The sequence below is a fragment of the Emys orbicularis genome, chromosome 9, assembly GCF_028017835.1.
Source record: "Emys orbicularis isolate rEmyOrb1 chromosome 9, rEmyOrb1.hap1, whole genome shotgun sequence".
In the NCBI taxonomy this organism is placed as follows: Eukaryota; Metazoa; Chordata; order Testudines; family Emydidae; genus Emys; species Emys orbicularis.
This window is the reverse complement of record NC_088691.1, coordinates 91,025,166-91,169,344: the sequence shown is the minus strand read 5'-3', so window position 1 is coordinate 91,169,344 and position 144,179 is coordinate 91,025,166. Positions and strand designations below refer to the sequence as shown.

Here is a 144,179-nt window from a genome sequence, read left to right as displayed (position 1 = left end):
ATGGTAACTCTGGAGGATCAGTGCATTGTATTTAAAAAATCAAAACACAAAATCCATCCAGCCAAGTGCCAGCATTAGGAAAATTGGACTCGGTCAAATGTTACATTCATGATAAATTAAGGGTAATTTAGTTTAATTTTAGGAACTGCAAATTATCTGTTTTCTGTTCTACAATAACTGGTAGGTCAAATCCTGCTCTGATTTATGCCATTCAACCCAATGGGGTAGCTTGATAAACAGGGAAGAATTTGGCACAGTAGCCCGAAGCTAGAAGTCATGGACGGTGCGTGAACCGCCCACTGGGGGAGGCTAGCCCCAGCCCCGCCCCTTCCACCTGAGGCCCTGCCCCTTTACCCCCTGCCAGAGCCCAAAGCGCCCCCCCCCACCACAGCCACCAGCCCCTGCCCCAGGCTAGCCTTTCCCAGCCCCCCGGAGCACCGGGAGGGCAGGCAGCGCAGCCCAGCCCCCAGAGCGCCGGGAGAGTGGGCTGCGTGGCCCCAACCTCCCCAGCTCTGGAGCACCAGGAGGGTGGCCCACGTGGCCTCAGCCCCAGCTGGGGCCACCACAAAGGGGGAACTTCAGAGGGGAACCTGGGGGCAGAGCATGGGAAGGGCCACGCCTCGCTGTTTGGGGAGGCACAGCCTCCCCCTGCCTATGATATCCGCCACCCATGCTACAAGTCCTCACTCAGGCTAACCTCACATATCAACCATTAGTTGCTTTGCTTGGATAAATGCTTTGAAATTGGTCCCTATGTCAGTTATTACAATGAAAGCACTTTACAAGAGCTGAATCCTCCTTGTTTTCACACTTTGGAAGTCAGCATATGCCAGTGAATAGGGCACTGAGCTGGGGGCCAGGGGACCAGGTTTCTACTCCTAACTTTCCCAATAACGCTGGGTAGGTCTTTTCACCTCACTGTTTCCTTACCTATAAAATAATGATAATGATACTTACCTTCCTTTATAACGTGTTCTGAGCTCTATGGCAGAAATACTCTCTATGAAAGCTAAGTATTCAATGCATGCTCTGAAATGGACAGACTTTTTCCATTACGAATATCTATAGCTTTGTAAGTGGCCAAATCACGATTCCCTCCCCCACCACCCCCAGTCTTAGGACCCAATCCTGCAGCCCTTGTCATGTAGCATTATTAAAGTCAAGTCAGAAAGGGCTGCAGGATTGGGCTCTTTATTTTATGTAGGGCTTAAAACCAATTAACAAGACATACATTGATGAGTAGAGAAACTATCTTCCCTACACTGCCTCGCCAACATGCCTTGAAGGATGAGAGGTTAGTCCAGTCCCCAGCCCAGCTCAATCTTAGGACTCAACCTTGTTGGCAACCCAGGAGTAAACTATTCGGATGGTATTTCTTGTGCACTTGAATCAAGAATGAAAGAATCTAATAAACGTCTCACTTTGAACTCCGATTATATATATAACCCCAGGGGAGATTTGAATGAATGAGTTTATGCAGGACCAGGCACACAGCATATGGTATTGACAGACTCAGGTACAACTCTAATGGTACAATGAACACCACAGCATACCAATAAAAATAATAATCCAATAACATGTTAGTAGAGGATAGTGTCCTGTGCCAAGGGCACATGGCATTTCTGCTCGCTTAATGAAGGTTCGAATAGAGTTACTTTCCAGAGTTACTTTCTTACTGTAGCAAACCCTGGAAATGGATCCTGTTTAGTTTTGTGGCTGTCAACAATATAATCCTGAGACTGGAAGGATTTCAGTCCACCTACACATAGTGTGTGAAGAAAACGATCAGCAAATAACCTCAAGCTAGGAAAGACTCATACATGAAAAGAACAGGGTCAATTTCACTGCTTCGAAGACCTAAGAGAATTTTTTCAACTGTATGAAATATCAAAACTAAATCAAATCCATCTTCTGAGCAGATAGCAGCTTGCACCCAACTAGAAAAAGGGAGATTACTCCATGTGTTACTGTTACATACAAACAATGATGTTAACCTTATGTCTGTGAGACAGTGTAAACCATCTTCCCCATCAAAACTCCCATCAACCTGGACTCTGACCTCCATGTTATGGCTCTAAAAGCTTAAGCTTTGTAGACAGCCGTGGGGTTTAATTCATCTTCAAGATAATAAAATTCTGTCCTTAGATATATGCACATGGAACCTATTTAATTCAACAGGAGGTGCTGTAATGGCATGTTTACTTGCATTATGTTATTCAGCCATTACATGTTCCTGTGTGTTGCATAGAGTTTCAGGCAGAATGTAATCCCTGGTAAACAAGACCGAGAAAGCTGGAACTCAAGATGAGTAGAAGCCTACTTGTTTGTGTCTATATTTTTAGTTGTTTTCTTTAATAAATGCCACCTGTTAAGAAGGACTGTAGTGCTATAAGTCAGTGTTTCCCAAACTTGGGACGCCGATTGTGTAGGGAAAGCCCCTGGTGGGCCGGGCCGGTTTGTTTACCTGCTGCATCCGCAGGTCCGGCCGATCACGGCTCCCACTGGCCGCGGTTTGCTGCTCCAGGCCAATAGGAGCTGCTGGAAGCGGCACGGGCCGAGGGACGTACTGGCCGCCGCTTCCAGTTTGGGAAACACTGCTATAAGTCATAACATGGTACACATACAATGGCAAATTTTTGGCAAATTGTTACTACTGCTTGTGTAATAAAACATTCAAGGAAATGAAATGCACAAAAAACTAAATGAACTGACAGATCGGCGTTCAGTTTGTTAACTATAATCTATGATCTGGCAACATAAAGAGATGATCATAGGAAACTAATGTGATTTTTTCAGTGTGCCCTTGAAGCACAGTTCTACTGTGAAAAGTGGCTTTGTAAAAATGACAGTGGCATCGCAGAGATCCATATTTATTGTCTCAAAAGATTCCAAATCAAGTATACTCAGTTTATAAGTGAACAGATCTTGTTTGTCACTGCCGGCTCTACAAACTCGACCTGGGATCTCTGAGTGAAGCTGGGTTCTTTCCGTTCCACACATTACCACTAGTAATAAAGGTTGTACAGAGTAAATTATGCCCCCACTGTGACTTGTGCCATTGTCTTCAGAGGATTTACACAGGGGTAACCAATTGAAGCTTATTGAACAATTCTCTTGCTGATACAAAAATAGGAATGGAATCCAGCTCACTCTCCCTTTGCTGTGTTTGTTCTCCAAGGCTAGCAGGAGTAAAAAGTAGTAGGATTCTGAATACTCAAGAGGTCTAATCCCTTATGTATAAGTAGATGCCATTTTTGCATAGTCACTTTTCAGAGGAGAACCATACTTTAAAACGACAGTCATTAAATTACAATAATGCTTTGCCCTTATATAGCACCTTCCATCTAAGGATCTCCAAAATGCCTTACAAATATTAGTGAATTTACTCTCACAAGACCCCTGTGTTTCGCTACAGGTATTATTAACCCTATTTTGAAGATGAGGAAACTAAGAGACAGGCACTCACTCTTCAGCATAACTGTCCATTCGTACAAGTGAAGGCACACATTTTTCAGGTGCAGGCTAAGCACCAATGTTTGAAAACATGACCATAACACTTTCATAACAGGACTGTCAAATACAGGGGATGTTACTTCGAACCAGGCAAGAGCAGAGATGTCTGAGTGACAATTCACAAAAAAGAAATGTCACTTTTGAATGGTGCAGTTATAAAGAGGTCAGTGGCGACCCCCTATATTCTTTGGCACTTGATAGGTGCCATTTCCAAATGGTACCATGCACGTTTTCCCCCCTCTGACCTTAATACGCACGGCACATCTCTGGCAGGTCTGTTGCACATGAATCTTTCAAATATTAGCTAGAGTGCCGTCCCCTAGCACAATACAAGCACACTGATTTCAGATTTATATGTTGTAATCTCCAGTGCTTGCTGTGAAATTTTTATTGTGCGTTGCAGTGAAATACCTTTAATTGGCAGGGATGCAAATAGGGGCCAACACTATACACACTGGCTGAACATCTAGTTTTCACCTATCACAAAGAAGATAGGAACAAATTAGGTAAAAAAAATTGGGTAAAAAATTAGGAATATTTATAAGAATCTATGATAATAACAGAGCATTACCATATGTTAATTGCTTGTGACAATGTGTGTGTAAGAGATAATGATGAACATTACAAATTAGAGGTTCCACCCATAACTTTGTGGTACATTATGCACCTCCTCCGCTGATTAGAGTGTTTTGCTTTTTCTTTACTGCTCCTGTATTTTAAACTCCCTGCGCTGGGTTTCTGCACACTGTTCCCACCCCTCAGCACACTGCCATTGATCTCAAGGGGATTCCACATGCTCAGAGAGTTCTCAGACCTCAGATGGCTGACCGGCAGGTCTACTTTTGATGTTGCAAAGGAAGAGCTCAAAGCCATTCAACTGTGCCTACATTTCCTTTACTCTTCTAGCAGGTACATAACGGGGATCTGCTCACTGCACAGCCAGCAGCCACGGAGCTGCTTAGAGAAGAAATGAAGCTTATGTAAATGAACATCATCTTTCTCTCTTCCTCCCACTCCTTGCTGGGTCCTGGAGATTACTGTAGACCTAGAGAGAGAGAGGGATGGAAATGGGGTTCCATTCACCTCTGAGCTGGAGCAGCGACAATTTTATGACAAGCAGTTAGTTATACAGACTAAGATAAGGGTAATTGAATCTCATGCTTCATGGTGTAAGCCGATCTCTGATCTCTTAAGTCACGGAGGTAAACATAGATCTCCTGTTGTTTAGGTTTTCGTTCATGTGTTTTTAAATGGAAGCAGCACAGTGTATGTTTTCTATAGACAGTCAGAATGCACCAAGGATTAATCTGGCTTGTCTAATTTATGTTTTCATTTCTCATTTATAGACTGAATGCATTAAGAAATTACTCACTCATTCCTCATGGTTTTTAATTGAAACCCATTTTCACTGTACTAAAAAAATGCCTTTCACTTTTTTACATGCTCCTTATGGAGAAGGCTGTAGTGGCTGCTTGTTTAGCCATGTTTCCAGCTCAATTTGTCACTAGTTTTGTGATTCGGAAAAAAGAAGAAAAGGCACCATGAGTTTGTATTACTTTAAGCTATTAAAAGAAATACACAGCAACCTAAGATGTCATTTTTATAGATAAAACATCTGGCTCATTTAGTTATTTATTCTGAATTATTTTTAAAGCCCCTCCACTGTTTTGGGTACTCTCCGATTATTTAAACACACACACACAACTTCACACGGTCTGTTTGCCTTTGCCTAGCATCATGGAAATGATCAGTATGTCCCAACACAGCCCAATAACTTTTGATCCACCCTCTCCCCCAAATACCAGTATAAAGATACCAACTTTACAGGAGAAGGGTAGTCTAGTGATTAAAGCACTAGCTTGGGACTTGGGAGATCTGGCTTCAGTCCCGTTGTCTGGTTTCAGTCCCCTGTTGTGTCACAGCCTTCCTTGTGTGACTTTCTGCTCTGAGTTTCCCTGAGTATAAAGCCAGAGCACATTTCTACGGGGAGCAATTTAATACCCTCCATACCCTTTCGGAACCCCGATGTGGCTCTCAGGCCAAAAGTTTGCCCATCCCTGTTCTAAGTGCTAGCTTGTAAGTTGGATACACACTCGTGCAGGGGAGTAAGAACTCACTTATAGTCTTAGATTTACTACGTAGACCTTGTGTCTGGCTATGCAGGAGTATGGTGAGATATACACCACTTATTCTGGCCCCAGAGCAGCTAAGCAAGCTGTGGGCGGGAATGGGTGGATAATGGATAGACTCCACCCCCAACACTCATTGGCCTATACCGATGAACCAATGTGAGGTGAAGGAGGGTAGTAATTTACTGGTAATATAGGCTAGCAGTAAGTTACTACTGCCAGAAGCAAGGGGGAAGCAGGGGAGAATTGTAACTCGCTGAACTACAATTTCCTCTTTGGGAGGCTCCTGGAGTGTGACAGCTATATGCTGCCACTTACTATGGGATGAGTCCTTGTGTCAAAATTGAGCCCTAAAGCATTACCACCTTTTTAAACTAAAGGATTTACAGTAGCTGCATTAATATCAGGGGGGAAAGATTTTCACTGAAGTCATTGCTGACATCTGACAAGCTTCTGCTTAAATATCAATTCAAATGGTTCCCTCTAGAATTACACGTTTCCATAAGACATGAAACAATTACTGACTGCAGCAGAGCCATGAGTGGCTTTCACATCACATGCGTGCTAAAAAAGGAAATAGACTAATTTCCCATGCATACTGCAAAGTGGAAATTTGAAGCCAAATTCTCCGCCCAGCTTTACTGAATATACAGATAACACTAAAAAGATACGCAAAACAATCTTCTTTGGATGGAAAAATCATCAAACCTGCAGTGTACACAAGTACTTGCAGATGGACACATCGCCTCACTGGATTAGGATAAACACTCAGTCGCCAGAATCCAGTGCTGCCATTAAACAATTACAGAATGTGTTTTACATCAATTCAAATTGGATGTGAACCTCAGATTTTAGAATATTTTAAGTAACACACTGATTTGATATTATGATTAAATTCCTCCAGGCTGTGACTCCAGAGAACTCAATGGCATTACACCCGGGATGAATTTAGAACCAAAAACATATCCCATGCATCCTCCACTAAACAAATCCTGAAAACCTCTAAGTGACAGATCAATGCAAAGCCATTTAAATAAATACTGCCTGGCAGATTTGATACAACATTTGAAATGTGTTCATTAAAATAGAACGAATAAATAGAACCTTTAAAAATCAGGGTTGTTCTTTTTTTAATTTAAGTGAAAAAAAAATTTTACGTTATTAATGTGTATTGCAGTAGTAACTAGGAGTCCCAGTCATGGACCAGGACCCCATTATGCTAGGTGCTAAACAAACACCTCCCTGTGTGATGTGCAACCCCAATTTTGCAACCCATCATGTTGCGGGGAGGGGGGAGGGAGGTGAAACTGATTAATCTCTTTTAATTGTGCAAAATGTCAAACCAAAAGCAAGAAAATTAGATTTGTAATGTTTTCACTTTAATTTATCTAAGATTATTGGTAAGAAAATGTTTGTTTCTTTTTAATGTGTCCCTTTAAGAAGATTGTATGGTCCATGAAATCCAAAGCGGATTGCTGTAAAATCATTGGGAGTAGACTTGCATTACTAATTCCTTTAAAGGCATGATCCATAGCTACACAATTAGACAGAAGTGAGATAGTTTCTATAAGCTGCAAAAGCTGTAATGTTTATAGAAATCCTTCTTGTGGTCTGATACCTAAACTGTTAATTCTCAAATCAAATAAACAGAAATAAACAAATTCTGCCCTCAGTTGCACACTTGCAGTTCTAACTGATGTCAGTGGGAACTGAATACATATATCCAATGGTAGGATTTGGTCCACGTTTCACTTGATTAAAAAGTCTTCATTTGAAGAAGACAATTTGTCAAGTATATATGTGGCTGTTTTGACAAGTCATATTTTTCTGCTACCATGAACAGAAACAATGGACCAATAAATTAATACCAAACCATTTACTGAAGAAAACTGATATGCAACAAATAGACTGCATTTTTAAAGCAGTTTTTGTGATTAAGGGGGGAAAAAAGGGTATCTGATCCTTTAAATTACACTCTGCAGCGTCATAACATTGAATCATTTAATCCCCCTTAGTTCTCGCTCTCTCTAAGCAGGCACTATATCCTCAAAACATTTATCTGCATCCCTGCTGCACTCTGAGTCTGAATACATGAGGGAGAGTCAAGCTGGGAAATATGCTGCTTTTTTATAACCACCAGGTTGCACCAACACCTTTCCTCAACTGCCCGGCCCTAGAGATTCTGGTGATAAGTGAGATCACATGTCCCCCCTCACATCCACCTCACATGACGCAGACATTCAGGTTCATATTGCACTGGCCATTATCTGAACTTGCCCTTGGGTTAACTCATCTGTTTATATGCTGAAGGACGAGGAGTACTGAAGGTGATGGCTACGTTACTCCATGGCCACCACTCATTTAAACACACATCACCGGCTCCCCTCCAGATACTAGAGTGGCCAAAATAAATACTATAGATGGACCTGAGCTGTACATTTGGATCTGAATCTGAAGTTCAGGCTTGTTTCGATGAAGAATCCCTTCTCTGACTAATGTGATATGGTGGCTACAGCACAGGAGTGGAGTCAGGGGATCTGGGGTAAAATCCTGGCCCCAATGAAATCAATGGTAAAATTCCCATTGAAATCAATGGGGCCAGGAATTCACCCAGTTTCTATTAATAGCTCTGTCACTTAGCCTCTCTTTCCCTGTCAGTAAAATGGGGGTGACAATGCTGACCCACATTTGTAAGGCACTTTGAGATCTACAGATGGATAGCGCTGTATAACAGCTAAGTATTATTAACATAGGGAAAGCCATTTAATAGACACTTAACACAGTGCTAACCAACTGTAGCCTCTGATGATAAGAGCATAAACCAGCTCATTTTAAACTACCCTGCACTCAGCCTACAAATCTACAGAGGAGCCCAGCCGCTGTAACACTGACTGTAGCATTCTCTCTTTCCTCTTACAGAATACAGTACATCTCTTCATCCGGGTGTGGCAGGCAGGTTTTGTCGCCACCCGTCTCCTCAGTCTCCGTGGTCTTATCAATACTGGTGTCTGTCATACAAACAGCATCTGGTAGTGATTTCTGAGTCCTCATCATTTAAGACCGAGTTGATCCTAACCTTTTCTCTGCACAGGTCTGATCTCCATTTCCTCTATGCAGCTGAGCCTCTTGCTATTGCAGGTTTATAATGCACATTAAAAAAAAGTAATCTGTCAAAGATTCTGCTCACCGGGGATGGATCAACCCTTTCCATTGCCTTGAGTCAAACATGTTGCCCTGCATCCACCCCAGCTAGGGGCAAGTAGTTAAAAAACAAACAACAAATAAAACCACAAGTCTGTAGCTAAGTAGTTTTTTGCTGCCAAATATAGCAGCATAATATCCCTGTGCATCGCATAAAGCCACAGAACACAGCATCCAAGTGACCACAGAGTCATAACAAAATTAATGGCAGAGTCAAAAGGAAGCAAAAACCATCTGTGTATCATGTGTTTTCTACATCACTCTCTCTCTGATTGCCCCTCCTTCCATTGTTGGCCTTGACCCTGCCCCTCCCCCCCCCCCCCCCAAATGGGCCTTCGAGCCACACTCCCCCAGACATGCCCATAACTAGGCTTGGAAGAATTTGATTCTTCTTGGTAAATGTGGGTGAACGTCGATTTCACTGCACACACACACACACACACACACACACACACACACACACACACACACTCGAAAATATTTTGATACTAATCAAAATGTACATACACACAAAGAAAAATATTGCTTGAGAACGTATTAGAGTTTGCTTTAAGGATGTTTACCTTGTATATTTTGACATGTGATGTTGACAGTTTATGTTTTAATGTTTATAAAGCTTTAACTTTTTGAATCTCAACATCTGCAGTCATTCAATAATTATTGTCTGACCCCCTGATAATTTCCAAAACCCGTGAACATTCAAAATAGATAAAAATAGGAAAAATGCTTATAATGAATGTCAATATTATTCATCAAAATTATATTTTTAAAAATCAAATTCTGCCAAGCCTACCTGTAACACAGCTACATACGGCATACAGCTAGATATTCATTAGTGACCAAAGACTATAATAGAATGAACTTATTTAGATTTCTTAAAATCTCACTCCCTCAATGGCCCCAAGCCCTGTAACAAATATTTAAATGGACAGAATTCAAGATAAAAATCCAGAAGATATATAAAAAGAACAGGAGTACTTGTGGCACCTTAGAGACTAACAAATTTATTTGAGCATAAGCTTTCGTGGGCTACAGCCCACGTCATCAACACACCTTCAATCATTCTGCACGAGATATTAACCTTTCCTTTTTAGATTGGGGCAAAAACTGCAAAGTGTATTCTCAGATATTCATTTCAATGGTATTCATAATCCCTTTTATTTGCTTTCTATGCACACTTATGTGGCGCAAATGACTCACACACCTGAGTGTGTTTACTCTTGATAAATGAAGACTTTAAGGGTATCCACTGTGAACTATCCAAATCCTGGTCTTTCCCTAACACCAGAATTATAGGAAGGTCAATGCTGGATGAGGATTATTGATATTAAAATAGCACACAGAGGCCCCAATGGAGATCAGGACCCCATGGTGCTAGGCACTGTACAGACACGCAGTAGGAGCCAGTCCCTGCCCTGCAAAACTTACAGTCTAAACAGACAAGGTAAACTAAGTGTGGCAAAAACGAAAGACTATCCCCATTTTACAGATGGGGAATATAGGCAGCGAAGTCTGTGGAAGAACCAGGAACTGGACTCAGATCTCTCAAGTCCCAGTCCAGGGGTTTCACCACAAGACCATCATTCTGCTGCTCTGGTATCCATCATATCCCTGGTCAATATAAGAAGATGAGATAGAAAGATTTAATTCCTCTCCTTATTGCTACATTATCATTCCCACTACTACGACCTGGTCCTTCAACAGCACTCCAGGTGCAATCACTCAAGTGGGAGCGATCAGGAGCACTCCAAAGGGGACAGAGTCTCAGCCCTCCAACCAAGTCCCTAGGGATGCTCACCCCTTTCCGGATCACAGGGAACAAACAAACAGTTTAGAAGCAGCAAAAGAAATGAAGGAAAAAGAAATATACAGTTAATCTCAGCCAGGTCATGGGTCGCTCTGCTTTTAGAGGGGCCTTGGGCTGGCTGAAGCCTGCTGTTTCAGCAGCAGAGGAATAGGATATAGCCCCCTTTGCCTCAGGGGACTTGGCCTTCTTTCAGGCAAAGGACCAGACTCTGCCCTCCACAAGGCCTCTCCCTGGGAACTGGGAAGCTCAGCATTCTGCTCTCCTCCCACATCTGCCCACTGCTGACCTGAGTTTCCCCCCTCTTGAACTCCTCCTCCATTCTTGAGATGACTTGCAGGTGCACCAAGGCAGGGCCACTCCAGTCCATAGCAACACTTTAACCCCTTCCTGCCTGGCCCAGCGTTTCTACATCCAATTACGCTCCTCCGAGGGGAGTCAGGAGTATCTAGTTTTTAACTGAAGCATTTTTTAAAATCTGACACAAAACCAGTGGACAAGCATTCTGGCCATGTTTCTAAAAATAACTGTTACTATGAAGGCATCCATCTGGTCTCTGTTCAAAGGCATAGCTATCTGGACTTTGCAACAGATGTCCAGAAGCTACTGCTATTCATTGAATTATCCTGCTGAGTAAGTTTTGGGCCAAATTAGCGTAAGAACATTTGTCAAACTAGTGACCTGACTCATCAAACATAAAGAATCAGTCACTGGCGTTCTAATTGCTTCTGATCATTTCTTCACAGCGATTGCATAATAAATGATTTCTACATAAACAGATTGGTGCTCATGAAGTGAATGCACTGCACTAAAAGATAGCGCGCTCTAAAAATGTCAATCTTTCCTCAGAGCAAATCAACACTAGCCAAGCAATAGGGGGCGGGTCCTGTATGTTTTAAATGAAATGCAAATTAAGAATGTGACTGAGTTTGTACCTTCAAGCCTGCTTTTTCTAGTGGTAATTACTTGCCGGACAGCAAACAGTGGATACTTGCAACGAGGTAGCATGATAGATAGCAATTATAAATAATAAGGCATTAGCATCATTATTAACAAAAAGTCCATGGCTTTCTCATGTTTGTGGCCAGCGGAGCGCAGAGGTGAAATCCTGACCCCACTGAAGCCAATGGCAAAACTCCCACTGACTTCAAAGAGGGCAGGATTTCACCCCAGATGACTGGAGACTATGTATTATGACAACATATATGCTATCTTGGGGTATGTCTATACTTACCCGCTGGTTCGGCGGCAAGCAATCGAACTTCTGGGTTCGATTTATCGCATCTTGTCTGGACGCGATAAATCGAACCCAGAAGTGCTCGCCGTCGACTGCGGTACTCCTGCCCGGCAAGAGGAGTACGCGGAGTCGACGGGGGAGCCTGCCTGCCGCGTCTGGACCGCGGTAAGTTCGAACTAAGGTACGTCGACTTCAGCTACGTTATTCACGTAGCTGAAGTTGCGTATCTTAGTTCAAATTGGGGGGTTAGTGTAGACCAGCCCTTGGGCTGCTGAAGTTGCTCCCTTAGCTCAATAAGATCAGACCCAATAACATCATAAGAGAGCTGGTAATCTGGTAGTCAGTCTCACTAATAACTCTTCCCATAGTATTATTATTAGGTTTTATATTCAGTTTAACTGTAGACCCTTTCAAAGCACCTGAATAGATGAAAAAACATTTAAGATGCCTCTTCCACTCTTCAGATAAATATCAACTGGCTTATTAAGGCAGGCAATAAAAAAGAAAATACCAGACCTATACTATTCACCCATTCAGACAATAAAATGCCCAGAGCAATCTTCCCTCAGATGCTGTTGATTTGCATATTAATACTACTTAGCATTTATCCATTCATAGCTTGAAACAGTCACTCTCTAACTAATCCTCACAACAGCCCTGCTAACTAATCCTCACAAGGTAATAAAGGAAGTATTGTTATTATTCCCATTTTACAGATGAGGAAATGAGGCGGAGAACATAATGGCTTGTCTACATGGGGACATCCAGGAAAATTAGTCTGAATTAACTAAAAGTTTGAATTTCAGAATTAAAGTGGCCTTAATTTGTTTTAGTTTAATTTACCCCATGACCACCAATCCACTTACATAGAAGGCCACTTTAATTCTGGATAAATGTGCTAACACTGGGTTTTAATACATTTTAACTAATCCACTTCAAATTCACACCTTTAGTTAATTTGGATTAATTTTCCTGGATGTCTCCATGTAAACAAGCCCTAAGTGACTTGCCCAAGGTCATACAGAGATTCAGTGGCAGAGTCAGGACTTGCTAACTCCCAACCCTCTGTTCAGTCCTTTCAACCATGCTCCCTGAATCGCATCCCAACACACACACACACACACACCCCTGTAATGATCTGTTTAGATTTCTGCCTGTTGTTTTGTCATCTTGCCTTCCTCTGTGCTGGAGTCCTGATCCCAAATCGCCCTTTCCCTCACTATTTCTGTCTTGTCCTCTGCTGTATATTTGCACAGACGCTATTACACAGCATGAATGATTCCTTGTGGCTAAGTGTGCAGGCTTCATTCAAACAGAGTGGATAAATATTTGCTATGGCAGCCCTGATATCGTTTATATTGAGGACAAAAAGGTTGCAATCGAGCATGGAATAAGCGGCAACCTCTGCAGTGATGTATACACTGCACCACCCTATCAAAATCAGTGGGCTTAGATGGGGTGTAAACTGTCACAAGGCCTGGCCCCATGGTTGAACTATTTCTCTATGTTCATTTAAAATGGCTCATGAGAATATGTTCAAGTGGTGAAAATGTATCTGTGCTGAAACAGATATTATGGGGGCGGGTGGCAGTATAAAAACCAACAGACAGAGAGGGTTCTTCATGGAGCACCTTTCCCCAACCTACTGTCAAAGCACACGGGGTGATTGCAATTCTGTGGGAGCAGGGCACTTAACTCATTTAGGCTTCTTTGAAACTCCCAGCCAAAAAAATGCTTTGAGATCTGTGAATGTAAAGAAATCTACATGTGCTGAATATTGGTACACCTCTACCCCGATATAACGCGACCCAATATAACACAAATTCAGATATAACGCAGTAAAGCAGTGCTCCGAGGGGCAGAGCTGCGCACTCCGGCGGATCAAAGCAAGTTCGATATAACGCGGTTTCACCTATAACGCGGTAAGATTTTTTAGCTCCCGAGGACAGCGTTATATCGGGGTAGAGGTGTATTTTAGAAGACAATGGCACCATGAGTGGGCACCCACAGGAGTAGGTCTCAAATCCCAATGCAAAACTCCCCCAACCTCCAGTTTATTTATAATAAGGTGTAAGAGCATTTCATTCAACCTGGAACTGGGAGTAGAACAGAGTTTATGTTATCCCTCCATCCTAGCATCAGGCTTCTCCAGTAAGAAGCGGGAGGTGAGGCAGGCCAGAACAGTAGCAAAAGGATTATCAAGGCACCGAGTTCTGAGACAGGTCTGGATTATGAATGGTTGCAAGAAAACAACTCTAAGGCACATGGAGGAGAGAGGAGCTGTCACCAAAAGAGGAAAAATATCAGTGGAGTTTAACAGAGAGAGCTCAATGAACAGTGAGGTGAGCCAATATGGAGCAGCCGGTCAGCTTTGATGATGAGTAACTCAAAGCAACCACTCCAAGGTAGAAAGAGCAGGATGAAGTAATCAGGGCTAGCCTTGGATTGAGGAATTGCCTTCAGGGAAAGAAGATCTGGGAAGAGAGGATATTGAAAGGCCTTGAGGAGCTAAAAGGTAAACATGCTAAGATTATTTGTGCGGCCCTAAATTAATAAAACAAGTAAATAATCCAGAGAGTTGATGGTACTGAGAGATGTAAAAGATTAGGATTATTCAGTTACGGAGCAGATAAAAAGGGACATGATAGAGGTAAACAAAATAATGAATGAAGGACAGAACATTAACTGGATGTTTGGGTTTATCCTTATTCAGTGTCACAATATAAGAACAAGGAGACCCCCTTCCCCATGAAATTAAAAAGGCAATATGTTTAAACCTGATAAACAAAATGACAAAATGTTTGGTTAGCCTTTGGAACTCACTGCCACAAGGTGTTATTGAGGCCAACAGCTTAGTAGAATTCAAAACAAGGATTAGATGTTTTCAGTGAATGGGAAAAATATTATCCACTGTTACAATAGATATGATAAAAATGTATAAGAGAAATCATGCTTCAGGACATAAACTGCTAACTACCTGGGGTTAAGAGTAAACTTCTGCCATAGGCATATTAGTGCATAATTGGCCATTATGGGAATTCTTGTACCTTCCACTGACCACTCTCTGAGCCAGGAAGCTGGACTAGAGGAACCATTGGTTTGAACTAGCATGGACATTCTTATCTGCCTGACAGAGCCAAATGTAGTTTACAGACCACGGCAGCCAGAGAAATTCTAGCTTCCAATGAAATTTGAAGTTAAGAAACTAGAGGAATTAAAAGTTTTAATCAGGAAGATCTTAACTGGGCCTCAGAGCTCAGACAAAGCCCTCACCCCTTCAACAGCTTACGGTGGTGGTCTGGATAGCTAGTCATAGCTAGTGTGGGATGAAACACTGGCAAAGGTACAGGAAACAGACAAGGAACTGAGTTGCAATAGAGAGACTGGAGAACTGCTGTGCAACAGAGTGAAAGCAATGGGAGAGAGCAGGCACAGAAGGGCTAGGATTAAAAATGATCAGCTATTGGACAATGATCCATAACTCACATGTTATATGGATTTGGCCCTAAAATGTATAGAATGGTCTCTCTTTTTAGACTTCAACCAAACTAACATACCAAGCTGAAACGTACCAAGGGTGCAAAAAATATACTGTTGCCAAGGGGCCTTCTGAGGCCATAATTCTGCTCTCTGTTACATCAGCCTAAATCTAGAAAAATTTAGTTAAACTCAGTGGAATTACTCTGGCTTTAGTCTCAGGGAAACTCAGAGCAGAATGTGGCCTGAATTGGTGACAATAACTTAATCTTTGAAGAAATACATATCCTAGTAGCACTTAGTCACACATTGAGCAGCCACAAAGGAATCTGACATGAGCATAAAAGGCACACTGTGAGCTATAATCCACAACACTGTTAGAAGAGCTGCATATTGACACAGAGTACCAAGAGGAGGAGTAAATTTCATTCACTTGGATTTGTTCCTCTCCTGTTTTACACTAGTCTGAGTAGAAGCAGGAAAGTGTAACTGACAAGATCAGGGACCAGCAATTGTATAAAGTACATTTTCACTTTCTTGTCCATACACTGAGCAAAACAGCTGGGGCGGGAGGGGTGCATTAGAAGGAGGTATATATATAAACAATAAACAAACAGGAAGGGACAGCAACATAGAATGGGAGAGCAAGGGAAACAATAGAGACGCAGAAAGAGTGGCAACTCCAGCTCTGAAGTTTGCTCTAGTGCAACCAAAGAATAAAGGAGATAACAAAATCCACCAGTGTTTGCAAAACTGCCAGTTGCGAGTGGGCTAATGAGTGTTCCAAACTTCTATGCATCTTGATCTCACAGGTTTTGGTAGTGCTGCAGGAAAGAAATGTTTTGCGTCACTCAGTGATGACGTCTCCGGCTGACCAAGTGGCCTGAAAGGGAATCCTGTCTAGTGTTCCTTAGTTGGGAGGATGATGGCTGCAATATGAAGCTTTGAGGGTTTGGGGAATGGGAGATAAAGCCAGGAAGAAGAGGGGGAATTTCAGGACTGATGAAGGGAGACACGAGCTCTGGGATTGGTGGGGGGTTGTGAAAAATGGCCTTCACTTGAACAGCCACAGGGAATACTGCTTAGTTTATGGTGTTACAACCTCTAGAACCACTGGAAAGCTATATCTATAGCCAGTGGATCACTTAGGGTAATTGCGGAGAGCCACTGGTACTAAGACAGCCTCCAGCAGGTCTTATTCAGCGAGGGAAGTGCCTGGCTTCTCAAAGGGAGGTGAGGCAGAAAGGCCACATTCTTGGGTTTACTGATGAATTATTTTTCTTTCAGAGTTTGGAGGGAAAAGAGCAACTCCTCTTCACTTCCTTACCTCTGGCACCAATCCAACATATGTGGCTGGGAATGGACGACATTCGAATTCAGAGCATTTTGATGAAAACTGACATTTGTAAACATTCCCAAAGTACAAAGCGGATTGAACAGAACGTGAAATCTATAAAATCATGAATGATGTGGGGAAAGTGAATAAGGAATTATTTACCCCTTCACATAACACAAGAACCAGGGGTCACCCAATTAATAGGCAGCAGGTTTAAAGCAAACATAAGGAAGTGCTTCTTCTCACTATGCACAATCAACCTGTGGAACTCATTGCCGGGGATGTTGTGAAGGCCAACATGGGTTCAAAAAAGAATTAGATAAGTTCATGGAGGATAGGGTCCATCAGTGGCTCTTAGCCAAGATGGTCAGAGATGCAACCCCATGCTCTCGGTGTCCCTAAGCCTCTGACTGCCCGATGCTGGGACCGGACAACAGGGGATGGATCACTTGATAATTGACCTGTTCTGTTCATTCCCTTTGAAGTCTCTGGCATTGTCCACTATTGGAAGACAGGATACTGGGCTAGATGGACCATTGAGCTGACTCAGTATGGCTGTTCTTATGTTCCGCTCCTCTTCCTAGCATCAGCGCTGATCCTCATCTTAGATTTTAGGTCAAAATGGCAAGGCTATGAATAATGGAAAGTAGAAGTCTATGGAGAGACCCAAGGAGAGTGGAGACAACTCAGTACAGAAATTAGATCAAGAAAAGTGCAAAAGGAAATATTAGAGATAAGCTTGAGCCATAACCCCAAACACCCCTCAAGTGTTCAAAATATAATTTTGCAGATGGCCCCTATCTTTAAAATAGGCTTAACTAGACCGAAAAGTAACACACTGGCCTAGTGTGTCTTAATCCCCCTCTAGTGCCTAGACCATTTGAAGAGATTTGACTCTGATAGGATTCTGAGGGGTAGAGTGGCTATGAGTGTGGAATACCTTTAGCTCAAGCAGCAGCAGACTGCTAAACCTCTTCATGTACTGCAGGCACCAGAGGGGACAAAGACACATTTGGCAAGTTGTTACACAAATACCAAAAGCAGGGGATGAATCACTTGATGATCATCTGTTCTTTTCAGTCCCTCAGAAGCACCCGGCATTGGCCACTGTCGGAAGACAGGATACTGGGCTAGATGGTCCTTTGGTCTGACCCAGTTTGGTCATTCTTATGTTCACCAAACACTTCCCCATGTTTGAGGTGTTCAAAATCTTGATCTGAATTGTCTACTTTTAGCCAATCTCTGGGAAGTACGTTTTATAGCCCTGACCATTTTTCAATTGCAAGTTAATTTGGAAAAGGCTCTTTCTGCAGCAGGCTATGGGATTTCCTCTACCGTAGTTGTCATGCCAGACCCATCACACCTTGGCAGCTATAGAAAACTGCAGTCCTTACTCAGGAAATTCTCCATTGCTTTCAGTGGTCGTTTACACTACATACCTGCAGGATTTAGCCCTAAATATCTATGTATGTGGGGAAATGTATCAGACATTAGTTCTCATTGGCATTTTCAACGGGATCGGATGATGCCCAGAAACCTGTGATTGGTGGGGAAAATGATGAATGGCCATTTTCGTGAGAAGAGATTATACAGGGCGTAGAGGCAGTGTACAGCACTGAGCTTCATAGCGTATCACAGCATGAGTGATGACATGCTTCACTCCTGAGGTAGGAGGTTGGCTCACAGAGGGGGTTAGGGGAGAAATCTGAGGTCGGAGCGTGATATAGGGACAAGTAAAACTCCTGGACCTGTTCCCTTCTGCTCTCCTCCCAGCCCTAGCACCAGGCTTCCCCCAGGCTGATGGGGTGGGGACAGAGGCAGGAGTACGCCCCCTTTCAGACTCCCTCCCATTAGATGGGAATCCACTGGGATTCCCCCCACCATCCCAGCCCCCCCTGCATGGGCGGCTCAGGCAGGGACCCCACCCCCACGCCCCTGTAGATGGGGGGCTCAGCAGGGGACCCCATGGGAGTCTAAGGGGTGCAGGGCCGCCAATGGGGGCAGCAGCTGGTCCCCCACCCCGCCCAGAGCCCCCGGGAACCCGTCACCCAGTGCTGCTGCTGCTGCTCCGCGGGGGCGCCCGGCTGCATCACGCCTGTGGCGGCAGCTCTGCCACCGCTGCGCGGATCACGTGGCGGCGGCGGGGCGGGGATGGGGCGCGCTGAATAATTGAGGAGCTGCGGCGCCTGGCCTCCCCCTCCCTGCCGGCCGGCGAGAGGCAGACGGGCGCTGCCGGTGCGGTACGCGGACCCCCCCAGCCCGCGGGAGTCAGGAGCGGCTAACGCCCCTCTCTAGCCACCAGCAGCTGCTGCAGCCTCCTCCACCCCGGGCGGCGCTTTGCAAGCCCGGCCCCCTCCCCCGCCGGTTGCGAGGGCAGCAGGACCTCGGAGCTGCCACCCGCCCCATCTCCAGCCGAGCTCATCCTCTCCATCCTCGGGATCCTTGGGCTGCAGGTGCTGCAACCCCCACCCCAGCCGGGCTCAGCTCCTGCATCCTCCTCCGGAGACAGCCCGGAGCTGCCAACCCTCCCCGCACCAGCTGGGCTGAGTCGAGCTCCCGTGGGTGAGTGCTGCTGAGCCCCCGTGCACTGGCCAGCTCCTTGCCGGCTCTCCTCGGGGTCCCACCTCTCCTCCCTCCCCGCCGGCTGCCCGCCAGCACTGCCTGGGATTAGGATTATACTGGGGGGGGGGGGAACAGGGGGTGGAAGGAGCCGGACTGACATGCCTGTTCTCCTGGGTGGAAGGGGCAGTACTGGGGGTGAGGCATCACTTCTCAGGCTTTGGTAGTTAGGAGTTGCCCCTTTCACCCTCCATAAGAGGCTCAGAGGCTGCCCATGTCCCTGGAGGGGGTGGCGTGCCCATTGGTGCTGTGGTGTTTGGGGGTCCCCTCTCTTTATGCTGTTTCTTCCCTGCCCCGGGACGTTGAGGGACAGTCTAATCCCTGGAGGAGGAGCCATTCACAAATGGATTTTTTTGGTGTCTAGGTGTTAATGGGGGGTGGGGGTGATGAGGAAAATGTCTGGGCTCTTTTCCCTCCTCTTCTGACCCCGCCTGGGCGCTCATTGGCCTGGGAGGGAAACAGGGTCAGTGTGTTTGGAAGTGAGGGTACCCCCCCTCATCTCTCACACCCCCAGTAAGAGCTGCCCTAGATACTGCCATGTACTAAAGGGATGCCGAGGCCTTGCACTCCTAGAGCAGAGCAGCATCAGCGTTGGATAAGAAGCAGACAGCCAGGGCTTTGGATATGAACTTCCCTACTGCTGGGAAATGAGAATCCAGCACAAGCTGAGAAGTAATTCACCTGGGATATTGTTTTCCTTGCCTCCCATTCACCTGCATAGCTTTTCCTAGCCTTGGTCAGAACACTACAGCAGGGGAGGTGGTGCCTTGGTAGCTTCTCCTGTTACAAGCTAGAGGACACAAAAATGAGGAAAACCAAACTGACTTCTTAATGACCTAGCCAGACTGATTCTAGAGGAGAAATTTGTATTTTTAAAAGTGCTAGTAGCCTGTACTGTAATGATGAGCAGAGGACATGATGGGTTTAAGTCAGATGAGCTCAGGATTAATAGGAGACAGAGAGTGAGAGAGAGCAAAGTGAAAGGATAAACACAGACTGATCTGAATTAAATAATATGTATCCAGGAAAAGCTTTCTTCTTACAGGTTCTGAGAGAGAGCATGCTCACAGGGGACTAGTGGGACCGAAGGGAGTGGGGGGATATAAAAGATGCAAATCAGGTGAGGGAAAGAAAATGTAAGGAAGGAAATTAAGTGAGTGAGTAGCTGGTTGCAGATATCTGGCAGGATCAATGTGATCTCCTTTGCCATCAGACAGGTCTCTACTGTAGAAAGGAACTAGACGTCATCATCACATTAGGTGTTGTTGACGAAACACAGAACCTTAGCCAAAAGGGCTAATTTTGCTTGTTGTGAAAGTGATTCATCCATTTCTCTAAGAGCCGGTTTTTAGTGATGGATTTAACTCTATGCACGTCATAGCTGTGAATTCTCTGTCTCGGTTTACGGGTGTGTAAAATGGGAATATAATAATTACTTACCTACATTGGAGCAGTGTTATGAGGATTAGTTGATGTTTGCACAGCACTTTGAAGGGGGAAAAGAGCTATCTAAGGGCTAAGTATTATTAATAAACCCCAATGACTGAAAAAAACCAGGAGTTCTATACAGTAGTACAGGAAGAAGCATGGGTGCTGTTCGAGGTGCTGAAATCTCCATTCTTGGATCAGCAAAAGGATCAACTAGATAGTGACAATGCAGGTATTAAAAAACAAACAAACCAACAAAAAACCTTGCATTAAACATTATGACTGAAGCTGGAAAAAGTCAAGGCATCAAAATTATGACTGTCACATACTATCCCTGATCTATGGTTGCAAAACCCATTGACATCACTAAGAGAAGGATATGTCCCCAAATTTAGGGCTTGACCCTCCCATCAATTTTCATAACTCCCATTGACTTTAAGAGCTATAGTGGGTCACATTCAAGCCTGGAGTAATTCCATGATTCCATATTATTTAGTACTTATTACCACTTTTCAGGTGGAATTTTCAAACGCACTTAAGCCACTGCTCATAAGTCACTTAGGGCTTGTCTATATGGTGGAGTAATAGGCACTATGGGGGTGTGATTTCTAAAGCACACTAACATGTTGCACATTAATGGGTTTATTAAGACCCTTGATGCACTTTTAACATAGTGCGGTTTCAAGCAGTACTACTTTAAAGTGCACTAGAGAACCTTTAGTGCACACTAGCAGGGTCTACATGGACCAATTAATGTGCAACACATTAGTGCCCTTTAGAAATCACACCCCTGCAGACCACATTAAATCACTGTGTAGACAAGTCCTTAGGCACTTTTGAATATCCAACCATCTTTAAGCCACTTTACAAGCAGTGGACCACATTCCCCTGCGGTTTTCATTGCCTGTTAAATGTCAGTTTACATACCATGACTTAGTGCATCCCCATTGAGGTAGTGTCAGCAGGGCTCCTGCAGAACCCACAGTAGGAATTAAAGTTGCTTCCCAAACCCTGCAGAAACTCTAAGAAGGGCAAATGGCAATAGTCCCAGCTATCTTCCCTCCCTCTGACACAAATTAACTGCATTAATCTGGCCCATTAATGAATTAATCCTCTCAATATCCCTCAACAGTACACAAGTACGTTAACGTGGCAGGATATTTGTTCAATGGGCCAAAATTTGTCATTTGACACTACAAGTTGGGTTGATAAAGATAACTACACCTGGATGTGATATACTTAGACTTTTGTAAGGCATTTGAATTAGTACTGCAGGACTGTCTGATTAAAAAATTAGCATTATCAATATCAACAAAGCAAACCTTAAATGGATTAAGACCTGGCGGACAGGTTTCAAAAAATAGATGTAAATTTGGAATCACTGAGTGAGGGTGTTTCTAGTGGGTTTCCACAGGGATCAGTACTAGACCCAACATTTCAGCAATAATGTGGAAAACAATATAAAAATCACTGCTTATAGAGTTTGTGGGTGACAAAGATTGGCAGAGCAGTAAATAATAATGAGACTGATGCACTATTCCAGTATCCACTTCTGGTGTCCACATTTTCAAAAGGATGTTGAAAAATTGGAGAGGGTGGAGAAAAGAATGAAAAAAAAATGATTCCTGGGCTGGAGAAAATGCTTTACAGTGAAAGACTTAAAGAGCTCAATCTGTTTAGTTTATCAAAAAGAAGATGGAGAGGAGACTTGGTTACAGTTTATAAATATCTTCACTGAGAGAAAATACTGTGTACTAAAGTGCTCTTTAATCTAGCAGAGAATGGCAGAACAAGAACCAATGGCTGGATGCTGCAGCCAGACAAAGTCAAATTAGAAATAAGGCATAAATTTTTATCAGTGAGGGTGATTAACCAGTGGAACAAACTACAAAGAAAAGAGATAGATTATCCATCTTTGATGTCTTCATATCATGACTAGATGTCTTTCTGGGAGTTATGCTTTAGTCAAACACAAGTTATTGGGGTCAATACAGAAGTAAGTGGGAATGTAAAGGCCTATGATATACAGGAGGCCAGATGACCTAATGGTCCTTTCTGGTCTTAAACTTTATGAATCGATGAATCAGGCCCCAGGGTAAAAAATCCCCGCTGCGCACACACACACTCAGTTCCTTGTAGGAACTTCAGCACATACTCTGAGAAGAGAATGAATGAGAAGCCACCTCAACTTTGAATGCCTTACTTTTTCCTTCATACTGCCTCAAAACTTTAACTTTGCCTAAAAGGAACTTTTCTTTGTATGCATCAAAGACAAACAAATCTTACATGCCTCTTGGGCGAACACACATTTTAAAGTGATCTAAATAACTTCTTAGGCTCATCTGACCAATGTGCAAATTCATCCCTAGTCCAGCTTCATTGACTTCGGTGCACCAGGGAAGAATTTGTTTTAAAGGTGTATACACAAGCTTATGTTCCTTTTTTTAAAAGCAAAGTTTATTTTGGACACCGTAGATCATAGTGGCCCATAGTCTATTGTGCAAATCCTGCTCACATTTCAGACTACTGACCCAAGAAACTTCTTCCCTCTTTGGATAAAAAACTGTTTTCTTAACCAGAGGTTACATGTGCCCAATAAGGGCATGATCCTGCTCCCATTGAGGACAATGGGAGTTTGGTAGTGATTTCAGTGCAAGCAGGGCCAAGCTTGAATAGCCAAATTCTTTGCTCCCTGTAAACTGGTGCAGCTCTTCTGAAGTTAGTGGGTTAGCAAGGGTCACAGAGTTGAATATAGCCATAGGGCTCCAGGCTAAAAATCCTTATGACATTTTAATTGAAAAGACTGCAGAAAATAGTTGATAAATAAAGTAACTTAGACCCTCCCAGCCCCAACCTTGAAATACCCAAACACATCAGTCCATTGTAAAACTAAAATTATCTTGAAATTTTCTGTTTAAATTATTAAATATTTTCTTTAGTAATAAGAATGCAAACAAGAATCAAGCATTTCTCATTTGGGTGAGGTGGTGGAATTCCTCAAGCTAAAGAGTAATTTTTGTGTCTTTCAAACTTGTTAAAGAAATTAACTCCCATACTGGATCCATCACTGTAAAGTTTAAGGCTATATGTAGGCCTGAACCTACAATCCTTTTGTGAGTAAAGCTCTCTTTGTGGGAGCCAAGGACATGCAAAGGTGCAAAATCAAGAATTATGGCAATTTTGGGGCTAATTTCTGAAAATAAGATTTATAATCGAAAGCCTAACAAAATCCTAATGGTAGTAGACCAGATACTCATCTTAGTTACCACAATGTAAACTCAGAGCAACTCCCATGAAATAATTGGAGCTACTCCTGGTATAAATGAGAGCAGATTCTGACCTAGTGTCACAAAAAGCAGAGATTCATAAAATATTATTCACTCAAGCAGTGAGATACAGCTGAGTTATGAATGTTAATTGAGAACAATGTTGCTAGTATTCAGCAAATATTTTCATGACATGTGTGGTTCCCGCATCTCACTATTAACCTCAACTCTGGGCAATATGGTTATTGAGCGAGATCTCAACACAGGCTGTGGGCCCTGCTAATGCTGACACTTCTTCTCTATTCTATATTGGCTCGACTGGAATGTTGTTACTAGATCATTGTTTTTCCCTGCAATAAAACCATCAAAGTGAAGCCCAGGCATTTATAGAAAATAAAAACAGTGAGATGGAGCCATGCAGGGGACCTACATTCAGCCACGTGATTCTATTGTTTTATTGTCATTCTGCATTACTTTTATATCAATAATTTACTGAAAGACATAATACCATAAATTAACTCTACCTGGCAGGTGAACAAAAGAACAGCTTTTACGGCACTATTTTTCAAACACTGGGTTCTAATTCATGAGCCTTTCTAAAATTACAGGGCCAAGTAGTTTGTTCTTAGCAGGGAAGTAGCTTATTGCTGAATAAAATAGTTATTGCTATTATGTTACAGGCATGTAGGGGGGATTTAGTTGCTGAATCTTTTATGCAAGTGTTTTTCAAAATGAGTAACTGACCCATAAATAAGCTCAGTAGAGCAGAGCAGGTATATGGAGCGCCAAGACTGACTCTTTAAGGGAACATCACTGATATTAAAATGCAAAGATAACTCTGTGGCATTCTGAATTTGAATAAAATATTAAATTGAAAGCAAGGCTAAATCCTGCGGTCTTTAATGGAGTCAAAACTTCCACTAGATTCAAAAGGATTATTGCCAGAGTAAAGACTGCAAAATGATCCCTATGTGTATTAAATTTGCTCAGGAAGTGAGTAATAGGGTATATAAAGCCTCTTATTTCTAGGTTACCAGTTTGAATACAGCCTGTTCTGGCAGTGACTGCAATGTGTTGCCATGTTTAGTGGCCAATATGAAGTAAATTGACGGTCTCAGTCCTGTTCCCAGTACCATATCACCACCCCTTAGGCACTAATCAGCAATCTTGCTGGCCAGGGTTTGGATCATGGTTCAGAACAGCTCTTTAGACTATTATGGAATCATAGAACTGGGAGGGACCTCGAGAGGTTATCTAGTCCAGTCCCCTGCACTCAAGGCAGGACTACGTATTATCTAGATCTAGACCATCCCTGACAGGTGTTTGTCCAACCTGCTCTTAAAAATCCCCAATGATGGAGATTCCGTAGGCAATTTATTCCAGTGCTTAACCACCCTGACAGTTAGGAACTTTTTCCTAATGTCCAACCTAAACCGCCCTTGCTGCAATTTAAGCCCATTGCTTCTATTCAGTAATGACCGCGATAGCTATTATGGGCAACTTCCCCATGTGCACAAGCCCTTATATTTGACTCTCTGCCTCAGTTCCAGAATCAGCTCAGTACTGTATGATGGGATTGAGATAATTCAGCTGTCATACGATACTATGGACTTTGTGCACTGAAGTCCTGTTTGTTAAAGAGCCTGCTAAGTACTAGTTCTTACATCAGTCAAAGAAATCTCTCATACAATATTGCCAATGGGTAATTCAGATGATGTCTTCCTTGTTCATTAATCAGTTCAGCTGCTGAATTTCCTGCTGTTGTAAATGAGTGCAGCTCCTTTGACTTCAGTAGAGTTTTCCCTATTTGCATCAGCAATGAATTTAGCCCTAAAACTTTAGAAGTAGTTGCTGTACAGACAGAGAGACAGACAACTGGTTACTACTGAATAAGGTATTTACAGTACCTGGGCCATTCTTCTGCTCCCATTAAAGTCAGTGCATGTTTTGTCATTGATTGACACACAATGATTAATAATTGTACCTGTAACTGCTGAATCCCATAAGAGCATAATAGATGGCTGGTGCAAAAAGTGGTCAAGCAAACATTTATTCAACACTTTGTGTATCACTGGACATTCGTTTCAAAACTCCATATAGAATTTCAGTGAAGATTTTGTATGTCTTAAAGAAACAATTTGGGGTTGAGTTTAGCCCATTTTTTAAGCTATGTAAAAATAAACTTTAGACCAATGAAAATGCTTCCATGATTTTTTAAAAATGCAAATAGAAACACACACATACCCCTCAACTCCCAGCAGTGTTTGCAAACATCTCAGTGCATGAAAGTGAAATTAATTAGAAACAAAAGTGAAACTGGGTCATCTAATTGAGTTGTCAGAGTCTAATGAAATGCAAAAAGGAAACAAAGTCTGAATGAAAAGTAGCATAGCTGTCTGAAGCTCTTACCGTTAGAAATTTTTTCCTAAAATTTATTCTAAATCTGCTATGCTGTAGTTTGAACCCATTGCCTCTTATCCTGCCCTCTGTGGCAAGATTCTTTCAGCTTTAATAGAACAAGGAGGGGGGTTTGGTAATACAAGCCAGGAAGTGCAATATGGAGAGCAGTGCGGGCCATGAGATCTTCAGTTTTGAACAACCAATTACATAATCATATATGTAACAACATATAACAGGGGACCATAAGATAACAAAACATAACATAACAGCGGGATTTTGTAAGTTCATTTGGCTGAAAGTTCCACCAGAAGCAAGAACCTTTGTAAGTCATATTTCAGCAGCAATATTCTTTATCATACTTAGAGCTATAGATGGTCCTCTTTCCACACCTAGAACTCTCCCTGGGGGTTGCTTGCATGGTTTCAAGAAAATAATATTGCTCCTACTTTTTGTGGTATTGTCTTTTGACCAACAATGCTATTGTAGAAACATCCTAGTCTTAGATATGCATTCATAATTCATTTACTGGGAGATGTCACAACACACTCATGCTACTGCCTGGGTGTTACTCATGCTACATACTATGTAGGTATCCATCCCTTAACTTATGAAGACACACAGATAATGTACTATCAGTCATCATCTTTGGCCAACTCCCGTTCACAGTATTCATGTGAATAGTTACATTGAAACCACTGAGACTAGGTGAGTGGGCAAGGAGGATTTGGCTAAGCCTGCAGACATATAATACAAGCTCTTGGACCCAATCCTTCTCCCATTCTCCCAGTGGGAGGTTTGCTATTCAGAGTATGTCTACACTGCAATCTGGAGGTGTGCCTGCAGCACTCTCGACGCAATATTGAAGGGTCACTCAGCCAAGACACGAGTGCTCAGGCCACTTAATGAAAATCTGCACTGACATAGACTCACTTAATGAAAATGACCTAAGACAGCAGCCACAACCTTCCATCTGAACAATCACCTGGCCAATTAACCCCTTACAGTCTGTGTTGAGGATCCTCCAGTTCTTTTCCAGCCAGCTGTCACTTATTTAGGAGTCAAACTGTATTGCAGTCTAACATACCGGTCCCATCTAGAACACTTAAAGAAAACGATCACCTCTCGGATTGCCTTCGTCCAGAAGCAAGCGGGAACCTCCTGGGGAACAGAGGCGAATGTTTTGCAAACCTCAGTCCTAGGGCAGGTATTCACTCCAGAAGAATGTTGTGCTGAACTTTGGGAAGAAGTCAGCATATGCATCTCATTGACTCAGAGCTAAACACTACCACCTGTATCATTAGTGGTTGCCTTATCCACACACTAATGTCTAATTGATACGTGTTGGCTCATATAGCTCCCTCAAAACTTCACTGAGATACCATTACCCTTAAAACTGCATAGAGAGCTATGACGGATGAAAACTACCTGCTGCACAGAAGGCTGACAATGGTTCCAATAGGCGCAAATAAGCAATGTACACGTCCTGTAAGAAGATCTGCCTGCCTCCAGGAGAAAACACTTACACCTACAGTTCCTGCTGACTTGCCATGACTAGTGTTGTGACATCCTTTTGCGGTGGCCGTTCATATACTCATGTCCAGTGCTGCCGGCCCAGTGTCAATCTCAGATGAAAAATGGCATATCATGGCCAACAGCCATGTCCTTGCAGAATGGCAGAATAGAAATAGAGACAGGGATAGAGACAGGCTTGCTCTTTCTTGTATGAAATGCATAACCATCAGCAATATAGCATGTATTATATGGCTGCTTTGGAGAAATTAATAGGCTATACATGGAAAAAGTGCATTTTCCTATTATGTTTTCAGTAATTTCCTTTCTTCAGCCATCTCTTGCATTAATTAGTTGATTAGCAAAAGCATGGAAATAGGGCAGCAAGGCATAATCAATTACAGTTGTATAACTGATGATAGAACATGATAACCAATTAATCAAGCCCCACAAGTGCACAAAAAAGACTAATGCATTTGAAAACTGAAAGAACAGAACCACTTTTGAAAGGCTAATGTGTTCACAGTTTGAGAAGATTCAGAAGATCATTTACTGAGCAGGGGGGACTTAACAGAGATGGTGAAAAGCTACTGGAACATGGGAGCCTTTGTCAAGCAAGGAAGAAAACAAAATACTTAACCTCAAGAAAAGAGAGTCACAGTTTTTTTAAACAAAAATTTTCAGAGTATAGCATGGGGCTTAGACAGGAGATGGTGAGTTTTCAAAATAACTGGTTTCTTTCAATTTTTAGACTATTGAATCTTTCTGTTGAATAGTCATATTTCAACAGCCTGCCAACACTACTATAATGTCTTCAACTCTTGAAGCACAAATTGCTTTCTCCAGAGATCACATGTACTGTAAGCCATAATCTCACGATAATGAATTTCGGGTAATACAGGCCAGTACGGGTTTTGAACTGGTGATTTAGAGATGAAAGGTCTACAATCTGAAGCAGTTCCACTCCTTTCCCCTCCCAATACTTCTGTTAGTCTTAAAGGTGCCACAGGACCCTCTGTTGCTTTTAACAATTTCTTAGTGTGTTCTGAAACTGACATGACTATCTTTGTTAAACAGCAACAACTTCAGCTGTTCTAGCATCTTCAGCCTTATCCCACAAACTTTTACTCCTGCCTGAGGTCCGTACTCTCACAAGAAGTCCCATTGAAGCTAATTAAACTACATATGGGAGTAAGGACTATTTGCAGAAGTTATGGTTTGCACACCAATGATAAAGAGTCAGGGGGAAGCAAAAGGCCCACTCAGGACACTGACAGTTTGAGTGGGGCAGACAGGCCCTCTCAAGCACAAAAGCTGCCAGAGGTAAACACCACTAAGGTAAAGAAGAATGGCATTTTTCCCTTTCACTAATTGCAGATAACTCCTGAATGCAAGGAGCAGGTTTGCATGTGCTTTTTCCACGTATCACCATTGTGGGGTTAATCAGGATGGAATAATCCACAACAGGTCAACCTTTCCCTTGAACAATTCTCCCTGTCTCCAGCATTCTTGGTCTTCTAGAGCTTGTATTGCCCAGAAGGCCATAGATACACAGTATTGCCAACCCCAGTTGTTCAAAAAATCATGAGTCAGGCGCCCCAAATCATGAGATTGGCTTAAAATAAAGGAGCTTTTTAAAGATAATACATTTGGGGTTCTTTTTATTTGCCTTCTGGGTTGAGGCTTTTGGATGCAGGTGAGTCACGTTTTCAAGCTTCTCCTCACAAACTCACTTTTTAAAAAACAGAAAGCTGAGATTTTTCACATAATGACATGATTCCAGGAGCTGGGGCTTTAAGAAATAGACCAAATATTTCAAGGCTCATGAAAAATCACTCATAAATCACAAGAGTTGACAAAACTGGGTATTTTGTATTATATCAGGCCATAACTGTGGGCTATTAATTTCAATAAAGCTACTCAAAGAGTGAGGTCAGCATAAGACGGGGGAAAGGAGGGGGGGGGAAAAGACTGGTCCTATAGACCAGATTCTAAGAGGTGCTGTGCACTTGCAAATCACATTCATTTCAATGGGAATTGTAGGTATTTGGTCCCTCTTGATATCAGACCTGTGTTTTAAATGCTGATCATTACTTTTCTTGTTTGGAAGGTGTAATGTCAAAGTGTCATCCCAGTTCTTTCCTGAACAAGATAAACTCTGTTGTTGCCACTGAAATTCGCTATATCCAGGAAAGAAATAAGCTGTCATTATGATGTATCAGCCAGCACTGCCAATACAGGCTTTGTAAAAGTAGAAATCCACCCCATGTAATTAGAATGCTTCACACATTAATAAATAAACTTTTGTGAATTATGTCAAATGAAACAGCTCTCATGATTAGCCTCAAGTAAACTGTAATGGTTTTCATTTGAAGATGAGGAGATTAAAAAAAAAAGGATCTGCAAAGAAAAGAGCAGCAAAGTAATTATAAAGCCTTCATGCTGCATATTATTAAAGGAAATACACTTATTTAAAAAAAATGAACACTTATGTCTTAGTAATTATTTCTTACTATTAAAATGATTGGATCAGTGCTACCAAATGGCAGCCTGACCACTGTGGCATAGTGAGATGTGTTATATAAAATTAGCTCTCACCAAGACAATAATTTCTAAAAGTATAACCTGACAAATAGCAAAGGGCCCACAGTTCCAAACACACAAAGCTCTAGCTATTCATCCCTAATTAACACTAATGGGAATTGTGCCACTAAAATCATACACACATTTAATTGAAAACAGACCGCTTACTATGAAGATACTTCATATGAGAAAATATTACACATTGATTTTTTTCAGATGTCTCTGCATTACAGGGTACAGAATCTCTAATGCCCCAAGTAGAGCTGGCGGGTTCAAAGTGTAAATCTATCGTTTGAGTCTAGTGCCTCAGAATTTGGGTGACCCACATGTGATAACTTTAACTCTGAAAATCCCATCTCTTTAGCACTTAGAGCCAGATTTTTAAAGGAAATCAATGGGAGATAGGTGTCTAAATACCTTTAAAAATCTTGCCATTAACACTTTCTGGAAATCAGGCCCCTTTAAGGTATCTCACATTGGGCACCAAACTTGAGGTACTCAAAATCACTAGTTCTTTTGAAAATCTTGACCAGTTTGTTTAAATGTTATTCTTTTTATAACCCCTAACCACAGAGAAGTATAGGGCTGCAGTATTTGACAGTTGTCAATTATAGTAGTGTTTACATATGGAATACAAATTCACTCAACTGCGGCAAATGAAAATTGGAAAGTATAAAAAATTGTTATAATTATTTCCTAAATAGAATGTAGTATAAAGTGGTAAAGCCTTACAGTCTTTGATAGGGTATTGAGATGCTTTAACCTCCTCTGCAAACACTAGCTAATTAATCCTAACAGCACCCCTGCAAGATAAAAATTGTCTCCATTGTACAGATGGCAAAACTGAGGCTGAAAGGTTAAGTGACTTGCCTATGATCAAAGAGGGACTCTGTATCAGAGGTAGCACTGAGAAGTTCCTGGTTCCCAATTCTAAACTCCAACCACTATTCTAGTGCTATTTTATGTATGTTCATTAGCAGGACTATTATTCTTTTAAGGCTTTTATTTTGCAATCTCAGACACCCATGACATATTAGACCTTTTTAACAAATGTGTAAATTGACTATCACTGTATCTGCCATTCTGATTCCTTTTTTGTCACTAAATATTCTGTTGCAAATTCAAATGGACTGTTTTAAGCATACTGCATTTCTTAGAACATATTCAGTCTTCAGACAATCTTTTAAGTCTATCTTAAGTACACTATGCACGGTTCTGCACCGCTCTACACTTTGTGTAGTCATTTATACCTGTGCAAAGGGGGTGTGAACCCCGGTGTAAAATGCAATCAAATCAGAATTTTAAACAAGCTTTCCACAAGTGTAAATGACTATACAATGCGCAGGATAATAGAGAATCTGGTGCTTAGAGTTATATGGGATGTGTTTTACTGGGAGGTAAAGATACTATTTGAATGAGCATCACAGAAATGCTTCTAATAAAATGTCAATTTATATTATTGGGCAGATGTAGTAAGAGCTATTAGTTACTGATACCTCAGAATACATCAAGCAAATTGTCTGTCAACCCAATTCTGTGAGCTGCTTTTTCTTAAGTGTCAGCGGTGGTTAATATATATGAGCTGGAGAATGTGCCATTGGCTCTTTGACAGAGTTTTCTGTGCAGATACCACCTTATACCAATATTCATGCCTATGATGTTCTACTCAGGACACCAGAACTGAGAGCCACTGAGAGCTACTCCTTTGCCTCAATAGGAGAGTTTGGCTGGAGATTAGACTGTCAGCTCCCTGCCACCCCACCTCACCCGCAAACTCCTTGAGATTCTGCCAGTCATACCTTGCCTTCAAGGCAACAGTCAGTGAACCCCAGTTCCCCAGAGACATCTCTCTGTAGTGTCCAGACCCTCTCACTGGACCCTCACAAAAATTGTTAAGTTTGCTGCCTCCAAAGATACAATGTGCATATACCAGCCCGTTAGGTTAGCTGCAGCCTCACACGTCACTTCAACAAAGCAGCACTGACACCGTTTATAATAAAACTAAGAATAAGTTTATTAATTAAGAACAGAGATTTAAGTGATACTAAGCAAGAGGGGGGAAAAGACAGGTATGGTTACAAATAAAAAATAAAACATACTTTCTGGTGTCTAAAGCTTAACAGATTACAATCCTGGCCTCAAGCAATTTCTAACCTATAATCAGTTCCCAGAGACTTCAGCCCACATGGTTGAAGGATCCAACTTTCACTGCTTCCAAGAGCTCTGGCCTCTTCCATCAGAATGTCACAATGCCTACACTCTTTCTGACATGGTCTTTTTATTATAGCAATAATGCAGACTATTGTAAAGGACCAACGTAGGCTGGACAAATTGTGACTTGGGCAGCGTCTAATTGCATGAAAGCTTAAACCAGCAATCGATGTAGGTACTTAATGGCCTTCACCACCAAGCACCTTACAGAGAACGCCAGTTTTAATCTCTGACGTAATTAGTTGCCCAAATTCCCCATCCTAGTGCTCATTTTAGTATTGAGGTGTCTGAAACTGCTTTTTTTTTTAAATCTGCCTTAATTAGTTAACCCAGCTTCCTTCAAACAGAATAATGATTCATCCAGGCAACCCACTGGTGGGGTGTGGAGGGAAAAGTAAGCGACAGAGAGAGAGGGAAAAGAATCTGCTACAGTTAACAATTCATGCGTGTTATTTTGACCACTAATGGAATACAGTACAGGTTTTGAGGACTCCTGGGTTCTATTTCTGGTTCTGCTGCTGACTTGCCTTGTGACTCTGGTCATGTCACTGAAGCCCTCGGTGCCTCAGTTTCAACATCTGTAAATGGGGATAATACTCATCCACCTTACAGCAGCATTAACACTGGTAAAACACAAAGGTACTGAAATGAAAGGTGCTATAGAAGCACAAAGTGCTGTTAAATCCCCCAATATTTCATTTTACTATTAACAAAAAAAAAAGTTTTAGTTGCGGGAGAACAAAACTTGACTAAGGTTAAAATAAATCACTAGCTTGATTTCAACTAAAATTTGTATTTTAAAAACAAACAACTCCACTCAGGCTGAGAATTTATATGTCAAAATTCAGCCCCACATCAATGTTAAGCACTCAGGGCCAGATCCTGAAACTGGAACTGTATGGGTGGAGCCCCGTACTTGCCTGGAGCCCCATTGATTTCAAGGATGTGTCCTTGGGTGATAAATCCCTTAATTCAGTGGTTTTCAACCTTTTTTCCATTTGTGGACCCCTAAAATATTTCAAATAGAGGTGTGGGCCCCTTTGGAAATCTTAGACATAGTCTGCAGACCCACAGGGGTCCGTGGACCACAGGTTGAAAACCACTGCCTTAATTTAACAGAAAGATATATAATGGAAACAATGACACTACTTTTATTGTTGTATCACAGCGAGGCACTGACATAGTAAAAAACAAACATATTAAACCCCAAATCAGATTACATTTAAAAGGTACGTAAGAAGGGAAAATACTAACTTGATGAGCATCTTCACCGGAAGCATTCCACCTAATCTACAGTGGCTCATAACTGCTGTCAGACTCACTTAATTCTATTGTAGGCAAACTGAATTGCATTACTGACGTCATTACTTTCCCTGCTTTAGGAGATGTATTAAAATCAATAGCTTCTATTCATTCAAACCAGCCTGCATCACAATCACCAGGCTAATAATTAATAAAGAGGAGAGAAGCCTAGCTGGTGCATTTCTTCCTCTCTGTTTCTCTTGTCTTTCATCTCAGGTCCTAGCTGTGCTAATTCAGCAAGCAGTCCGTAGTCCATTCTAGTCTGGTTTAACATTTCAAGCTCGCATTTTAAAGACATGGTACTTCATTCCTTGTGCAGTCAATGGTCCAAAAAACACCAGATAACGCTGTAAGGGACATCCATGAGAGCAAATCATTCTTCAAGGGAAAAATAAAGCCCTTATTAATATTTATATTATAGTACCACCCAAAATGTGCTAGGCACCTAGACAAGCTGACAGGCACTACAATGCTAAAGGAAAGGTCTTGTCCCAAAGAGCTTACAATCTAAAGAGACAAAGGGTGGTGTAGTGTTGCAACATACAAGCAAAGTGATCAGGGTAATAATACCTCTCAGCAGTTCCATTTTTGCAATCCTGCCAGGTGCTAAGGGGCTGTCCATAAATTACATAATGTATTAGGGGTGGGTGGGTCCTCCATTACTTAAATTTGACAAGGGGTTGGTCTTGAAAAATCACAAAAAAATGTGTTATGTAATTTATGGACAGTCCCTAGCCAGTGTCAACTCCCAGCTAAGCCCAGGGAGAAGGTTTGAGGTGAACTTTGTTATTTTAGTGTTAATCTCTGTTAATAAAACTAGGGTCCAGGAAAAGGGCAAGGTTGAATTCAACAGACTGTGTAGGCTGTGTCTGAGAGCAGGTTGGGAAAAGCATCTGCCTTGCTCCTATAGTCCTAAAGCAGGCAAAACGTCCATTGATCAGGAGGGAGCGTTTTCCCCATGTCAGGATGTTAGGGGCACGCCCAGAGTCTATGATTATCGACTCCAGCTAATTCCATTTGCTGTGTTCTGATGCGCCTCATTTCAGGACTAGTGCTTTCATAGCAACTGGGGTCCATTGTGTCTTAATGCTGCACCATCTGCTTCATCCAAATGCGGTCAGCTGCTGCTAGCACCAGAGATCAAAATAGCCCTCAGATACTGACATGGTGTTTTGTGCAAATTCTTCAGAGCTGCCTTTCTGAATTTTTTAGATTAGTTTTGCAAACCCCCACACATGACAAAATGGCATTTGTTTAAAACATGCCGTGGCGCAGAGTACATCTCTCTCTGATGCTAGATAGTCTGAAGACTACAGGTAATATTTGTGGCATAGCTGTCTCTTTAAAAAAAAAAACACTCAGTGTGTGTGGTGATTATCATGCTACAGTGTAGTGTAATTGGGATTTTTATAATTACTTTGGTAATAACACGATTGATTGTGCAAAACCAGGGGAAATCCAACCCATTTTAGCTTAAGGAGAGCCCCTGGTTGGCTCCCTGCTAGGATTAGTGGGGAAATCGCAGTGGGAGTTGTCAGTTGTAGTTTATCATCAGTGGGTTTCTTTTTGGTGCTTTGTTTTTGCATCCCTGATACTTTTCACTTAAAAAACAACAAAAAATGTCCTCTTAAAGCCCCTTTACTTCAGCACCTGTTGTGACTGGAACTAATGGGAATCATTAACCAGACAAACTTTGTCTGCACTATTCTTTTTCCCCCTTAAAATCTCCCCTTGTTGCAGCTCCATTGATGTTAATAACAAAGGAAGCACTAGTGTGGATGGGCTGTGGCGTTTAAACCTGCTGAGGGGAGGCTTAGATGACCTGGTGCTAAAAATGCCAGGGCCTGATCTATACTAGTGCTCCCACCAATGCTACCACTGGTGGTGCTGCACCAATAGTAGTGCAACAGTGGGAGAGTTTAAGTAAAATACCAGCAGAGACCCAGCCTTAAAGAGCTCTCATCAGTCTCCTGCTATTAACCAGCAGTGAGGCACTGAAGACTTTCTCAAGTGCCTCATATTTAGATGTCGTCTTGAGGCTCAAGGTCACACAAGAACTTCCTTTTTGGCACTTCCACCTGAGAAGCCACTGTTCGAGCCACTACTATAATGGCAGCAGATGTGGCAGGGCTAATAGGGCCAGAGAGAGGCTAGCAGGTAGTTTTGAAAAACCAGAACCAGACAGTTTGGATCCACGTTCTACTTTCCTTGAATCACCAGCATGAAGGGAGAGGCAGGGAATTTAGATTTGAAAAAAATCAGTATAAGTACAGCCTGCCTCTTGTCTTAGTAATTTAAAGGCCCTGGTCCTGCAATGGGTTCCATGAGTAGGGTCCCTGCCCCATATGGAAACAATGGCAGTCTGTCCATCTGGAGCCCATTGTAGGATTGGGGCCTGAATAGTGATCCAACCCCCGCCCCAGCCACGCTGTGAGAACACATTTATTGCCCTGCTATGGTCTAAGTCCCTACGGTGCTGTTTCCCCTCCTCTGGAATCACAAACAAGTGGAGGATACGAATAATCAAGCTGAGCACTTACAATATATTGAGCTGTATATCAGCAGACATTCCCCCGGCAAGGGAAGCAAGTTGGTTTTATTGTGACTATTCACAGACGGAGTAGCTGACGTAAAGCATGGCAGAAAGCAATGGCTTTTCCTGGTTGAGCGGCTTGGCCTGCTCTTGTGCAGGGAAGTGGACATGTTTTTTCCTGGAACAGTGTCGGTCTGCACCAAGCAGCTCATGGCTGGAAGCCCAAGCCTCCTTCAGTGCCTGAGACACAACCGTTTCCTAATTATCTCCACAGTCCACAGGCCAGCGCTCAGCACTGTGTGGGGCTATGGAAGCTAGCTCTCACAAGTGCTGAGTATGCCCCAGTCATTCCCAACTGAGAGCAGGAGACAGAGAATCAAGGGTAAAAAGAGCTAGAATTTAATAGAGATGAAATCATTAGTGAATGATATCCTTTCTATTCAACTATTGAACCATCCTAAAGAATTCTATAGCAGGGATAAAAAAAAAAAAAAAACCTTTATTAAATGCAGTAGGCGATTCAAAAAATTCTACAGGACGGTTACCATTTTCTACCACATTCTATAGGACTCCGCCAGAAGAGTTATTTGAGGGTCCATTTGAACTCGCTGGGGACTTTAACACTCAGCATTCTCCCAGAATCTGTGGGATGCCAGGGCTGACATAGCACTTGACCTCATATATTCGCACTGGCTCTAGCCCCTTGTGGTTCCCCTCTGCCCCCCACAATGGGATTCAAATGGAGCCAGGCTACCATGTGCTCTTCCTTGGCCACTACTGTCTACAAGGCCACTCGAGCCTTGTCTTCACTAGGAAGAAAGCTGGATTTTTACCACATGGTAAAATCCTCGTGTGGACAAGGCAGTTGTAGTTTTCACATGCATTAGCTGGTTGAGGCAAACCCCAGGCTCACCTTGTCCTGCCCCAGTCTTTACATCAACCTATTAACACATGTTAATACCTTTACCTCGTGAGAGTTATCAGGGTGGTGAAAAAAACCACCCTTTCCCCTAGTGTGGACATACCCTGGGAAGAAGCCCAGAACAAAAGAAATAGAGCTCCAGGTTTCGTTATCTTTCCTGGGAATCTCCAAAGGGCCATATGGAGAATATGCATCCCTGCCCCCCAACCCCTTCATCTCTGCCCCCAACTCATCTCCACCTCATCCCACAGGACAGATCCCAGAGCACCCTCCATGGGATTTGCAGGGGAAGAGAGGGGTAGAGGGGAAGGTGCCTTGGAGGTAACTGAGCCCCACTTCTGCACAGGACGGGGAGGAGAGATGTGCAGAGGATCCCTTCCATTCATGGAAGCGACAGGGAGGAAAATAAACCCACCTTCTAACATTACTCAGGCAAACTCAAAATTGGCTTCAGTGTAAAACACTTGAGTAAGGCCCCTATGATTTGGCCTTTCAACGTTTTTATTGCTGTTGAGTTTCTCCTTTTTAGACTCATTCTGTACCAGTTCCTTTGAAACTGTTCGCTACACAGGATCAGACTGATTCCCCTCCCACAAGCAAAATGCATGGGGACAGGGCCATGGAAAAAGGAAGACTCCAAGTTTCAGCTCCTGGCATTGTCCTTAAAGCATCCTCTCTGGTGGGAGAGGTTTGAGGCTGCAGGTTTTGGTGGCTTCTCCACATCCCAACCCTGTGAATGTAGGGGATCTATGAGGAAGGAAAACCCCTTCCATGCTGTAACAAGAGGCCCCCCGCAAGCATGGCTGCTGCTGCCTCCTCTGCTCATTGGCACTAGAGTCCCTTTCAGCAGACTGCTACCATTGGATGGGTCACCTTGATCCTGGGCAATACCAGCTCCAGAAGGGACCTAGTGGGAGATTCTACAGCTATCACCTGATTTTCATGCACAAATACAGGGGGCCTTCAAAAAGAGCAGCCTCCCCTGAAACACCCCATACTCCTTCACCCCATCCTCAGAACTGTCAGGAACTCTGTCTGCACAGAGCTCCAATGGAGGGGTGTTGGCATGGGGCAGACCTATATGTAAAGGGGGCCCACCGGGGCACAATCCACCCCATTGGTAAGCTCAAAATGGTTTAAAATTACAGACAAGACAGTGAATGAGGGTATCAATGAATGAGGTATGCATTATGAATAATTCAGCAAATGTATCCATGAGGTAAAGAAGATTTGTGCCTGTAAATTCCTAGACCGATAGCGCTGATTTGATTGCTGTTTTAGTCAATTTACCCTAATGAAGAAGAGTGTTGCAATACAAACACCACTTGCTAATAAGCGTGTGGTTGCAGCAGTAAATGTTAGCTCATAAGAATGCAGGCTGGAAGAATTGACTCAGACTGGTTGGCAATGCAGACATTCTGCTTAATGGCGTATGGCTTGGCAATCCAGTTAGAACTCACCGAATGAGAGTTTGCTTTCTGCTGCAAGTTATTGGTGTTGACACTGAAAGAGACTCTCCTGAGCTTTCAGGTTTTATAATTAAAAGAGAGGATGATAGCCAGGAGTAAAATCCTGGCATCTGAGCATCTCTCTTATTGGCTCTGGTTGAAGAGAAGTCTCTTAAGGCCTACAGCTTTATATACCCAAGATATACAGTATGCTGATCTGCCTTATTTGGAGGTAGGAGATTCTGCCAGTCAGAAATGATCAAAGCACAACACAGAGCAAAACAAACCTTCCCAGACTATCTGTTATTTTAACTGTGTATAGCAGGCTATAAGAAATTAGTGGAGCAGAGCAGAAATGAGCTATTTGTCACTGCTTCATATAGTGTTTTATGTCCATGATATTTTTTTCTAGGCTTTCAAGTGGGACAAAGGGAAGCTTTTAAGTCTGCAAAGAAACAATGTACTGATATAGTTTAATTAAAGTGCTTATCTGAAATGCTTCCAGATGTTTCAATATCATAACTGCAGTTATCAAAAGTTAGTGCATTTCAGTACTTTGAGACTTTCTTCCTTAATGATTCTTAAAAGGATTACAAAAAATCTGATGTTGCGTAGAACTTCATGGCTGACACTTAGTAATAGCAATGATAGAATTTAGGAGAATCTCTATTAGCTGAAATCACTATGGGGCCTATGAAACACGGTGGAGAAGTTCTGATTCCACCCAGGAAAAGCCAGGGGGTAGACATACAAACACAACATAGATACACTAGAGAGTTAATTACAGTGTCTGTATATTATATCACTTGAATATAATTTTATCAGGACTTTCATTATAGTAACATAAAACACTTACTGGACAAAGCCACTGTCTCCACCTAGGAGATCATTGCAACATTACTATGTAACAAATTTCTTTGTAATTCTCTTTGACATACCTTGAGTATGAAAGGGACTACCTACAGCCTTATTCAATCACAGCCCTCTTAAAATTCTCAGCCACGGAAGGACCTGCTCCTAACATTAGGAGCATGCTCACTATGTCCCCATGGACATTCCCAAGAACCCATTTGCAATATACGGTGTCTGGGATGGGGTCTGTGATTCTGTCCCAGCCAAACAAGGAGGTAGATTCAGGCAGCCAGGAGATACCAAAACTGGCATTTTGTGTCGGTTAGAAAGGGGGTACTTGCACCTTGGAATGAAGAGCAGCCTATGCAGCTTAGGGGCTTTGGGTGCCCAAACAGATACACTCTAACATTCAGAAATGTTAAGGCCAGAAGGGAACATTAGATCATCTGACCTCCTGTACAAGACAGGCCACACAACTTCACCCAGTTATCTCTGTATTGAGCCCTATAACTTGTGTTTGACTAAAGTATTTCTTCCAGAAAGGCCTCCAGTCTTGATCTGAAAACATCAAGGGATGAAGAAACCACCACTTCGCTTGGTACTTCATTCCAATGGTTAATCACCCTCACTGTTAAAAATGTGCACCTTGTTTCCCGTTTGAATTTGTCTGGCTTTAACTTCCAGTTACTAGTTCTTGTTTATGCCTTTCTCTGCTGATATCTTCTCCCGGTGAAGGTACTTTATACTGTGGTCAAGTCACACCTCCATCCTCTTTTTGATTACCTCCCCAGACTGAACCCACAGTGCGGCATTTTTTCTATCCCTCAGATTTTTTTTTTGTGGTTCTCCTCTTCACCCTCTCCAATTTTTGTCCAAGTCATTGTGCAATCCTTTCTCATAGTGTATCCCAGTAAGTTCTGTGACCTTGAATCAGTCTCGCCTGTATTTTACCTTCAGGTAATGACTGGCCTGTCTGCAAGTTGGGATCAAGATCCAAACATTCCTACAAATTGAAGATATTGTCTCAGGGGTTTCATTCAGCCCAAGAGAGAAAGAGAAGGTCAGCCACTAAGGGCAAGATTCTGCCATCCTTACTCATGCTGGATAGCACCTTCTTCTGAAGTCAATGGGACTCCTCATGGAGCAAGGTGCCACTCAACATGAATAAGAGCTACACCGTCTGACTCTCAGGTTGGATCCAAACTTCCTCAGAGTTTTACAGGGTGGGGCTCAGATCCAAAACTTTAGTTCAGGCCCAACTGTACTTTCCCAGTCTATAATTGAATATCCCTATAGTCTCTTTGGCTTCAACATAGGCTATAGCATGAAAGCAGCAAGGCATTAGGGAAAGAGAAAACTAAATTTAACTAGAGCTGGAGGCAGTGCTTGTTGACTTTACAAATTCATGAGCTAATTATTCCTCTTTTTTCCCCTCTAGAAGGCTGCCAAAGCATATGGATTTGAAATCCAAACTGTGCATTAAGGGGGAAAAAAATATTTATCCAGCAGAAAATTAACTAATCAGGGCACAGAAACAGTTGCTCCTTCATGGAGAACCAAATTTGTGTCCTGTAAAGGAACTAATCTCTCGTGGGCAAAAGGAAGTCAAAATTAAAGTCTACGTGAAGATTTATAAACCATCGAGAAGGAAGACTTTTGCAGAAATATTTAAAAAAGCCACTTTGGCAACTAAACCCAATTATATTGTTATAAAAAGGAAACAAATCAATTACTATTGATTCTCCTTTTCACTGATTTTCTTACTAAACCTTTGTGTTTCCAAAAAAACCCGAAAAACAACCCAACCCTTTGAAAGATATTCTTCAAACAATTCACATGCAGAATCTATGTATTTTGAGCAATTAATTGTTTTTCTACTGTTAGCCGTGCTTTTTATTATTAAGGCGGGGGAAATAGAAGCCTACCTCCTGGGTTCTACTCCCTCCTCTGCCACTGATTTGAAGTACAACCTTGAGCCAAATCACTGGCCAAGCAGTTCAAAAGTGGCCTTTGATTTTAAATGGCTTCATTTCTGAGTACCCAACTTGGGAAACTTCTAGTTTGATGCCCAAAACAGAGTGACACAGAATGAGTGGTCACTTTTGAAAATATAACCATTCTGTGTTTCATTCTGCTTCTCTGTAAAATGGGCACAGCAGTATTTACTTACCCAGAGGGGATTTTTTGAGGCTGAGGGCTTGTCTACCTGAGAAAATTGCATCAACCTAAAGGACAGATTTAAACCAATCTAAAACCCTGTGTGAACACCCTTATTTCAGTTTAAGAGTGGCTTTTTTAGTATAGCTTAAGCTAACCAAAATAAGCCACTCTTAAGCTAAAATACAGTTGTCCACAGGAGGGTTTGCACCAGTTTGAAAACCGATTCAGTTAAAACTATTTCAATTTGAATAAAAGGCTTGGAGAGCAGTGGACTGAATGAGCTGTACAAAAACCACCAGAAGATTCATTTGAAGAGAGACAAATACCCAGTTCAGATTTTAAAAGCTACCTGAAGACTAGGAGCTCACTTTAGCACTCACAGCAGTGCAAATAAACAAAGAGACATAGAATATTAGGGTTGGAAGAGACCTCAGGAGGTCATCTTGTCCAATCCCCTGCTCAAAGCAGGACCAACACAAACTAAACCATCCCAGCCAGGGCTTTGTCAAGACGGGCCTTAAAAACCTCTAAGGATGGAGATTCCACCACCTCCCTAGGTAACCCATTCCAGTGCTTCACCACCCTCCTAGTGAAATAGTGTTTCTTAATATCCAACCTAGACCTCCCCCACTGCAACTTGAGACCACTGCTTCTTGTTCTGTCATCTGCCACCACTGAGAACAGCCGAGCTCCATCCTCTTTGGAACTCCCCTTCAGGTAGTTGAAGGCTGCTTTCAAATCCCCCCTCACTCTTCTCTTCTGCAGACTAAACAAGCCCAGTTCCCTCAGCCTCTCCTCATAAGTCATGTGCCCCAGCCCCCTAGTCATTTTCATTGCCCTCCGCTGGACTCTCTCCAATTTGTCCACATCCCTTCTGTAGTGGGGGAATCAAAACTAGACGTAATACTCCAGGTGTGGCCTCACCAGTGCCAAATAGAGGGGAATAATCACTTCCCTCGATCTGCTGGCAATGCTTCTACTAATACAGCCCAATATGCCGTTGGCCTTCTTGGCAACAAGGGCACACTACTGACTCATATCCAACTTCTTGTCCACTGTAATCCCCAAGTCCTTTTCTGCAGAACTGCTGCTTAGCCAGTCGGTCCCCAGCCTGTAGCGGTGCATGGGATTCTTCCTTCCTAAGTGCAAGACACTGCACTTGTCCTTGTTGAACCTCATCAGATTTCTTTTGGCCCAATCCTCCAATTTATCTAGGTCACTCTGGACCCTATCCCTACCCTCCAGTGTATCTATCTCTCCCTGCAGCTTAGTGTCATTTGCGAACTTGCTGAGGGTGCAATCCATCCCATCATCCAGATCATTAATGAAGATGTTGAACAAAACCAGTCCCAGGACCAACCCCTGGGGCACTCCCCTTGATACCGGCTGCCAACTAGACATCGAGCCATTGATCACTACCCGTTGAGCTCGACAATCTAGCCAGCTTTCTAGCCACCTTATAGTCCATTCATCCAATCCATACTTTTTTCACTTGCTGGCAAGGATACTGTGGGAGACCGTATCAAAAGCTTTGCTAAAGTCAAGATATCTCACATCCAGCGCTTTCACCATATCCACAGAGCCAGTTATCTCATCATAGAAGGCAATCAGGTTGGTCAGGCATGACTTACCCTTGGTAAATCCATGTTGACTCTACCTGATCACCTTCCTCTCCTCCAAGTGCATCAAAATAGATTCTTTGAGGACCTGCTCCATGATTTTGCTGGGGACTGAAGTGAGGCTGACCAGTCTGTAGTTCCCCAGGTTCTCTTTCTTCCCTTTTTTAAATATGGTTATGCTTCATAGTGCAGAGGACACGGATTCTCCCAACTGCAACCCTGGCATCGCGGATTACAAAATGGGGCCTCATCCAGTGGAGTGATGAGCTCCTGTGAGGTGCTGAGTGACCTCAACCCCTCTTGCTTCAATAGATACCAAGAGTGCTCAGCACTCTGCATGGCTGGGCCTCAAGTCAGGCAGGAGGTGGCAGCGGCTGGGTATATAAAACAAAGCCTCTATTTATACAAAAATAGCTTGATAAACAGCGACAATGGGGGAAGAGAAGTGCAGAAAAAAATACCTGATGGTATAACTGGATTTAAGATCCATCTGTGTATACATTTATAATAGCAGCACTTATCCACCATGGGGATCCCAAAGCACTTCACCAACTAGATGTCACTTCCCCCACACCATACAAGTGCAGCAATTTCTGGGGTGGCACATGGCATTTATTCTGAGCCAAGAACAGCGTTCAAATGTCTGTGGCCAGGAAAAATTACATAAACATCATAACTTAGATGTACGCAGTGTTCTTACACAAGTTACTGGGCTCAGTACAGGGGTAACTGGGTGAAATTGTATGGCCTGCATTATACAGGAAGTCAGACTAAATCAGGGTCCTCAAACTCAAATGACCACGAGGGCCACAGGAGGACTAGTACATTGGCCCGAGGGCCGCATTTACTGACACCTCCCCCCCCTGCCGCCCTCGGCCCCGCCCCCACTCCACCCCTTCCATGAGGCCCCGCCCCTGCCCCACCTCTTCCCACCCCTTCCCTGCCCCAATTCCAACCCCTTCCCCGAAATCCCCACCCCAACTCCACCCCCTCTCTGCCCCCAGGGGGAGCAGGAGGGGTGTGGTGGGGGCTCAGGGCAGGGAGTTGGGGTGTGGGGTGCAGGGTGCAGCGGGGGACTCTGGGCAGGGGGGTCGGGGTGCAGGAGGGGTGCAGGGTGCAGCAGGGGTTTCAGGGTAGGGGGTCAGGGTCCGGCAGGGGGCTCAGGGCAGGGGGTTCGGCTGCAGGAGGCGTTCAGGGGGCGGGCTCCGGCCCAACCCACACCGGGGGCAGGGCAGGCTCCCTACCTGCCTGCCCTGCCCCTGTGCCGCGCCGGGAAGCAGCCGAAACCTGGGAGGAGGGGCAGAGGAGTGTGTGTGGCTGTTTCTTCAGGAACCGCCCCCAGCAACTCCCATTGGCTGGGAGTGGGAAGGGCGGGGGGCCATGAGAAGCTCACGGGCTGCAGAAAATAACCCCGCGGGCCATGTGTTTGAGACCCCTGAACTAAATGATCTAATGGTCTCTTCTGGCCTTAAAACCAATGAGTCTATAAGCCCAAAAGAGCCCAGATGGCTCTAAAGACAGGGCTAACAGGGTGGGACATTACAGGACATTGTTCCTGAGCCTGATGGGAAAACTTGGAGGCAAAGGCCTCTATAGTGGGTCTGAGTTGCAGCATGCCTGGGCTGTGTTTGCCTATGTGCAGAAGCAACAATCACTGTGTACCAGCTTCAGCAGCAGGTCCAGCTAGCATCTCAGAGTGAAACTAGTGAGTGGAAGTGCTACGTAAGGCAGTGCAAGGACCCCTGAGCAGCCTCCATGCTCCTGAGAAACAATGACATGGTAAGGGGGCAGAGTGGAGAAGAAAGCAGAATATGGGACAAAGTGAACGGAGGGCAGCAAAAAATGGTGGGTCCATTGTTGTCTAACAAAAATGGGAAGGAGCCAGCAAAATCAGGGCATAGGGAGGCAGTGAGAGACAAAGAACCATGGGAAGAAGGAGCATGAGAAAAATTGGCTCTGGGTGGAGACGGCAGGGCTACAGGACTTGCTTCTGCAGCTTGTGCCAGGCAGACATGGTAAATCCTGGGAGAAGCACTGTACAAGCTACAGACTGTAGTTGTAATTAACAAGTCAGTGTGTTTCCTACCATGCCAGTATCCAAGATGGTGCTATATATTGCTGTACTTATAGGCTATTACTGCTGTGTCTCTGAGAAAGCTGAGTGGTGATTTTTGATAAATGATTTTTTTTACAGCAATTACTGTATTAACAGGAATAATTTCACCCATCACTGAAATGCAGGCCTGGTGAAACACAGCAACTGTTCCATGGCACACAGCAACATTTTAGTTCAAGAGCCCATTCCTGAGAGAAGACCTGAAGGTTCTCAGCAGTTTCAGGATCAAACCATGGGACAACAAGGAAAGAAGAAAACTATGCCTGAGCCTCAGCTGGTGGAATCCATCTAGCTTCAGTGAAGTCAATGGAGCTATGCTGACTTACACCAGCTGAGGATCTGTCCCGTCATTTCCAACTGAAACTGAAGGGGGAATTCAGATAGAATGTAATTACACACAGAGTAGCGGCCAACTTCTTTAATGACCAGGGCCAGAACCTCAATTTTAACTCCCATCCTAAAGACAAATTTCCTCAAGTGGGGAAGGGGTGCTTTTTAAAATATTTAGATTGTGCAGAGTTCTTTTCAGGTGTTTGCTTGGAGGGAAAATTTGAGGAAATTCTGAATTTAGATAAACCAAAAACTAAAATGAATGCTGGGTTAAGTTTATTAAATAAGCCATGTGGTGTTATTAAGTAGGCTGTCTAAAGAAAAAGTTTATTTTGGATATGTAGATGAAAACACAATTGCTTTGTCTGCCAAGCACATTTAAGGACACTATCAAATTAAAATTCATATTTATAAAAAGATTTCCTACCACACCTTAGATTACTAAACCTAGTTGCCAACACTCACAAGTTTATCATGAGCCTCAATACTTGTGTTTTTCTGAAAGTCCAAGCTTTTAGAATTAAGAGATTGCATGCGAATCTCAGCTTTCAAAAAAAATTTATACACACACACACACACACAGTCTCTCTCTCTCGCTCTCTCTTGTGGAAAAGAGCTTTAAAGTGCAACCCGAGGCTCAGAAACTAGAAGCCTGACTCATGAGTTTTGAGCACCTGGGGTTGGCAACACTGTAATTAGCTATCATTCATCATTGGTGCTCTTTGCTTACTCTCAGACTGGCCATCAGAACTAGTCTAGTTAATTTCACTTTTGTTTATACTCCATTTCATTTTCAGATTCTCATTGGCAGGATGCTACAATCTTTGTGTTGGCAAGGGAACGCTATCCCTTTTTAAAAATAAACTGTTTCTAGTAAGAGGTTTTTAAAAGACATGGAAACGAGTGACAGATTTTGTAAAAACTTGTTTTACAAAACCTAAATTTTGGGCCCAAACTGATCCAGCAGTGTCCACTTAAAATATTTTCTTCTTAGGCTCAGTAAGGATGCTGCAGCAGGCAAATCTGAGTGAAGCTGACCATACAAGCATTCTCATGCCTGGGTAGAGGTCCGACCTCTAGGAGCAGTTCCTTATTTTAAGGGAAACAAAATCATGTTCTGTCCATTTAAGGCTCAGACACATATTACTAAGCTTCAGCCAGTCTCATATCAGTATAAAATATGGCATACGTGGAGCAAAGATACCTCCTGCCCATCTCCAGTCTTACAGGGTCATGAGCACATGATATTGAATCACACCCCATGAGATGGCCAAAGACAACAGCATAATGTTCAGATTCAGCATTTATTAATCCTCTTCACCACCTGGTGAATGGTGTACCAAATCCATGGCCAGCTACACAGTCTCGGTTATCACTTTGCTCCATTCTGTGGCTGCTGGGAATTTCCACAGTGACTACACGGATGAAAACACCTGCTGCAAAAGCACAGGCCTCTACCTCGTAGCTAAAAGAGACTCTCCATTAGCTGTTAGCAGAACTGGATCTAGGAAACACAGCTGAGCCGTTCTTTTTACATCCACTGGAAGGCAGCCGTACACAAATATATTCTCAGGCACTGACTAGTGTGTATTACAGTTGCAGGTCCCAAATGAGATCATTGCCCCATTGCACTAGGTGCTTTGCAAACACACAGAAAGAGCGTACCATCTAAATAGACAGGGCAGATAAAGGGGGTAGCATTTACAATTAGGGAAACCAAGACAAAGGCATTAAGGGTGGGATTTGTAGAAATGCTCAGTGTCAGTTTAACACTGCTCCCATGAAAGTCAATTGTAAAACTCCCATTGAGTTCCATGGGGAGCACAGTTAGGCTAACACTGAGCACATCTGAAATCCCCATCTAAATGACTTTCCCCAGGTCACAGAGGAAATCTATAGCACAGCTTCCAGTTGAACCATGACTTTGAGTCCCAATCTGACTCAGAGAAGGCTGATCCTATTTTTCCTATAAGCGCCCCTAAACTTTTGTGTGAGTACATGTTTCTTCTCTTTTACAGACCCAAAAAGCGAACTAAAAGCTTTGTATGCAAGAATGTGGCTTCAAGTTGTGCTACACCTTCTCTGAAAAGGGCTGTTATTAGCCGAAGTTGATGCTGTTGAAGTTTGTTGTTAAACTCTGCTGAAGTCTCCTGTCTTGTCTCAATACCCCACCATTACAATGAGCTTCTTCTCCTATTTGGACCCCAGGAGGATCCAGTGGGGTGCCACATGGTACGCCATGCACTCCAGGATCCTACGCACCAAACCTGTGGAGTCAATGCTGGAGGGGACGGGCACCACCACCTCTCATGGGACCAAGCTAGCCCAAGTGCTCACTACGATGGACCTGGTTTCCCTTGGAGTTGGAAGCTGTGTTGGCACTGGAATGTATGTAGTGTCTGGGCTGGTTGCTAAGGAGATGGCTGGGCCTGGGGTCATTGTTTCCTTCATCATTGCAGCAGTTGCCTCCATTTTGTCAGGTGAGTCATTCAGATCAGTTGTAAGAGATAAAAATAAATGGTGGCTTCTACTTAGGACTTTATCCTGCAGCCCTTACTCTTGTGTATAGCCCCATTGAAGTCAGTCAAGGAGAGCTGAGCCCCTAATTTAATGGTGCATGTTTTGCCTTCTGCATTAAGGATGCAATTATTTTTAATAACCGAGGGTCTAAGCTTGCAAGGTGCTGAGCATAGGCAACTCTCACTGAAGCCACTGGCAAATGAGGGCATCCATCTCACCTTGTAGGATCAGGTGATCAAGAGACAAAGACCCAGATTGTCAGAATTCATACCGGGGGGGAGGGGAGACCGTTTCCATGCATTTGTCTGTGCAGTTGCTATGAGTGGGGGCCCATCTTGGCAACTGCACAAACCTATGGGTTGTTTGGGGGTGTATCTGCATGCCCATTTACCTCAGGTGTGCACGCAAATTAGGCATGCAGCTGTGAAAAATCTGACCCAAAACGTCCATTGTCTCACCATGTGTGTGACAAGAACCACATGAAAACAACAAATACTAGCCATTGTGTTTAGACTTTTTCTGTAATAAACAGACTTTTGAGCTGAAAGTATTTTAGAGTGGCAGAAGAGCTAGGGGAATTGCAAGGAGGAGATAAAGCCTCTCATCTAATCTCTAGGTTGCTGGGGTGTATCCTGAATAAGATGGTAGTGACCAAACTTAGTTTCCTTTTGATACGTGGCTGGTGGCCTGTATACGGTAGACTTGAAGTCCTCAGCCATTATATTTAAAAGACCAGCTGGAATTTTACATGTCATAATTCATAAACCAGGCACAGACTAATAACAAAGCAGCACCATAAACCTGTCACACGTCATTTAAACACTTCTAAAGAAGGCTGGATACTTTCAAGGAGGAAGAGAGATGAATTAATCCAGCCAAGTATATGGATTGATCTGTGCTTTCCACATGATCTCATTATTTTTGGCATTTGTCCTTGTCTGTTCACTACCACTGAACTGTAAAGATGTTCTAACACTAGCTGTTAAGAGAAGTCTCTGCATTATATAGCAGATTCAGATATTGATGGGTTTGTTTTTTATGGGTATTGGGTAAAAAATGGCGAGAAGTGGCAAAGGCTTATTGTATTTACAGTTACTGTCATATTAAAGTGATCTCACTCAGCTTCTAAAACTAAAGTCTTAGAAAATATAATAGTAGCTTTATTCTCTTCCATTGCAACCACACATTGAGCTAAATTTTCCTCTTCCTTATAAGACTGCAGCTCCCACTGAAGGCCACAGTTTTACACCAGTGGTGGAGAGAGAACATCACCCTATATTGTCAGGCATTCCTGGAACCATTAGAGGAATAGCCGATTTGAGTTCTGGCTTCTTAACATTATAGCCAAGTTCTGCTCTCCGTCACCCTGGTTAAAATCCACAGTAACAGAGACACTGGTGTAAATCAGCAGGATATACCTCCATGTCTATCTCTAGAAGAGAACTCACAGCTGTGAACCCTGACTAGAGATAGTCACCTCTATCGGGCCCAAATTTAGATGCTAAGTCCTTCTCAGGAGTGGGGCTTTGGCTGCAGGTCTCTCTTCAGTATTTCTTTGGGGAGCTGCCTAAGCTAACCATACTCAGCACGCTGGCTTCTGAGAGTCTCTTTGTTAGGCATACACAGCATGTGGAGAGCCTGGGTGCCTAACTTGGGGTTATGAATGCCAACAAGTGTTGGGAGCCTAAAAAGCTCGGCATTGCAACACCCAAGTCCCCTTGTAAATCTAACCCAAGCAGGCAACAATCAGGCACACTTAGCAGATGCAATTCCATCTTGCAGGGGGGAGTGGTGTGGATGCGCGTGTACACACACACACACACACCCCTAAAATAAGAACCATAAAATTGAACTCTTACCAGTCATGGAAATGTAAATGTTTTTCAGCATTAAATTGTGTGTGTGGATTTAGTGCTCGTGAAGAGTGTTGGCTTGGCAGTCCTGAACTGAAGGACAGCCACATGGGTACTTCCTGCACTATCTCCCCCATCCGTCCTAATCAGCACTACCACTGTAAGTGCCCCCTTTCTTCAGTTTTCATACTTCATCCATTTCTTGGCCTCAATACAGAGATGCTAACAAGCAGGCCCTGTAGGGAACCGATTTTCAAATGCCTTATAGCCATAGCTGAAGCTAGATTTTCAAGAGCTCAGTACCACCAAGCTGAGCTCTTTTGAAAGTCTAGCCTTAAGGCCATTTGCAGTGGAGATATTTAATGTGGGAGACTGTCGCACTAGGAACCGCACTGAAGTCAGCCATCTCATTTCACCTATAGCATCAATGCCGATTTTGTTTCTGTTGACAGACAAGGAGATGATAGAAAGTTACAAGATACTAAACGTGAATAAAAGAACTTTCCATTCAAGTGCAGTATTTTCTGGAAGTTACCATTTCCCCTTCCCTTAAAAACAGAAAGCTGGGACCAAAAAAAGAGTGGGATCCTAGAACAAATAAACTAGACATGATTAAATGCAGGCTTTTTGCTTGGAAGATCTGAATGTTTATCTGAGACCAAAAAAAGACTCAGATTCCCCCCCACCACAATGAAACAACAAGTTTAACTGCCTATTTTTCTTAGAGATAGCAGCTAGCATTTGGTATTTTTATTATTTCCTGATGTCCATATTTTCTTCTTCAGACTTTTTCAATCATGCGGCCTCAGCCACAGTAAACTTAAAAGCCTGGAGAGCTTGAAATAAGTCTGTTTGGAGAGTGAAAGCATGCTTGCTTCAAAGTGGGTTTTCTCCCCTAGGTAGAAGAGTGCTGTGTCTTGCAACTTTCTGTGGAATTATGTCTTAACCTTAATATTATTTACATGTAGTCTGACACATTTACTGTTCTTCTTGCTTTTGTAGCCCTAGGAAAACATTTTCCTAAGAATATGAATATATTTTGATAGACTCTTTAGCCATTTCCTTGTTTGATTGTTGACAGTTCTGTTATTTATAACAGCAACACAATCTTGGAAAGTCAAACTGCATCAGGGCGAAGGAGCCAGAAAGGGCTGTACATGTAGCTGGTTATCTTGGTTGAGTTTTCACTTAACATTTAGCAGTGCTCTAAACATATACGGTACTGCACTCTGACATTTGTGTTTAGTTTTCAGTTAACTATTTATATTCCTATCCTTTAATTCTTTATTAACAGAATCCCATATCAGTTTTTCCTTTATTTTATCCAGAATTGATGTCAGGTTAAATGGGCTATAGTTACCTGGGTGATCTTGCTTGCCCTTTTTGAATATTACCACTCCTCCAGTCTTCTGGAACTTTCCCAATATTCCAAGATTTATTCAAAATTATGAGTAGGTCAGAGAACTCTCTCAGCTAACTCTTTTAGGACTCTTTGGCACAAGTTATCTGGACATGTTGATTTTAAAAGGTTTAATGTAGATCCGCCTCAGTTACCAGTTGACTGGCATGCACTTCATCATAGACTATTAGGGTTGGAAGAGACCTCAGGAGGTCATCTAGTCCAATCCCCTGCTGAAAGCAGGACCAACACCAACTAAATCATCACAGCCAAGGCGGTGTCAAGCCGGGCCTTAAAAGCCTCTAAGGATGGAGATCCCACCACCTCCCTAGGTAACGCAGTCCAGTGCTTCACCACCCTCCTAGTGAAATAGCGTTTCCTCATATGATACAAATACATCCTTCCTGCTTCTTTCCAAATGCAGAACAGAAACATTAAACACTGTCTTTTCTGCATCATTAACAATTTTGTCATTTCAATCTAATAAGGCCTATACCATTGCTAGGATTTCTTTTGTTCCTAATATACTTAAGCTTTCTTCTTGTCCTTAGCCATGCTAACCATAGATTTTTTCCCCCTGATGTCTTTAGCTTCCCTTATAAGTTTCAAGTTAAGCACAGAAAGTTATCAACTGCTATCTATTTCCCCCTTTGTTATATATTATTTTTTTCTAATGCTGCCTTCACTTCTCTACTGAATCAAGATGGGCTTTAAGCCAAAGTTGTCCTTTGTGATTTTGGAATTGTGGCTTTTTGACTATCTACAACTCTTTTTAAAGAGCTGCCAATTTTTGTTCATGTTTTCAGTTGAAATTTTTCCTCTGCTTGGAGAAGTTAGCCCTTTTTGATGCACCGAATATATTACTGTTGGAACTGACCTCTTTGCCCTTATTGAATGTCAGGAGGTCATGATCACTGGTCCCTAAGCAGCCACCAACTTCCAGTCCAGTGATTAATTCATCTTTATCCATCATAAGCTCTAAAATAGCTACCTCATGTTGGATGTACAACCTTTTGTGCTAGAAAATTATCTATACTTTTTAGAAACTCGGATATTTTACTATGGGCTGCATGCGGCCTCCAGCAGAGGTCTCCTAAACAGAAGCCCCCCATAACAGTTTCTTTCCACACCTTACGGACACGTGTCTAAGTAACAATTCATCCTTGATTAGGTGATCTGTAGCAGAATGCCATCGGTACTCCTCCTGGGCTTTGTTAGTCAGTACATTGATCCATATGCATTCAAGATCCTGCACTTTTGCATTATCAGAAACACTAGAAGAGGTACTCTAATGCAGTGTCCACCCACCCACCACCCACACCCCCCCCCCCCCTCTGTATGCACTCTATCCTTCCTGGACTGGTTATAACCAGAGCTGGCTCCAGGCACCAGCGCAGGAAGCAGGTGCTTGGGGCAGCCAATACAAACCTCAGTCCCTTTCGGACCCTGCTGCTGAAGTGCTGCCAATCACGGCTTTATTTATTTTTTTCCCGCTGCTTGGGGTGGCAAAAAAGCTGGAGCCCGGCCCTGGTTATAACCAATGATTTTAACATTTCAATCATGCAAATTGTCCTACCAGGTTTCAGTAATGCCAGTCATCTCAGATTTCTTCTCATCAATGAGACCGTCCACTCTTCTTGTCTCCTAGTAGTGGTAAATAAGCAACTGAAACTTCTTTTCACACTCCGTCACATTGATTCAATTTGCCTGTAACACGCTGAGTTTGAACTGCATGCGTCTTCTTAGCACCCTCCCCTTGTATTGTTAGTTTAATACCCTTCTGTCTGACCTCTGCTATTCTCCATCTGAGAAGATTACCCAACGTCTACCTGCGAGGTGCAGGTTAAAATAAAATAAAAAGCCTTCTCTCCCATTGGAAAGGAGCCTAATGCTCCACAAAACCAAAACCTTCAGCTTTACACCAGTCATACAGCCAATGGTTCATCTCCAGTGTTTTCTGCTTTCCTCTCTCTTGCTCATGGGACTGGAAGGATCTCTGAAAATCTCTCATGGGCTCTCTTCTTCTTAAGCTCCCTTCTAAAGTCCCTGAAGTCTTCCATAATCAGTGTAGTTCCACTTGTTACAAAATCATTGGTTCAGCTTCAGAATGGGCAAATAGTACAATCTGAACTTTTCCAGAGGCTGAGGCTGGTCACCTCAGATACAAGGGATTTGGTTGAGGTCTCTCTAGATAAAGAGGGCTGATTTGGTTTTGAACCCAGTCCCATCTAGCAGAACTCCTAAAGTTCATGGGTGACAGAGAAATTACAGTAGTATTTTGCCCTTATGTAGCAGTATTATCCAGGTACCTTAAGGCACTTCACAAACATGGTGTGTGCTAGTGAAGTGGATCAGCTGGCTCAGCAAGGAACAGTACTTCATCCTCTAGTCAGCAGGCTGCTCCCTGCTGGGTTTTGAGTGTATTTGTTTCCAAGAGATGCTAAATGGCTTCCTATAACCAACAGGAACCCAAGTTATAACCCAGTCCTGTGACAACAGGTGCAGGTTCTCCCTTACTAAAATAAGTCACACCCATGCAAGGCCTATTTTTCACCAATGCAGTGCACCTACACTAGGCATCTTTATTAGTGCGGCTGCACTTGTGCAACAATCTCTAGTTTAGACTAGCCCTTAGTTTGCAAAGCCTGCTATGGCAATTGGTTCAGCCTTTTGCTTATACAAAAGAAGACCACCCCCCCCCCCCCCCCGCCACTGACTGGTAAGTACATTAGAAGTAAATGTATCAACATCACCTGTGTTACTGTGGATTTAAACCAGGGGAACAGAGCAGAATTTGGTTCTAATGATGCTAAGAAGCCAGAACCCAAGTCTGCTATTCCTCTCTGGTGGTTCTAGGAACACCTTACTATATAGGGTGAAACTTCTCTGTTCACAGGAGTTACCCCAGTGTGACTTGAGTCAAGAATATAAGGGAGAGTTGAATTTAGCTCAAAGTTCAATTGCACTTAAAAAAAAATAGCATCAATTATTCTCTTCAAGGCCTTAGTTTTTAAAAAGCTGAGTGAGATTATTTTATTGCATCTGCAGTCACTGTGTCATATTAAAGTCCTCCCCCACTATGCAGGTTCCTACCCTGTACCCCCATAAAAGCAAACCCATCATAAAGCTGCATAATGCAAAGACTTCTAACAGCCAGTGTTGCTTCAACACACAGCTGGGTACTCTGCTGTGTTCAGAAGTAAGGAAGAGTTCCATACTTCCCGAGTGCCACTTTACCTGCAGGTAAAGCATGATACAGCCTGTTAGAGCCAGTTATCCGACTGACCTGCATTGGTGTTAATATGCCTAGCAACACTTGTCCTGTCTTTGCAGGACAGAGATCTCTCTTTTCCAGGCTTGGTCCACACTAACCCCCCACTTCGGACTAAGGTACGCAAATTCAGCTACGTTAATAACGTAGCTGAATTCGAAGTACCTTAGTCCGAACTTACCGCGGGTCCAGACGCGGCAGGCAGGCTCCCCCGTCGATGCCGCGTACTCCTCTCGCCAAGCTGGAGTACCGGCGTCGACGGCGAGCACTTCCGGGATCGATCCGGGATCGATTTATCGCGTCTAGACAAGACACGATAAATCGATGCCAGAAGATCGATTGCCTGCCGCCGAACCAGGAAGTAAGTGTAGACGTACCCTTATTTATAGAGTTCCCTCTTGGGAATCCGAGTGCAGTGACCATTTGGATAGGAATAAGCTAGGAATCACTCGAGTGGATCCTTACGGCAGGAATTAAGTGTCTAGCCACCCATATGCACCAGGATTGCACTCACTTGATGAAAAGACATACCAATTACACCACAAATATTGTAGCATAAATGATTTAGTGCTTCCTCCATCACTGCTGGTAAGAAATTCATACTGAACCATGAGTGTCTGTGGCTGGTATTCCCATTTGTCAAGGTGAGTAAGGGTCAGGTGAGCAAAAGCAGAAGTTCTAAAAGCGTTCACATGCCCAACACTGTCCAAAACATTGCTTTCTTCATATCAAAGTAGTCAGCGCCCTGCCTCCGAGCTCATGCATTTGTTTGTCTTAGGTTTTCTGTACACTAGAAAAAATAGTACTCGCATCACAGCCACCATCAGCAATGGTGCAGTTACACTGACGGTAGCAACCAGATAAGTACTGGTATATACAGAGCTTAGATATTTTTGCCACGGTCTCATGGAAGCCAGGAGCCTCTTCTACTCCTAGGGCTCCCACCAATGTTAACATGGGATCAGCTGAAGCAGTAATAGCTTCCATGGGATTTGTGTGTAAATAAAATCCCCTAGTATGGACATCACCTAGAAAGTGTGTATATACATACATACACACACACACCCCTTAACTAGCACCAACAGAGGCCACCACCTGCTAATAAGCAAGCTAAAAAACCTCAAAAGGAATTAGGTTTCTAACTTTAAATAGAAATTAGGAGCCTAATTCCTTTTGAGCATTCAGCCCTCAGCATCCATACCAGTTAAAATCAGGTTAGTCTCAGTTACGATGCATCTTTTGTCATGCAGAGAGGTGGGATAGCTGATGAGTGGCTCATCCCTATGTCCTCACTTATATCTTGTAAACAATATATCCCAACCACCCAGGAAGCTGTACAATAAATCCCCTGACATTCTCCAGGTTGAGGATGCTAGGCTCTATTTCAAACAAAGCTATTTGGTGACTTCTTCAGCGTGCTTAGATCTGAATGAATGTTTAACTCGAATTGTCTCAGGCCATCCCCCATATGAAAGCAAGGAAGGAGGACAACATATTCCAAAGGCAGCAGGATCCATGGGCATCATCTGCTTGTCTAGCCCACAAGCCAGCTAAACACCTGTTTCCAGCAGTCACATGGAATAGCTAGCAACAGAAGCTGTGTGTCAAACTGCTCTAAATCAGAGAAGCAGGAAAGCACCTTAGCAGAGTGCTGAGACAACCCATCCTGAGCCATTCTGTGCTGCAAAGCGGGAAGTCACCTGTGCCAGATGCACCCTGCCCCAACATCTCAAAGCAGGATGCCACCTGTTACTCAAGACGCTCAGATCCACCCTAAGCCACTGTTTACTGCAAGGCAGGATACTTCTGATGCTCGATGTGAAGCTGCTGGCTGCCTCATGTAAGGTTTAACCCAAACAAGAAGTCAAAGAATGGAGATTTAAAATAAAGCTATAAAATAGTTCCCAACTATTTAAACAGCCTGTCTGCTGAAAACACAGCTGAGTGGTTTGGGTTTTTTGCTCCTGAATAATATCAGTAACAATATAATTATACCAGTGTAATGATAGTTATACTAATTACAAGCTGCAGCTGAGATTCAAGGGGGGGGGAATAATGGATGGAAGAAAAATGGTCTGTGAAAAAGATTGTTCTCCCAACCAGCTGTTTTGTGGGTATGTTTTCTGTAGAAAGCCAGCAATCACCTCCCATTGGAAAAAAATCTAATTCAGAATTCAAAGGAACATTGCAGGGAGATGTACCGTGTCTTCTGTTTGCAAACACTCCATTTACAGACTTGGAGCACGACTTTGTCTGCATGTTTCCTACATCACTAAATGAAGAACTGTATTCCTGCCATGTACACAGAATGGCGTGGGGCAAAATAATTGGATTCTGTAGAAAGTCTATAATCCACAAGTACTGGGAACTCCTCAGAAACTTAGACTCAGACTCATAGACTTTAAGGTCAGAAGGGACCATTATGATCATCTAGTCTGACCCCCCGCATGATGCAGGCCACAAAATCTGACCCACCCACTCCTGGAATAATTCTCTCCCTTAACTCAGCTGTTGAAGTCCCCAAATCATGATTTAAAGACTTGAAGTCGCAGAGAATCCTCCAGCAAGCGACCCCTGCCCCATGCTGCGGAGGAAGGCGAATAACCTCCAGGGCCTCTGCCAATCTACCCTGGAGGAAAATTCCTTCCCGACCCCAAATATGGCGATCAGCAGAACCCCGAGCATGCGGGTAAGATTCTCCAGCCAGACCCACATTGACCATTGATACTAATTACCAGCGATGGCAGTTACTGACTTATTGACTAAAATCACGTTATCCCATCAAACCATCCCCTCCATAAACTTATCAAGCTTAATCTTAAAGCCAGAGAGGTCTTTCGCCCCCACCGTTTCCCTCGGAAGGCTGTTCCAGAACTTCACCCCTCTGACGGTTAGAAACCGTCGTCTAATTTCAAGCCTAAACTTCCCGACGGCCAGTTTATATCCTTTTGTTCTCGTGTCCACATTAGTACTAAGCTGAAATAATTCCTCTCCCTCCCTTGTATTTATCCCTCTGATATATTTAAAGAGAGCAATCATATCCCCCCTCAGCCTCCTTTTGGTTAGGGTAAACAAACCGAGCTCCTCGAGTCTCCTTTCATACGACAGGTTTTCCATTCCTCTGATCATCCTAGTGGCCCTTCTCTGTACCCGTTCCAGTTTGAGTTCATCCTTTTTAAACATGGGAGACCAGAACTGCACACAGTACTCCAAAGGAGGTCTCACCAGCGCCTTGTATAACGGAAACAGCACCTCCTTATCCCTACTAGAAATACCTCGCCTAATGCATCCCAAGACCGCATTAGCTTTTTTCACGGCCACGTCACATTGCCGACTCATAGTCATCCTGTGATCAACCAGGACTCCAAGGTCCTTCTCCTCTTCCGTCACTTCCAACCGATGCGTCCCCAGCTTATAACTAAAATTCTTGTTAGTCATCCCTAAATGCATCACCTTACACTTCTCACTATTAAATTTCATCCTATTACTATTACTCCAGTTTACCAGGTCATCCAAGTCTCCCTGCAGGATATCCCGATCCTTCTCCGAATTGGCAATACCTCCCAACTTTGTGTCATCCGCAAACTTTATCAGCCCACTTCTACATTCGGTTCCGAGGTCAATAATAAATAGATTAAATAAAATTGGACCCAAAACCGAACCTTGAGGAACTCCACTGGTAACCTCCCTCCAACCTGACAGTTCACCTTTCAGTACGACCCGCTGCAGTCTCCCCTTTAACCAGTTCTTTATCCACCTCTGGATTTTCATATCGATCCCCATCTTTTCCAATTTAACCAATAATTCCTCATGCGGTACCGTATCAAACGCTTTACTGAAATCGAGGTATATTAGATCCACCGCATTTCCTTTATCTAAAAAATCTGTTACTTTCTCAAAGAAGGAGATCAGGTTGGTTTGGCACGATCTGCTTTTCGTAAAACCATGTTATAATTTGTCCCAATTGCCATTGACCTCAAGGTCCTTAACCACTTTCTCCTTCAAAATTTTTTCCAAGACCTTGCATATTACAGATGTTAAACTAACAGGCCTCTAGTTACCCGGGTCACTTTTTTTTCCCCTTCTTGAAAATAGGAACCACATTAGCTATTCTCCAGTCCAACGGTACCGCCCCCGAGTTTACAGATTCATTAAAAATTATTGCTAACGGGCTTGCAATTTCTCGCGCCAGTTCCTTTAATATTCTCGGATGAAGATCATCCGGTCCGCCCGATTTAGTCCCATTAAGCTGTTCGAGTTTGGCTTCTACCTCGGGTACTGTAATGTCAACCCCCCCTCCTTTATTCCCCTCCGTTACGCTGCCTCTATTCCTAAACCCTTCATTAGCCTCATTAAAGACCGATGCAAAATATTCGTTTAGACATTGTGCCATGCCTAGATTATCCTTAATCTCCACTCCATCTACAGTCTTCAGCGGTCCCACTTCTTCTTTCTTTGTTTTCTTCCTATTTATATGGCTATAAAACCTCTTACTATTGGTTTTAATTCCCCTCGCAAGGTCCAACTCTACACGGCTTTTGGCCTTTCTCACTCCATCTCTACATGCTCGACCTCAATAAGGTAGGTTTCTTTGCCGATCCCTCCCCTCTTCCACTCTTTGTACGCTTTCTGTTTTTTCTTAATCACCCCTCTGAGACGCTCGTTCATCCAGCTCGGTCTAAATCTCCTGCCTACGATCCGTTTTCCCTTTCTCGGGATACAGGCCTCCGACAGCTCCTGTAACTTCAACTTGAAATAATCCCAGGCGCCTTCCGCCTTTAGATCCATAAATATGTTAGTCCAATCCACTTCCCTAATTAGTTGTCTTAATTTATTAAAGTTAGCCCTTTTGAAATCGTAAACCCTAGTCTCCGATTTAATTCTGTTAATCCTTCCATTTAGTTTAAACTGAATTAGCTCATGATCACTCGAGCCAAGGTTGTCTCCTACAACCATTTCCTCAACGAGGTCCTCACTACTCACCAAAACCAAATCTAAAATGGCATCCCCCCTCGTCGGTTCAGTAACTACTTGATGAAGGAATTCATCAGCTATCACGTCTAGGAAAATCTGAGCCCTATTATTGTTACTAGCATTTGTTCCCCAATCTATATCCGGGAAGTTAAAGTCTCCCATGATTACACAGTTCCTATTAGTATTTACTTCCCTAAAAACATTAAAGAGTTCTCTGTCCATATCCAGGGTAGATCCCGGCGGTCTATAGCACATCCCAAGCACTATCCCAGGGGAGGCTCTAGTAGTTTTTTTACCCAATGTGAGTATTGCCCAGACAGACTCCGTCTTATCCATTCCATCACTTATTATTTCTTTACAGTTTATCTTATTGTTGACATACAATGCTACTCCCCCACCTTTACCTTTGTTCCGGTCGTTCCTAAACAGCACATACCCTTCCATACCTGTACTCCAGTCATGACTACCGTTCTACCACGTTTCGGTTATTCCTACGATATCCGGTCTCATTTCTCGGACCAGGAGCGCCAATTCCTTCATTTTGTTACCTAGGCTTCTCACATTGGTGTATAAACATCTTAATTTGTGCCGTTTAGCCTCCCTCCCATTAGTTATCCGATTTGGTACGGACACCGTACTGCCAGTATGACCTATTAGTCTAGTATCCATCCCCCCCATCTTCCTTATGTCCAATCTCTTCCCCCCGGCTGTATCAGTTCTTATCTCGTCACCCTCCTTCTCAATGTTGTAATTTGGCGTGGAGATTAACTGGACATCTCCCAACTGTCTCCCCCAACTTCCTAGTTTAAAGCTCTTTTGATGAGATGAGCCAGCCTCCCTCCCAGAAGTCTATTTCCTTCCCTACTTAGGTGAAGTCCATCCCGTGAGAACAGTTGTCTGTCCCCGAAAGCCTCCCAGTGGCCATACATCCCAAAGCCCTCCTTATAGCACCACTCCCTTAGCCAACTATTTATCATCACAATCCTGTCAGCCCTTTGCTGCCCTTCTCTAGGAACAGGCAGAATCCCACTGAAAATGATCTGAGCCTTGATTTCCTTAAGCGTCTTCCCCAGCCTGGCATAATCTCCCTTGATTCTCTCTCTAGCGAGAACCTAGCCGTGTCATTCGTTCCTACGTGAAGGATGATCAAGGGGTTCTTACCTGCTCCTTTTAGGATCCTTTTCAACCGCAAGTCCACATCCCGTATCTTAGCACCCGGCAGACAGCACACCCTTCTGTTCTCTGGGTCCGCCCTGGTCACAGGCCTGTCTAGCCTCCTCAGTAAGGAGTCCCCAATCACATAAACCTGCCTTTGCCTGGTGACAGTGTGATCTACTAATCTATCCCCTGTTCCCTCTAGTCGCAACCCCTGTCTGTTCCTATTTTCCCTTATAGTCCCTCTTATGCCACCCTGTACCATCCCGGGGCCCAGATTTGGTGCTGTCTCCATCAACTCCTCCCCTCTTTCTATGGGACTAGCCGCTCTTCTCTTCTTCCTCACCCTCCCACCTTCAGTGACCACCTGCTGCACCCCTTCCTCGTTATCCAAACACCCAAACCTGTTCCTGAGCTCTATTTCTCCTTCACTGGCCCTCCTTTTCCTTGGCCTGCTTCTCACGGCCACATGCTTCCACTGCCCTTGTTCTCCCCCTGACATTCCCCCCTCACAGACCTTAGCCCCTGGTTCCACCTGTACCCCTGAGCATTCCCCTTCAGCCACTCCCTGCCTTTGCTCCATTAGCTGCTCAAACCCCCTTCTAAACTGTACCAGGGTATCTACCTGCATCTCCAAACCTCGGATCTTTTCTTCCAGCAGCTCTATTAGGCGGCATTTCATGCAGACATACCTCTGGTCAGGCACCCCCGCTAGGACCATGTACATACCGCAGCTGCCACATGCAATCATCTGCATTGTGTCCCACGCTGCTTGGCTCATGGCTGCTGTGGTCTCTGCCCACTGCACCCGGGGGAACAGAGCACACGGGGCACCGCGCCCTCCTGCCTCCCCTTCCAACTCCCACTCAAACTCCCCTGTTAGCAGCCCTGTTTGCCGGCTCCTGTGCCGCTGCTCGCAGCTGTGCCACTGCCTGGCTGGGCGGCCGCTTTTATAGGCCCCCTAATCAACTTGTTTAGCAATGAGAAGGTAAACAGCATTTAATGGAGATAGTAGGTTGCTTTCAGGGAGGTGTTTTGCAAAGGGCAGTTTTTTTATTTTAGTAACTGAGTAATTTTTGTAAATCAAAACAAAAGCCAAACAACAAGGTCCCAATCCTGCAAACAAACACTTACACTTGGGAATCAGTTTTAAGAGTCCTATTGAATTCAATGGGGCTATTCACGCAAGTAAAGTTAACCATATGCCAACTGTCTGGAGGACTGGGGCATAAGTGATCCTCTCTTTTTGACTATATTTATGGAAAACACGATCTAAAAGGATTTTTGTTTCTAGTTAGTTGCACTTTCTGGGTCTCCTGCATTAGAAAGATGTTGCAATGTCTAGGTTAAGTACAATAAAAAAAACACCCAACCTAATTTCTACAAATACTTTAATGATTACAAGACCCTGATTTTACAAAACTGAAGTGTTAGGCTTAAGTTGTCCTGATCGAATGCTTCTAACACAACATTCATGACCTCACGCAAAATGAGAGAACACTAGGGGAAGTTGAGGAACCAATCTCCTCATACACCATTTTTGCACCAGTGTAATTCAACTAGCTTCAGAAGTGTTACTCTTGATTTACACTGGGGGAAGAACACCACTGCACGGTGTTTAACTGGCAGACACAGCTATGTAAAACACTTCTGCTTGCATAGATTTTGCAAAGCTGAAGTAGCATGTTTGGGTCACTTAACTTCTCAGCTCTTTACAGTCACTGGGAGATTTAGAGGGGAGGAAGATTTAGAGGGATGAGAACCCCAATAATTCCTAACAAACCTGGTGACATTCCCTGATTTGGCTTCCTCGTCCTTTTCTTCCCCTCACCTCCTGATCTTCTTGTCAAGCCTCAGAGCCTTTCACTTACCTGTTGCTGTCTTTTGGGTTGCCTATGGCTTGAATCCTTTCCTGCCAAGATCTTCTGGAGGTGGCCAACCGACCCACTCCATCTGCTGAGGGAGCCAGCAGGGAAGCCTACTGTGACCCCATCTCCCCTGGGCATCATTGGAAGGGGGCAGGAGAATCTGTAGAGGAGCATGGTTTTCACAGTTGCTCTTTCCTAATGGAAACTAAACTGATGTGGGTGTTAAGGACTTTTGCACAGCACTTCTCTTGAGAAGCTTATTAGAAACCATTTTATTAGCTGGTCCCCAGTCAGGCCACTCCTTAAACAGTCATTGCAGCCAGCCTCTTCTAGAGCACAGCAACTTTCATGGGGTCCCCTCACTCCAGCCACCACTACAAAGGTTCCCCTGTGCACTAGTTCCACTTCCTCTGGAGCAGCCAGTGCTCACACCCTACATTCTAGTGGCAAGAACAGTGTGTTTGGAGTCATTTACATATTGTGTTCCCCATCATTTTTCATATATTTCAGATATGGTCAAACATATTAGCCACTTTGCTGCTGACACCTATCTGTGCATCAGGTGACACACAGTATTGCCAACTGTTGTGATGTTTTCCATGAGTAACGGAGTTTCAGAGGGTGCTGGAGCTCATCTGGCGATGACGCGAGATGCTCCATGCCCATCGCAAAGTTGAGCCCTGCTGGAAGCCAGCACTCATCTCCCCTTCAGTCACCATTCTCACAGGGGGAGGAAGCAAAGAGCCCAGCGCAGCTCTGCTCCCTCCTTCCCCTCCCGTGAGCAACAGCGACAGGGCAGCTCTGCTGCTCCTCCCCCCTCCCACATCTGCCTTGGATGAGGGCAGAGGGGGATGAAGTGCCCCTGGAACTGCCACCCCCAGCCTACAAAGGGAGAGGGGACCATGCTGCAACCCCTCCCCCAGCCTCAGAGAGGGTATGAAGAAGCCCAGGAAGAGCAGAGGTGGGGGCTGAACTGGTGAGGGTTGCGGGGGACAGGATTAATTCCTGGGCAGGTGGATGGACAGATGTGAAGATGAGAGCTTCTGCATCAGGGGCCAAAGGCACCTTACCCCATAGATTTGGGAGAGTGGGTAATACTAATTGTCACACAGATGCTGGGGATGGCGGGGCCGGGGAGGAGGTTTCCAAAAAAACACCCCACCAAAAGAAAAGTATGATCTTGTAGTGAAGCGGCCTGGCTCCCGAAGGCCCCTGAGAGGGAGGAGCCAGAACAGCCACCCAGGTGGGCGGAGCCAACCCCAGAGGGGGAAGAGCCAGAACCGCCACTCAAGTGGGCGGAGCTACCACCACCTGTTCCCGCCCCCCGGAAGTCAAGGGGCGGGACAGGAAGTATAAAAGCCCAGCCCCAACACTCAGTTGGAGCCGAGCGGCCGGCGAGGACAGACGTTCCGGCCCGGGCTCCTGCGAGACGGAGCCTACCCCGAGCCCGGTACCTGGACGCAGACGGGCCAAGCCTCCCCAGACCCAGGCACTCTAACACCCAGCGCTGCTCAAACCTCCCGCTTGGCAGGTACCCCGAGGTGGACTGGCCCAGCCGGCCCCGAGCGCGGTACCCTGAGGTGGACCGGCCGAGAGTGCCCCAAGGAAGGTACCCCGAGGGGGACTGGCCCAGCCTGCCCCGAGCGCGGTACCCCGAGGCGGACCGACCGAGACTGCCCCAAGGAAGGTACCCCGAGGTGGACTGGCCGAGCCTGCCCCGAGTACGGTACCCCGAGGAGCCACCCGGACCTGAGCCGGACCCGAGACCGGAGGAGCGGCCCGACCTAGACAACCTCCAGCAACCCGAGGAGCCCATGGTGTGGGACCCCGGTGCCGAGCCCAGCGAGGAGCAGGTACCCATGGAGGAGGAGATGGGAAGTAGCCCGGGGATAGCAGACCCCGAGCCTATGTCAGTGTGTTGCGGGCAGGATCCCCACTGACCCCGCGGCAGACGGACTGCTGCGGATAGGGCCCCGGGCTGGAACACAGTGGAGTGGGTGGGCCTGTGTTCCCCCCTGCCACCCCCACGCCGGGTGGCAGTCTCTCCTCCTCCCTGCCTGAGGGCCTGAGCCCTGAACTGCGTGTGTGTTTGCTCAGCCCCTACCTGAGGGCCTGAGCCTAGAACTGCTGTTGTGCTGCCCCGCCCTGACTGAGGGCCTGGGCTTAAACTACTGACTTTGTTGCTCAGCCCTACCTGAGGGCCTGAGTTTAGACTGATTGTTGCTGCCCCGCCCTGATTGGGGGCCCGGGCTTAGACTACTGACCTTGCTACTGTGTGCTTGCTCAGCCCCCACCTGAGGGCCTGAGCCTAGAACTACTGTGTGCTGCCCCGCCCTGATTGAGGGCCTGGGCTGAATTACTGACTCTGTTGCTCAGCCCTGACTGTGGGCCTGGGCTGATTGTTTGCTGCCCCGCCCTGACCTAGGGCCTGGGTTGCCCTTACCTGCCTGCTCACTCCCTGACTGAGGGACTGGACTTACTAAGTTTGTGGTGCTCAGCTCCTCCTGCAAGGACCTGAGCCCCCCCTGAACTATTGGTTAGTGCTCAGCTCCTCCCGCAAGGACCTGAGCCCCTTTTCGAACCCTGGGGTATCACCCCGCTCTGAGCTAGCCTTCGGGCTTATTGAACTGTGTAAGTCCCCAGCTCCGGTTGAAGGAACCGGAGCTTAGGACTGGTCCACTGTCCCGCCCTGCCTGAGGGCTGGAACTCCTTGCAGCGGCAGGGAGCCTTTTGTTTAGCCCCTGCCTAAGGGGCGGAACCCTTAGACCTCCCGGATACGAGGTCTGACGTGGCCGTGCAGTGAAGCGGCCTGGCGCCCGACGGCCCCTAAGAGGGTGCAACCCCCGCACCGGACTATTAGACGTGGCGCCCAACGTGGGGCCAGTTGCCTAGCATGTGGGCACGAGCCCTAGACGCCGGTGAGAAGGGGGCGATGGGAGAGAGGCCTCCCGCCAGAGAGGGAGACCTATCCCAGCTCCTGACCCGCATGACCGAGAGTCAGGAGCAACAACAGGCGGCCCTGGTGCAGTACCAACAAGAGCACCAGGCCGCCCAGAAGCAGCAGCAGCAGCAGCTCGTAGAGCAGCTGGGGGTCCAACAACGGCAACTGATCGTCGACCTGGTCGCCCAACAGCAGGACTTCCAGCAGAAATGCCTCCAGCAGCTTGCCGCGGCCCTAGCCCGACCGGGGGAACCCCTACCTGGGGTCGTCCCGGGGACCCCGCGGCCCAGCCCCCCAATTTGGTTGACGAAGATGGGACCCGAGGATGATCCCGAGGCTTTCCTCGTCACTTTTGAGAGGGTGGCTGTTGTCGCCGGCTGGGTCCCGGAACAGTGGGCCACCATCCTGGCCCCATACTTAACGGGGACTGCCCACACGGTCTACCGGGGCCTGTCGGCGGAAGCAGCCCAGGACTACAATTTAGTGAAGGCCGCTATTCTGGACGCACTGGATGTGAGTCCAGAGACCTTCCGCCAACGCTTCAGGGACTTGGTCTATCCCCCAGGGGCCCGACCGCGGATGGTGGCGCAGGAACTACGGGAGACTTGCAGAAGGTGGCTGCAACCCGAACGCCGGACAGCAGAAGAGGTAGTGGAAAAAGTGATCTTGGAACAATTTACCCAGGTCCTCCCGACGAGGGGAAGATCCTGGGTCCTCCGCCACCGGCCAACGACGGTGTCAGCCGCCGTCACCTTAATGGAAGACTTTCTCGCGGCTGAGGTCCCGTCGGGGTCCGCTGGCCGGGCGGTCCCAGCCCGGACGGAGCACCCCAACCCTGAAAAGAGGGGGCCGCCCTCCCGGACAGCCACGAGTGTTCCCTTCCGCAGCATGGAAGGCCGGGCCCGGGTGACCGTGCCCTCCGGAAGGCTCCCACGGAACCCGGTAGCCACCGCCGGGGGATATAGCCGGGCCTCCCCCGGGGGTGACCCAGGGGCACGGCCACGGCCGGAGCAAGCCACCCTGGGACCCTGCTACTCCTGCGGCAAGTATGGCCATTTGCGGCGGGATTGCCCTGAACAGGGGTGTGCATTTGGCCAAGTATATTCCGGGGAAGGCCGTGCTCGACGTTCACAAGGGGCCAAGATCACCGTGCCCGTGGCCATTGAGGGACGCCAAGCGGTAGCCCTCCTCGACTCCGGCTGCGGCCAAATGCTGGTCTGCCAGGCCTTAGGTCCACCGGCCGACGGCCACCTGGAGAAGATTCCCCTGCAGTGCATCCACGGAGATGTACGACTCTACCCCAGTGCCCGGACCCAACTGACCATTGACGGGGTCACCCGGCAGATGACGGTGGGGCTGGCGCCCCGGCTGGCGTACCCAGTGATCCTGGGGCGGGACTGGCCCGACTTTACGACCGTCTTACGTCACCATCTCGGGAGTAGCCCGCAGGCCACACCGGCCTTGGGAGGGGAGTCCCCGGAGACCGAGGAGGACGAGATGGAACCCCCCGTCCCCACCAGTTCCCCAAAGGGGCGAGAAAACCCGCCCCGGGGCGGGGGAGAGGATTCCCCGACGCCCACAGATTTCTGCCGGGACCAACGGGCCGACCCCACACTCAGCCGAATCTACGAACAGCTAGCCTCCGTGGACGGGACGATTCTCGACTCCCAGCGAGCGGCGCAATGGCCCCATTTCGAGTTACGACGAGAACGCCTGTACCGCGTAGAGAAGGACTCCCGTACCGGGGACGTCCGGACCCAGCTTCTTGTGCCGAGGTGTCACCGCCGGGCGGTCATGAAACTGGCCCACGACGTCCCGGCGGCTGGGCACCTCGGGCACGACAAAACGCTGGCCCGGATCCTGGGACGTTTCTTTTGGCCCGGGGTCTATCAAGAGGTGAAGGACTATTGCAACTCGTGTCCCGAATGCCAGCTGGCCGCCCCCGCCGGGAACCCGAAGGCCCACTTAGTACCGATGCCTCTAATAGAAACCCCCTTTGAGCGTGTGGCCGTGGACCTGGTGGGGCCCCTCCCGAAGAGCAGCGCAGGCTTCCAGTACATCCTCGTCATGATGGACTATGCCACCAGGTTCCCGGAGGCCATTCCTCTTCGGAACATCTCGGCCCGCACCATCGCCATGGAGCTGGTAAAGGTCTTTGCCCGTGTAGGCCTGCCCCGGGAGCTCCTCACGGATCAAGGGACCAATTTTACATCCCGGCTGCTCAAGCAAGTCTGTGAAACCCTAGGGGTCAAGCAACTCCGCACCTCCGTCTATCATCCCCAGACCGATGGTTTAGTGGAGAGATTTAACCGGACACTGAAAGGGATGTTGCGTCGGTTCTCCCCGGAGGACCTTCGCCGGTGGGACCAGCTCCTTCCACCTTTGCTGTTAGCCATACGAGAAGTTCCCCAGGCATCGACTAAGTTCTCCCCCTTCGAATTGCTGTATGGGCGGCGACCCCGGGGCCTGCTGGACCTTATGAGAGAGACCTGGGAACAGGCTCCCTCCCCGGCCCGGGGTCTCCTACAGTATGTGCTCCAACTTCAGGAACGCCTAAGGCAGGCGGGGGATCTGGCACGGGAGAACTTAAAAGCCGCCCAAGAGACGCAGGCGGAGACGTATAACCGGGGAGCCCAGACTCGGGAGTTCCAACCCGGGGACCGGGTATTACTCCTTCTTCCGTCTAATGAATCGAAAATCCTGGCCCGATGGCAAGGACCCTATGAGGTGGTCAGGAAAGTGGGCCCGGTCACGTATGAAATTAATCAGCCGGACCGGAGGAAGAGGATCCAGCGCTATCACGTCAACCTCCTTAAACCTTGGAGGGAGCGAGAAGGGCTGTTGATCAACCCCTGCCCACCAGAACCAGAACTGGGACCCCAGGTTCCCCACCCCGGAGACCCCGAGGAACCCCAGCTCGGGGAGACCTTAACGGAGGACCAGCTCCGACAGACTCGGTGCCTCCTCCGAGCTTTCTCCCGCACGTTTACGGACCAGCCGGGATACACCTCCCTGGTATACCACCGGATACAAACCGAACCTGGGGTAGTGATCCGGGGGACGACCCGGCCCCTGCCCTATCATAGAAGACAAATCGTGGAAAAGGAGGTACGGGCGATGTTGGATCTGGGCGTGGTGGAGCCGTCCCAAAGTGAGTGGCGCAGCCCGGTGGTGTTGGTGGCAAAACCCGACGGATCCCAGCGGTTCTGCATTGACTTCCGACGCGTCAACGCCATCTCCAAGTTCGACGCCTATCCCATGCCTCGGATAGATGAGCTGTTGGCCCGCCTGGGGGAGGCCCAATATATCACCACCCTGGACCTGAGTAAGGGGTACTGGCAGATCCCCCTGGATCCCGCCTCCCGTGAGAAAACTGCCTTTGCCACCCCCACAGGTCTCTATCAGTTCACGAGGATGCCCTTCGGCCTCCACGGAGCCCCGGCCACCTTTCAGCGCCTAATGGACCGCCTCCTCCAGCCCCATCAGGACTACGCGGCCGCCTATCTAGACGACGTGGTGATCTACAGTCCGCGATGGGAGAACCACCTGGAGAGAGTCGCAGCCGTCCTGAGGTCCCTGCGGGAGGCCGGGTTGACTGCAAACCCAAAAAAATGTCGCATCGGCTGGCAAGAGACTAAGTACCTGGGCTACGCTATCGGGCATGGACAGGTAAAACCCCTGATCGGGAAGGTCCAGGCCATCGCTAACTGCCCCCCGCCGACCACAAAACGCCAGGTGCGGCAGTTCCTAGGCTTGGCCGGATATTATCGGCGATTCATCCCCCGGTTCGCCGCAATTGCAGCCCCCTTAACAGGGCTCCTAACAAAGGACCGCCCACGACAAGTAAACTGGACTACTGAGTGCGACGAGGCCTTTCGGACTCTTAAGAGGTGCCTCTGCAACGAGCCGGTCTTGTATAGCCCCGACTTTAACCTGCCGTTTGTCTTGCAGACCGACCCCTCGGAAGTGGGACTCGGGGCTGTCTTGTCCCAGGACGTAGGGGGTGAGGAACATCCGGTCCTTTATATTAGCCGGAAACTGTTCCCACGAGAAAAGAATTATGCGGTGGTCGAGAAGGAAGCCCTAGCCGTGAAGTGGGCTTGTGAAGCGCTCCGGTATTACATCCTGGGAGTTCCCTTCACCTTGGTCACCGACCATTCCGCCCTTCAATGGTTGGCCCGCATGAAGGACCACAACATGCGGGTGCAACGGTGGTATCTGGCCCTCCAGCCGTTCGCCTTCACGGTCCGCCATAGAGCTGGTAAGGATCACGCGAACGCGGATTTCCTCTCTCGGCTGGGGGGTGAGGAATGGGCTGGCCCCGCTGCACGGGAACCAGCCTTGAGGGGGGGGCCGTGTAGTGAAGCGGCCTGGCTCCCGACGGCCCCTGAGAGGGAGGAGCCAGAACAGCCACCCAGGTGGGCGGAGCCAACCCCAGAGGGGGAAGAGCCAGAACCGCCACTCAAGTGGGCGGAGCTACCACCACCTGTTCCCGCCCCCCGGAAGTCAAGGGGCGGGACAGGAAGTATAAAAGCCCGGCCCCAACACTCAGTTGGAGCCGAGCGGCCGGAGAGGACAGACGTTCCGGCCCGGGCTCCTGCGAGACGGAGCCTACCCCGAGCCCGGTACCTGGACGCAGACGGGCCAAGCCTCCCCAGACCCAGGCACTCTAACACCCAGCGCCGCTCAAACCTCCCGCTTGGCAGGTACCCCGAGGTGGACTGGCCCAGCCGGCCCCGAGCGCGGTACCCTGAGGTGGCCCGGCCGAGAGTGCCCCAAGGAAGGTATCCCGAGGGGGACTGGCCCAGCCTGCCCCGAGCGCGGTACCCCGAGGCGGACCGACCGAGACTGCCCCAAGGAAGGTACCCCGAGGTGGACTGGCCGAGCCTGCCCCGAGTACGGTACCCCGAGGAGCCACCCGGACCTGAGCCGGACCCGAGACCGGAGGAGCGGCCCGACCTAGACAACCTCCAGCAACCCGAGGAGCCCATGGTGTGGGACCCCGGTGCCGAGCCCAGCGAGGAGCAGGTACCCATGGAGGAGGAGATGGGAAGTAGCCCGGGGATAGCAGACCCCGAGCCTATGTCAGTGTGTTGCGGGCAGGATCCCCACTGACCCCGCGGCAGACGGACTGCTGCGGATAGGGCCCCGGGCTGGAACACAGTGGAGTGGGTGGGCCTGTGTTCCCCCCTGCCACCCCCACGCCGGGTGGCAGTCTCTCCTCCTCCCTGCCTGAGGGCCTGAGCCCTGAACTGCGTGTGTGTTTGCTCAGCCCCTACCTGAGGGCCTGAGCCTAGAACTGCTGTTGTGCTGCCCCACCCTGACTGAGGGCCTGGGCTTAAACTACTGACTTTGTTGCTCAGCCCTACCTGAGGGCCTGAGTTTAGACTGATTGTTGCTGCCCCGCCCTGATTGAGGGCCCTGTCTTAGACTACTGACCTTGCTACTGTGTGCTTGCTCAGCCCCCACTTGAGGGCCGGAGCCTAGAACTACTGTGTGCTGCCCCGCCCTGATTGAGGGCCTGGGCTGAATTACTGACTCTGTTGCTCAGCCCTGACTGTGGGCCTGGGCTGATTGTTTGCTGCCCCGCCCTGACCTAGGGCCCGGGTTGCCCTTACCTGCCTGCTCACTCCCTGACTGAGGGACTGGACTTACTAAGTTTGTGGTGCTCAGCTCCTCCTGCAAGGACCTGAGCCCCCCCTGAACTATTGGTTAGTGCTCAGCTCCTCCCGCAAGGACCTGAGCCCCTTTTCGAACCCTGGGGTATCACCCCGCTCTGAGCTAGCCTTCGGGCTTATTGAACTGTGTAAGTCCCCAGCTCCGGCTGAAGGAACCGGAGCTTAGGACTGGTCCACTGTCCCGCCCTGCCTGAGGGCTGGAACTCCTTGCAGCGGCAGGGAGCCTTTTGTTTAGCCCCTGCCTAAGGGGCGGAACCCTTAGACCTCCCGGATACGAGGTCTGACGTGGCCGTGCAGTGAAGCGGCCTGGCGCCCGACGGCCCCTAAGAGGGCGCAACCCCCGCACCGGACTATTACAGATCTTTAAAAAAAAGTCTTGATTCTTTGGGCTAAAATCATGATTTTCGGGGGCCTGACTCGTGATTTTTGATCTCTTGTGGTTGGCAATAGCCAACAGATCACTCTGATGCTGCCTCATCCACCTCCTAGGTGAGCTTTGAAGAGCTGTCATTCTGTACCCACTCAGGACTTTGACATTTCCAGTCTGCTGCACACCAGAGTTAGAGCTCAGACCATCCTGCTCCAAATGCACAGGATTCTACCCCTCAAGCCAAAGAGCAGCCTCGGGCTTTTGATGCCTGCTTGATCCGTTCCAATTCTATCCAGTAAAAGGTAGAGGCACAAAATCATAATAGAAAGTTAGTTCTTTTCTTCCACTGATTTCAGAGCACTACATAAAGGCAGTAAATATATCATTTGCCTTATTTTATGTACAGAGAAACTGAAGCACAGAGCGGTGAAGGAATTTCCTAAGATCACCCAGAAAGCCAAGGGCGAAGCCAAGTCTTGTATCCCACTCCACTACCTTATCCGCTAGATCATATACTATAAACATAGGCCCAGTCCTGCTCCCACTGAAATCAATGATTGTGGGGGGGGGGGGTGTATTTATGTATGGCAGTATATCTATGATGCATACAACCAATGCATAGAAGAATATATTATCATTCCATATGGCAACTCTAGTGGAATAATTAAAACCTCAGATCATCTAGTCATATTAATAAGTCATCACTCTTGTTGATACATACTCATACTGGCACAATCTTCTTTGAACTTTGTCTTTTCATTGGCTAACCTCAAAGAAGGATGATGATTTTTAAAGCCATCAGAGTGTGAAACAGAATACCTGCCCCCATTAAGTCATCTGTTTCATAAACCTTTCAGGCATGTAGTAATCTCTTAATGTCTTACGTTTGCCGATTGCATGCATTTTTAATCAGCTTTGAATAATGACTTTTTAATATGTGGATGGATGATTAGGGTTTCTCGTTGCTCTTGCAGCTTGGACTGCATGTCAGAAAAACTCAAGTGTCATTTTCAAAAGCACTATTATCTCTGCAAGTTAAAAAGTGTGTGAAACATACAAAAACTCCAATAAACAAGAACACAAGTGCCATTGCATTTAACGTAAAGATTCAACAGTTTTCCGTTTACACTGAATGTTTAAAAGCTGCACTTATTATAGAGCATTGGCTTTATAAAATTACAAATTCACTTTCCTTCAGATACCAAACTGATTAAAAACAAAACACTGTTCTGAATTTGCAAAGAAAAGTAATTTCTGGTAAAACGTTAAATACATTTTCCTACACAACGCTCAATAATGGCTATAAGTCATATTTTACTTGTTAAACCCCTCAAGGAAAACATGGTACTATGGTTATTATGGAAGCACAGATGGCAATTACACAGTTAAGGGGGGGGATGAATTTTAAATTTAAAGCAGCAACTCGGTTTGTTAAATATGAAGAATACAGCATATCCCTCCCAAAATTACAACACTTACGCTGAGTACAGAATGAATGTTCTAAGAATTTACAAGTAAATCTGTTAATTAGAGTTACACATTTTAAAGGAGTTCTTTACAAAGTTTAGCACCCTGGATCAGGCCTCTTTTTTTTGGTCCCCAATGGTCTTAATGTAACAATAATATGGGAAGCTTGAAGAGTATGTGAAAGCTCACTGAAGTCTCCCACGCTGACTACATTTGAAGACTTTTTTTTTTTGGCGCTTTTTGTGATTAATGGCCATTTGTCACAGTTATTTTTCATAACTGAAAGCTTATTGTTCTTCAGCCTCTGTTAACAGATATTGTTCTTCTGTGGAAAACATAACTGCCCTCTTTCACAATGGCCACTGGCTCCTAATGCGCGTAGTGGGAGTGAAGCCGAGCTGCCCTCAGGGAAGACAATGTTCCCATCTGTACCAACTTTTGGACTATGGACCTTCCTGTGAAAGGTGTTAACCTCTCATTTTAGCAGTGGTCCTCCCATGCCAACAAAGGCATTCCAGCTGTCTCAGCACCAGGTCAGACAAAAAGCCCCCAGGCCCTACCACTCTTATGGAACCTTCCAGAGCCCACAGTATCACATGACAGGTGTGACATTAAAGAGACACGGGAAAGCCCTAAAATGATTGTGTAGTTTGGATGGGCATTTGGGGCCTGATCCTATAAGCCCTCAGAACTCCAATTCTAGTCAACAAGAAATGTTTGACCTGAGTGCTTGCAAGATTAGGCTATCATTGGATATGCAGAATGTGGCAAGCTGTTCTAGGAGGTGGACTTGGAAATTCATTCCTTATTAAAAGCAGACTACTTGCATTTGATTTGCCAACAGTTCCACATGCCCCTTTATGCAACTGGCCTTAGCCAAAAATTATTCAGCTCCCTGGCATTGTGGAGGCCTCAGGCAGTGATGCACCTTCGTCCCTCCTGTTCTCTGCCTGTGGCACACACTAGTTTAATCTCCTGAGAGCTGCAATATTTTGCTCTAAAATTCTGGTTGAGAGGCTGCATGCAGGGGTAGTATTTAATGACCTGTGATATATAGGAGGTCCAACTAGATCTAGTTGTCCTTTCTGCTGTGGTGCTGGAACAGTTTGTATAGTGGGAGTGCTGAAAGCCATTGAACCAAACTGCAAATCTTGTATATGATGGAAACCACTTCAAACCATGGGGTGCAGCAGCACTCCCAGCACCCCTAGTTCCAGCACCTGTACCTTTCTGGCTTTAAATGCTATGACTCTGTATGGAGGTAGCCCTGTTTCCATTCACAGAGGTGATGAATGAAAGTGATCAAATATTCCTTCCAAGAGATTTCTTTCAAATGAATCACTGCGGGAAGAAGCAGCAGCACACCTGGCGGGGTCTATGTAGGAAAGTTCATGCTAAATAGAAATAAAGGCATAGTTCAAATGTTAAGTTGGTACAAATTACTTTGGGGGGGAAGTTGTAAATTGCAGGAAAATCCCATCTGATCACTGGAAAAGGTCCCCACTGCACTGGAGTCTGACCCTGGCCCTTGACACAACCATGCCACTCCCATTGAACAGAGGGCAGAACAGTAGTATAAATAAAATAATAAATGGTGTCTAGACACTTTGGGAAGATGCTGAAGAGAGTTCCCACCAATCAGCATCCAGCCACCTTAGCCATTCTAAGGACTACACAGGTCAGTCCTTCAGACAATCCACCAGATTCTGGTCTGTGGGGAATGGGGATTTCCCCCCCCCCCCCCAGTGGGTGTAGCTTTGGTGCACTTGGGAGACCTTTGTTCACTGATCTTAACTACGGTTGTGTCAGACTTGAACACTCATGCAAATGCCCTGTTAAGGGTCTAGTTATTACTATTAGTTGTAGTATAGCATTAGAAGGTCCAGCTGAGATTGGGATCAATTTCCATTAGGCACTGTATAAACACACAGACAGTCCCTACCCAGAAGAGCAAACAGTCAAAATAGACATAACAGATTGGGGGGGAGGGGAACAAAAGCAGAGAGAGGTAAAATGATAATATTAATGAGGAGGAAGGAACAAGCTAAAGCAGGGAAAGAACAGGTTAAAGAATGTTATTATTTAGATAAGTTAGATGTAGTCAACTCAGGAGGGCCTGACAAAATTCACCCTGGGATACTTAAGCAATCTCAGAACCATTAGCAACGATCTTTAATTCTAGCATGAAGCACAACAGAACACAACCCTGCAAAAGCAGCATTATTGTACACCCATCTCACACACAGCTCTCGCCTGATCAGATTCTTGCTCCAAATAGGAATAATTGCCTGCCTGGGTGTGCGGCACACAGTGGTTATTGCAAGGTCCTTGACATACACAAGGTCATACACCGTGCCCCCTAATCTCAGCCTCTCTCCTCTGGCTCCCACTACAGAGCACTCTTTGGCCTGGCCTTTCTGTAGGCTTGGAGAAAACTCAGAAGTGGAGCAGAAAGCTGCTGGGTGGGAGTCTCAAGACAGCCTGCATGCCATTGAAATAAGATTTGTGCTCCTAACTCACTTAGGCACTTTTGACTATCCCAGCCTCTGTCCCCATGCTGACTTTCCAGTGGCCGGGGTCTCTGGCAGGTGCCCAAAGTATGGTGCTATCTCATCAGCTCCCCATTGAGGAGCACTGCCTAACCTGTTACAAGCACACTCTGTTGCTTTTCTACCATAGGTACCTTTAATCCTTAGTTTCCAAGCAAGATTTAGCACAGGTACACAGCAAGAGGAACCTGCCACACGACTTTCTTTCCTCTGAATATCCCCCTTTACTGCCTGTTCCTTCCAGTTATATCTTCTCCCAGTTACTGAGTTAGTTGTCTCATTAGCCCAGCAACTATCACCCAGGTGTCAGCAATGCCAAGAAAAACTGGTCAATTAATTTCACTCAAGCTTGCAATCTTCCCAGTATTGCAGCCTTTCCAGTCCCCGGGTGCTACGGAGAGTACCCTGTGACAGACAGCCTGGCCAGGATTTCGCCAGGGGTGTGTAACTGCTTATGAAACGGTAATCACTGGAATAAAACAGTAGAGTTGGAAGCAAGTTCTGCAGCAATAAGGTTCTGACAGCAAGAGTGGCACCAGTGCTGCTAGTCTAAGTGGGGTTAATAACAGCTTGTCCATCGTAACAGAGAGAGAATAGCACTGAATCAGTGATAGCATCAGTAATCTGCTGCCATAGAGAATGCACGTGCACCCTCTGTGTCTGCCTGTACATGTATTTGAGGGGGGTGTCTGTGCTCAGAGTTCCATCGGTGGCTGACAGTTAAACCCCTCCATTGATATTCAAGGTTCTGGTCACCATCTACAAAGCCCTAAATGTCAGAGACCGCCACTCAACCTGTGTTTGTCTGGATGGGGCTAGGGCATTCTCAGCAGCAAGCCCTCTTCTCTGGAATTTGCTCCCTTCAGAAATGGCCCTGAGCCCAAACCTGGCCACTTTCAGACAGAACCATAAAGTGCACTGCTTTGTCCAGGCTTTTTCATAATTTCTGAATCTGCCTCCCCTCTCACCTAGCCTGCTGGCAATGGCATTCCTCTTCCTCCTTCTGAAGAGGATGCTGATTGTCATGGGATATTGATCCATCTAAGGCCTTGGTCTCTGTTTAAGCGTGCACAGGGCACCCCCAATACTGTGGTGGTCAGGGCCTGCAAGAAATACAAATAAACCATTTCTGCCCTCCTATGCACAAACAGGACACCGATTAGCTTGACTAGTATTTATGCACACATCTAAGGCCCACAGGTACTGGTGGCATTGCAGTATATTGCTACGGTTAGTAATATGCAGAAAAGAACTTAGGAAATAGAGGCTGGGAATAAGACTTTTTGGGGGGGAAAGTTGAATCCACATTGTTTTGGGTTGGATGAGGAAGAAGGGAGAATTCTATCTCCACCAAAACTACTACACTGTCGTACGGTTCATGCATTGAGCCACTTTTTTTTATATAAGCACTTCCCATTCCTGGGTTACAAGGCAGCTGGTCTTTAAACCTCTGTTTTCTTTGGCATGGTACATGGTTCATCTGAGATAACCCACAATTAACAGCAGGGCTGCAGCATATAAAGTACAGCATGTCAGTAATAGCTTACCCCCATTAGAGGAACCGAAGAACAACCCTCCACAAGCCTCAGAGCGTCTCAGTCTTTGTTAGAATGCCACGTGATCAAAGTCTGGCAGCATGTGTGCATGCGTCATCTGCTTGGGGAGGAGTCTATGGGTTTGCTGATGGTGTTTTGAACTGTTTATGTGGGCTGGCTGAAAATTTGCCATTGAATTTCCCTCCCCCTTTTTTAAAAAAAATGGAAAATGGATTTTCAAGTAAAAATGCTTACACCCCTTGGAGACAGTCTTTCCTTGTCTCTGTTACACCATCCTGGCTGAATACAGATAGTTGGGGGTAAGGACAAGGACTCTCTTAAAGAGCCTGCCCCTGCAGTGCCAAAGTCATCATCACCACAGGAGCTGCATGGAAAGCGAGTAAAATGGTTCCTTATTCTCAGTCATTGTTTTTTACAGATGCTCATAAACAAGCACAAAGGGAGTCACAGCTGCTTAGCAGGGAGCCCAGCCCTATTGACGTCATCAGGCCCGAGGTGCTCAGCACTTCTGAGGATCAGGCCTTTAGACTGGAAGCTCCTGGGCAGGGACACGGTCCTCTGCTGGTTTTGTACAGGGCTAGCACTCAGTCATCACTCAATAAATAACGGGAATACACTGTCATTCAGTTCTAGCATGACTTGCTCAGTCGCTCTCACTGCCCTCTTCCCCCCACCGTCTCTCTCTTACTTACAACATAATTATTAGTCCTCTTGAGACACAGCAAGAAATGTTTGACTGACTGATCCCTGTTATATCCAAAGCTGCATGAGAAGCATCTTACTTAAAAAGCCTAAGGCTATTATTATTCTAACAGCAGCAGCCAAGACCTGGGCTTGGCAAACGTCTGACTTTCCATATCCTCTTTCAGCTCCTCGCAGATAGTAGGTATGGACGACGGTTCCTCAGACCTGTATCCCAGATACTTGTTCTCAGTACAAGCAATAGACAGCATAGTAAATTACTACCCAGCTCTCAGAGCTATCGTAGCCCACAGATAAAGGGAGAAGCAGATTGGATTTCTTCTCTTTTTTTTAATCTAATTTTGCCTGGTTGAATAACATGCGTGGAAACATTTATCTATCTCAGGAGCCAACCAAAGACCCTGGCCCTCCATGCTGTGTGTTTACCAGCAGTACTCATGGATGGACTCCGTTCTGAGTTCCCAGGGGTTGCCACACCCTCTCAGAGAGGCCACGTTTGGCATGCACACACACATGCGGGATATGCATGCACAGATTGCATTTGCAGGTGTTCATCTGCTAGCCAGCCCCCTGCTTTGCCCACACAAATCCACATTTGTGTGCCCCTGAGATCATGAATAGCTGGGTGGAGATCTCTGGCCTTTGTTTGGAGCAGGTCAGGCTGGATGGTCCTTTCTGGCCTTAAAGCCTGCTGAGAGTGTGCACACAAAATTCCACCTAACCCTTTCAGAGGCCAGACTGAGCTGCCTAGGAGGATTATTTCTGTTATATTAGTAGCGTGTGGTAGAGCTCTGCAGGCCAGCAGCTGTGGCCCAACCTCCTTCCCACTCCTTTCTGCACCTAAGGGGATTAGAGAAGGAGTAGTCCCTGCACTCCCCAGAGCAGAGGGACTGTGACTGCGCCCAGGGTCTTTATGCAGGCCATGCAATGTGAGGAAAGCTCATTGCCCTCCCCTACACTGAACACCCATGTACGAGCCAGGCACAGCCCAGCCCATAGTTAGCTTTCTCTTTTGTCCAGCACTCTGCATTTTCTCATGGCCATTTGTGCTTTCTAAACAGGTGTTTGTTATGCTGAGTTCGGAGTGCGTGTCCCGAAAACCACAGGCTCTGCCTACACCTACAGCTATGTGACAGTTGGAGAGTTTGTGGCATTCTTCATTGGCTGGAACCTGATCCTGGAGTACCTGATTGGCACAGCAGCTGGCGCAAGTGCCCTGAGCAGCATGTTTGACTCCCTGGCAAATCATACCATCAGCCACTGGATGGTTGACAGTGTTGGAACATTAAATGGACTGGGTGAGAATTAGATTAATACTCTTGTCATGTAATGTGTAGTTACGTGTGTTAATGGGGGCCTGAGAGGCAACTGAAACCTCCTTGGAAATCAGACAAGGATGGCATGCTCTGTTCACTATTTACCACCCAGTCACCTCTGCCAATAGCAGTCTTGCCATGTAGTTACTTGCGGGCATCCCAGTAGAGTTGGAGTGAGGCGGCAGCTTACCTCTCTGACATCAGGTGTGCTGCCATGCCCAAGGTACCCTCCTTCTGTGGTTCTGGTTCTCTCTCTGGAGGGAGCCCTGCTCTGGTTGTTTTTGGGCTTTTGGCCCCGTAGCTAAAGCACAAGTCTTTCAAAAGAAAGCCCAGTTAATAGTGCCCAAAACAAGTCCCGCCCCCTCCTTGGGCAGCAGCCCTCTGCCTAGGGTCTGTGCGACCTGCAAGTCCTGTTCCTTGATTACAGGCATCACTTTCTCCTCTTGTACCAGGGGCCAACCCATCCTTCATTCTCACGAGGCCATGACTTCTCTCTGAATCCTTTCCCTTCATTTCAGGGGCTTCCCATCACCCCAAGGGCACTGTAAGGGAGCCCAGGCCCTCCACTACTCCAGACTCAGGCCCTCTGACCCTGTACCATGCAGCGGCTGTCTGCCCTGCTCACAATTCCCAGTGCTTCTTCCATCCAACTTCCCCTACCTCACCCTGAACCTTCTTAGAATCTTTCCTGGACTCCCTTCCCAGCTTCTTCTCAGCAGGGAATGACACCAGCGCTGACCAGGCCTCCAGCCATGGAGAGCTTCCTTACCCCACTGCTGTCCTTCCCTTGACTCTCCTCACCTTCCTATCAGCCGGGGACCACCAGGCCCTAACTACGGGGGAGCCACCCAAGTCCCATTCCCGCTTTACACCAGGAAGGTGGGCTTGTCTTTTATCCTGTCTCACCCTTCCCATCAGGCCTTGCTGTAGCATATAGTCACCTAGGAGAAAAACCAGGCATAGATGGGGCCTGAGCCTGAGCCTGACATTGGCCCATGCCTTATCCATGCCTGGTTTTGCTTCTAGATGAGATGTGACAGGTGGGTTTTCAGGAGGGATGTCTGAAACTGCCAACCAACCCTGGTGAGTGCTCCCTCCTCACCTAAGGCCTAATCCTGCATGGTGTTGAGCTCCCTCAACTTCCACTGAAATCTGCACTTTGCAAGATCAGGCCCTTACTGATTAATGCAGATAAACAGGTGGAAGTGGGAGCCTGTTGTTTCCTCACTGGCTCATGATGGAGGAACCTTAATCCATGAGTTAAAGACCTTTGTGAGTGACTGTGTCAAAATACTGCTGCTAATTCCTTCAGTCACACAGTGACTCTCTCCATGCTGCTCAGACACAGGGCAGTTTAAAAACTCACAAAACGCAGTGTAAAAGTGGAGACAGTATTTAAAAAGCCACACAATCTGGGGTCCTCTCAAAAGGGCCTGGTGTTTGCAGGGGGCGGGGGGGTCGCCAGTGATTCCAGCTGCAAACACTCCCAGAAAACTAAAGATTAAAAGGAGAGGTGGACAAACTGAGGAAGATGCCTCCAGGGAACATGATCCACAGGCTCAGGCTGACTATAGCACAGGCAGGCACTGTGCTGCACTCTCATGATCAAACCCACTGAGATACACAACACACAATCCAAGTGCCACTCATCCTGGATCTTTCTCACTGCCCCGTTTGATCAATAGCTGATGTTTGCAGTGCTCACCGTTCCACTCTTTCCACAGCATTTTGTAGGCTGCTTTGCCCTGCGCTAGTGACAGAATTTGTAGCAGGCTCACTACTGCTGAGGAGTTCTCCGTCTGGTGACACAACTGGAAAACATTCGTTGGCTGGAAGGAGCATTCTTTGATGCAGTCAGAGGGGCCAGAATAAATCATTTTATTGGTGCTAGCAATGGGTTTGAAGCAGCATGTTTTGCTCCAAATGCAAACAGTCTCAGAGCTTGGCTTGTTCCAATCCAGTGTTCTAGTTCGACTTGGTTTAGAGACAGGCTCAAGGGGTGAAGCTGGGAATGGCATCTGGAGTGGAACTTCCCTGCAATTTGGGCGGGGAACAGGTCTGGGGCTTCTGTCTGAGCCCATCTCTAATTTATACCCATCACATGGAAAACAACATGTGTTTTATTCTCTGCATTTGCTAAAGTTCTCTCTGGCTACTGTGGTATAAGGACACTACATGGTTTCAGGGGGGTGCTTATCACACATACACACATGTTGATGACAATAACTGCTAGCTAAAGCAGTGTGCTTCCACTCTAGTACAGCAGCAGGTGAGAAAGTGCATGCATGGATGCTGTGTTAGTAGACTGGCAATCAAAGCAACTTCTCCAGACCCCAATTCCCGGTTAATCAGATGGGCTGCATCTGTAATATAATAAAAACAAACATTTCTGAGCACCCAGCCAATGGCAGTTTTAGAGCCAAATCATAATATATACATTATGCTGTTTAATTTTACATTCCCCCATTATCATCGATGCCGAGCGACTCGCCAGACGCAGATGGCAGTCTGTGAGCCAGTGGAGGGCTTTCAGGGGTCAGGGATTCAGCAACATGGCTTCTACAGACAGGAACCGTGCTGCAGAGCCAATTTTAATCATTACTGTCTAGATTTCCTTCTACAGGGACCAACCAGCTGCCTGGAGCACAAACATCTAGTAACTGCTTGCTAATTTCTGTGATTTCCCTATTTGTCTAGCAGCCCCCGTACTACTCTGTGGCTGATGCTAATGAGTAGCAATAGATCACAGTTCTGATAAATGTTTCATACAAAATTAATGTTTGATTCATTTTTAATTCAAGGCTGGCAGAGTGGATGACTAGGTGATTTTGGAAAATGGAGGCATGTCATACAGTTTAGGACCTGATCTTTCGTTCTTTGCTCACCCAAAATTTCCTTTGACTTCAGGGCAAGGAATGGAGGGTGGGTTCTTTATCCTGAATGAAAAATGGTAATCCATTCACAGTAAATAATTTGACCAGGAGCACCGCTAGCTTTTCTGCCGCCCTAGGCGGCGGAAGGTCCCGCCCTGAAATGCCACCCCCCACTGAGGTGGCGGAAGGTCCCGCCGCCGAAATACCGCCGCTGTCACCACCTCCCAAATTGTAGTGCCCTAGGCGACCGCCTAGGTCGCCTAATGGGTTGCGCCGGCCCTGAATTTGACACACAACTGAAAGCACTGGGAAATGCCATACTTAGAAGAGACCAATAGTCCAGTATCCTGGTTCTTACAAGGAAAGTGCTAAAACATTGCAAGGCACCTGGTTGTTGTGCCATTCTATGAAATGGGGGTAAATGTCTTCCTGACCCTAGCTAGTAATCATTTTGTGCCTTAAAGCCTGGGGGTGAACATCTTTGAAATGTATCGTAGCTAATGTAAGCAGAGGTACTTGGATTTGTGCCTCCTAAACCAGGGCCTGCTGCACATTAACTATTGATAACCGTTGATCCTTTGCATTAGGATCAGAGCAGCTCTACAAATTTTTATATTGTTCCAGAATCCAGAAGGCAGGGGAGGGGATTTTCCTGAGGTCCTCTCTGTCTCTCTCTCTCGCGCGCTCTGCGTGAAAAGTTACACGTGTATTTTGTTTTGTTTGTCCAGGGAATGGAGAGGAATCATATCCAGATCTTCTCGCTCTTGTTATTGCTGTCATTGTAACCATCATTGTGGCCATGGGGGTGAAGAACTCTGTGGGATTTAACAACGTGCTCAATGCAATTAACCTGGTAGTGTGGATCTTCATCATGATCGCTGGGCTTTTCTTTGTCAATGGCGACAACTGGTCTGAAGGGCAGTTCTTGCCATTTGGATGGTCTGGGGTAAGTGTCTTACACACAATCTGGTATGCTATGGGCAGCAGCAGCCTTCAACTGAAGCATCCTAGCTGGTCACATAGGGCCCACATCATATAAGCCGCACCACTCCAATTCCCATCTGCTGTGCTAGCAGGTCATCATTATTTATTTGTATTTCATAGCACATTGAGGCCCCAACTGAGATCAGAGCCCCCAGTGTGCTAGACACCCTCTGCAAGAGATAGACTATCAGCTCTTCTCAGCAGGAACTAACAAAACATAACAGACAAAGGGTGGGAGAGGAAACTGAGGTGAAGCAACTTGTCCAAGGTCACACACCACAGGTCAGTGGCAGAACTGGGAACAGAACCCAGGGGTCCTGACGACTAGTCCAGGGCCCTAGTCACTGGCCCATGCTGCCCCTCAGGCTATGTAACAACGGAAGTCTTTAGCCACCCTCCCCTCCCCTGCTTCCTTCTTAGAAAGCACCACTTTGGTTTCATCTCCTGACTCCTTGGGCCATGTAAAGAGGTCACAGGGCCTGATAAACAGGGGCGTCTGGGGAGGGCCACCACAGCCGGAGGGGATGGAGCACAGGTAAACAGGAGCAGTTGAGGTAGTTTCTGTGCACTGTGGGTACATCTGAGAAAGAGGGGAAGTCTGCTCAGCGGTGGGGAGGGAGCTGTCTGAGCTCTCTAAAGGGAGGGCCAGCGCTGCTGTATATTGAATTCCCAGAGACAGATTTACAGGGCAATAACTGAAGGACTTTCAACAAGAGTAAAGATGAGCCAAAACTTGCACCATTCTTCCAAACTCCCTCAAACCGTGGGAGTCCAAACCATACAGAATCCAGGTCCCAGCTCTGATCCAGAGACCAAACCCTGACCCACCTCAAACAACTAGACTGACAGCAATAAGCTGAAGAGTAAGATTTTCCAAAGTGCCTACGTGATTTAGGAACCTAAATCCCATTGATTTTTCAATGGAAATCAGGCTCCTGAGTGACTTAAGTGCTTTTAAACCTTTTACCCAAGGTGTTTTACTGGAGCCCTGCTCTCTCCCAGCTGAACGTGGTGAGTTGGGTTATATTGGGATCTAGATCCAAACCCTCTTTGCATCTGCATAACCAAATCCCAAATGACAACCTTTGCTCATCTTTGAAAAAGTCACTTGTGGTCCAGTCTTCCCCCACTCCATCGGAATAAGCTTAGAACTTTTTCATAACTCTAAGCTCGAGAGCCAACCATTTGAAGTGATATGTTGTTATAACGTTATACCAAAATACAGTAGCCATGGATAGAAAAGGAGTTAAGGGAGGACTAGTGCAGTTTCTTTAAAGAGGGGGAAACATACTGATATTTGTTTTGGTTGGTCTTCAGTAAAAATGTTCTAAACTGTTTGTTTTGTGCACTTCATAATGCCACCTGCCAGTGCTTATTTTATGGATGTTAGCTCACAGCTTACTGAGAATTTGGACAGATTTGGCTTTTTCAGCCTGCTTGAACTGGTTTTTATCCAAGGATGAGCAGAGACTGAAAATATCTCGGCTGGACTAAGGCCAAGATAATTTCTCAGATTTACACTGCTCAACTCCATAAGGTTTTGTACAGAAAAATAAGCAGGAAAGTAAAGTAAACCAAGATTCTTGGTTATCAGAGCGGATCCTGGGCTGTCTGATGTTTTTCCTCCCAATTCCCTTAAATAAATCAATATTTTCTGCTAGATAAAACCTAAAGAGAAGAAAGCAGCCCCCTTGAGAGCATATATTGCATTTATCTTTTGAAGCTGCTTGGCCTTTTTATGCCACATATTAGGAACAATAAACAAAGAGAAATAGAAAAAAAAACAGCCATTTCTCTTGTATCCAATCCTACAAAAGACTCAATGCAAAAGTACAGAATTTAAAGGGATAAGGGGCTTGATCTAAGCCCATTGAAGTCAATGGGAGCCTTCCTATTAATTTAAATGGGTTTTGGATCAACTTAAATTTGGCCCCAAAATTTAGCTTTTGTAAAAATAACCATGCAGTCGCTGTGTTTAGGGTGAAACTCATTCTTGTGCAGAGGGCCACCATGAGGCCTCTGCACCAGTTAAGTCCTTTAAAATAGGATTTAAATGAGGCTTCAGTGGTGCAGAGGCCCTCTGCACAGAGGTGAATTTTACCCTCTAGTGCACTGCCAAATAGACAGATTATATAGATTAATATTATACATACACACACACTGCAAACTAACCCACTTCTTGTATCTATCTGAGATACCAACACTTTAAAATCACTACCTTTTTTGTCTGTCTTGCATAAAATACCTTACAGAAAGCCAAGGCCAATTCTTTCCGCCTCTGTATTTAAATAAAGAATTGCTTTCAGTTTGACTCGCAACTTGCCATTTATGTAATTTTCAGCCATTGCACATGCTTCAGTGTTTGTTTCCTCAGTTTGATAACTGTCCTTGATAATATTGTATATTTAAAGAAAATAAACACAATAAAATATTTAAACAGTACAAATAATTCTTCATCCAAGGGTTCCCAGTGAGTGCTGCTAGCCCATCTGCAGTTTCCATACAAAACAGAAGTTATTTTGAAAGCTCCACACAGCTGATTATATGTATTCTGGTCCGTCTATTAGCACATTTTGCTGTCACATTAAAAAGTTCGCTAATATGAAATGTGTGAAAATGTTACAAATCCCTATTAATTTAATCAGATTTGGATTCTAATAGCGTGAAAGCAAGTGACTACATAAAACTGGTAAATTGTCTTATCTGTCACTGTCAGGATCTGTCAACAGATTCAGGGGCTGCATAACTACAGATCTTTGTCAAGCATTAGTAAGTTGCAAATGACCCTCTTGTAGTGAAAACCCAAGCCCCACCAGCCTGCAAATGACACAGGGCCTCCTGCCTCAAAGGGTGGAGTACAAGCTGAGTATTCTCTAATCCAGGGGTCGGCAACGTTTGGCACGTGGCTCGCCAGGGTAAGCACCCTAGCGGGCCGGGCCAGTTTATTTACCTGCTGACGCGGCAGGTTCGGCCGATCGCGGCCCCCACTGGCCGCGGTTCGCCGTCCTGGGCCAATGGGGGCGGCGGGAAGTGGCGCAGGCAAGGGATGTGCTGGCCGCAGCTTCCCGCCGCCCCCATTGGCCCGGGACGGTGAACCGTGGCCAGTGGGGGCCGAGATCGGCCGAACCTGCCACGTCAGCAGGTAAATAAACTGGCCCGGCCCTCTAGGGTGCTTACCCTGGCGAGCTGTGTGCCAAACGTTGCCGACCCCTGCTCTAATCCAATGGATCTCCTAGCCTTGGTTTAACTTTTTTGTTTTAATGTTATTGAATGCTCTTCTATTTCTAGATATTTCATTGTATGGCATGATGTTCAAGTGGCATGTTGAAATAGAAGCACTAGATTAAATCATTGGATTCTTGGTTCTCCCAGGTGCAGGCCCCAAATCAGAATGCTCAGTTTGGACACTCAGATCAGCCTTTAAGTGTCCAAAAGTCCAGTTGAAATGGAACCGGGTTCCTTAGCTTAAGCATCCGTGTTTGAAAACTTAGATACACTCTGAGCCACATCTGCCTTGCTTTACATAGGCTTACTGACTTCCACTCACGTTAAAGGGGGGTAGGATTTGGTCCAATAGGCACTGATTTCAATGTTCTCACAGAAGCCAAAATCCACTCCCCAGCAGGAATAATTCGGCTCGACACTGGGAAACTGTGTAGGAGGAAGTATTAAGGGAAAGCCTCCCTTTAGGCCACTGGGTTGGTAATGGAACTTCTCTGTGGCTGCTACTGGAGGCCTCCTCGGCTGTGGTGCCCCTTCTCTCCTCACCCCCATGTAAAAGTAAAGTGGATCTTCCAGCCCTTGATGGGGGTGGGGCGGGGGAATACAAGGAGGCATCTCTCATTCTACTAGTTTTCCTTCATGTATCTGATTGAGTCAATTATTTGTGCAGGTGCTAAAAGGCGCAGCTACTTGTTTCTATGCCTTCATTGGCTTTGACATAATCGCCACCACAGGAGAAGAAGCTAAGAGTCCCAACACCTCCATTCCCTATGCGATCACGGCTTCATTGGTCACATGCCTGACGGCATATGTATCTGTAAGTACCAAATACATACAATGTTTCTCTACTGTAGCTTCTGTGCTGCTTTCTTTAGTGAGATAATGTGCCAGTGAGATCATGTAACAAATGTTTCCTTCTCTGGTGGATGTGCACGACTACATCAGCTGTGGATGTGTTTGACTCCATCAATGTCTTTCTGTGGCTGCCCTTTGACCTCCCAGTCTGTTGTTTCCAGGCAGAGGACTCAGATAGTTTCATTCTGATGGGGATCCCATTTCCTGTGCCAGCTACATGGAGCATGTGACAGCATGTGACAGCCTGTCTTTTCCCCATGCATAATCTACATCCTCCGATACAAAGGGGAGGTCAGTGTTAAAGACTGCAGCAAAACAAAGAAGAGCACCAGAGATGAAGGACACATTTCCCGAGCTCAGATCATAGCTTATAGGCAGTAACAGGTGTGGGTGGCAAGCATAGAAATGGCAGAAGCATTGTTCTGCTTCTCTGCATCCAAATAAACACACATCTGTCTTCAGGGTAATGGAACAAAATTGAGTGAGTCATAGGGGGAAAATGTTGTTCTGACTGTTTTACCCAAAACCTATCCAAAGGCCATCAGGCTATCCTCTTTCTTTAATCATGGCAGTTACCAGCCAAGCCCCTTCATTTATTTTTCATTTAGATAATTGTTCTGCTGTGAAGACCATATTTTGTCCTTTGCAAATAATGGTTTAAGTATGCTATATAAGAAACTTAGGACATGTGGCCATTTCTGAAACCACATTTTAAATATTTCTGACTTTCATCACTGAGAAACTGATCTCGTCCACTGTGGGTCCTTGGCAGAAATATATGCTGCAGTCAAGAACAACCCTCTGTGCTCCTCCACTCCTACCTTGGTGTCTTCTTTTGTCTTTGATAGGTGAGTGTAATCTTAACTCTGATGGTGCCATACTCTGCCATTGATTCTGAATCCCCTTTGATGGAAATGTTTGTAGCCCACGGATTCTATGCCGCTAAATTCATTGTTGCCATCGGATCTGTAGCAGGATTGACAGTGAGCTTGCTGGGCTCCCTTTTCCCAATGCCAAGAATCATTTATGCCATGGCTGGCGATGGGCTGCTCTTCAGGTGAGTCATGCTTTTGCTGTCATTTATTTTTGCCCCCTGATGCTTTGTGACTTGAGTTCAAGTTAAAAATGGTTGATGCAAAGTCAGTCATTTCATCTTCTCTATGGAAACCTTTCAGTTTAATGGCTGCATTTCTCTTTTAGCACGTATGTGATCAAATAGCCAGAGAACTGCAAAGTCAGGGGAGCAGTGATACCTTGAGAAGGCTTCACAGCAGCTCAGGTCTGCTAGGAATCCTCAGAAGTTCTAAAAGAAGAAGGGAAACATGTGGGATACCCGCTCTCCACACTTCACCAGGCTCTGAGAGCCATATCCTGCCATTGGTTGGAACACGGGGGCAATGGGAGCTTAGCTTAAAAATCAGCAACTGGGAATGCGAGCACAAATCAGAGTTTATAATCTGGGAAATCAGGAGGGATCTACAAGAGCAGTAGCTGATGTCAGAGTTTACACAGGGAATGTGTGTCTGCATATCTGAGGGCGGGGTGAATAGTCTAAATAAAAGTAACTCATACCTATGTCTTTCAAAATAATCACATCCTGTTCACGCATAGAGGAGTAAATGTGCAATAACCCACCTATCAAAAAAAAAAAAAAAGCCCAAACAAACACACACCTCTCAAAGTAAAAATATCAAGGCCAAAGTCACACTTTGGTTTAAGACTTTTGTTTTTTCCAAAAAGTCATTTTTAAAATTGCCTGAGATGTTCCTGGTTCATTACTCAGCACAGCGACCTAAATTATACCAACATCATTACAGATACTTTCCCCACTGAGAAATGCACTCTGGGGTTTTTCATAGGAAAGAAAGTAAAAGAAACAGCCAGAATTGTACAGAAATTAAATCTAAATATTTTCCCTAGAATAAACTCACATCTAGATTGTAAAACCTACTGACCTTTGTGTTTGCTTGTTTTATAAAAGAAAAGGAGTAATACTTCTACTGTAACTTAGGCCTGGTCTACATTAGGGGGTGGGATCGATCTAAGATACGCAACTTCAGCTACGAGAATAGCGTAGCTAAAGTCGACGTATCTTAGATCGAATTAAAATTACTTACTTCGCGTCCTCGCGGCACGGGATCGACAGCCGCAGCTCCCCCGTCGACTTTGCTTCCGCCTCTCGCACTGCTGGAGTTCAGCAGTCGATGGGAGAGCGATCGGGGATCGATTTATCGCGTCTACACTACATGCGATAAATCGATCCCCGATAGATCGATCGCTACCCGCTGATCTGGCGGGTAATGTAGACGTACCCTTAGAATTAAATATACTCCATTTGTCACAGCACCGTTACTGTAAAACACTTGCACTGCAGAGCTTTGAATTACCACTTTGAATTTACAAGTAGTTAGGGCCCAATCCAAATCTCAGTGAAGTCAATGGGAGTCCTTCCATTGACTTCAGTGAGTTTTGGATCAGGCTTTTAGACTATTAACTCCTGGAGATCCGGGGCCTGCATATTGTGGTTCTATATAAATACCATAGGCCGACAGACAGGTGTAGGCCTTGGCATGTTAAACACATATGGATATGTTTGTAAATGTGTTTGTAAAAGGCCCAATCCTACAAACATTACCAAGCTCGGTGGGTTCTACCATGAGAATCCCAGCTGTGATCAATGAGGCTACCCATATTAGCAAACTCAATAGTAGATATAACCATAGTCGGTATGACTATGAGCTCTCTCCTCTGTTTTATGTGCACCTAAAGCTTCTAGTGAACTAACAGGAGTTTGGGGTGTGCAAAGAATGCACGATCAAGTCCTATGGGGGGGGGGATGTTCAAAAACATTCATCATTGGCCCAACTCTGCTCTCATTGAAGTCAATGGGAGTTTCACCCTAAATGATCTGATGTGCACTTCAGATCATACTGAGATGCCTGGAGCTACAAGCTACCCAAAATTCAGGGTAGGCTCCCTTGTCATTATAGTCATTTCTTTGGGAAGGTCAGGCACTGGAGTTTTACCCAGAGAAGCAATTATACTAGAGCTTAGTCTAGCTCCAAACCCTAGTACCGCGGCTTTGCATCCAGGTAAGTGTTACTGTCACAGGGAGCCTCCACTGGGTGCAGTTTTAACATTCTGTGACTGTTTCACACTCTAGATTCTTGTCCCATGTGAGTTCTTACACGGAGACTCCAGTGGTGGCTTGTATTGTCTCAGGATTTCTAGCAGCACTGCTCTCCTTGCTGGTCAGCCTACGGGACCTGATAGAAATGATGTCCATCGGCACACTCCTGGCCTACACTTTGGTCTCTGTTTGTGTCTTGCTTCTCCGATACCAGCCAGAGAGTGACATTGACGGCTTTGTCAAATTCCTCTCTGAGGAACACACCAAGAAGAAGGAAGGGATTCTAGCTGACTGTGAGAAGGAGGTTTGCTCTCCAGTGAGCGAAGGGGAGGAGTTTACTGGCCCACTCACCAACACGTGCGGTGCAAAAAATCTGCCATCGCTGGGTGACAATGAGATGCTCATTGGGAAAGCAGATAAACCCACCTACAACATCAACCACCCCAACTATGGCACAGTCGACATGACCTCAGGAATCGAGGCAGATGAGTCTGAAAACATTTACCTCATCAAGCTGAAGAAGTTAATAGGACCACGTTATTACACAATGAGGATTCACCTGGGACTGCCAGGGAAAATGGATCGCCCAACAGCAGCTACTGGCCGCACTGTCACCACCTGTGTGCTCCTGCTTTTCGTCCTGATGTTCATCTTCTGCTCTTTCATAATTTTCGGTGCAGACTATATCTATGACAAGAGCTGGTGGGCTATTCTCCTGATGGTTTTGATGGTCCTGCTCATCATTGCATTGGTATTTGTGATCTTGCAACAGCCAGAAAACCCCAAAAAGCTGCCATATATGGCACCTTGTCTCCCTTTCGTCCCTGCATTTGCCATGTTGGTGAATATTTATCTCATGCTGAAGCTCTCCACGATCACATGGGTCCGATTTGCTGTTTGGTGTTTCGTGGGTAAGTCTTGGATTTTTTAAGTGAGTCTGTTGTAAAAGTAACTTCTCTAGCAGATGGAAACCTAGATGTCACTCTCCTTTTTCCTCCCTCCCCCACTTCCTGCCCCTCCCCTCCTTTTCTTTACCTTCTGTTCTTCTGCCCCCTTTTTTTCTTTTTTCCATGTTCTCCCCTTATTTGGGGGAGTTTTTTTGAATATAATATAAATTCCAAAAAAAGGGGGGGAGGGGGGAACTTTATTAATTAGAACAATTGGACCATGCTGTCACTCTAACCAGTCTGAGTTGTCAGCTAGGGTATATCACAATCCTTCTCCCTTCTGCAGCATCTTCAGCTGTAATCCCAAAGCACTTTTAAAAACTCAGATTAATTCAGCACCCCTGGGAAGTGGCCTAGCATCATTATCCTCACATTGCAAATGGAGACACTGAAGCACAGAGGGGTGAAGTGCCTTGCCCATGGTCACCCTGCAGGGCAGAGGCACAATCAGGAATAGAATCCAGGTCTTACTTGCAATCTGACCATCTATTCAGCCAACCACACTGAAACTCCAGCTACACAGGCTGTAGGGTGAGCCAGTGTCAGGCTGGGGACTAGAAGGCAGGAAACCTGGTTCACAGTCTCCCATTTTAACAATCATACAACACCGTCTCTTAAAGCCAGCGCTTAACGGTTAGCATTCATGTTTATGTATGTATGTATTTATTTATGGTTACTTTTTTCCATCTCCCACCCTGCTGTCCGGGCACGTCTACAAACATTCAGACAGTCGGTATCAACATTAAAATGATCATCTCTGCAATAAACTCCTCTCCCACCACTGAAATATTTACATTTCTCACACACACCCCAACTACTCCCCACTATCATCACAATCATAACAGTCCCACATCTACCAACCCACCCTCTCCAAATGCCCAGAGGGGGAAAATGGGCCTTGTAGCATGTCCAGAAGATTAACAAATCTGGGCCATAGAGAACCAAAGCAGGACGAGAATGCCAGAGTCAAGGACCCCTCATGGGGAATATTATTATTTGTATCATGGTAGGGCCTAGGAGACCCAGTCATGGACCCCATAGTGCTAGGGTGCTGTACAGACTCAGAACAAAAAGACTGTTCCTGCCCCAAATGTCCTGCCAACAGCCCTCTTCCCAATCCAACCAAGGCTCAGGATCCTCCATTGATTGCAACTGTGGCCGCAAGGCACAGGGTGAGAGTTGGGAAGCTGTATGCTCAGTGTTATTCTGCTTACAAGATTAAGCCTTTTTTTAAAGAGGAACAATGATTGACATCCGAGCCGACAGCTTGTCCGCCATGTGTCAGCCTGATCCAAATTCAAGCAATCTTCTTCTCATCATCCTCATCCCTACCAGGGATGGTGATGGGAGAGAAGAGCAGCTCAGCATTTACCACAGTGATGCTGCTGGGTTCCACTCGAACCTTTCCATTCCAGCTGGCAGCTGCAAAGTCTGGCCTTATCAACGGCTGTTATTGGTAGACATTTACTCCATTTGACTAAAAGTGAAAAACAATCAACAATGAAAAAACCCCTCCATATATGTTATCAGCAGCAGGCAGGTTTTCCTGTTTATAAAAGAATCCAGAGGGACTAGTTGTCCCACCCACCATGAAAGCTGCTTGGGTCTCACTCCCTTATCTGTCATCACAGAACTGCAGGGCCAGGGCAGATTTCAGCAGCTGTGCTTTCACCTGCCCTGCATAGTTTGGGGGCTGCTTTCCCTAGCAAGTAAATGGCCTGTTTTATGAGTTAGCCATTGCACTAAATCCAGTGTTTAATAGTTTTTTTCCATAACTAATTTGGGTACCTGTTCAAATGTTGGTTTCTCGTAAATGAACCCGGAAGTTGTTTGATGGAATGTCCTCCAGGAGAAGAGCACCAGAGAGATGGCTAGAGATAAATCGGTTTATTCAGTGAAATGAATTATTCTCCCTTCCATAGCTGCTGAAGGGCCCAGCCAAATTAAACTGGCTCTAAGCACTCTCCTGATCTCTTCATTGCAGACTAGCTGGGTAACTCACATAGCAGAAGTGATAAGCTTGTGTTACTTAGTGTAACAGCTCATTTCCAGTCATAGTTCTTGATCCACATGAATGGGCCCCTGTGCGCCTGCAAAGTCCTATTGATTTCAGTGGGACTCTCCATAGGCACAAGGGATCGTGTGGGTCAAATTGCAGGATCGGCATAGTCAGCACAAGAGTTACTGAACCCAGACTTGGGTTCAATTTTTCCAAAAGGTCCAAGTAGCAAGCCAAAGAGCTTCAGCAATAGCATATTGTGCCCGCTCCCAGGCTATCAGGAGTTGATTGAACATTCCTTGTCTCAGGCCAGACTTCATGCTAACTTCACCATTTAGGGTACGTCTTGCAGAGTTAACGGGAGATAGCTACGCTCGAGTCTCTCCTCTTGAGTTAGCCTGGCTCACGGGAGCGCAGCCACAGTGCAAAATAACGCTCACGCTGCTGTGTTTTCACTGACGCTGCAATCACTTGTGCGTGACACTAAGACTCCTGGGGGCACATCCCATGGTTCTGCAGGAACCTGAGCCTTTCCTGGTGAATCAAGGAAGAACTTGTTGGAAGGCATTGGAGGACCAGCAGCACTCAAGTGGAGCTAAGCTGCATCCATGCTATAAAGGAGTCAAGTTAGCAGTAAGACATTTTAGCCTATACCCGCTGACAGGCCAGCCAGCTAGAGCTGAAAGCATCACCACACTCGATCTAAGGGGTTTTGTGTGTGGACAGGACTCGAGTGAGGAGTAACATTCCATTCAACTTACAACTCAAGTTACCTCTGCAATGAAGACAAGCCCTTCTGCTCTTGATATAGGAAAATGTTGTGTTCTGTTCTGGTCACTCATTTCTAAAAGGTTATAACAGAAACAGGAGAGGTACAGAGAAGTGCAGCAGAAATGGCTAGAGGAATAGAAAGACCTCCACATGCAGCGTTGTAGTTTAGAAAGCAGACAAATAAAAGGTAACGTGATAGAAGTGTTTAATGAGTGGTGCAGAGAAGGGCATTAGATGCTTCCTATTTGCCCCTGCATAACACTAAAACAAGGGGACACCAATGAAATAATTGGCAACACATTTAAAACCGGGAAAGGAAATACTTGTTTTGCTTTACACAGTGCATAACCGAAGCCAAGAACTTAACAGTATCTAAAAAGAATGAGACATCGGTATGAATAACAAGAACAGCCACATTTACCTTACATTAAAATAAAATAAGCATAAGGGATATAACTCCTTATGCTCTAGGGCATAACACAGCCATTAACTGCCTGGGGCTTGCAAAGTACTTCTCCTATGTGCAAGTTATTCCATGATTTGTCTGTAACGGGGTATCTTGCACCTTCCTCTGAAGCATCTCTAATGGGATACAAGGACCACTCGTCTTATCCAATATGGCAGTGCCTGTGTCTTCTATGTTCCTAATTGCAATGTGAGACTTTATTCACTTTCACTGGATGAAGTTGGTTCTCTCAATGCATCTGGCATCAGATGAGGATGTGTCATCCTCCTCAGGCTCAGCAGAGCCAATGGAGCATTGACCCGTGCTCTCAGCTTCTGGATGGGAATTCCAGCTGAGCTCTGGTTTAAAAAAAAAAGACCTCCGCTTTAAAGCCGAAAAGAGGGTAGGTGACAATCCTAAAACCTCAACATTTTCCTAAGGCTCTGGAGTGTATTGTGCAGAGAGAGCGCCCTCTTGCTCTGTACTCTTCAGAAAGGGGGAACTATACAGAATCTTTGGAAAAGAGGTCAATTACGTACAATCCCAGAGGTTCCCGAGTCCTGAGAGCCCTGAGAACCGAGCAGTCCTGTCCCAAAGGTGCTTTCTCTCTCCCTACTTCCCAATCAGGCACGCTTGCGTAATTGTTGCACTCCAGAAATAGTGCACTAAGTACATTCTGTAGCTCCACAGCACTCACCCAGAATCTAAATAGTGGTAAACAATTTAATTTGTTTTGCTTTGGCTTTTTTATTTCAAAGCAGCCCTACGCAGCTGAGCAGTAAAGTAAGCAGAGGGCTTCACAAGATGTATTTTTAGGATTTAATTGGACTGAGTGCAGACTAGCACTTCCCAGGGCTCAGAACTGCAGCTTCATTAAATTTCTATGAACAGACAGACCATCTGGTGGTGCAGGATCCATAATTTTCAACCATATCAGGAGAGATCTAGGACCCTGGCTCATCTATTTTTTAATACTCCAGGCTGACTGGGGATGAGGAACTCAGTGGCAGGAGCAGAAAGCCTTATTGCTTCATGTGAGCATTTTAGTAAAAACAGCCAAATTCTGAGCTTATGGAAGCAGGAGTCAGTTTTTTAAGTGGAGTTTTCAGTATTTTAAGTATTTCCAACCCCAAGCATTCAAAAATCATGAGTCAGGCCCCCTAAAATTATGAGATTGGCTTAAAAACCATGAGATTTAAGAAAAATAATATATTCTGGGCTCTTTTTAGTTGCCTTCTAGTCAGGGGTGAAAGTGAGCCGGTATGGGCTGGTACAGCATACCAGTAAGAAGCCGGTACCGGCCCGGGGCAGCGCTTTAAGGAGGGTCCTTTGCCGCGGCAGTGCTTTAACGTTGCTGCCCCTTCCCCCCATCGGCGGCCCTGCCAGTAGGGACCCTACCAGCAGGGCCACCAATGGGGGAGGAGTAAAAGGGGCAGCTGCCCTGGGGCTGGCGATTTAAAAGGGCCCGGGGCTCCTGGCCACCGCCACCATGGCAGTGGCCGGAGCCCCGGGCAGCTCGGATGGGCTGGCTGGGGGAGGCTGACCCCCTCCCAGCCCCGCCCCTTCTGCCCAAGGCCCCGCCCCTTCCACCCAAAGTGCCAGCCCCCGTACCAGTAAGAATTTATTATTACTTTCACTCCTGCTTGTAGTGCTGGAGCCTTTAGGGTTCACATTTTCAAGCTTCCCTCCACAGTCATGATGGCTAGAAACTTTCTTTTTTTTAAGTGAAAACTGAGCTTTTCACATAATCACCTGACTCCAGGAACACCAAATATCGCAAGACTTATGATTCTAGCCTGAGTTGCAGAGAAAAGCTTAAAAATATGACACCTAAAGATTCAAAAATTATAAGGTAAAGGCAAATAAAAAGAACCCCCAAACGGGGCGGCCAGAACGGCAAAGCAAAAAACAAAAACAAAAAAAAAACCCACAAACCTGCAGCGCGGCCAGAGCCAGGGTGCAGGGGGAAGGGGGAGGGAGCTGGAGGGATAGAGAGAGAAGGGGGGCGGCCAGGGCTTCAGCGGGGCGCTGCCATGCGGCCCCTCCCACCCCGCCGCCTGCCGGGAGGGCTCTGCGCCGCTCCGGTTGGCTGGGAGGGAAGGACGCGGGCTGCCCTGCCGGGCTTGCTGCAGGGCACTCCTGTCCTCCGCGCCGCTGTCCCCTACAGGGCGGCTGGAGCGTAACAACACCAAAAAAAAAAAAAAAGCGGCCGTGCCGCCCTGGGATTGGGCAGAATGCCGCCTCCTACAAGCTGCCGCCCCAAGCACAAGCTTGCTCAGCTGGTGCCTGGAGCCGGCCCTGTCTACTGTACTTTACTTCTGGCAGTGGCCAACACCCAGTTGCTTCAGAAATTCTGTGATCATATTCAGTTGTTCATGGGAGATCATTTATTCCTGACCTTTGCAGGCAGTTCACACCCTGGAGCATGAGACGTCTATCTCGGAGGAGCCTGTTTTACAAAATGTAGCTCTTTTGCAGTAGCTGCTACACATGATTTTGAGGCTGGAGGTCACACACACAAATGTTTGTTGACTCTCAGGAGAAATAGCCATACACTGTACCCTGTCACTTAAGAAGCTGCGGCTCCAGTCAAATATAATGACTTCCTCCTGCAGCTTTAAATCAAGGGTGACTTCAAAACAGCAACAAAGTCTGCTAGGTTTAATTAACTTTCCCCTGTGGCTTACATGGCATCAGTTCAGTTACCAGCCACAGGCAATTACTAAAGGAAGCGTCTCTTAAATTTAATTATTTCCCCTGCAGCTTCTGTGGTAAAGAGCTGAAGTGGGTACAGTTTGTTTTACCTTTGCTGTTGTGTGAGACTTGCAGTAGTGGTGTGTGAATTCTCTGTTATCTCACATGATGATGTCAGGCCTGGTCTACACTACCCGCCTGAATCGGCGGGTAGAAATCGACCTCTCGGGGATCGATTTATCGCGTCCCGTCAGGACGCGACAATCGATCCCCGAATCGACGCTCTTACTCCACCAGCGAAGGTGGGAGTAAGAGCCGTCGACGGGAAGCCGCGGAGGTCGATTTTGCCACCGTCCTCACAGCGGGGTAAGTCGGCTGCGATACGTCGAATTCAGCTACGCTATTCGCGTAGCTGAATTTGCGTATCTTAAATCGACCCCCGCCCTGTAGTGTAGATGTAGCCTCAGCCACTGCCAGAGCTGAGACAGACCCGAGCCAATGAAATTCCTGCAGGAACACATCTGCAGTAGATGGATTCTTGAATCCATTACCAATTAAGGATCTTAAATCTCCATATACCTTGGCTTCTGGAAAAAAACATTCCTGGTAGGTGGGAGGGAGAGATTGTGTACTGTCACATGAGAAGAGAGTGAGAAAGAAAAGCTTGAAAAGAAACTAACAGCAACAGGAGGGCAGGATTTCTGTATCATTTTAGCATCAAACATATTTAACCTTATGACTGTGAAGCACATTGGCTCTGTGCAACGAACGGTATGAGAGAGAGAGTGGGAATGCAGGGAACACCGAACAGACAGAAGAGAAATGGTAGCTGAGGAGGAGAAAGGTATGAAAATGCAATTTGGGGATTTTATCGTGAGTCTAATGATATTTGATGTTTTTCTTCAAGTCCCAGATCCTGGAGTCATGTGTTTATGTGAGAATTTCACCTTGCATTTAAAACAATAAGTATAGTTCTAGCCCTTGTGTTTGCAGAGAGAAACTTGAAAACGTGAACCCCAAAGGTTCAAAAACCAGAAGGCAAATGAAAAGAATCCAAATTGTATTATTTTAAAATCTCATGATGATTTATAAACCCATCTCATGATTTTGAAGGTCTGATATTGCATAGACCAGATCCTCAGCTGGTGCAAATCAGTGTAATTCCATTGACTTCAATGACGTCCCTTCAGCTAGACTGATTTACACTAGCTGGGGATCTGGGCCAAATATGTGACCCATATATCCCAGCTGGGAGCAATGGTGCCTAACTCCAGTAACTGTGTCTTTACAACTATGCCGTATTTCTTATTCTTCTCTTCCCGCCACTCTAAAATATATGTATTCCATATAGCTAATAGAGAGACAAACAGCTGTGCAGTAACATCACCGTATCGATTTTATAAGATCATTGTGTTTAACTGTTTAATCTTTGACTAACAGACCACACCATTTTTTTATTCCAAAGTGTTTCCTTTCTCAGATAGTTAACAGTTGTACCCCTCAATGTCTCCCCCCACCTCCCTCTCAGGCTTGCTCATTTACTTTGGCTACGGCATGTGGAACAGCACACTTGAGATCAGCGCCCGGGAAGAGGTCCTTCATCAGAGCACATACCAGCGCTACGATGTGGATGTTGACCCATTCTCAGTCGAAGAAGGCTTTTCCTACGCTAATGAGAGTGACAACTACCAGGACTGGGGGCCTTCAGAAGACAAAGGCTTCTCTTACCAGCAGATGTCGGCGGCAAAGGAAAGCAGTCGGACGAGTAGCAAATCGAAAAGCAAAGGCAAACACAAACAGAACTTCGAGGCCCTGATTGCAAATGATGAGCTCGACTACTCACCAGAATAGGCATAACACAAACAAAACCACAATGCTATTTCTCACTAACCTAACCCTTGGGCTAGAATGTGAAGGCTTCTTTGGCTCTCATTTTAAATTCCATCTTTCCTAAAATTTCAGTGCCCAGAATCACGTCACTTACTCACTCACTTTTTTACTCTTCAGGATAGTTCTATAAAAAAGTTTATCCTGAATTCTGAGATTGTCACATTGAACAAAACAAGCAAGTGACCCATTTGGAGTCCACCAGCATGGCCTATCTTGGTGCATGTTACCAAGTGGGCCAGCACATGGATGGATTGGCTGACTGGCAGATTCTTTCTATGTCTATTAAGCATCCTATTGACCTCTTTTGGCAGCACTGACAATGTGATTTAAATGAGACAAGTGCCAAATAGGGTGGGTTTCATGTGAGCAGTTACATGACCAGCTGAATTGGTGGGGGCATGAGACATATTCTCTGTGCTTTCCATAGAGACTATTTACCCCGTGACTATACTGGTGTGAAGCAACATATTTGGCATTTTCTTAGCAAGTATATTTTTTCCTTGAACTTATAGAAAGAAAACCTTTGCTAGCTAGGTGTAAGCATACTGAAGCAGTAAAACATTTCCCAAGGGAATCTCAGGAGTAGATTGAAAGGGGATCCAGGGATCTTGGTCTCACAGAGCAACATTTTCATCCTCCATTTCATCACCATGGCACTCACTGCAAACACCATGGCTAGGGATGGGCCTGAACCAAACTTCCCGAATCCAAACACTCCAAGCTTTGGGATTAAAATGCAATCTTCATGGCTTGCACCATGCTCTAGGACAGACCAAATCAAAATTTCAGATCCCAGCACATCTGAATTTCTCAGCTCTGGATCTAAGCTTTCTGGTTTGGGCCCATCCTTAATCATGATGAGGGTCACTCCTCATCTAGGCTTAATTCATTCCTCTATAAATACTCATAAATATTAAACTTCATTTCTCTTGGTACCATAGGTACCAAGGCTTGGACTCCCATTTCCATCATTGTGTGTCTTCTACTGATTCACTGATCCATAATAATTCCCACTGGGCACAGTCCAGATTGTCATTCAGATTTCAGTTCTTCAGATGAAGTTTCTATTTATTACTTCATGTCACATGGGTCATTAACTTTAGGTCGTCACTGGACAATATTTGGGGCAACTGTAGATAACCAGGCCACTGAAATCTCATTCCTTGCCATAAACTATATTTTGTATTAAGGATCCTTACCTTGTATATGTTTTTGAGATTTTTAACCACTGGACTGTTGGGTGCTACTATGAAAAATACTGAAGTGCAACTAGCTACTGTAGTTAATGAAATTCCATAGTATCGCACCTCACTTTGAAACCAAATGGAATAGGCAAAGGGAGCTGGGAGTTCATGTAACACAAGGCTGGGATTCTTAGGCAATGAATGTTTATTGATAGTTAATCCACTGGCTACTAGTAGAGAACTGGCCCAATCCTCCCACTCTCACCTGAGCAAAACTCCCAGCAATGTGAATGGGAGTTTTGCCTGAGTGAGGACTGCAGGATCAGAATAACACAGCCTCCACATATCTAATCACAAGCACACTGGGCCAAACTCACCTGTGGTGTAACTCCACTGAAGCCAGTAGAGTTATGCCAGGGATGACTTTGGCCTGCTATGTCTTTTCCTTCCAATATATAAAAGAAACATAGTTAACTAAACTCTGGTAGGAATTGGCCTGATAAAGAAATTGAACATTTCTGAGTCACTTTCTCCAATCCGTGTTTTTGTTTATTTAGTAACTTAATTGCAATATGCTAAATGCACCTATCAGCACTACTGGGCACATGTACAGAATATTCCATCACATTAAACCCTAAAGCGATACAGAGTCATCGTGGAACACCACCCGCCCAAATTGGCGCTCACCTCACCAGGACAAAGCCGGAGATAAAGATTTTCAAAGCAGCCTTGGGGATTTAGATGCACAAATCATATTAAAATTAACGGGCTGTGTCTCTCAATCCCTTAGGCAGATTTGAAAATCTCAGAGAGGGTATATAGCAGGCCTTGCAGCCTGACCTGATAGCCAGCACACTTGGGTTCTACTAGACCAACAGAGGGGTACATTCCAGGGCTGAAAGCCCCCTTTCTGAGAACAGTCTGCCACCAGCCCCCTGAATTACAAAACTATCACCTGGAGCGTCCTGGCTGACTTTGAGTTTTGGAATGCAGAAGCAGAGAGTCTGGTTGAACATCCTGGCCCCATTGAACTCAATGGGAGCATTGCCATTGACTTCAATGGAGCTAGGATTTCACCCATTTGTCTCTGATGTAGCTCACACCCATACCATATAGGACTAATGTCTTCTTCATAGCACATTTGGATTCTAACTTTCAGAGCCAAGGAGAAATGTTTTATTGTCTCTTCCCTTTAAAAAACATCTGGTTCTTATCACACTGTGTATTTACATAAGAACGGCCATACTGGATCAGACCAATTGGTCCTGTCTTCCGACAGTGGCCAATGCCAGGTGCCTCAGAGGGAATGAACAGCACAGTCAATCACAGAGTGACCCATCCCCTGTCATCCACTCCCAGCTGCTGGCAAACAGGCTTGTGACACTCAGAGCATGGGGTGGCATCTCTAGTGTAAATTATTGATCAGCAACTTCCACACAGATGATCCATTCCTAGCTCAATGGCCCATATAGCAGATCTGGTTTTAAATTATTGCAATACATGAAAAAAAGATTTTTTATCCAAAACCTATTTTTAATGAGCAGAGAGCAGAGAGCATATCAAATACATGAGAGACTAGTCTCTGCTTGAAAGCTACAGGGCTAATTTCTGCCCTTTCAGTTGCACCAGGGTAATCCAGCGAACTCCACTGACCTCATTAGCATTGCTCCAGATGTACACTGGTGTAATCAAGAATAGAATCAGGACCACAGTTCCCCCAGACATTCCCTACCAATGCTTAGCAAAGTCAGACTCCATGGTGCATATTCAGGTGAAATTTACTTGTCACTCTGTCATTTGAATAGGAAGACGTTTGCACTACATTAGCATGAACGTGGTGCATTTAGAGAGTTTTTGCTCACATGGACTCAGAGTAAATAATGCTGGGGCTTGAGAGATACAGTAATTCAGACAATTGATACCACAACACATGTGTGAATAGTCTTTACTTGCATGGGTAGTTCCATGGAAATCAGGGAGGTTCCTGGGGTGAGTTTAGGAGCAGGCCCTCCAGTAGTGGTGATTTTATGCCCAGCGGATATACTGCACCAGATCCTGATTGTGTGAAGCTTGGCCTGAGCCTGCACCCAGAGCACCCTCTGGATCAAGATAAAGCTGTGCCCAGTTCCACCCTCTCCTTCTGGGGGCAAGGCCTGTGACTCCATGGCCCTCCTGCCTTGTAAGGCAGTAAGGGTGCTAGGAAGAGGCCATGTCCTTGCTTAAGGGGCAGGTCTCGCTTGCTGACCAACAGTTGAGGAGCTCAGCCAGAGGGCACTAAGCACCCCCCCACCTCCACCCGCATACAGGAGATGGCTGACATCTCCAAAAGGGAAGGGTGCCCATCAGCAAAAAAACCCCAAAATATTCCCCCAGGTGGTTGGGGGGGGGGAAGAGGAGGGCAGGAGGCAGCACAGAGCCCTTCATCCCCACGCCCAGTAGCGCAAGAGGTCTGACTGAGCCCTCCTCTCTTTCACTGGTACAGACCATTTTGCAGACCCAGGCCTGCAGCAGGACCTGCAGACCATGTGCAGGGGAGATAAAAGATCCACAAGTGACCAGTGAGGGATAATGGGTAGAACTCATTTGTGGGGGTTGGTGGCTCCAGGGCTCCAAACCATGTATCAGCTGCTCCTCATGCCTGATCTCCCAGACCTAAGCCAGGGCAGATCTCCCTTGAAGGAGAGAGAAGTATCTAGGATCTGATACTTTGCACTATTATTTATTAGTAGTATTGCCATAGCATCTCATGGAGCAGGACTTTACTGTGCTAGGCACTGTACAAACACAGAACAAAATCCATACTCTAAATAGCTTACTGTCTAAATACATATGCAGCTGTGAAGGTTTTTTCAACTTATTATAGGACTTTAAATACTATTCCTTACCATTTTCATGCTGGTTAGTATCATTGATTTGTTGAGGGCCAGCTGTGCTCAGCACTGTATGAGACATAGTCCCTGCCCCAGAAAGCGTGCAGTTGGAAAAGATGGACAACACAGAACACTTGGAAAAGCCAGAGGAAGGGTCTAATTAGAGTATTCCTCCCCTTCAAAAAATTACACATGCAGGAAAAAAAGGAACATTGTAAAATCTGGACACTAAAACCAGCCCCTTTTCCTGTCAAGGAAGATGGAGTTCTAGACAGAGGCAAAGGAATTGCTATGATCACTCAGCAAATCCTGGAGCTAGATTTACACCACTTGTCTCAGCTACCAACACAAGAATAAATGACAGGTTCCATGCAATGCAATAGGGCGGCACAGTCTCAATGCAGCACAGATCACAAAAGTTCTTGTTCAGCAACTGTATGGCACAAACACTAAACCCATTCCTGATAGACCTTAGACAGCTAACTAGTCACACTTGTCCTCCTTGAATTTTTCTCTTGTGGAGCCTGTGGTTTGCTTCCACTCCTCCAGGTTAAACTGCAATAATTATCTCTCTTCTCCCTCTGAGATGAAAGCCCAGCTGGACACAGATTGTAGTCACCATTATGACTTTCTAACATCAGCACACAGCTAAGCTGAAATTTAAATGGGACACCTTGGAATGCCACCAGCCGTCACATTTAAAAACTTAAGACACATGGCAAGAAACTGCAAAGAGGAATAGATCCTTTCCTGATGGCTGCACAATAAATTAAATAACACTAGAATTCTCCATAAACAAGAACACATTTATTTATAACGTGACTCCCAGCCAATGTGTTCAGGGTGCTAGACAAACAATTTATATACTGTAATAATAAACTTTGTAGTGCTGGAACCCTGCAGAACACCCGCTGGCTTCCACAAGGTCAAGGAGAGAGGAAGGGAGGTTTATGTCCCTTAGTTTACACAGAGAAAAAACACTGATGTCAGTGGGAGTTTTCTTGGCATAAGGACTTAATGAGAACTAAGGAAGGTCTTCAGGGTTTGGTCCATTCGTTATAAGTGGCTGATCAAACAGTAGGGAGTAGAGCTGGGTAAAATTTTTCAAGCAAATAGTTTTTTCACTGAAAAATGCGGCTTTGGGTCAACCAAATTGATTCACAAATTTGGGCTGAACTACGTGAATAGTTTGGGCCCCAAAAATGGAATTTTAAAGTCAAAACATTTTGTTTCAACATTTTCAAAATGATGTTTGGATTTTCCATTTCATTTAGAAATTTAGCTAGTTATTTAAAAAACAAGAACACCCCCAAAATAATTAAGAAAAACCCTAAAAACTAAATGAAGTAAATTGAGCTACACTAAAAACTGATTTTTTTTTCAAATGTTTCAGTTTGGTCACCAAACTGAAAAAAATTAACAATGCACTCGGCTGTAGTTAGTAAGTGAAAAGAGCTCACTGAAAAAGGTAACTGGGACAAGGAACTTATTTGAAAGGCCAAATTCTAACTTTAGATGCCCAAATATGCCTCCAATGTTACTGTTACAATTGCATAGCTGAGCTCACTAGCGCCATGAAAGGTTCTGTCAGAGACGGACTTCAACCAAATTCCTTCAGTGTCCAAATATCTTCAAATTTGGGTGGAATTTGAATGTTACAGCTTCTGTGTTAATCCCCTATTTCAATAATTGGTCATAAAAATGTCTCTGGATGGCATCTCTGGGGCACAGCAGTTATTTTTCTTTTCTTTCTTTTAGTTGCTTTACTACTTTTTAGCAAAAAAAAAAAAATCTGGGGGCAAAACTGGCTAACGGATCTTTTCAAAACTTTTACTCACACTTTAAAACTTTTCACCAAAGAGGCCTTTAAAATTAATAACGTATGAGATTTTCCAATATAACAGGCTCTTACCATCAACTTGTCAATTTCAACTACCTGGTGAGTGACAAAGCCTTGGTGGAATAGCTGAATTCCAGATACAGATTTTGATGCTCCTGCCATAATGTGGGTTAGTGCCTTTGAGTAACCACACTGCAGTGGTGGTGATGTTCTTTAAATCATAGTTAGTGGAGAAGAGAGAGTGTGTATGTCAGAAAGATTGAAATGGTGCAGTGGATTAATGCATTAGCCTTCACACAATGCCCTGTCAGCCTGGGAAACTCATTGTCAGGGGATGTTGCGAAGGCCAAAATTATAACTGAGTTCAAAAGAGAATTAGATAAGTTCTTGGAGGATAGGTCCTCAATGACTATTAGCCAAGATAGTCAGGGATGCAACCCCATGTTCTGAGTGTCCCTGAGCCACTGACTGCCAGATGCTGGGAATGGATGACAGGGGATGGATCACTTGACAATTGCCCTGTTCTGTTCATTCTCTTTAAAGCATTTGGCACTGGCCACTGTCAGAGACAGGATATTGGGCTAGATGGACCATTGGTCTGACCCAATATGGCCAATCTTATGTTCTAGCCTTTATCCTCCTGAGACCTAGGTTAAAATCCTGGGATAGATAACAAATGAAAGTGAATGTTGTGGCCTCATCCAAGTCCCTGTTCAGCATCTGTCCACAGCCCAACTGGCAAACTGCTGGAGAGAGGGTCCCAGAGCTAGAATGCCAGGACAGGGGGTTGTAGAGCAGGATTGAGGTTCAAAGGCAGATCTGTGTGAAGGCTGCATAGCACTTGCCCATACTATGCCAGGCTCAGTTCAGTGCTGTATCCTGTACCAAATTCACCTATGCAATTAAAAGTTGCTGTATATGCACCGTAAAAAATTCATATAAAAACTCTGATGGATTTTGGATACGTGCACTCGAAGTGCATGGGAGCCATGTTTTAATACACACATACACATTCATTCACAACAGCTTCCTCAATTAAACCAATGGGCCCAATCCTGCAATCCTTACATCCCTGATACAGGGGATGGATCACTTGATGATTGCCTGTTCTGTTCATTCCCTCTGGGGCACCAGGCATTGGCCACGGTCAGAAGACAAGATACTGGGCTAGATGGACCTTTGGTCTGACCCAGTATGGCCTTTCTTATGTTCTTACTCACATGAGTAGTCCCTGGGAGCCAGATTCTGCTTTCAGTTACACCAGTAAATATCCAGAATAACGTCAATGATCTCAGTAGAATTCCTGTCAGTTAAGTTACATACTGGTGTAGCTGCAATAAGAATCTAGCCCTTCAATGTCAACAGAACTGCTTATGTGAGTGAGAATTACTCATGTGACTAATTATTAGAGGATTGGGTTCAATAGAATGTATTTAATTCTAATTGATTTTACAAACACCTGAGTTCATACAGAAATTCTAAAAGAACCTTCAATTTATGAGAAATAAATAGTAAAAGCAAGGAAATGAAGGATAGAATGTTCTGTGTACAATTTCATCTGTTGAGGCAAGTCAAAGTGGCCCCAGTTTTACCTACAGATACCCATTGACTTTAACAGGAGTTGCAAAGCTGTATCCAAGAGTGGATCTAGCCCCAATGTGACCTCAGCTAGACTCAAGCACATTTATATTTAGATTTGGAAGGAAGGATGTAGGCTCTGAATCTCCTAGCTTTTACTTGGTTTTTACCATGCTCTTAAAATTCTGTATAAGTTACTGTGTGCATCTGTACACGCATATAACTAGTATAGTCTATTAGAGAGAGAGAGAGACTATATACTCTTCTTAAATGATATAAGGCTGTATCTTCATCCAGGATTTCTGATTTGAATATAAGCAAGACCAAAGCTTGCATGATTTGTATGTCATCAGAGTCCTGTGATAAAAACAGCCTCAGAATATATACTGGTTGGGTGTATTTTTTTAAAAACTGAAGTATCAACAAAATCACATCTTTAATATAAACTCACATTTTTATTCAACTCTTTACCTCATTAATTTAATGTATTTGTGTTTGTTTGATCTTCCACAAATGTTCTTCCCTGTCCAAAAGAAAATCTGAGTACATTTCCAAAGGGCCTTCGTATAGAGCACCCACAAAGTGCAGCCCTTACATAGGCAAACATCCCAATGGGAGTTTTGCCCTTAAGAAAGATCACAGGATCTGAGACAGAATTTTCACATGCACCTTTTTGCATGCATGCGGCTCAGATGCATGGTGGGGTGGGCGGTACATTTTGCAGGTGCAGTTTGAGGTGCCTTTGAAAATACAACCCCATAAATCTACATCAGGTACCCACTTTTTAGATATATTTATACATATATTACAATTCACAAGAAGGAATCCTGGGCTCTCACCCACTGAGAATCTGTATTTTCAATGTGTTTGTCTATTTAATCAGCGCTGATATCCTCTCTGTGGGTCTGATCCTGAACTGTGCTGAGCATCTCCTGAAAAGATCATCTCTCACTGAAATCTGGTGCTTAGATATCATGGTGATAAATGTGTTTGAAATACCTAAGACAAAATAGATGGCACCTAAGCAGGTCTGTCCCAACATTTTCAGGGAGAAAGAATATGCCTTATTTTCCTACCAGCTCCTGTACTAGATAATATTTTAAAATAGTCATTGTAGCCCCAGTTCTGCAAGGTACTTAAGCATGTGCCTAGCCATAAACACATGCCAAAGTTCTTGCTGAATCAAGGCCTATATTCCCATGCAGTCTAAATAGCTTGTACCAGAGTAGTCACCAGTAACAATACCTGTTATCATGCAATCACTAATAATACTTGTGTAACTGATCCAGGGCCCATTGGATACAACCCTGTGGCTATTAATATCTCTATACTTGACCCTAGCATTTCTATATCCACCCATCCCTTCTTTTTCCAGGCAGATTTGTGGATTTCTGTAAATTCTGAACATTTTGTTCACAATCACCTCTTATGTCATGGGCTATTAGAGGGAATCATCCACTCTACTCTCATCTAAAAAACAAACAAAGAAAAGAAAAGAAAAGAAAAGAGCCTATGCAGGAGGAAAATTTGTGCTGCAGTATTGACATTAGGGATAATGAAGCCGTATTTATGTGTATGGAAAGCATAAAACACATATAAAACTGTAATGAAAGAACTGGAGGGCTGTGTTCCATAAGAATAGACTCTTTCTAAAGATATTGCAGAGATTAATATAATTTATAATCTCCTTGATAACTCCTAGGAGTAGATTAAGAAACAATTAGCATAGTCCAATGTCAAGCCGAAAACACCCTAGATATTAGCCTATGGTTTATAATATTTTCCCTTATTCAAAGAATTAAAACTACCAATGGACAGGTGTATAAGCAAGTATGGAAATTACCAATTTGCAGCAGAGATGGGCCTCAATGCAAACCCTAGATCCAACTACCACGAATTTGGAGGAAGTTCAGAACCCCTGAAAGTTGGGGTCCAGGTCCATCTCTGGTTGCAGGTCATCCACATTTCCCCTAGTAACAGAATTTTGGGGCTCTTTGATGTGCAGGGAGAAAATCAAGGCCAAAATGTTCTGAAGTCTCCACTAATTCTGGGTGCCTCCATTTTTGGGTGGCCAATTTAAGGTACTTAAAGGTCCTAACTTTCAGGGGTTCTGAGCACACCCAACATGTGAAGTCAATGGGAGATGTGGGTGTCCAGCACCTCCATAATTCCATGTTCAGTGTCTCAGATTGGACCCTCGGAAATGGGGGCATCCAAACTTAATGGGTACTTTTAGAAAATGCAAGCCTATACATACTCTATAATTCCAATTAACATTAATGGAAGTTACACACTTCATTCCCTCTGTTCAAGTGGTGACTCCATCCTGATAATCATAATCCCTCCCTTTCAAAGGAACCAGAATATTATACTGATGAAGCATAAATACTTCAACTTTTTTTGGCCCACTTCAGATTTTAGTCCCTCTGCAACTTTTTCGCAGCACGTGGTTACAACAATTTGATTACAAGACCCAGCATTCTAGCATCCTCACTGCAGAAAATAAATCACACACTGACATCAGATGTTATAAATTCAGCTTGTAAATGATCGTTACTTTTTTTCATTTTGTTTGGTCTTATGATGTATAACTTGCTTTTATGCAGATGGTATTTTCTGATGTAACAATTCTCTACAGTTCTGGTATGAATTGATGTATTTGTTAACAAGTTTGTTATATTCTTATTTTATTTTATTTGTGGTTTCCAAAACCCCATTGATGCACTGTACAATGGGAACTTGTGGTGTGTCATGAAGAAAGAAAAAAATATGCAGATGTGTTATGGAGTGATTTTTATTTTCAAATGAGTGTTGTTGATACTAATATATATATATATATATATATTATATATATATATATATATATTAAATATATAGACATCAAAATACTAAGAAAAGAAATCTAAATTTACCAAAATGTGTATATTTTAATAAATGCATAAAGCTTTATTGTGTGCCTTTAAATTTAAAAAATGAATTTATAAAGGAAGCCAGAGAAAACTGTCTTAGTATAAATTTCCATAATAATGTAAAGCTTTTAAATGAAAGACTACACCAAAAAAGGAAAGAAAAAAAATCCCATATAAATTTTGTTAAACTGATCAGTATCTGAAGGTCTGATATTTTTCAATGCTAAATTGAAGTTAAATATAGACAAACTTTGCCTTAAGTGCTCCAAAATTTCCTTTGTAGAAGAAACATTTAAATGGGCTGATTTTGGAATTTACTTGCATTGTTGTGAAAAATGGTTATTAGTTTACACAATAAAAACCTAAGAAAATGACAGCAGGTTGACTATTAAAGTTTTAAGTATCAAACAGTCAGTGTCATATTCTGACTAGTTCTTTTACCCTCCCCTCCAGCAACCAAGACCAATTGCATCAGCCCTGATTCAGACCAGTAAATTCAAAGTGGCAGTTGTGGGTCCCACCCCTTCCTCTTCACAGCTGGGAGCATGCAGGATTAGAGGATAGATAAAAAGCCTCTCTGAGTGTTTTGCCCTTTGCTCACTGAGTTTATAGTGTCTGTCTCTTTCCATTCTGCCTCCCTTTCAAACCATATGCTATCAGCAGATTCACAGTGCCAAGCTCAGATAAAGGCCTTGTCAAGGTACTTGGGGCCTGGGCTGTTGAGAACCCCAGGCTCACCCCGAGACCCCACCTCACCCGCCAGGGGAGAGACCCCTCCCACCCCGAGACCTCCCCCCTCGCTGAACCCCATCTCACCCGCCGGGGGAGAACTAGGGTGACCAGACAGCAAATGTGAAAAATCAGGACAGGGGGTAGGGAGTAATAGGAGCCTATATAAGAAAAAGACCCAAAAATCGGGACTGTCCCTATAAAATCGGGACATCTGGTCACCCTAGCTGTTGTATTAATAAGAGGTGGGTGTAAAAGGCCCAAAGGGCCGCTGATTCTCAGGGCTAGTCTACACTACCCGCCCGGATCGGTGGGTAGAAATCGATCTCCCGGGGATCGATTTATCACGTCTCATCTAGACGGATAAATTGATCCCCGAATTGACGCGCGTACTCCCACCTCGTCAGGAGGAGTAAGCGCTGTTGACGGGGGAGCCGCGGCGGTCGATTTGCCGCCGTCCTCACAGCGGGGTAAGTCGAATAGGATACGTCGAATTCAGCTACGCTATTTGCGTATCTTAAATTGACACCCCCCCCCAGTGTAGACCTAGCCTCAGTCTTTTCCATTCTGTGACCCCATGTTACAACAGAAAAAATGTTTCACACTCCCCTCTAGCCAGAAGGATGGCTGCTGAAATCTGCTCATGATGCCCCCGGGTGGTCACGACCCACAGGTTCAGAACTTGTGGGTTAAGTGCTCCTGCAGGCCATGGGGCCATGCTCTACTTTTGAATTGTTCTGCCCAGAATCAGTCCCCATTTTTCTCATTTCATTTTAACAAAAATAAAGACAAAACCCTGAACATTCCTATAATCAAGCAGTTTTTGTTCTGAAGCAGCTCTAGAGCTGGCTGGAATTTGTTGAAATTGAAAAATTCATCAATATCTTAAACCTAAATTCATAAAATGTTCCTGAAATATCTCACTGGTTTTCCAACCTGCCCAAGCTCTGCTATGTACCTGAGCCTTCTGTTGCTTTTTCATTTCAGCTGGTGCCTCAGCTGAGAGTTAGAAGATTTCCTTCCACTCGTCCTTGCATCCACTTTCTAGACTGGTAACTGCATGTCTGTTCTTTCTAGGACATGCTCTCCTACTTGGGTTTGTCATCTCTACTGTTTATTACACGGCACCTCCCAGCCTGCACTAACATAGTCACACTAGTTGGGTTCAAGCTAGTGCACTAAAAATAGCATTGTAGCTCAGGCTGTCAATCCCACCATGCCCTGAGCTCCAGCCTGAGCCACAATATCCACACTGCTATGTTTAGCATGCTAACTCAAGCCCTGCTAGCGTGAGTCACTCTACTCAGGCTGGGAGACATACCCAATAGGTAATGGTTTGCATCTGGCACAGTCTCAGAGAAACCCTGGCGTGGAGTTTTGTGTTCAACAGAGAGAGATTCTTGCTGTGTAGGTCATACTGCGTCTCTGACCTCCCAGCTGCACTGAGAATCATTGTGTGATTAGGGCAGTCTCGACCAAGTGAATAACACAACTGCCTAGCTCTTAGAGCTGATATTACACCCAATATGGAGCTCTTCTTCCACCCAGCAAAATGATATGTTGAGGTGTTAGGTCAGTAAATAAGAGCCAAGAGATGAGAATGTTTCTTAAAGGCAATCTTTGGCCCATGCAGCCCAGAGGTATGTAGGAGCTGGAGATCCTGCCAGGACAGAGGGAGGCTTTGGAAGTGTGAGAAACAGGTATTTGTGCTCTGATCCTTTGTGGTGCCTCCAATAGCTGTCCCTTTACCTCAGCCAATGCTAATATCCTGCCAACCACTTGGCAGGACACTGGAGTTTACAGAGATTCATATTTTTTGCTTTGACTATGTCTGTTTCTTCCCTGTAGTAAACTTTATTCCTGCCTCAGAACTGTCTTCCTAGGGTTTCTGTGGATTTGATTTGGGATCAAACACCATCAACCTATAATCCAAGAAAATGCAAATACAGCCTTTTGCAATGACTGGCGTGTGCCTCTCAGAGAGCTGGAAAGAGGACAGTAGTTCTGCTTTGCGTGACCTTCTCTTTCCATTCTGGTGCCTGTTGATTCACTAGGTAGGGTACATCTACTGTATGCTACCACCACCAGAGGAACTGACTCCAAGTTTTACTGTGAGTTTGTGTTTGAATTAACCCAATTCTCAACGTCAAACTCAGATGAAGCAGCAGAGTGTTTCTGTAAATTGGCCTTCAACACTTGAAACTGGACCCAACTCATCTCCAAACTCATCCCTTTCCAGCTCTCCATTCACTCTAAAACTCAGTGAAGGCTTTCCCTGAAACTCGGCCTAGAAAGGTTTGTGCAGCTGGTGAATATGGCCTGACATTTGTGTTTGTAATAAAACTTGAAACCAAACCAGATGGTCTGTGCTTTGAGTATGAAAGTTTTACATAGCCGTAATGGAAATAGCCACACCCAAAAATCTGGATCCATATAGCTCCAAACTCTGCAGGTGGGGGATTCAAAATCCAAATCCAGATCTAGAGGTTTTGCTCCAGCTCTGCAATCATTCAAATCAAAAATTCTGGATTTAAAATCCTGATGTTCCAAAACAAACTTAAGCATCCATCAACCAAGAAACATCTTTTAATTGAAATCATCCCTTTAACAGTTCTAAACTGCAATGGAAGTTAAAAGCCTGAGCTGCTCCCTCTCACTGCACGTGATGAACACAAGGTAAAAAGAAAGAAAGGTAAAGATATGTGAGGCAGGATTCGTGAAAATAAATATTGATCCACTTTTATGCTGTGACCAATAACATTTTTGCACTTTGCAGTCTGGGACTATCATGGAATAAGAACAGGAGTACTTGTGGCACCTTAGAGACTAACAAATTTATTAGAGCATAAGCTTTCGTGGGCTACAACCCACTTCTTCGGATGCATATAGAGTGAAACATATATTGAGGAGATATATATACACACATACAGAGAGCATGAACAGGTGGGAGTTGTCTTACCAACTCTGAGAGGCCAATTAAGTAAGAGAAAAAAAAAAAAAAAAACTTTTGAAGTGATAATCAAGATAGCCCAGTACAGACAGTTTGATAAGAAGCAAGTGTGAGAATACTTACAAGGGGAGATAGATTCAATGTTTGTAATGGCTCAGCCATTCCCAGTCTTTATTTAATCCTGAGTTGATTGTGTCTAGTTTGCATATCTATTCCAGCTCAGCAGTCTCTCGTTGGAGTCTGTTTTTGAAGTTTTTCTGTTTTAAGATAGCCACCCGCAGGTCTGTCATAGAATGGCCAGACAGGTTAAAGTGTTCTCCCACTGGTTTTTGAGTATTATGATTCCTGATGTCAGATTTGTGTCCATTAATTCTTTTGCGTAGAGACTGTCCGGTTTGGCCAATGTACATGGCAGAGGGGCATTGCTGGCACATGATATCATGATATATGCCATCATGTGCCAGCAATGCCCCTCTGCCATGTACATTTAGGTTTACTAAAAACAAAGGCCAAGACAAAACTGAACTGAAGAGATGCCCTGTACTCTAATGGAATAAAGATACCTAGCACTTTATACTTTTCATCCACACCTTACATTCTCTCCAACTTACAGGCAAGGAATTTTGTCCAGGTTCAAACAATGAGCTAGTAGCAGGGCCAGGAATAGAACCTGGATCTCTTGACTGTCAGACAGCTGCACCCACTATCCTGGACCACAATTGGCTACAGAGTAAAACTATCGCCAGTGTGTGCCTTACCCAGGTGCCTATAAAAAAGGAGCAGTGAAGGTGTGGCAGGGGGTTAATGTGGAGGATGAAGCAAAGTGAGGTCACTGACTGAGCTCCAATCCAAAGACATTTCAGGCCAGACTATGACCAGCCCGTGTGAGTGAGCAATGAGACACATGCATCCTCCCCATGCCCTTGTGCCACCCACACGGGGGCAGCTGAAATTGCAGACCCTGAGCACAAGGACTGTTGCAATCCAATACTGGTAGCTGGCTGTGGAGGAACAGAAAAGCAGCTAATGTCCCCCCACTCAAGACACTGGGCGGTCCTTGCTGTGAGGAACCATGCCTCTCAGCGCTCCACCTGGAATGATGAGCCCAACCCTCAATGGGAAGCTCTTGCTGAATGTCCCTATTTAGCTTTTACATTTCACTATTCATATTTGTGCTGCAATTTGTGCCACCTAATAGAGATACACTCCTCCTGCCCCGGGATTCATAGATACATAGATTCTAGGACTGGAAGGGACCTCGAGAGGTCATCGAGTCCAGTCCCCTGCCCGCATGGCAGGACCAAATACTGTCTAGACCATCCCTGATAGACATTTATCTAACCTACTCTTAAATATCTCCAGAGATGGAGATTCCACAACCTCCCTAGGCAATTTATTCCAGTGTTTAACCTGGATGTAGCTGCGTAACCCTGTGTTCTAATCCTCAGTTTACTTTTCAACAACTTGAGACACATTTTTATTCACAGAAAAAATACAGTTTGAATGGGAGCTTGGTTAAAGCTTTGGGAATCAACAGGTCTCTGGGTTTACCTGGTTTGTAGGTTGGTGTTCCACCAGCCTTTGCTGTGGGAATTCTCCAAGAGGCAATCACCTCCTTTGGCTCTCTGAAGAGGAGCTATTCAGCATAAAGCAGCATTCCCCTACGCACAATCCACAATCGCAGGCCAGTCTCCACAACGCTGCACATCTGTGTGTTACACATTCTTTCATGGTGCCCACATATCAAAGACAGCACTTATTGCTCCTCTTGAGTGTATACAACAACTAACTGTACCCGGCCTGTGATGTAATGAGCACAAGTGTTCTGCCAAAGAACTGGGGAGTTACAGTTCACATTGTGTACATTGTATAGAACAATACAACACAACAAAATGCCGTGAGAGAAAACCACATTTGGATCTGCTTGGCCCCAAAGGCAGCTCAGTACCAACACTATTTGTGTTGAGTCAGTCCTGGAGAGGAGGCTAAAATAGAGCTCTGGATCTGAACTCCCCAGCCCCCCACCCCCACCGCTTGTGGGAATTCCACTCCAGCCTGTGTGTCATGGCGTCGACCTCATTCTAATCAATACATTAAAAAAAAACATTTAAAGTCTGAGAATGGTAACAGTACATTCACCTGGTTGTGCCATGCCCCATTTTCAATCCCTTTAAGCCTCCCAGCATGGCTTTCTGCAGGAAAGGAGAAGGGGGAGAGAGAGCTGAAGAGGCCAGTGTCCCATCTTCGTGAGCCGTGTTGTTCTAAGTACCTTGGAAGAGAAGGATTAAGGCACAAGGCCCAGATCCACCAAAACGTTAATGGCCCATGAACAACCTTTCCTCCTAATCCTCCCCACTTCCAACCCTACTGCCTCTGAACATTCTTCCCCCATTCTGTCATATAACCTCCCCACCCCAGATGGACACTCCAATTTCTCCCATTCTTGAGTCTTCAACTGAGACAAGTTCAGCCATTTTGACCGCCACCTGTGCAGACAACTGGCCAAAATTAGCCACTGCTTTCTGCTCTGCTTTCTCTAACTGCAGGGCCTGGATCCTAAGGGTTGTGCCTTAGTTCATCCATACTCCATCCCCAGGACCATTCAGTGTTTAGGTATCAGGAGATGTGTAGTCCCCATTCACTGCCTTTGCCAATAGCTACCATTTGTTTTCATTACTATATAGACCAAGCATGATTTCTTTAGTGCTCTTCCCTATTGACAGATCTGTTCCTGACGTCAGTAAGGAAGCACCAGTTGCCTTTCCATCTCCACTGTCAACACTAGTGAATAATAAATAAATTACTGTAATAATATGCACTTCTACAGTGCCTCACGCCAGAGTATCATAAACATGAATTAAGCCTCACAGCAACTCTATGAGGAAGGATTATTATTCCCATTTCATAGACAGGGAAACTGAGGCACAGAGCGGTTAAGTGACGTACCCAAAGCCATGAAGAAAGCAAGGTCTGAACAGGGATTGGAATTCAGGAGTTCCTGGCTCCCAGACCTGTGCTCTGATCAACCCCCTCCCTTCTATTTGTAATGTCTTCCCAAGCAAGTCAAATGCCAGCATAGACCAGACAGTGCACTTGTCCTTCCTCATCATTCTTCAGAAGTAAATTTCCAGCAGTGTGTACGTCAGTCAACCTAGGCTGGAGTCAGGAATGCAGATCTGTAAAAGGGGAGCAGTAAGTGAAATCACCTGCAGTCAAAGATTATCCAGTAATGATCAAAACAGAAATCAGCAGTGTGTTCTAAAAGAAAGGCACCTCACATTGTTAACATTCCAATCAATGTTTAGCCTTATACCACGTCTGAAATAAATGGCTTGGGAAAGTGTTGCTTGTTATTATCTTAAAGTTATTGGTAAAAAATATTAGAGTAAATTGGTGCTTAAGAAAATTCTTATTGCTCTCACCTATTTGCTTGAAATAGTTAGGATTCCTTCTCCCTCAATAAAATAATTCAGTTTAATTCTCCGTGTTCTGTTTAATGTATAGCAGTCATAAGAGAAAAAAACCCAAAACGTTTGATCTGATTTCCCTGAGTACTTCAAAAAGGCATTTCCTTTGCACTGGTGTCTCAGGAACATGAAGAAAGGTGTTGCTGCCAATGGGTATATTAATAAAACACGAAGGGCCAACACTCTCTAATCTTCGCTCAGTCAAAACTTCCATTGATTTCAATCCGAATTTTGCCTTAGCACACTAAGAACTGCAGCATTAGGCCCTCAGGGAATTTTTAGACACACACACGGGGAGAGATTCTCCTGTTACTGACACAGGGATGAACTGGGAATAACTTTGCTGAAATCAGTGGAGTCATTTTGGGGTGTAAGAAAACAATCCAGCTCAAGGTCTTTATCTACGGCATCATCCAAAGTTCATTGCAGTCAGTGGGAGCCTTAACTGCAGTTAACTTCAATGGGCTTTGGATCAGACCCTCAATCACTAAGGATATGTCACACTGCAGAAAAGGTATGTTCTTAATTCTGGTTAAAACAGGCATGAAGACACAGCAACTTGGCTTTTAACTCAGGTTAGCAGCTCAGGTTAAAGCCAATAGTGGAGCTGGGATTGAACTCGAGCTGCTAACCTAAATTAAAAGCAGAGTTGCCATGTCTTCACTAGCATTTTAACTCAAGGTAGATAATTTGAGTTAAGAACACACTACTGCTTTTGCTAACATCAGAGCTATTCCCTTTTCTAGTTCCAAGATTTGGTCTACACAGTTTTTGAATTGTTTCAACTATTTCAGATAAGGATGTGATTTAACAAAATAGTTAAATCAGTACAGCCTACAGTGTGGACGCAATTAGGGCTTAATCATGCATCATTTAAATCAATGAGAGCTGTTATATTATTTTATATTATTTATTATTATAACATTGACTTCTATGGGCCCAAGTTCATGCCCTTACTCTGTTCTACATGTGCTTCTACGGGTATAGCTTATAAACCGTACCCGTATAAGCACTTTTATAATGGTATAACTATGTCCACACTAGTGTGTTGTATCACTTTAACAATATTGATTTCTATGTTTTCCAGACATAGAAAAGATTATTGATAATTATGCTGACTCAAGCTACCATTTGGAATGTTAATACAAGGAATGAACTGTACTGTAAAAAACCCCTGCACAGGAAGTATGATACTTAGTTTTGATAATTATAACACAGCATCAGAACGATACTGAGCAGTACAGACCAACTACAGAGTAGAATTACTCTCCCTGAATCACCAAGAAAATCCTTCAGAATCACTGGGAAAACTGAATAAAAACATAACAGGGAGTAGATATTTGCAGACACACAGGGAGGAAGAAAAAAGCCAGTGTTTGCACATACTTTGTTGTTTATTGTACAATATTTCATTTAAAGTACAAAGGCATCATCAGTATTCACTGGAATTTACTGTGTTTGTAACTGGTACATTATACTGCATGTTAAAAAAAACGTCCACTTTAAGGATGCAAGTCAGAACACAAATTAATTGGAATAAAGAAAAGGAAGTTTAAAAAAAAATCAATGTAAAAATACATTTTTTTAGTAACTGATCTGTACCAAAAAAATAAATGGATAGTGGGGATTAGAGCCCCCTCATGTCATTTAAAGCTATATACAAATGCACCATTTACCTTGTAATTCAAACCTTTGGGTTTCATTTCCTTCATACTGATGAATTTAGAAAAACATTGTTACTAAAATGATCAAATTCCAAAAGAAGTATTTACAGAGAAAGGCAAACAACCTTCCCTCCACCCCCAATCTTACAAAAGAGAAACATTTGTGTGCCTGGAATGCACAGAGTCTCTCCCTGTCCCTGCCCTTTCCATCCTAACTTTGCCAAAGAAGTGACCTTGAGTGGGGGAGAAGCTTATGGTAATGCATTCAGAGAAGCTATCTGAGTCACTTTAACAGTGGGAAAGTGTCTCTTTTCTTCAACACTCCCATAATCGGGGAGCTGGAAAAAAAGAATAACTAAACAACCACCAGCTAACGTGGAACTATCCAAGAGCATCATAAATGCAAGAGCTTAGGATGGATAATCAGCAAGAAGTAAATGGGGAATGGCCTGGTCTGAGTTGCTAGAGGTTTCTTTTAAGGGAAAAGTGGGGGTTTCATGCTTTATCAGGCACTCATGATGGGTTTTTTTTAAATCCTCTACTGTGGAGCTTGGCAATGGTGTATGACAGTACAAGCAAACCCAAAGCACCCAAGTCCACCAGTAAAAGCATGTGATGATGAAGGCTCTGGGAGTCTCAAGGTTGCTTATACATGAGCACTCTTAGCATGGGTAGGAGAGCTGGATCCCGACGCGTAGTAGAAACGATTTTCACCAAACGACTGAGCATCTCCTGAGCAACAGACGATGACGGAGCCACCAAAGAGGCAAAGGGCAGACCCAATCCAGCCAGTGTAAAGGGAGTATCCGAAACTCACAATTGTGGTCTCACGGTGAGCAGACACAGGGAACCAGATCGTTGCGATGATACCACACAATGCTGGGGAGACATTAAAAACAACAGTAATTGCAGCACATAAATCCAGTCCAATCATAGATGTAGTCATGTGAACTATGAACAAATGTGAGGCACAGGCTTCTGCAGCTAGCCTGATCACAAGACAGACTGAGCAAATGCAATTCCCACCAAAGTCAATAAAAATGGCAATGTACTTAGCAGTTCAAGCACTGAGTCTTGATCCTGCATGGTACCTCCTGGGAGACAGAAAGTGCCCTTAGCTTCCACTGACATCAGTGACCTTCCAGGAGGGTACTGGGCACTTCACTGCAAGTTTGGAAGGATTCTGTTTTCAGTCCTTTAGGGACCTGGCAGATCACAGTAGATTTTACTGCTAGAGACCTTTATCCATTGGCACATTTTTGCAGGAGACTTAAGACCTGAGGGTCACTCACCATTGTTTAACAATCAACATTCAATGAATGTCAAGATGTGCAACAGATTCAGGAATAAACTTACAGATCACAATATTTCACAATATTCACTTCTTAATATTTCAGTTTTAAGCAGGATGGAATAGCAAATTCCTTTTCAGGTCCTCACTCTCTCTTCCTATCAGTTAATGCAGCTTCCTCTATCTATTTTGATGGTTAACAATGAAACTCAGGTTATGATCCAGTTGGGGGGGGGAGAGGGGGAACATTGCCAATATTTATCAGTTCAAATTTAACCCTTTCAAGCCTATCTACAAACCATTAAGTGCTACTAATGAAAGTCACTTGGCCAGTAAGTTTAAAAGCACAATAAGAGAGGAAGAAACAGTGGGTATGAAATCCTGGCCCCACAGAAGTCAATGACTTCTGACTTTAATGACTTCTTGCAATTGACTCCAATAACCGCTAAAGATAAGCAGTGAACTACCCATTCTTCCAAGTTAACTTTTGGGCTGTTGAGGGCGGAGGAGAGTGGTTATACTTTGAATGGCTTTTGAGGCCTTACTTTGTTGCTTTTAGTGCTGAAGAAAACAAATAAAGACACTGGCATCTGACTGGTAAAATGGCATTAAAATGCATAATATCAATAGACAATCCAACCAGAACTCAATATAGCAAAACACTTGGAGCCTGACACTCATTGCCCAGCAGCTCATGTACACCAGAGCAAAGTGCTACCAGATCAGAATGACACCCATTTTACACAGATGTAAATAAATACACAATCCCAATCCTAGTGTCTCAGCAGATTTAGTAATACTATTGACATGAAAACCATCCTCCCAAAATACAGCCAGTTGGTATTGGTCTAGTTGAGGAACATGACACTATAAATTATGCAGGGAGTTTCCAATTGGTGCTAGTAAATAAGTATGATTTTCTAAACTATTATTCATATCAACAAATAAAGAGTAACTAGCCTGAATATTTTACAGTTAGTGCACATAGAATACATTTGTGCGTAGACTCCATAGGCCATTGACAAGGTAGGCAAATTAATTCTCCTTTTGCTTCCCTCCATTTATCTACTCCAAGCTAAGGCTATATTTAAGATTTTAAAGATCACATTCAATAGTTCAGTTACTTTCCAAGGTCTAGCTCCCAATGAAGTCCATGGAAAGACTCCCATTGACTTCAGTGAGAGCAGGATCACACAGAATGCAAAATGACGCTATTGTGATATATACAGATGTTAAAAATCACTGCTACCGATTAGAAAAGAAGCTAAATGGGCCCTTTTCATAAACGCACCATAGAGGTTAGAGTATGCAGATACTTCATAGTCCTTTTATATTGCATAGTAGAAGGAATATTTTGCACTTGCAGTATGCACTTGCATAACAGAAACCTGTTGATATTCACCCCTTCTTGTCAACTGTTGGGAATAGGCCACATCCACCTTGATTGAACTGGCCTCGTTAGCACTGACCCCCGACTTGGTAAGGAACTCCCATCTTTTCATGTGCTGTAATATATATACCCGCCTACTCTATTTTTCACTCCATACATCTGATGAAGTGGGTTTTAGCCCACGAAAGCTTATGCCAAATAAATTTTTTAGTCTCTAAGGTGCCACAAGGACTCCTCGTTTTTGCAGAAACCAGAGACTTGCACTGTCTGTGTATTCAATGTGTGTAGTTTAGATGTGACGGGTGCAGCCTATTTTTCCTTGAGAAAACAGTGAGTGTGCCCTCCCTCCCCCATTGTCCTTCAGTCCCTCTGTGGGTTCTCATGAACCTTATCTTCAGTATTTGAACTAAGTAACCAGCCGAAGGGGTGGGAAACTGAAGGTGGGAGGATAAAAGCTTTCTAGGAGAGATCTGAGCGGAGTGGAAGACAGAAAGTAGGAATATCCTCACAGGCATTTAAAGAACACCAAAAAAACACTTGCCATTTGGTGCAATCTGATGCATTCCAAAGACAACATATAGAAGTTTAATTAGAACTGGAAGGATTAGGTATTTATCGGTAAATGTCAGTTTCACCATAAATACACAAATTGAGGAAAAGTAAGAAAAATGCTGCTTGACAACATATTAGAGTTTGATTTAAGGATATTTACTTTGTATATTTTGATGTGATGTTGACAATTTGTGTATTAACAGTTATAAAGCTTTAACAATAGTCCTTGAGATTTAAAAAGTTATTAAATAATTATTGTCTGACCCCACGTTGTCTGAGCCTCCCATAATTTCCCACAACTGTGAACATTTAAATAGATAAAAATTGAAAAAATGCTTAAAACACATCATTCTGCAGCTACTGTGAAATTTTTAATTGAAAAGAATGTTTAAAAATAAACATCGATTTACCCATTAAAATGATTTAAAATAAAAATTAAATTCTGCAAAGCTTAAGTATAGTTATGGCCCAAGGATAAAAGTCATCCCTGGAATGGATGATTTGAAGGTATTCAGAAATAAGGCAAATTCCACAGGAGGCAGAGAAAACCCATCTCCAGTTCAAACGTAAAAGCAATATCTATTGGTAAGCAAGTAAAATTTATGTGTCAGATCCTCAGCTGAAATAAATCAACATAGCTCCACTGATTTATGAGCCAAATTCTCAGCTAGTGTACATCAGCATAGCTTAACTGACTTCAATTGATATGAAAACTATATGCCTCCAACCCATAAGAAGAAAATCCTAACAAAACTCTCGCCTTTTATTCCTATTCCTTAATTACAAACTATGCAGGTTAGGACTGATTCTCTTCTTGTTTGTACTAGGAGCAATTACAGGGAAGTCAATAGAGTCACCCCAGAGTAAGTGAGCAGAGACTCGGGCCCCTTTCTCATTATTATTAAAATACTCTTCCTTGAAAGGTTAGCAATATATGCATTTAGGAAGTGCCTCACCACTCAGGGCACCATAAAACATACTTCAACATAAACATAATATAGGCAAATTAAAAACACTCTCAGAAAAATCAGAATAAGCAACAAGAAGGAATCAGCTGTAAGGGAGAAAGTCCAAAAAAGGAATGGAGATGGGAAAGATAAGAGGAGAGATGGACAACAATATTCAGGTTAAAAAATAGCTTGGGGGGAAAAAAGCTCAGACTTCTTTTTAAGGGGTCAGAGAAAGGTGAGACAGATTTTAACTGGGGAGCAAATTCCGCTTCCCTGTGGGGGAAGATCTATAGAATTTAGTAGGGACAGAACCAACAGGGATCTATAGAAGTTACTCTAAAAACCTATAGAATTAAACAGAAAATGAGATCCTTTTTCTGGGCTTTTGTACCATCCTGTAGGATTCTATAACAAGGATTGAAATCTATTAAATTCTACTGCAGAGGGGTTTTTTTAAATGAAGTTCTATAGGATTTCTTCATAAATCATAAAACTTCATAACTTCATAAAGTTGCAGGCATGGTACAATGGCTTTCCAGTCTACAGCATGATTGTGATGCCTATGAAGTAGTTGGTGTGTGAACACAGATGTCCCCAGGTTATAGAGGAAGTTTCAAATACAGCCAGAGGCCACACCCTTAAGGGCTTTAAAAGCCAGTAGTGACCAACTGAAAAACAATGCAGCACTTTATAGGCAACCAGGGTCAAAAAATACAGTTTGGCATAATATGATCATGGCTGTTGAAAGCAGTGAGAAAACATGCCCCTGCATTCTGAACATGCTCATTGCTATATGAGTTCATAATAATCACCCTCACTACGGGTCTATCATTGATCCTGCAAACACTGAGTGCTCTTAACACCCACTGAAGGCAATAGGAGATGAGGGTACTAGGCACTCACAGGATTGGGCCCTAAAACAATACTTCTTTATGGCTCATACATCTAAGAAGAATCAATCTGCCAATATTTTATTTCCTGCAGGAGCATGCTGTGCTGGACTCAGTCCTTGTGGCTATCAGGGAATCAGAGCAAAACAATAACAAGACTATGGCAGAGTTACAGATTTCCACCAACCGTGTTAAAAGATATCTTGAGGCTGTGTCAAAAATTAAAGTTGCAAGGGGAAAGGTGGGGAAAGAAAAAGGAAAATTGTTTGGTTAAAACAGAGAACTAATGAGTGACTCTGTCCAGGAAAGCAGAGATTGCAACCCCAATCGCTGCAGTTATTATTAGAGAAAATATTTGTTTATGGAAAAGAGAGGAACATTTGAAGGATGCTAATAAAGCCAATAATAATTTTGAGCCTCCCCAAAGAGAAAGACCCAGTGGATTTTAAAGGACATTTTGGGGGGAAAATTGGAATTTGTCCTGCATGTAGGTCAGCTTTATCTGATTCTTACAAACAAGAAAATCCATGAGTTTCTAATGTTTTCAAACATGAATGTATCAACTGAGAATCTGCAAAGCCATCTGATGGCTCATGTAAAAAGCTTCTTTGTTGCCCACAAAGGGTACAATCATCTTTTCTTTTCTGTCGGCACTGGGTAAAAAAAATATATTTATGTCCATAGACTATAAGAGCCTTATCCTTCCAGACCTCCCCCCCCCCACAACACAGGACAGAAGAAAACACTTGCTCTGATATGAGAAGAGCTCTCAGGGTCATCGAAACAATAACATCTCTTGTATATGTGGCTAAACTGTGTGCAAACCACCTTATTTTGATGTTGACAATGTTGGGAAACTCTGTGCAACACAAGCCAATCAAAGACACTCTATGGGTCAGTTTCACCTCCCCACATTTGGTTGTCACCAGCTGCCACCAGTTCTAAATGAGTCTGTTGATCTTGATGAGGGATGTGCTCAAACTCTGCTGGATTTGCAACACTTTGCATGGGTAACATTTCAATTTAAATCCCACAAGAAATATTGGGAAAGTACATGCCACAATTTCAATATTTCTACAAGTCAGCGGGCTCTGATTTTACTCTGGAAGTGACAGAGAGTAGGATTCAAGAAAACTTGGTCTGTATAGCAATGCAAGGAAAAGGCAGGAGTTTTTGTAGGCAATTTTTAGGCAGGATTCAGGGTTTACTGAAATAGGTTTCCCTACAAGCTGTCTGAATATAAACTGCCCCTATTTCTCTTTTCCTGCTAATACTGCCTAGGATTTTGACTAAGCCAGCCCATGACCCCTCACAAATGAGACTGGGCATTGACACGCAATACATTTATACTTGCTCCATCATGCTACTGTAAATTCACATTGTCATATCCTCCACATTAAATCCCAACCATGCCATTAATGTGTCAATTGGCCATGTACTTGCAGGGGTTCAGACCACTGCACTGAAACTCTTAATCTTCTGCATTATAAACTTAATTTAATTGGGTGGTACATTCATCTAAACAGGAAGCATAAAAGGGGGTTGGGGGCTGGTGAGGAGGATAGAGCAGTGTGAATCTAGCTTGACATATTGTCAAGGGGAGTGAGTCCCCACTATCTGCCTTACTCTGAAAGCATTGGAAAGTATCCGCAGAAGAAATAAGTAAAGACAGTGTATATTAAAACAGTGTTGTACTTGGGGAGGGAGAGTGTCACTACACAGGGAAATTTCCCTGAAATCTGCCTCAATATGTCTCCTGTTCTCTCCTATTCAGAGTTATACAGAGCGAGTTTCCATGATCCTCATTCTACCCAAATGGCAGCTTCCCAGTTCTTTAATAGAATTTTGGGGTTTCTTTTTATATTAAACACGTCTTTTAAAACAAAATGAAATTATTCTGGATTCCCAAAGGGGAAACAATCTGGAGTTTTCCTTTAGAGTGTGTGAGGATTAGCAGAAATTTGAGATTAAAAAATAAAAGGCAATCTTTCCTTCTTGACTGTGATAATTTTATTTTAAATGTGACTTTATAACATTCAAAACTATCAGACTTCCAAGAATGGGGCTATTATGAGAGAACTGGCTGACCCCAATTTAATCTTTTGCAGACTTTCCATTATTCAACATATAAAATAACCAATGTGGTTTTCAGTTGTCTTAATTTTCAATATCAGAATAGTAGGTTTTGGTTTTTTTTCAGCATCCTTTATTTCAGACCCCACCCAATCTACACTAGGAAATTGACCTTTTGTTATCAGCAATGGGTCCCCACAAAACAAGTATCAACAGTTTGGCTGCTAGTCTGTTTTTTGTTCCATCAACACGAGCAGTTTAACTGTTTTCAGCACTGAATCAGAGGGAATCACTTCTGACAGCTGTTTGCAGCAAGGATCAATTTCCTAGTACAGACGGGATTAAAGCAGACATAAAAATATACGTCAGCACGCAAGATAGAGAGGTGTGCACATGTACAATTGTTCTTACTGCAGCCTTGCTATTTTCAGTGGACATTAAATCAATGGAATATCTGAGCTCACTATTTTCCTGGCAAGTTTTCAGTAGTTATTTTAAATTCCATAATGTGTATCACAACCTCTGTTTTTCTTTTTAACAATTTCAGTGCTAAACGCACATCAATTTCTTAAATTAATAGGGATATTTACAGTGTTGGCAACTCTTGTGATTTCAGCTCAAGTTTCACCATATTTGTCTTTAAGCCTTTGTTCTAGGAGTCATGTGACTAAGTGAGATTTTTTTCAGCCTTCACGTAAGAAAAAAGTAAGTTTTTAGTCCTCATGGTTGTTCAAAAAAGTTTGAAAACATGAACCACAAAGGTTCAATAATCCGACAGCAAATAAAAACAAGCATTTTAATCCAATCTCATGATTTTTGGGGCCTGACTCATGACTGTTGAATGCTATGGGCTGGCAACACAATATTTGTTTTTCAGAGGAGAAATCATTAAGCTGCAGTAGTACCAAAGTCATGTACTGGTGTCCAATATTCACATTCCAAGGACACTGCCTGGCCAAATTTAGGTGTTGTAAAAATTAATTTTAAAAAGCTTATGATGCATTCATAATTTTTGTAATCTAACTAAAGCAGCTTTATTTTAAGCATTTCCCTGCAATGCCCACAATTGAAACATTGCAGCACTATGCTACTGCAAGAGAGCCAGAAAGTGAGAGTGATTTGAAACTGATTAGAATAAAAAGCAAAACTGACTACAGTAATATATTTTCATTGTTGGAACAGTGAAATGCACAGAGTAAGCAACGTTGTACTGGAAGGTGCTCTGCTAGGGCCAAAGGGATTAGAGCAGACAACATGAGAAGTAGAAAGCAAATATGTACGGTTTTAATCAGCTATAGTATTATTGGTAACATGGGTTAGGAAATTTGTTTATTTTTATTTATACAGCACCAAACATCTGCTAGGCACTTCAGGGCTTGATCCTCCTGAACACACTCCACTCCCATTGACATGGGTAGTCAACACCTTGCAGGACTGAGCCCTTACAGACAGTGGGACTGATTCTGATCTCATGTACACGAATGTGTATAAGGAGTTATTCCATTGGTCTCAATGGAGAAAAACCAGTGAGCGATCAGAATCATGCCTAATGAATATTAACTGGTCCATGTCATTTGAACATTAACACTTTCTTTTCTCAAAGGAGTTGCTAGGTTGGAAATTTACAGTATGTCTACTCTGCAGCTGGGAGTGTACGTCCCAGACAGGGTAGATAACACATGCTAGTTCAGCTCAAGCTAGCATGCTTAAAAATGGCAGTGTGGACAATGCAGCACAGGTGATTTCACAGGCTAGTCACCCGACTACAAGCCCACCCCACTCCCTGGGTCTGTGTTCAGGTGACTAGTCCGTGCTACTGCCCATGCTGCAAAATCCACACTGTTATTGTTAGAGCGCTAGCTCAACACAATTGATCTGTGTCTGTCTACCCTGGCTGGAAGCCACCCCCCAGCTGCAGTGTAGACATACCCTTACTTACTGTGACTGAGAGTGTGGTATTGCGGTGGGTGCTTCTATGGCTATGTATTTTGCTTTTCTCTGGATTTAAGGAGCCAGGTTCTCCTCTCATTTATATTAGTATGAATCAAGTGGAATTACACCAATGTAAAACCAGTATCAGTGAGTAGCGATCTGGGCCCAAGAAGCCTACCTATAAGCACATGGCACAGCACTGTTTACAATAAGAGATTTCAGTTCTTTGCATCATAGGCTAACACAACATTGTCATTGTAATTTGTTACCCGTTTGTCTGTCCCCTGCTCTCTGAGTGAAATCCTATCACTCAGTCAGCTGGCATAAGCTACTCAGCTGGAACAAACTCCTCACAAATAATGAGAAAGTAACTGAAATCTCAAGAAGAAAAGAATTATAAGCCAGACCCTTTTTCATCATCTGCAGATCCAGAGGGCCCTGATGCAGCCACAGGATTTCTGGAACCTACCCAATCATTCACATCCAGCTCTGCTTGTGACTCCTGTGTCCCAATGAGAGTGAGGCTACATTTTTCAACCAAAACTTTTTAGGTGAAAAATGCAGATTGGTGACACTGAAACATTTCACAGTTTTGTGTCAATTTTGCCAAATTGTTTTGGTAAAAAAAAAAAATTCTGAAAAAAATAGAAATGTTTTGTTTTAGCATTTTCAAAATGTAGCATTTTGATTTTTCAATACAAAATGACTTTTTGTTTTGAGATTTTCCTTTAATTTATTTTTTAAAATCTAAAAACATTAGAAAATGTTCCAAATCTAAACAAAACATTTTGTTTCAGGTCAGGGAAACATCTGCTTGACCCCAAACAAATTTTTGTGCCGACTTTTTGGAATTGGTAGTGAACCGAAAAATCCATTATTCAGACCTCTCTCGTCCCGATTTTATGATAGGGCTAGCGGATCCATCTCTACTCAGATTCACCAACCACTGCACCCCACAGAGCTGGGACACACAAGCCAGGACTATTTCCCCCCTCCTGCCTCTCCTCCACCAGGATCCCCCTCTGCCAAGCTTGGCTATTTTGGTGCTCAAGATTTTAGACTGTGGTCAGTGATAAGTTCACACATTACATTAACCCTCTATTTTGACTGCCTACAATAGGGATGGTCTGGCAAACCCATATAGGGCCTATATATCTGATTTTAGGGACACGAGTCACGACAATATCCTTCTAAAATCCAGATGCACTGCTATAGGCCCCGGTAGCACAGGCATGGAATCAGTCTCACTATACATTACATTATTATCCTCTGACCAGTGGCCTGTTAAATGACTCTGGGGACTCAGCCCAGTTCCCAGTGTGCCACACAGGGGCAAAACCTACCATCATACCCTTGTTGGAAATCTCAGGAGAGAGCCCAAGGACTGAGCAGGCATGGAGACTCCGTCTAGTTATGGAAGGGATTCCCTCCAGGTCAGGGATGAGAGGAGCTGCCCCTCTTCCAAGGACTTCGAAAGGACTTCTCCAGAGTGCTCTTCAAAAACATTAAGTCACATGGTGTTTTTATAGGTGCTTAGTTTTTGTTTAGTTTTTAGTTGCTGGAACTATTTACAAAATGAACGGCAAACTAAAGGCTAAACTCAGAACTGGAGGGGACTGTGACTGGAGCTGTTCTGCTGTGCTCACTCCTCTTTAACTGACTAACCCTTGTGCTCGAATCCCCAGCCCTGGCATGTGCTGCAGCCGTTCATCAGTTCCCAAGCCCCAGCACTGACTACCTCTGCTGTGGCAACTACACCCAGTGTTCACTTTAATTAAAAAAAAAAAAAAACTGCATGATGTCAGTGCTGGCTGCCACGCTGAGAAAGCCAACGACAAGGCAGAGCTTGCACAAAGAGGCCACTTTCCCTCGCCCCGCCTCCTCTGCTAAACAAACTGATAAAAACAAGGCACCAAGGCTGTTGTCGAGATGACGAGGCCTCAAGAATACACGTGTTACACTTGGGACAATGAGCTTCACAGTCCAATTCTGGTCAAAACAATCTCCCACTCAGTTACAGAGAAAGGGAGGAAATTGTGAGAGTAACTCAGAGTCAAGGGGGAAAGGACAAGACTGACGGGGCACGTAGAAAAGAGCTGCTGAGGTTATGTGGGCACATGTCCTTGCCCTCAACTTTATACCCTATCCTGTTATTGAAGCCAGTATGCCTGCAAGACTTGTACCTTCTTAATCCTGCTTTCCTCACCCTTGCACCTCAACTTATTTTTATGTGATTGCACCTGTGATGCTTCACAGGCACTGAGCTAGGACAAGGAAATTTGGGGCTAGTCTTTTTCTCTAAGCAACTTTGGGGCAATGGGCAGGGGTGCTGGAACAATTTTTATAGTGGGGGTACTGATGATGAAAACCAGGCATTTGGGGTTTGTTATTACTACTTGAAGCCGGGGGTGTGGCAGCACCCCCAGTTCCAGCACCCCTGGCAATGAGAATCTAATTCATGTCCCCTCTCTCCCCTCCCTTATCCCGCAAACATAGTAACACTACTGCAGGCTAGCTAGCCAAATCAATCACCCATGGGCAGCTGTGTATCTGTCACTACTGATCACCCTACTGTAGACTTGTGCTGGGTGCTTTACTTGGAGCAAGATGCCAAAGGACTCCTTAAGACAATGCACAGTAGGGTTTAGAAACCCTTCTCCTCCCCCCGCCATCATTCATTGCTTCTTTTATTTGTTCTCCTCCTCGTGTTTAAGCATTTGTTTTCTCCAACAGACTATGTAGTTAGTCCACTTGTCCAGACTGTGGTTAGGCCAAGCCCAGACAGCCATGTCTTCTGAGCGATGGATCAGGTAATCTCCTGCCTATTTAGTTTGTACAACATGTTATCCTTAAATCAAAAGAAGGGAAGTATGTCCAGGGGCCAGATGTGCACCTTACCCAAGAGAATGAGCAGGATTCCTCCCAGCTGGGAACGCCGGTACTTGGCAGCTCCAGGCTCATGGCCCATCCGAATACAGGGCAGAACAGTCAGCAGCAAGAGAACAGCAGGGAGGCCCAGCACTGTGGCAGCAATCATCAGTGCTCGGCATGCCTGGACATAGCCTGTTGACAAGGACAGGAAGCAGAGTCTCGATTAATAAACAAAAACAACAGGAGGAGATATTCAGCCAAACACTCCTATATAACTAACTACCTAACTACCAAGAAGCTGGGGAGCAGAGGAGAGGACAGCAAGGGAAGAATTTGGTGTGGGAGGAATTTTCCTAGGTTCCCAATCCCTAACACAGAAATGACCTGGTTAACAGCAGAAATTTAAAATGGAGGTTCTCAGACAGTGGTCCATGGTCCACACCACAAAACCCATCCGGGTGGTCTGCAAAATGAGCGCATTCAGGGTCATTTACATTCTTATAACTTAGGGATATAAAACCACCCCGACATAGCTGAGATATGGGACAAAACCCAATAGATCCTGAAGGGAGCATCAAGTAAGGAAATGATCAACTCTGTAACATCAAACCTCTTTCTCATAACCCTATGGTAGCCTCTCCTAGGAGGTATCTAGGGGTTTGGACTTCCAGCAGTGAGGACGGGCACTGACCCCCCACCAAATCAATGGAACTTCAGTAGATAGCTCCACTCTGTACTTCATTGTATAATATTCCAGTGCTGTTGAAGCCCCCCACACACAGTGGAGGCAAACTTCCAGAGGCTTTGATCAGCCGGGCTAGATCGGGAATTGAGAGATGGGCACCAGTTCTAACAAATAGGAATTCCACAAATCCCTAAGGCCAATATGGATATCAAGGGATTCAAGGGTTTAATAGGCTGAACCCCCTGTCACTTCAGCAGGCAGGTAAACCATGTCCTCTACTGAGCTTCCTGTCACCTATGCAACAACAGCCCAACACAAGACAGCAGGAGATCACAGAGCTCTTGTGAATGTAAGCGTCCCAGGACAAGGCACTTGTCATTTATATTTGTCTGTGAAGTGCCATACGCTCCTATTATAACTAACGAAGTAATTACATACATAATAATAATGCTAAAAATTGCTTTTGTTAAAAGGGTCACCTGTTTGGCTTTGGTACAAAGTTTGTTCCTATTGCTGGGAAGTCTCCTATGCTCCGGACACAGTCTTAATGGGATAGGGAGGTTCTAGGGGAAATGCACATATACTCCCAGCTCCCATTCCCATCCTGTCCAACAGAAGGAAATGACAGCACTGCCATAGGAGAGAGGATTCATGAGTTCAGGAACTCTGATTATACCACACAGTATATCTGCAAACAGTGCCTTGAATCAAGAGTCACAGAATTAATTATCATGCAGATGAGAAACCAGGGTTCAAGCATTTTCCTCTTCTTGGACATGTAGATTCTGTGTACATTTGAACATCTGCCTGAAAACAAACTCTTTAAAAAGTGCATGGTAAATGAGACTGAAAAGCCCTGTGTGATTTCAGTAGAATCGATCCCAGTTAAATATACACACACACACATTCATTTTAAATCCTTTCAACTCATTCAGTAAGAGGTACGGTGTGGATTTCAGCTACTAGACAAATCAGGATAAATTAGTCCCTGATATATACCCACTGGTATTTAAGAAGTTACTGCAAGATGTATTTTGGTCTGTGATATGTTATTTTTGTTGAAGAGGGGCATTATTTTCTGCTGCTGCTAAAAGATTTATTTACCTATAAATGAAAGTTTAATTGTACAACTTTTTTTCTTCAAGGCAGGGGTTTTCTTAGTGTCTTCTACAACAGCAAGCATATTGTTGGCAGTTTGGCACTATACTAGCAATAAACAAGAAGGAAAATTTACTAAAAACTAAGGCACAGGAAAATAAACAGAAATATAAGCTGAGTCTAATTAGTTACTATGGTGGTGGACACTACAAGAAACCCTGTGATCAACAAAATTTAGTGCTCTGCAACATTGACTGACTGACAATATCTGAAACAAATCCAGAGCCTTTCCACCTTCACTGAAACTCTCTTCAGAGCACCTTTTAAAAATGTGAACAAATAAGGAAAAACAATTCACTGAAAAGTGGCTGGCAGACCTCCTCCTACCCCTCCAGAATTGTAGGGAGGAGGTGTCTGAGAGTAGCTACACACAATACAGCCAAAGTCACAGAACAACAAAGAAGTGTTACAAAATTGATGGTGATGGAAATGGATAACGCTACCAGCTAGCTAAACTATTTACAGATGCCAAGATTGTACGAAGAATCCATATGCTGAGGTCCAGAAGTTTGGTTAGTTAGCACAAAGGGACATATTCAAACTTAGTGACACATCATGTTTAAGTTGGACTTTAGTGTGAAATTAGTTTAGCAAATTACACAATTAGCAAATATCAACAGTAATTAAATATAGCAAATAGGCATAACTGTATAATTAAAAGTTCAATATTGTATAGTCTTAATAGGAGCAGAAAGCACTTGAATATCAAGACTTAGTCTTCTAAACTAAAATCAGTCGTTAATAATCTAGTATTAAAAATTAATTATACTCATCAATATGTTAATACAGTAGATCTATATTTGTAAGAGCAGCCTATTTATTTATTTTAAAAACTTTAGTTTTTGACTTCAGATAATAAAGTTAATAGAAATAATTGTATAATTCAAAACTCTAGGCCATATCCTATTATTATAATGTATTGTTTGTATGGCAGTAGCACTCAGAAGACTCAGTTGTAGACCACGAGAGAGAGAGAGAGAGAGAGAGAATTCGTGTATCAAGAATGATAGCAAATAAGAATAAAAAATAAAATAGATCATTGACAGTGTAATAAAATAGAACCATACCTAAGACATAATTAAAATATTAGCCATAATCTATCTTTAATATTAGCTGTAACTATAGGATAGTATCAATCTAATAAAATTTTGAATTCTATGTGTATTATAATTAGTGGGTGAGATCCTGCACTGTTGAAATCAATTGGAGTTTTGCCATGGTCTCACTCTGGAGCAGGACTTGTCCCTTCATCTCTGTATCAAAAGGGAGACAGCGAGGAGCCCATACCTGGCAATATGAGGATGTCCACTAGTGGCTTGCAGTGATAGAGCCCTGTTGCCATGACACAATCTGCCCACAGCCCTTTGGATCCCAGCTCATCCATCTTCCTGCAAGTGGTAATGGTGTAGCCACAAGTCACGACCCACTCATTGGTGGCTGTTGTCACGATCACACCAATCCAGCCGACAAAACTAGAGACAAATCCAACTAGGTGCAAGCAGGTGGCAACCATGTTAAGCTGTCAAGCCAGGCAGCTGAAAGGAAAAGCACAAAAAGTAAAGAGTAAAGGGGATGACTGAGCTTTATAAGCTGGAGCAGCCTTGATGCTGAAGAAAACAAGTGCTGGGACCTGCCCTAAGCTGTCAGCAGGTAGCACTGGAGTTTGGTGTAAGCAGATCCTGAGTGGTGCTCTAGTGGCAGGGATGCCTCTGATCAGTTCAGCTTCTGGGAGTGGTTGGAACTCCTGCCAGCCCCACTGACAGAGAGGGGAGGAGTAACACAGGGAGCCCTACTTCTTCCAGCTAATCAAGAAGGAGCTGAAAAACAAACTAGCCAATCAGAGCGCAGGAAGGGGTGGAGAAGAGAAGGGTACAGAAATGTAGACTTATCCCATTCCTATTACCTTCCCTTGGGGGTCCTATGTTCCTGTCAGAGAACTAAACCCATCAGAATGTAATAGAGTTGAGTGTGGCTTTGCATTTTTATAAATACATTCTCTCTCGCGTGCACGCTAACTGAACTAATAAAAGGAAAGGCCAGAGCTTTAATAAAAAAAAAAATCAAATAGTTGGACTATTGGAAATGCAGAAGAAAGTAGAGGTTAAGCAACATTGTGGGGCTGACTACAGGTCATCACACTAAGACACTCCCAGTGGAATGGAGTCGGAGGGAGGGAATAGAGCTGGCAGATAAAGTTACTGGAAAGAAGAAATTGATCCTCTTACTAAAACAGAAGCTGTCTGTAGTAAGCAGCCTAGTGAAGATCAGTCATATTTTCCTTGGTATCTTTTCTGATGCCTTCTCTGTAGATGGAAAGAAAGAACAGACATGTTCCTGCACTACCTCTACTGTGCCCCAGTTCTCAAAGTACTTTGTAATTCAGACTCAAAATGACTCACTGATCCACTGTACAGCATCTTATTATTTCTGCTTCTGAATCATGAGACCCAGAATAACTGATTTTTCTCTCATAATTACTTAGGTTTGTACGTTTCAGGTTATTTATTCTGTAAAGAGAGGAGCAATACATTTTTTTAATGTCAAAGAAATAAAAATTCACTTTTCCTTCTTAGTCTGAACCAGGGTAAAGAAGGGTTGAGAGAGACAGGAGATCTTCCTATTCTTATACTTATTTGCAAAAAAGCATAAAGTATTTCCAATGCCAGCAGAGTTCTAGCAAAATTGTATAGTGCTGCAGTATCCAATGTTTGGAATCTGTCAAAGAGAAGAGTTGAGTGTAATTGCAATGCTTTGGGTCTGTACAAATAAAATGTGCCTGTGGAGACCACTAGTGGAATTCTTTTACCATTGCACTGTGTAAGGGAAGAATCTAATGTGAAGTAAGGTTACATCAAATGCTTTCTCCTCTTAATTTGTGTTTAGAGCTGTTAAAGGAAAGCATTGGAAGCTGCTCCCTACCTTTAAGATACTGATAATAAATTGCAGCCATGGGCTGCTCATCACTGTCATTCCAGTGGAGAAATCAGATTCATCTAATGAATTCAGATTGATCAGAGCAGGTCTTACTTGGCACATAGTTTGTTAAAGTGTGAGAAATCATGCCCCGTGGCTATAAAGAGATGAACTAGTCAACTTCTAACAAGAATCTCACCTCCAAATTCTTCATTTTTCAAATCTTAGAAATAAGTATAAAGAGAGAAAACATGAATTTGATAATTCATAAAGGTTTTCCCTGTCAGATATAGTTATTTTTCAGCTTTGAAAAATATTAGAACTTCAAGTCTTCTTCTAAAAGGTCTTTCAGCCCTACACCTCAGCAAACGAACTACACAAAAGCACAAGAACTAACAAGACACATGCTAACCTTCCCCTGTCAGTCACTTTACTTTTTATTGCATCCCAGCTCCTATTTGTATGTTATTTAGATTTAAAGCTCATTGGGTCAGGGGCTTTGTCTGTAAAACAGCTGCTAGCACATTGTGGGTACTATATAAACAATAATATAAGGTTCAGAATGAGGGGGGCTTAGTAAAAATACATATTTTGTGGTAGGTTTAAATTAACAAAGCTGTTGCATATGGATTTCTGCGTTGTTTGGTTTGACATGGCTAAGTATGAATTCTTGTTTGTATGCTGTCCAGAATTTGTGGTAGATTTCATAAAAAATTAAGGATTTGAGAAAAAAATGTTGGTTACAAAGGAGTCAGAGCACAAGAAGACCACACCTTCTAAAAGAAATCCTTCTGTGGTGGTGGTCTCTTTATTAGATGGGACTTGTGAAACTACAGGAAAATTAACCTGAAAACTATAGACTTCAATTAAAACATGCATAGGTTTCCTTGATCTGTTATGAAAGTGAGTAAACTCTAAAAAATGGAAAGTCACATTAGGAGATGAGCAGCCCAGAATTGCAGACAATAATAAAAATACAGCTTTATACCCCGATCCTGCAAAAGCTTCAGTGAGTAGACCCATGAGTACTCATGGTAGGAACTGCACGTTAGTAAATATTTGCAGGATATGGTCCTTAGTCTGTATATAGCCTTCCTGGTATGAGTAGTTGCCATTTCTGAGACTACTGTTGCTAGTGGTCACCTTGCTGAGAAAGGCTGGTAATGTGGAAGCTTCCGTGACCAACACGTTTCTGACTCAATAGCTAACAGGATTAATTTCTCTGGGTTTTTGCCCTTCCTATTTAGTTTCCCAGGGCTGTCTTTAAATTCTCCTAAAGTGTGTTAAAAGGTAGGCGATACCAAAGACATTTTTTATAGGACATCCTTTTAATTTCTTTTGAGATCGTAAAGAAAGGATAACATACTTCCCGTTTTAAAGTAGCTTTCACATAGACAAGGCTCTGGCATTGAAACACTTATTATGTGTATTAGGACCTAGAGTCCCCAGCTGAGATCCGTGTCTCATTGCACTAGGCACCATATAAATGCATAGTAAGAGACAGTCCATCTTGGAAGAATTTACCATCTAATTAGACAAAGATAAGGATGGGAGGGAAAAGAGTCAGAGAGGTGAAGTGACTTGCCCACAGTCACATAGCAGGTCATTGGCACAGCCATGGGTAGAACCCAGATCTGATACTATTCCAGGTCCATAACATGGTCCCTTATTGGGTGCAGCACAAACCTGCTTTTATAAGAAGCAGCTGCAGGTTACCATAAGCAGATCTCTAACGATTTTGACAAGACAATCTTCTGTAGCTATTAACATCCCTTCATTTACTCCCACAGATAGAAGAGCATGATGCAAGATAACAGGAGTCCTTTCAGAGGACAGAATGATCTCTTACGTGGAGAAAGCAGGAAAATTCTATGGAATCCTGCAAAACATTCCTTCAAAGGAAGATACATTAGCTAGCCAAAAGACCTAGTGCTCCAAGAAACACTGTGTCCATCTTCTAACTACTTCCTGCATGGGTGTGGGGAAAACTGCCCTGAGCTCCTTCCCCCAATCACTCTGCAACTGCTCCAGGGCAGCCACAGCATCTATGGAAATGTCAAGATATTATTTTGGCCATTGAAGAGAGCTCATAACTAACCCAGGAATACAACAGAAACATATTGAGCATTACTATTGAAACATTGATGAAAAGTAGGTTGACTGGCTTTGGGGTTTAAAAACCAAAAGGAAAAGCATACAACAGGTATATTGACTGCTCAGAAGATGCAAAAACACAAACCTAGTCTACACTGGGGGTGTGGGGGATCGATCTAAGTTATGCAACTTCAGCTACGTGAATACTTACCGTGATGGCTTCAGCGCGGTGAGTTGACTGCTGCTGCTCCCCCGTCAACTCTGCCTGCGCCTCTCGCGGAGGAGTACAGGAGTCGACGTGAGAGCGCTCGGGGATCGATTTATTACGTTTGGACTAGACGCGATAAACCGACCCCCGCTGGATCGATCGCTGCCCGCTGATCCGGCGAGTAGTGCAGACATACCCAAAAGTGTATGTGCTAGCAGGTTTACTCTGTTGGTTGCATTAATCTAACTACAGCTATTTATTCACTTTTTCTACTCTGATGTCAGAGCTCCTCACAAACATTAATGAATTTATCCCTATGAGATAAGGAAATACCCCATTTTACAATAAAAAATTAAGAGACTTGCCCACAATCACACTAAAATTTTGTGATGGTCAAGATCTGCCAAGTTCTAGTCCAGTGCCATAATCACAAGACATTTTTCCTCTCTCAACAAGAACAAAAATATTAGACAGCATAAATATTTTAACATTTCCTCAGCAAGAGAGCAAAATCAGCTAGAAATTCTCCATAGTTTGTCAACTGAAAACATTCAATTTTTATTTAACTAAAAAAAAAAAAAAGTAAAATCATTTTACTAGAATCTTTGTTTTAAACTTCAGTCACTGCAGTAGTATATAAAAAGGCCTGACCCAAAGCCCATTAAAGTCAACAGAAAGAGTCCCACTGATTTCAACAGGCTATGAATCAGGCCCTAAATGTTACAATAGGAGTACGTTCAGCTTTAATGGGAGAACTGGGCATAGAGGATTTGCAGGAACAGGTACCAACATGTTAAAGTTTACTACTTGTATTTGAGCTTTCTGACAGCTGGGGACTGAAAAATGACATTCGGGACACTGATTTATGAGAACACGTTAGACTATAATCAGACATGATTTTGAAATTAAAAATAATTTTAATAGTTAATACTGGTTTTAAAATAGAAAGAACTTATACATTTTTATTTTTAAAGCATTTTGAAAACTGATCTACAACTCCCACATTAACAGTGATACAAATAATTACTCAGCATAATGGCTCCCCAGCATCAGAAGATTCAGAAATGCCAACTGTGATTTTAAATTCCTTTGTCACCAACATATTTCATATGATGACATGTGCTTATCTTGTGCACTTTCAGGTTGCAAAGAGAGGGGTGGAATTTTCTTTTAAAATAAATTTGCTGGTGTTTGCACTTTCCCAAAGAGAGACTACCGGTACATTGTATTTTTACAGTAGCTAGCTAGGGGAAAGGCCTGTTTTCCTGACAGAATCTGCCAAGCACACAAAGGAGGTTTTATTTACATAAATACAAATACCAGTATTTCCAGGTATAATATAGACTCTTGGCTTCATAATTCCAAGGTAATGTACTGATGCTAAGGGCAGCGACAGTTACAGAAAAGTGGACCTACAAGTTTTAGGAATGCAAAAGTTTTAGGAATGAAATCCTGGTCCCACTATAGTCAATGGGAATGGGGGCCTGGATTTCAGACCTTGCATTAAAAAACAAAAAAAAACCCAAACAAACAAAAAAAACCAACCTAAGTATTTTGTAGCAGGAAGGTTATGTGTTTTTTTGAAAACAAGCCCTGAATGTTCCAATGTCCTGTGTAGAACTGCAATACTCAGAAAGGCCTTGCACAAAGGTTAAGTTCACACAGCACTGTAAATAAATACCATGAAAACAAGTGTTTTGACAGTACAGTTCTTTATTTGTATTTGAATGCACAATCTATACAGAATATTTACAAGGCATGAAAATGGAAAACAGCACAAAATACAATTGAGGTATAAGCTAAGAGCACAGTATGTCATGTTTCAATAAATATAATTCAAAATTTGTAAACTAAGTGACCAGATAGATGCATCTTGTTTTACTAAAACCATATAAAATATTGGTTAATCTCACGTGAGGTAGAGGACAGCTTTGCATGTCATGTAATGCAACCACAGCAATGCTAACCATAAAACTGTACATCATTGGCAGAAAATTAAAAATTGTTGAATGCACTGATCATTTTATCTCAGGCTTTTTACTAATTTCAGAATAGTTATTCCACTTGTTGCCTTGAAAAGAGATAGATTCTACAATGTTTTATCAGTTATTCTTTGTATTTGAAAGATTAATTATACTGCCATGTCAGCATCAATAAATACTTCCAACAGTGAGCATGAAAACACAAAAATAGATTTGGTCAATCACAGACCTTATAACCCTGGAAGGCAACATAACTGCAGCAAAACATTTTTAGACAAACTTTTATATTTCCTAGAATTATTTTAAATACAGTACAACTGTGCTTTCCTTGTTTTCAAGTGAGGTATCTACATTTGAAGAAAAATATTTTAATAGATTTTTATTACATTTAGCTGATTTTCAAGTGTTTTGCTTTATTTTTAAAACCTTTTGATTTGCTGTGCTTGATGAAGAAATGTCCCAACCCACCAATTTTTCAAGAGTTTTCCCAACTGAAATAGTAACTCAACAGAAAATAAAATTTCTATCCTTAATAATAATGGAGACATATCATGAAATGTACCATGCAGTTAGTAAATTGGTGACCTTTACTTTCACAAAAGTGACTACTAGGCAGAAAACTGACTGTCCTTTTGAACTAAAGGAGAAATGTAACAAATATAAAATACTAGAACCAACATTCCAGTAAGGAAAATGTATGACTGCCTCTCATACTAAAAATGCAACAAACAAATGTAACATTACTGAAATCTGCAGCTTTTTGTACTAAGATATTTTATTGTTGACAGCTTAGATAAAATTACTTAACCATTGCAAGCACAGAATTATAGATAGGTGTATTTAAGTATTTTGTTAACTTTACCATACTATAAAAAGTTCTGTCATGTGGATTAATTACATGGATTAAGTGCAGGGGAAAAAATACAAAGTCAATATTTTTACTGACTAGTCAAAATATATACCCTACTAACAAGAAGTAAATTTTAGGAAGCTGACTATGAAAGTATTTCAAGGCCAACTTCACAACTAATCCTACAAAAATGTTTCTAAAATTTCATATCCCATAATTATAGTTAATTGAAAATTTAATTTTTCAATTTTAATTTAATGCTTTTTTCAAACTAAAGCCAAGAATGTATAAATAAAAAGTTGTTCATGACTTTCAAAAGGTGGGCCTGAGCAGTGCCTGACAGGCCAACATACCAGTAGCTTTATACGCCCTCTAACTTTGCCTACTTCACTAATTGCATTTTACCTTTTACTATATACAAATAATTTTACACCTAAGCTATTAATATATTAAATATAGAATAAAATTACTTCAAGAATGTAAAACATAACCACTATATTTAGCCAGATACTAAAGTTAAAGGATAACTAAAGGATAACAAAAACTAAAGCAAAGTTTCTTTGAATTAACTTCAAGATTTTGCTAACCTCTCTTTATCTAGTGTTAAATGGTTGCATTTGTGAATCTGGGTGATTTTACAGCTTCCAAAATTACAAAAGATTTACTACTCTTCTAAAGTCATTACATTATTCTTGCAGAGTCGAGTGTACCTAGTATATGAAAGTTTTCCTTTAAATTAAAATGTATATTAATAAACTAGGTATTTGTGTTGAATATTAATTATTTTCTTCCAAAAGTGCTCTAGGCAACTTTGCTTCTAGGTGTTCATTAATGAAGCTTTTAAAATTAAGAATATTTTAGTTTTTTTCTAAAAAAATTAATATTAGGAAAATCTGGGAAACAAACTTCCTGTGTAAAAGACCAACAGAAACTAGAATCAAAACAAACTTCACTATTAATATATAAAATTAGCATCATAAGACTAAGAGATTAAGTTCATATTGACAGATTAACTTTTGCCAGCAGTCTCTCTAAATGGGCATTCTAAGTCTCTGTATACATTGTCAAATAAGCAATTCATCATAATTACTCTAAGTCAGTAAAACAGCTCAACATAAAACTATTTATTCTAGAACTTATACAGTATTTACAATTTACTAGAAAACTATCTTTCAATGACTATGGACACAAAACCTATGGCACATTTGTATATATTTTATTACTTAAAATCTGTGTAAAATTAAGTCTACACATGTGGAAATTGTGTTATGTAAAGAACCTAAAATGTAGGAGGATTACAGTAATTTAAAACTATTGTAATTTTAGAATTAAATGGTATATTTACAAAGTTACCTTTTAAAAGATTTTAATCAATTTTAAGTGGCTTTTTGAGACAATTATTTTATAATTAAGAGGCCTTATCTGCAATGGGAATTGTTTTGCTAAAACTTACCACAGCTCCACCTCTGGTTGCAGTAATGGGAATACTAGTATAGACTGTAGCCACTAGCATTTTAAACACTGTGTCATATAGACGGGTTTTGAACAGAGTTAGATAGCATGTGATTACAATGTTGGCAGATCCATGGAGCCCTGCCTACAGTAGCACTGGACTCCCACTGTTGTTACCACTGGTAAATTGAACCAGCAGCAACAACAATGGGAATATTTTGCAGAAATCACCTAGCATAGACAGAGTCTAAAAGTGAAAACTGAATATATTACTACTACTGTAATTATCCAGTGAGGACTCTACCCATTCAACTACTAATACATGAAATACTGTGGTAAATCAGCTAGTTCAAGACTATTAAACAACCCCTTTAGGCCCTATCTACACTGGCGATTAAACTATGTGAGCCAACATCGTTTGAAGTGCAAGATACGCTCTGAAAAGTAAGTAAAAATGGTATAATGGGATTCTTTACTGCCTCGATGACATTCAGATCAAACATTTTCAGTTTACCAGAAGATAGGGTATTTTCCCAGCTGTCAACTAGCACTCACAGCCTGAGAGCTGAGAGCCAAGCTGTGTTCTTTCAGACTCCAACATCCAATAATAAGGATTTTGCAGCTGGAATGTGGTCAACAGTTTTTTTGGTATGTAAACTAGACTAGAACACAGCTCACTCTCCCATAGCTGTATTGACTATGTATACAGTAGTAAGACTTTTTTTTTGTCTTTAAAGCAAATGGACATGACGTTGAATACAAAAGCATATAAGGAGCAAACAGGAACTTTTGTCCCCACCCCGTAGCCCCCTTTAAATAGTTTGACTTGCCCAGTGTAGATAGGTATACCTATTTTTAAAAGAATGATCCAAAGATACCAGAGAGAAAATTTTGTGCTCTGTAATCCATAATGGCAAGGGACACGATGTTTCAAACTGCTTCATTTAACCTGCTTTAATCCTCAGTGTAGATGGGACATTAAGAATTTATTAAAATTCTAAAAGGGTGCCCACCACATATTCTTAATTTTACCTCTCCAAACTTGAACAAGCAGTATATGGCACATATGCCAACTTAATCTTTCTTTGTACAATATTTGCTATTTCTTTGAAATAGATTGTGAAAAAATTAAAATGCATGCAAAGTTTTTAATTTTAGCTCATTCAGAACAAAAATGGAAGCAGACATTTTTATTCATGGTTTTATCTAACACTAGTTTAACCCTGGAGAGAACAACAAAGACACAAACACCATAGCAAAACAATTTCAGTTAACAGTGGATTCAGATTATAGAACATGGAACTACTAAAAGTATTTCTAATCAACAACTAAAGTCTGTCATTAGAGATCCTTCAAACTTTTTGGAAAGAAGTAAAAGACAATTTTTTCACCCAATTTTGTAATAATGCATTTAATATGTCAGGATTCTAATAATAAGGCATTCTAAATCTAACCCTTTGTGACCAGAATTTTTCAACATTAATGTCAGGTACACCAATATAGGGATTCTGTACTTCTATCCATTTTTAAATATTATGGGTTGAACATGCAGTACTTTTGCAGATTATGGTAACATTTGCCATGTTATTTAACCATACAAAGTATCAAAATGACTTTCAAAGTGTCATAGCTCACTTTTTTTTTTTTTTTTTTAAACTTTTTACTAATTACCTAAATGTCAATAAGGCCTGTTTCTACATACTAAAAGAAATCTGCAGAGAAGAGAGACTTTTGGATATCAAAATAACTAACACATATGAATGATAACAATTGTTATTCTCCAGAGCATTAATATTTTCAAAACAATGTTAATAATCCAAATGTTCAGGGTTTCTTCAATATAGCCCCCAATTTTTTTTTAAAGACTTTCTTCGCTGTTACCTGAAAAGGCCGGGGGGGAGGAAGGAAAGGAGGGAGATGGGAGATTTTTAAACTTTAAAATACACAGGATTCCATTTCAGTTGTTCCTTTTCACACTGAAATGCATAATAATGTTATCATCCTCCAAAGTGCCAATAGAATACGGCAACTTAGATTTTGAAATTCTTTCATTTTGATAATGGACATGTAATAGCAACTATTAAAAATAACAGTTTGAAAATTCATACAGGTCAAATTATGGAAAAAAACTCTGGCTATTAAATTTCTGATGGTCAATCTCCTTTTATCAGCGTGCCAACATGCAGCATTAATTTACAAATGAAAAGCTGCCCTTATTGTCACTGAATTTCTCACTGGAACCTAAATTCTGTTTTTCTATTTTAGGTTTTGAA

General features: G+C 43.9%; 2 protein-coding genes across 2 annotated transcripts; one reads left to right on the top strand and one right to left on the bottom strand.

Annotated features, from left to right (window-relative positions):
* Nucleotides 1–48,174: 48,174 nt before the first annotated feature.
* On the top strand, nucleotides 48,175–99,385 carry SLC7A14 (solute carrier family 7 member 14). The gene is made up of 7 exons (XM_065410832.1): nucleotides 48,175–48,475; nucleotides 79,360–79,596; nucleotides 83,216–83,433; nucleotides 87,364–87,510; nucleotides 88,397–88,605; nucleotides 90,712–91,589; nucleotides 99,063–99,385. The coding sequence occupies exons 1-7, from the start codon at nucleotides 48,175–48,177 to the stop codon at nucleotides 99,383–99,385; spliced, it is 2,313 nt and encodes a 770-aa protein (XP_065266904.1).
* Nucleotides 99,386–119,261: 19,876 nt separating this feature from the next.
* CLDN11 (claudin 11) lies at nucleotides 119,262–133,920 on the bottom strand. The gene is made up of 3 exons (XM_065411259.1): nucleotides 133,695–133,920; nucleotides 130,592–130,756; nucleotides 119,262–119,494 (listed from the first exon to the last, which is right to left on the bottom strand). Exons 1-3 carry the CDS (start codon nucleotides 133,918–133,920, stop codon nucleotides 119,262–119,264), a joined length of 624 nt encoding a protein of 207 aa, XP_065267331.1.
* Nucleotides 133,921–144,179: the final 10,259 nt, after the last annotated feature.

Excerpts from the sequence above, each read along its gene's own strand:
- SLC7A14 (XM_065410832.1), top strand. The coding sequence starts at position 48,175 with ATGAGCTTCTTCTCCTATTTGGACCCCAGGAGGATCCAGTGGGGTGCC. Across the intron at positions 48,476-79,359 it reads AGTTGCCTCCATTTTGTCAG|GTGTTTGTTATGCTGAGTTC; the intron begins GTGAGTCATTCA and ends CTTTCTAAACAG. Across the intron at positions 83,434-87,363 it reads TGCCATTTGGATGGTCTGGG|GTGCTAAAAGGCGCAGCTAC; the intron begins GTAAGTGTCTTA and ends TTATTTGTGCAG.
- CLDN11 (XM_065411259.1), bottom strand. The coding sequence starts at position 133,920 with ATGGTTGCCACCTGCTTGCACCTAGTTGGATTTGTCTCTAGTTTTGTC. Across the intron at positions 130,757-133,694 it reads GGACATCCTCATATTGCCAG|GCTATGTCCAGGCATGCCGA; the intron begins GTATGGGCTCCT and ends CCTTGTCAACAG. Across the intron at positions 119,495-130,591 it reads AATCCTGCTCATTCTCTTGG|CATTGTGTGGTATCATCGCA; the intron begins GTAAGGTGCACA and ends ATGTCTCCCCAG.